This window comes from Seriola dumerili, unplaced genomic scaffold, assembly GCF_002260705.1.
Source record: "Seriola dumerili isolate Sdu_G_001 unplaced genomic scaffold, Sdu_1.0 BDQW01000191.1, whole genome shotgun sequence".
NCBI lineage: Eukaryota > Metazoa > Chordata > Actinopteri > Carangiformes > Carangidae > Seriola > Seriola dumerili.
The window spans coordinates 6,588,187-6,695,092 of NW_019174446.1; the positions used below are offsets into that span (position 1 = coordinate 6,588,187).

The 106,906-nt window shown below is 40.6% G+C and overlaps 5 protein-coding genes across 5 annotated transcripts; 1 reads left to right on the forward strand and 4 right to left on the reverse strand.

Moving 5' to 3' along the window:
• Nucleotides 1–4,281: 4,281 nt before the first annotated feature.
• LOC111227820 (kelch-like protein 38) lies at nucleotides 4,282–7,881 on the reverse strand. The gene is made up of 5 exons (XM_022753543.1): nucleotides 7,778–7,881; nucleotides 5,343–6,563; nucleotides 5,105–5,246; nucleotides 4,850–4,955; nucleotides 4,282–4,622 (listed from the first exon to the last, which is right to left on the reverse strand). Exons 2-5 carry the CDS (start codon nucleotides 6,560–6,562, stop codon nucleotides 4,333–4,335), a joined length of 1,758 nt encoding a protein of 585 aa, XP_022609264.1. The 5' UTR covers nucleotide 6,563; nucleotides 7,778–7,881; the 3' UTR covers nucleotides 4,282–4,332.
• A 25,623-nt stretch (nucleotides 7,882–33,504) lies between these two features.
• On the reverse strand, nucleotides 33,505–35,819 carry LOC111227765 (protein FAM84B-like). Its single transcript, XM_022753466.1, has 2 exons — nucleotides 35,684–35,819; nucleotides 33,505–35,367 (listed from the first exon to the last, which is right to left on the reverse strand). Exon 2 carries the CDS (start codon nucleotides 35,163–35,165, stop codon nucleotides 34,341–34,343), a length of 825 nt encoding a protein of 274 aa, XP_022609187.1. The 5' UTR covers nucleotides 35,166–35,367; nucleotides 35,684–35,819; the 3' UTR covers nucleotides 33,505–34,340.
• A 3,300-nt stretch (nucleotides 35,820–39,119) lies between these two features.
• On the reverse strand, nucleotides 39,120–43,785 carry nsmce2 (NSE2/MMS21 homolog, SMC5-SMC6 complex SUMO ligase). The gene is made up of 6 exons (XM_022753520.1): nucleotides 43,396–43,785; nucleotides 42,921–43,033; nucleotides 42,484–42,637; nucleotides 41,229–41,320; nucleotides 40,892–40,998; nucleotides 39,120–39,533 (listed from the first exon to the last, which is right to left on the reverse strand). The coding sequence occupies exons 1-6, from the start codon at nucleotides 43,508–43,510 to the stop codon at nucleotides 39,422–39,424; spliced, it is 693 nt and encodes a 230-aa protein (XP_022609241.1). The 5' UTR covers nucleotides 43,511–43,785; the 3' UTR covers nucleotides 39,120–39,421.
• A 73-nt stretch (nucleotides 43,786–43,858) lies between these two features.
• On the reverse strand, nucleotides 43,859–56,423 carry washc5 (WASH complex subunit 5). The gene is made up of 28 exons (XM_022753653.1): nucleotides 56,163–56,423; nucleotides 55,566–55,711; nucleotides 55,342–55,426; nucleotides 55,044–55,144; nucleotides 54,316–54,508; nucleotides 53,995–54,147; nucleotides 53,687–53,800; nucleotides 53,038–53,209; nucleotides 52,673–52,800; nucleotides 52,289–52,418; nucleotides 51,806–51,918; nucleotides 51,129–51,295; nucleotides 50,775–50,850; nucleotides 50,506–50,616; nucleotides 49,474–49,614; nucleotides 48,216–48,296; nucleotides 48,004–48,105; nucleotides 47,466–47,645; nucleotides 47,165–47,289; nucleotides 46,882–47,044; nucleotides 46,616–46,718; nucleotides 46,452–46,531; nucleotides 46,263–46,366; nucleotides 45,782–45,911; nucleotides 45,476–45,572; nucleotides 44,883–45,036; nucleotides 44,609–44,696; nucleotides 43,859–44,351 (listed from the first exon to the last, which is right to left on the reverse strand). Exons 1-28 carry the CDS (start codon nucleotides 56,346–56,348, stop codon nucleotides 44,295–44,297), a joined length of 3,480 nt encoding a protein of 1,159 aa, XP_022609374.1. The 5' UTR covers nucleotides 56,349–56,423; the 3' UTR covers nucleotides 43,859–44,294.
• Nucleotides 56,424–64,742: 8,319 nt separating this feature from the next.
• LOC111227735 (exostosin-1a-like) lies at nucleotides 64,743–101,622 on the forward strand. Its single transcript, XM_022753423.1, has 11 exons — nucleotides 64,743–66,646; nucleotides 89,770–89,863; nucleotides 93,004–93,111; nucleotides 93,607–93,726; nucleotides 95,768–95,900; nucleotides 96,518–96,636; nucleotides 97,663–97,758; nucleotides 99,019–99,108; nucleotides 99,250–99,410; nucleotides 99,539–99,710; nucleotides 100,471–101,622. Exons 1-11 carry the CDS (start codon nucleotides 65,694–65,696, stop codon nucleotides 100,654–100,656), a joined length of 2,232 nt encoding a protein of 743 aa, XP_022609144.1. The 5' UTR covers nucleotides 64,743–65,693; the 3' UTR covers nucleotides 100,657–101,622.
• The last annotated feature ends 5,284 nt before the right edge of the window (nucleotides 101,623–106,906 follow it).

Genomic DNA, 106,906 nt, shown 5'->3' on the forward strand with positions numbered 1-106,906 from the left:
TTATGGCGCTAATAGCCTTCCTCGTGTCAGTTAACCTTATGCTTTCACAGGCAGGAAGCTTGTTGAAAAATAAAATGTTTTCACGCCCATTGTTGAGTGACAGCGCAGGAGGAGTCGTATATTGGATTTGTCATCAGCATACAGTAACAACAGTAACAAAAGGATCAATGAGGAAGTGCTGTAGTCATTTAAAGCACAGGCCCGCCTGATCACTGAAGTGTAAAAGGCTGAAGTTCACTTCCTAAAAACCCTGCAGCATAAAAAACACTGTGTATTCATTCTCAGTAAAATGCCATAGCAGTGGGTATGCATGTGTGTGTGTGTGTGTGTGTGTGTGTGTGTGTGTGTGTGTGTGTGTGTGTGTGTCCATGTGAGTGAATGAGTGTTTGCTTACATGTTTGTCTGCAGGAGGAGGGAAAAAGAGAGAGTGTTTTTTTTTTCTGGGTCCTCATAATTCATGACACACCATACAATCTGCAAAACATGTCAGCAGCAGCACATGGTGCACAACGAGTGTACGCTTCTTCCAAGAACCAGCAGGCCAGTGTTGCAGCTCAGCTAGCGCTTGTGTTGGGACACATCCTGTGAGAGTAGCATGACCAGGGTTGCTGATGTGGCTTATGTGGTTTTTGTGCTGCACACTGATGGTTACAAACTACCCTGTAATGCTAGAAGTTTAACTTATTGTTGACAATATCTCTATTGATTCCTCTTCTCCTGTTGTTCAGTTCACCTAGTTGCCCTTTTTGTGATATTCACAAAGAATGAGACAAGTAGAAAAAATGGTTCTCACTCAGAAAAAACATATTTCAGTCTCAGTTATCATTGAAACATTAATGCATTGCTCATTACAGGTCCGGTCACTGAAGCTTTTGAAACAGGTGCATCTGTGGTTTTCATGTCTGAGGTTTTTATGCTACACCCAGATACAGTATATGCAAAAGGTCACAGAGCTCTACACACAGTCCATTTGTCACAATCTGTCAACAAGACGTCATACGGGAATATAAAAAGCACATTAGGAAGATGTATTCTGACTAGGTATATTGATCATGACTGATAATTGCTGCCACTGCAGAAGTGACTCACACTGAAATAGTTCAGCAGTTCCGTGTTTAACCACATAGAGCCACAGTGATGTGAGTAAAAAGAGGAACCTGGAGACTAAAAATGTATTATTGTGTGAACTGCAGAGGCTATACAGTAATGTGTGTGTGTGTGTGTGTGTGTGTGTGTGTGTGTGTGTGTGTGTGTGTGTGTGTGTGTGTGTGTGTGTGTGTGTGTGTGTGTGTGTGTTGGGAGTCAAATGAAGTCGAATTAAATCTATTTCTAGAGCAGGCCAAACTACAGGATGACATGGAAAGTCCCTGTAAGTGTTTGGTCAGTTGGTGGCTGACTGACTGAGAAGGAAGCTATGACCTCAGGCTCTAAGGAGTTTTGGTTTGGTTTATTCACTGAATCATAAACAATGAAGAGCTCTGCTCTGGTTGGTGTTGCTCCAGCTTGTTTTTAGCTATGCTAACCACATGGATCTAGGGGGACAAAGTTTGTCTGTTGGTCAATCAACCACTTTGATCCAAACTGAAATATCTCAACTACTGGATGGATTGCCATGAACTTTTGTAACTGTCAACGTTTTTAATTATCATTTGAAATATCTTTTTAATATCTACTTGAATGGATTGGATCCCCTGTTTTCTAATGAGCCTCAACTCTAGCGTACTTTGTGTTTATTTCTGAGTAAAAAATCTCACAGAGACATGGCTCTAGACGCTTGCCTAGTTTGGATTTACATAAACATTGAGTATCAATATACACAATCTGTATATTTCCAAAATATAAATATCTCCCACATGTATGTCAATATGTTTGAGCCAAATAGATGCATGAGACATCAAATTAGAACAAGTTAAAAGGTCGTCAGTGAATAATCTGTCTGCCTTTCTCCTCTGTCCGTCATCCCTGTTTTTGTTGTGATGTTTTGACTCGCTGTGACAGCTGGTCAGTCCTGCTCGACCCTCCAAAAACCTTAATGACAAACACACACACTCTCACAGTCACACACGTACACCTGTTGCTGTTCCTCCTGGATGAGTTTCATCACTCGCTCAGATTCTCTGTTGTGAAACCCTGCTCATGAGTTTCTCGCTCTCTAGTCGTCTCTCACATCTGCCAGCTTGCGCAGCAACCGGCCGGGGCACATGCCTCACGTGGTGTAGCGTTTGCCCTCTTGTTTGTTTCTCAAAATAGCATCAGATCACCTATACACTATAGCTTTTCCAGTCCTCCAGCCTTTTCTCGCCACACTCCACCCACTGTCCCCCAGTCTCCATTCGCTGGCATTGAATAAGTGAAACATCTGACCCAGTGACTTCTGGTTTCAGAGAAATGCCCATAGGTTCCTGTGTAATATCTCCTGGTCACATTATGTTTACTCCACCTGAAACAGCTGACATTGGTTTCTGAAGGTCATTGATGAATGAAATTATGTAATCAGTTTAGCTGTTGCTGATCTTCACTTTGAGGAATCATTTCAAAAGAGGTGATATAATACTTTCCAGAAAGCAGAATCACCAGCATCTCTTCACACTTACATTATCTGTCATTTTTTAAGAAATTCCAAAAGTCCTAATTGTACTCCCTTAAAACACTTAAATAAATTGCTAATGAGATCCTTCCTGCTGGCTAAACAGGCAGCTAAATCAGGCTTTAGTGTCCTTACAGCATCTGCCGACCACTTTCTTGTGCATCTCCATGTGACATGTGATCAGAAACATAAAAACTCATGTTAGCCAGCCAGGGCTTCTTGGGGCACCCCTGGCTTTAATTTCACCTGCGACAGGTGGAGCAAAAGAATTTCAAAATGTTCCCACAAGATGATATTTAGGGGTTGCTCTATGTAAAAGGATACATTTTCTATATTATCTTCTGTGTGACATTGCCATGAACCTGCCTGAGCATGTAGAAGTCCTGTGTGGACAGGAGTATCAATGGGGTCAAACAGACACATGATGAGACATACGGGACACATGTGCTGCTCAGGCTGCATTCATAGTCGACTGACTGAGAGCTGTTAAGACATACTGTCCTGACGGAGTGATGGAGAGAGGTCAGATGCAAAGAGTGACATTTTATTACCACAAAGATTACAATACAAAAGTATCAGAAAACCATTTTTAAAAAACAAAAGTCTGTTATTATTTCAACATACACCAACAACAGTAGATATATAATGTCGCAGAGCTATGCTGTGCATTATATACAGTATATATGTGGGCAATAGGTCCAAAGCAGTGGAAAAACTGCACAAACTAAAAACATTACCAATAGTTATCTAAATGCAGCCCAAAGCTACATTTTTAACACATTTATTAGCCTTTGTGTTTATAAATATCACCACTGCATGAAACCCTCGGTAACAGTGATATCACAATAATTGCAGCATCATTTTGAATAAAAGCAATGATCAGTGATCAGTGATCCAAAAGTTTACCAGACACGGCAGCAGGTTCAAACCTAACAGCTGAGCAAAGCTTTGACTTGCACCAAACAGTACACAGCCCCAGGATTTAAACATGACAAGTGAAATCTCATGATTTAGAGCGGGATGAAAATAGCACTTTTACCCTTTGTGTAGTCAGACAGGTTTAGAAGTGGCTGTGCAGTAGGATAGCTTGTTTTCATAGGTTTGGATTTTAAATAAAAAACATAGAAAAGTACATTCAGTTATAAACATTACTCAAGTAAATATACACACTTGAGGTATGCTTGCTTCTATGTGTCAGGCATTTTTAAACAAGTACATTTTCTGCATCAATGCTTTTTGACTGACAGTCTTGGCTATTGGCCAGCGAATGTGGTTTCTTGCCAGGAGCGGTTGGTGGTGATGGTCGCTTGCGTGAGCTTCATCTATCATTGCATTTTCAATGAAAGAGGTTACAATACGCCCTCTGAGCAGCACTACTTCTTCAGGGCAGATTGAACACTACAGTGACTTGCTATCAGACAGTGACAGTCTGGCTGGGCCGCAGCTAACTGGTTAGCACGCTAACTTCAATAGAAGAAATAGAAGCAAAATGCGAGGTTTCTTTCCACCACTGGAGACAGTTCTTGGCGAGTAAAGGAATGAAGTTTGACAGTGAACTTGCAATGTTTCTCCTAGCCTGGTAAGTAAACAGCTGTTAATGCTAATGTTAACTATGTAGCAATAGCAAAACCTACAAGTAGCTCCTTTAAATAAATTGCTTTCAAATTAATATAATTCAAATTTGAATTCGACCTCAAACACACTGACTAAAAATAAATCACAACATTAAATCTTGTCTGCCTCAGCTAAGATATTGCCCACGTCTGTGAGACACACGTCAGAGTCAGGGAGCCGTGGTCAAACACTTTATACGGCAGAGTCCCCTTAGATGTCCAGGTGTCTGTCTTTGGGTCATAGCACTCGAAATTATCTGAGTCCTCGATGGTGTCATGGCCGTTGATGTAACGTCCACCTGTGACGTATAGTTTGTTATTGAGAACGGTGGCAGAATGGTGCATCCTCCTCTCCTTCAGGTTGGCACACTTAATGAACCGGTTGGCCTTGGTGTCGTATGCGATCATTCTCCTGGTGTATCCTGTGACAGGGCAGATATTAGTGTGAGAGCGGCTGCACATGTGGCTCTATCAAAATGTAGTGATGTTACTCTACAATTTGATGCATCACAAAAAAAAAATCAATACTGCTGAGTTGCAGCAAAGAGAATATGGTTATCATTATTATCAGTATTTATTAGTTAATTAACTTCATTTCACATTCCTTGTCAAAAGTGCTGCACATGAAGGTTTTAATCACTGCTACTACCTCCAATGATGTAGATTTTGTCATCCATAATGGCAGCTGGAGCAGACACATTCTTCACCGTTCTGTTCTCCATCTTGGACCACATGTTCCTGGCAATGTGATACACCTGCAGACAGGAAGGGGGAGCAGGGGTGAAGGGAAATAGATTGAGTGAATGAATGAATGAATGAATGAATGAATGAGAATGGATAGATGGGTGAATCAATGAAGCCACAATCAAATGAAAACATAAACTCAGTGATTGGAGAACATTACTTGTATTATTCTGACAGGGTTCTGCAGGGCATCTTCTCCTCCAAACATATAGATCCTCTGGTTAGTAGCAGCCACTGCTGGGTGCAGCACAGCCTCAGGCATGGGTGCCATAGACTCCCACTGGTTAAACATACTGTTGTACCTGATATCATTATGGAGACATGTTATTATCTGCCATTATTATCAAGATTATAACCAACAGAATTTCTTGATTAATGGTAATTATGGTCTATCCCACCTCTCCACGCTGTCTGTCACTCGTCTGTCAGGCCCAAGGCCGCCCAGAACGAAGATGAAGTGGAGATAGGAGACACTCTGGTGGGCAAAGCGTGGCTTCAGCATGGGCTCTGCCGTTCGCCACTGGTTGGTCTTGAGGGAGAGGGTGTAGATAGTCGTACTGACTTGGCTGTACTTTGTGTTTGTGGTCAGGCCTCCGATAACATACAGCACACTGTGAAGGGCAACATAAGAAGCCTTGTAAAGACGAATGGGCAGCTTGGCAAGCCACTGCCACTTCTGGTTCTTCTCATCAAAGACTAGGGTCTCCCTCGAGGTCTGCTCGTTGTTCTTCCTGCCACCCACCACCACCAGCATATCATGGTAGGTGTAGCGCCTTGGTGCCACCCAGAGAGGTTTGAAGTCCACTGCTGCGTCTCCGATGCATTTTGTGTTGACAGAAAACATGAGGCGTCTCACGGATTCGATGAGCTCTGTGCAGAGGGTGGAGGACTGGATCAGAGGGTCGTTGGCTATGAATTGGAAGAGGTAGGTGGGGTGGATGTACCGAAGGCGGACTTTCTTGAAAAGGTCACTAATGGCACCGCGCCTGGATAAAGGATCATGGTGGATCCAGGCAACAAGCGTCTCAAAGACCTGCTCCTCCTCTGCACAAAGACTATCATCCTCAAGGTATCCCATGAGCTCTGTTAAGGAGAGCTCACACAGATCCTCGGATGCTGACACATCGGAGAAGCTCTTCATAGCCATCTCTTTAGCCTTGTCTTTCAAACTGTTACAATTCATGATCTCAGAGAGTCTTATCATGCTCAAACAGTTTTCTGGGCTCAGCTGCTCCTGAAGGAAACCCGAGCAGGCCTCAAAAAGGCGGCCATATTGCAACATGGATGCCGCCTGCATCAGAGGCAGCACGATATCCATGCTGATAATAACGAGTCCAGTGTAAACATAGTCAATGATACTACTGAGAATGGTTGAGGTGATGCCCTTTAAGTCAATCTTGGTCTTCTGTCTCTCGATGAAGTTGTTGCAGAACATGGCTCTGAAGTAAGGGCTGCTGGAGACCAGGACATTACGGTGGCATGGGATCTCTGTGTTGTCTGAGCACAGTAACACGTCTGTGAGGATTTTCTCCTGTCTCAGTCTGTTGAGCTGCAGCAGCAGGTTAGAGGACTGCTCCTTGTCTTTGTAGTGGAAGACTTTGACTGCTGGTTGGTCCATTCTAAGGAGAGACACCATGATGTTATTGTTATACTGTCTGAAATGCAAGTTTGTATAAGCAGTCAAATACTGTCTGCAATACTACATCAAATTAGTTAATAGTAGCTCTACCAGTATTTTTTTTTGGGGCTTTTTATGCCTTTATTGGATAGTATAGTAGAGAGAGCGGAGAGAGGGGGAATGACGTGCAGTAAAGGGCCGTCCAATGCAGGATTCGAACCGGGGCCGACTGCAGCGAGGACTGTAGCCTCTACCTATGGGGCGCCTGCTCAACCCACTGCGCCACTCAACTCCCCGTAGCTCTACTTTAATGTGCAATTAGATCTTAGATAATTTCAGTCCTTTGTGCTTATAAAAAGAGAAAAGTGATTCTTTCATTTATAAGACATATTAGAACTGATTGTTAGCCATAATGTTCCGATTAAAAGCCTCAGAAGTGACAACTATCTGGTGTATTTTGTCAAGTTAACACATTACTTCACTACCAGGCTAGAGGAATTAGATTCAGTACGTTTCTGTGTCATGTATTAGTAATTTATTCTACAAATATTCATGGTAAACTTTCAGTAAAATCACAGTCCAAATATCTAGTTTACATATGTGCAAGCAATTTACAAACCTGTTCAATTCATAAATATAACACTAACTTTTGTTTTTATATGGATTTAGATCATTGCCTTTCAGCACACAGGCCCAGTTCAGCACTGTTGCCCGCCTACAGTATCCCTGCCTAATTATTTTTGGAGACTAGTTGTCTGGGCAGATTATTGCCGGAACACCTGCATGACTATTTCTGTTGAAGAAATGTTATTTTCATGAGACCAGTGCTCCTTCTGCTGTGTGGCAATATTTTATGTAGAGCCTCAAAAATATTTTTTGGTTTTCATTTTGAATTTTAAACTTGATGAATGTGACTGCAGCTTTTACTCCTCCATTGGCTGCAATAGATATGCATGCAAAATGTGCAGAAAACCAAAAAAAAGACAAAACTTAACATGTAAAATGTACATTTAAATCAACAAAATACAAATGTCGACTTCAGCAGAAGACTGCACACACTTTGAAATTGCACCTCATCATGTAAGGTAAGTAGAACACAAGGTGAAGCTTATGTTTGATGCATATCTACTTAAAATGTATTCAAAGCCATGCCAACATCAGACAAAACCAATGCTGCCTGTGGCTCCTGAAGCTTTACTAGAATACACATCTTACCTCTTCCTCTTCTCTCTCTCTTTATATGCTTTCTGGAGGTCTCACTCTGTATTCGACACAAGATCTCAGCAGAAAATGTGATGTCTTGACATTTTCCTGTTCTTTCTTCCTCTTTTCTCTTGTGTTGATGCTGTGTGACTGTATGTTCCAAAGGGGGCTGTCTCTTTGTAGGAGCGTGTTGCGCACTGTTTGTTGTTATGGTCTCTTTCCACGAGGCCTCTGTGTACATTCCTTCCCTAAAAATAGAGCCTCTCTTTGGCAACACCGGCACACTCACATGTGACATGTTAGAGCCCTTTCTCAGTATCTGTCTGACTTCATCACTTCAATCTCTGTCTTTCTATCTATTTCTTTCCCTCCCTCTTCCTCCAGGATCACATTCTTTCACTATTTCTTTCGCCTGTGCAAGACCTCTCTTTTCTTCTCTATAGCTTGCATTCCTATTCACTCCATCATCTCTATCTCTGTCTGGCACATGATTGTAGCAGTAAAAACAGCACTGATACTTGATAACACTCATTTTGTTGGCCGCTTACTCTGCCGGCTGGCTGCTGCGACACACAGAAATACAAAAACAGGATTAGGTTACTGTAGAAGCAAACATAAACACAGATATGAAGACGTCTGCAGACAAGGGAGAAGAGCAACCACATTTAAAAACCACTGACCACAACTATTGATATAACAAATAAGTTACCGTGTGTTCAATGAATGTGTTTCAGATGAATTTTGGATTTCAGAAGAAAAATGAGAAGCTTTTAACTTTGGTCACGTGATGCCCTGTAAAAGGTTTCTAGGTCATTTTTTACACATGCTATTCATCCTTTAAGCATAAAGAAATATCTTAATTTAAGTGTACATCAACAACAGATGCTTGCATTTCCTATCTTTGTGTTTGTTAAGCTCATTTCCATCTCATTTGTTTCATGCTCACTGAAACAGATAAAGCATATTCACTATAGTACCAGCTTTCATGGTTTACATCCCGCAAAGTGGCGATATAATTGTTTGCCCGTTCCTTAAAGCTGGAGAAGAATCAAAGCATCAAAGCCTGCAGGGTTTTTTTCTTAAATGCGGGAAGATAAAAACAACAAAACTAGAATGCATTTTCAGTCGTCACAGATACAGATGTGACATGTTTTTCTTGTACTTAGGCTTGTTTACAGAGCTCGGCAAATCAGACTTAAATAGCTACTTGAGCTACCACGACCACTTGAGTGCAGTTCAATATGGATTGCACAACAGAATCAACAGATTAGACCATAAACTACTTGTGTTGACTGGCCATCTATGTGAACAGTTTGTCATTTTGCAGTTTTTGGGCAGAAAATACAAGTATAGACTTCGTTGGATTTGCAAATTCTGCAGCAAAGGAGCTGTACATCAAGGCAGACTGAAAACGTTAGCGTTATATTGGAAACTGAGGTTACATTATTCTCTCATGTGACACCACAGAACCAGGGCTGCGTTCACACAGCTAGCAGCATGTAACTAAACAGCACCATCTAGTGGTAATACTAGACAAACTTCACTTGGTCATTGTGAAAAACTGGTTCTCTTTTTAATGAACTCCAACTTATCTGACTTTTTTAAATGTGTGGCCAGGGGTTTATTTCAAAGTAAAATACCCAATTAACAGGTCAGCTAAATTGCAATGTAATAAGTTGTTATCTATACTTGCAGGAAAAGCCTGACTCTGTCATACAACAAAATGTCAGACACGAACATCTGTCTCTTTTGCATGGTACTGACATTAAGATAATCTAATCAATCTGTATAGTCAAGGGCAAAAGCTCAGCTTGTTTTCCCAGAAGACTGCAGTGTCATTTTATAACCCGACTCTCATATCCAAAGCTGTGATTGCATCCTTTAAAGTTAAGCACATTGTCTGTTATCTCTGTTCCTTCACCTTGACAAAAAGGACTCATTAATGTCTGCCTTAAGGCAACAACTTATATTAAAAGTTAAGGCTCTGGCACACGGTTTGCAGCAGAGCATTTTCATGCAGGAGCATTACTGTTGCCACCCACCACCCGGTGTTGTGTCTTCATATCACCAAATGATTATCTTCTCATAAGCACATGGTCTAATAGAGCCTATACCCAGGGGATTTAGATCTCACTGATTAGTATTGTGTGTGTGTGTGTGTGTGTGTGTGTGTGTGTGTGTGTGTGTGTGTGTGTGTGTGTGTGTGTGTGTGTGTGTGTGTGTATGTCTGTGTGTGTGTGTGTGTGTGTGTATGTCTGTGTGTGTGTGTGAAGGGCAGACAGCTCTCCTTGGTCAAATAAAAGACCATTTGAAAGCAACATGGAAAGTGAGTTCACATTAAGTCTATTTTCTGTTTTGTACTTGACTTCATTTGATTGTACTTAACGCAGGACTCTAAGTTATATACTGTATATATAGTTGTACATGGAGCCCTTATTTTCTTTACCTCTCATTACTTTAAAATGTGAGTTGTATTGAATGTACTTAAAAGGTTTCATGATACATGCTCGACAGAAAACAATGACCATTGGCTATGGATAAGAGAAAGGAGTGTTCATTCTTTTACAAGCCAGGTAACGATGCTCTTTCATCTGTGTTTGCTCAATTAAGATCTTTTATATCAAATCAATGTGAGAGTGAATGAGACCCGTTGTATAATTTCTGATCTGCGCTGTTCCAAAAGTTAAACCTCCTGCAAAAAATCATATTTTTTGAGATTATGGTGCTCACCAGCATGAGAACCAACTGTCTTTTCTGTTTGACTCAGTGTGGCACTTGTTTCTGTCCCTCAATTGTAAGTTTCTTCCCAATCTATTTCTTGTTGTTCTGTGATAAATCTCAGGCTTAGTCTGAGGTATTCTGGTTTGTCACTTTGTCATGTCTGTTTAGATAGCTTGCTCTAGTGCTGGGGCGCTGATTCTTCGCTTGAATAAGCACGCTGAGGCATACAACCCAAACAATCCTTGCTTCCACAGAAGAGTGGAACAAGGCTGGTTAGAGCCTCGAAATTTGTGCAACTGATTTTCTTTTTATGAAAAAATGTTGTTAATGATTCAAACACTTAGTGCCCCCATTAGCAGAAGCACTTCAAGCTATAATCCATATGATTTCAGTTCTGGTTGATACCTGTAACCTGTGGTTACTGGTGGTAACACAAAGAACATCATAATAATACAAGTCCCTGAGTCCATTCCGTTTATTGATCACTGGGGCCAATAAACAACTTCTCTGTCATTATGTCATGTCATTATGAGACCCATGTGCACAAATGATGTGCAGTGTATTCATGCGCTGGCCACTGTCAAACAAATTTCAGCCTGTATTTGCATGCTTTATTTTCTATGAATCTCTTGTGCAGTGGAATCCCTTGCAAGCACACGGTGCCACTGACAATGCAAACCGATATGTAAAGAGGAAACTAATGAAAGTCAAAACATCCAATGGCAATTGCAGAATAGATTTTAGACATGAATTCAACCTTGGGTTTGATATGCTGAAAATCTGAAGCATTACATGACCCTTTCTTCAGTACAGCTTCATTTTCACCGTTATTAAGTATTGACGTTTCATTGACAGTCATTTGTGCATATGGTCAATACCATCTTAAAGTGTTAAATTACCTGTATGATTCTTATGAATTTAACCAAACATTTATATCCCATTTGAAATTTAAAGAGTGTTGATCATGCACATGCAGGCACAGAGTGCACAGACTGCTCTTCAAGAAATCTTCAGTCATGTTGCAGCTGAATCAAGTGTGGGATTGTTAGTTTAAAGAAAACAGATAATGGAGATAATGAATTCAATCTAATTTTGTCTGTCTTGCCAATACACGTTTTAGACCAGCATTATTGTATCCACTAGGTGTCAGGCCAACGTTATGCAAATTTCAGAACGGTAAAACACTTACTTTGTCTCTTGTGACTTCCAGGAAGGTATCAAGGCTAAACTCACAGTCAGTGAGTAAACACAACAGAGGCATAAAATGGTGAGAAGAGAATTACCTCCCTATTATTTTAGCTATTTTTAGTCCAACACAACAGAACATTTTCTATAAATACAAGAAAATGAAGCTATTAATCCACCCAGATATCTTCAGACTGGTTTTTACTGCTGCAAACAAGCACTTATGGTGTGAAATTTAAAACTGCCATTTACACAGATAGCCAAAACAATTGAAACAGACAGTGAAAATCATGTGATGACCTCTTGAGTCAATCTACCACGGGGCGTTACTCCCAGGCGCAAGGAGATCCACGCCATGCAACACTGCGAGCAGTAATCTAGCTTTGATGGAGAGACATCCATGCGTAAATCAACAAAGAGTGCAGGGGAGAGAGGGAGGTTTGAGGGGTAGCCTATAGAGACAGAGAAACAGAGAGAGAGAGAGAGAGAGAGAGTGGGGTAGGGCGGTTTGTGGTGTGAGTGTGTGTTTCTGTACATAGACACATGCACAAGCAGGGATGGGGTCTTAAAGGGCTTACAGTTAGCTGCTTAAAATTCTTCTGATGTAACCAACACATGCAGGACATGTTATTTGGAAAGAATAAAAGTGTTTTGTAGCAGCACAAAAATGTGGAGGTGGAGGGGGACATGCTTTGTGTTTACTCACTGTGCCCTCCACTGTAGCTCTGCCAAAGCCCCTCTTGTTGGTATGGCGGTCATTCAGTCATTGCTACTGTGTAACATGGCAGACACAGCCTCCCTTTATGTCTGCTCTAATAGAGTCAGCTGCTCTGCGCGGGTTAGTGGGTGGTGTGTGGATGGAAGGGTGTGTTTGTGGACATGTGTGCATACATGAGTGCTATATGTTGCTACATGTGTGGGAGGGAGTGACACGTATGCGTTTGTGTGCGTGTGTGTATGTGTGTGTGTGTGTGTGTGTGTGTGTGTGTGTCTGTGTGTGTGTGTGTGTGTGTGTGTGTGTGTATGTGTGTGTGTGTGTGTGCGTGTGCGTGTGTGTGTGTGTGTGTGTGTGTGTGTACAGCAGGCAGATATTGATATTCCACTAGCGGCAGAAGCTGAAGCCAATGTCTTTAAAGTGTCAGCCCTCAGCAGCCAGCCAGGTGTACAGAGGTACAGCAGAGAGAGGGCAAGCAGGAAAGGGAGTAAAGGGAGCAAGAGAGAGAAAGAGAGAGGCCAGAAATACAAAGGCAGAGGAGATGAAGAGACAGACATAGAGAAGAGAGAGAGAGAGAGAGAGGAAGATAGAAAAAATATTGAAAGGAGAGGGAGAGAAAGAACACTTTGGCGGGTTTTCAGGAGGTGAAACTACTAGATGTCTTTGAAGTCCTCCATGACTGTCTTCTCCCTCTGTATTCTGCGCGACAGGCAGACAGACAGAGAAACAGATGGACGCAGAGGGAGAGGTGGATGCAGGGACAGGCTGTGGAAATGTCACATTTCAAAACAGAGCAAATGAGTGGCTTTAAGGTGCAGCAAGTCAGTGAGTCCATCATAACACGAAACAATAATTCACAGGAACATGAAACGGCGTGGTCAGCCCTTAAACACACCACAGTTAAAATCATGTAACATTCCTGTAGGGGTTTGATGGAGAGTCTGTACGAATTCATCTTCTCATGCAGAAAACATACTGTTTTCAGCCAATCTGGCTAGTACACTACACTAAGAGTTTTGACAGCAAGACCAAATAGCACACATCTCAAAAAGGTGAAGTCCCATCCTTGTCATCAGTGTTTGAGGTATGACCAGGACTATTCCTTTTTTCAAATTGTAAAAATGAACCACCAGAAACTGCTGTTCCCCTCAGGAGCCAGCCAGTTACAGCCAGCAGTAACACCGGCAGTAATGCAATTTCAAACTAGCTATAGTAAACACATTTAGTTGCTAAAAAGCCAGATATTTCCTCAAGAGTTGGTGGAGAGACCAAAATGTTGCTCCGTATCTGCCTGATGTGAAAAGTAGCAAGTGTTTGCTAACCAGTTTGCCGTCTCCACTGTATAAGGTGATAATGTCATGTTGTGTTTCTGCTTCTCTTAAGTGGCCAAAGAAACCAGTTCATGCAGGTTTAACCTTTATTTATGTGGGAAAGTTTCTCTGAGAGAAATGCTCTCTTTTTTTAGAAACATGCGGTTCACTCTCACAGGTGGACGCTTCCCAGCGCGACCACAATCTGATGTGCTCTGTAGGCCATTAAACACTTTGCTTAAGGCCCCCTCAGTGATGGTAATGACAGGAGCAGTGTGTTCTGATGTAGAAAGTCTTTTTTTTTTGTTGAAAGAAAACCTTGTAAAGCTCTGGGTTACTTTTCTTACTGAACTCCTCCTCGTAACACCCATCTTCTCTTGCGGGTTCTTCTCGGGTTCACCACATTATCGTTTTTGCACTCATGGCAGCCTCCTCCATGTCTCCTCCTGGAAACCTGTTACACCTCTCCTCTCCTCCCCCATTCCTCTCACACTCCCCGTGCATTCCTCCTCCCTCTCATTGTCCTCCCTCGCATTTCTAAACAGCATCCACGTTAATGGAATGTACTTTAGTGGCAGATAATGCAGCTTGGCGATGATGACTGTTCTGACCTTGTCTAAAATGGTGCTGTTTTGTCGAACCAGGACTATTCAATGCCTGTGAGTGGCATGACTTAAAAGGAACATCAGAATCTAATCTTCTAAACACCATTCTGGAGCAAACATTCCAGTGAATGAAGCACACCTCCTACTTGTGAAAGCACTTTTTTAACCCTAAATCTGTTTTTTTGGACACATGTATCTCTCTCCTGGAATGGCTGCGTGTTGTTACAGCTAATGTACTGGCTCAGGTTCAGAACTGAGACAGCATTGTGATAACAGCACAGTTAGTGTTTGTTAGAATAAAAAACAAGAGGAATAATCATCTCTATCATTCGGCTGAGTGTAGTCAGCTGAATGAACTGTATCAGAGGACCAACATTTACAGTTTTGCACTCTGGTCTATCTCCTCCTGACCTGTAAATGTGTGACTGAGGGAAACAAGGTTACATGGGAAAACAGCACATATAATTTCTATTTATCTGCCTAAATTTGAAAAGAATATCTGGTTGGCATCGTTTGTGCTGAGCTCAATGACAGCTGCTTCTTTTTTTTCTATCAGCAGATTGCTGGGTTTGCCCCGACCTTGACCCAACTGCGGGAAAGAGGCCCTTTGGTGACAAAGATATGGTTTACATAACTAACGGGTCTACATTGCTGTTCAATTTCCTTTAGCCACTACAAATAAACATGAATGAATTTGAACAGAATGAACATTGTTGAAATGTGCTGTTTAGCATCACAGATAAGAGGTTTATGGGTTTGCAATTTCTTGTTTAAACTCTTACGTAATGTCACCATTCCACGCCTGTGGGTTTCTCAGTATAAAGAAAAGCCAACTCAAATATATGTAATATATATATTTATGTAACAAAATGAAATACTAGAATTTATAGTAATAGTAAAGTATACAGTACTAAACTTATAGTTAGGTTTATTATATGGCTCACAAGTTGCTTAACAAAAGGAGAAAAAGCAAAGGAATACAGTTTGGTAAAAAAAAACAAAACAAAAAAAAAAACACACAAAATGATCCCAGAGTTTAGGCACCGTGTGGAAAGGCTCTCCGGTCTTTAGATCTAAGGTTCGTTGGTGGGATAGTAAGAAGCCCACACACACAGGGAGAGATAGTGTGGTTGTAAAGGATTGGCATTCTTCTCTGGGGCTGTGACATGTAATGCATTGTGGTTAATTGAAACTAATTGAAATTAAAAAAAATATTTATTTTACTTAAACTCACTCAGACTCAGTGTAATGAGGCTAAAACTCATCTGATGTGAGCAGAGCAGTTGGTCTTTGTCAGAGTTTTGAACAAGCTGGAGATAATTCATTGAAGACAGACATACTGAATGTTAATGAAGAGCATTACAATAAGAGCATTACAATAATCTTACCAGGCTGACACAAAGGTAGGGATGAATTTATAAGTGTCATGACCCGAAAGAAACTATGTCATTTTTGCACATTTTCTGAGATGAAGGAATCAAGACTGGGTCAATATTGTAATTTGTCATTGTGAGAATTTTTTCTCTTGTAAAAGAGATGTTAATCTCAGTGAGACTTTCTGAATACAAAAATAAAGCATAAATGAAGCTAAACTAAAATGTGAACACAAACCAAAATAGAATCCTACATTTCTCCAGACATTTTGGCATTATGTGATCAGATAGAGGGAAATGCTGACATTTATCAACCATGGGAGTAGGGCCAATAATTAAAATCTCATTTTTGTCAGCATGCCTCCCTCGATGTCATGAACAAAGTCATTAAGTCTGCTGATATCATTTGCATCAAGAGAAGGTACAACGGGGTATCTGTATAAAAAGGCAAGAGATAATACACAAATGGAAACATTAAAAAAAGAAAAAAACAGAATAGGACCAAACATGAAGTCTTCAAAACTGGGCAGACCAACGAAGAATAGTTACTGACCAACAATTAAAGGGGATTTAAAGGCTCATTTGTATCTCTATATTTTTTTTTTATTATGGGACTCCACTGGAGTAGCTACGCATGATTCACAGTTCAAAAAAGTCCTTATTTATCCATCTGTCTTTTTAAAATAGACGAGTGTCTGTAAACAAAACACATATTAAATCCTCTGGCACTGAGTGCCCTGAGTACGACTGGCATATCAGCCTCTCCAGTGTCGGAAAATATTAAATAACTTATCAAAACCAATGGCAAATAGTAGCCAGACCTTCTAATGAACAAACACAGATTATCAAAACGATAACACACATTAAATCCTCCAGAGTCAAGAGCTCTGTAACGAAAACCACCTCCTCCTCCTCCTCCTCCACCTCCACTCTCCGCTCTCCGCTGATTAATGATCAGAAACAGCCAACAGGTGAACAAAACGGAAACTTGCAGTTGCATTTTTCAGACCTCAAAGTAAAATAAACAGTCCAGGCCAACCTCAGAAATAGCAACATGGCGACAGGCTGCGCGCAGTGTGTTCACTGTGAGACCCGCGGTGGAGGATACCTGCTCAAATGGTCCTGATGTCCCAGGATATTTTACCTGTTTAACTGATTGTATTAATCATTCAAAATTCTTATTGTTGGTTAAGCGGTTAAATATGAACAACACTAATAGAGACATAGATAATTTGAAAAAAAAAAGCCTTGAATGCAAATTAGGTGCTTCAGACACTTCAGGAGCAGTGTTTTCTGTAGGAGAGAAAAAAAAACCTTTGTCGAAGACTTGGAGCTTTGTAACTTAGCAGTCCTTTTACATGCAGGAAAAAGCGATATAAGACACTAAAGGAAAGAGAGAAACTATGGGCACTTTAAAACATCCGTTCAAAGAGGAAAAAGAAAGTTATTAATTTAAGGAGACTTCCAGAAGATGCTTTGAAACTTAAAAAGTTTGGAGTTTGGTCTGTAACTGTTGCTGGTTGAGGTTTTGGTCTCATTAAAAATGGATGAACACCTGCGTGCCTAACACCCAGATAAGAACCAGAGGAAAGAGAGCTATCAATAATCATATGCAGAGTTAGGCCAATGCTCCTTTTAGATAATGAGAAGGCAAAACATCCACAGGGCTGGAGGAGATTTTCATGTTGTTAACCATGTCAATAAGACGTATAGGAGACGTGGTTGAATCTGGACATGAGTGCGTTATGTCAATGCACAAGTTAATAGGAGGGATGACAGAACTGATAGAGTTAATCTTTTCTACAAAGAATAAGGCAAACTTCTCATATCCCTGGCAGATGGACCAGGAATCTGTGCAAATACACCACCAGCTTAACAAACCTGACAGTGGACTCTCCAGTCAGAAGCCATTTTGGCGAATCATATATGACTGCGATGACCATCTTCACACACCTACTTCTTACCTTTTGTGTATACAAATAAGTTCATCACCAGGAGAGCACGAGTGGACCATGCATTTTATCTTGAAATGTCATTAGGTAGTGACAGAGGAACGCCTGCCCCTTGTTTCCACAAATTATGTGTGACAATTGTTCTTATTTCGGGTTAATATAAACACAGAGCAACACTGGTCCACTTTAACATCTCCCTGCTTAAATATGAACAAATGGGAGCATGGGGGGTGAGGATTATTAAAAACGATCAGTCAGTCCGATAGCAGCTCACACTTTCACCACACTGCTGCCAGCCTACAGCTGTATATGTCTCTGTGGAGCCCCTGATATTGAATAAAGACATGCCACACTCACAGAAAATAGCTAAATAGCTTTTTTTATTTTTAAATATATGCAGCAAGAGCAGTAGAAAAGTTTTCCTTCTCCTCAAGGCATCATATTTGAGTGTGACATAGCCTGTAGTTTGATGGCCTGGTCTACATGGAAATAGATTCAAACACATATGAGAAGAGGCTCCTCACTGGATTATGCAGGAAAGCAGACCAGTCTACTTTTACAGCTCAGCTCTATTTGCTTTTGCTTCCTCCATACATCTGTTCTCAGTAACACCTCTATTGCATACTGTACAGCTTTAATGCACATGGAGGCAGTCGTGTCCGAGAACCCAAACTGCGATTTCACTAAATTACCAACCTTCAGTCAGAGAGCAACTGAGGACCAGACACAAAATTGCCCAATCAGAGCACTGAACCCAACCACTCATCATAAAAGTAGCCCAATATTTGTTTTCATTTTGAAGAGTTTTTTTTTTTCATCCATATAATTTGCTCTGGGAGGCAGTCTGCCTCTCTGCTACGCTGTGTAGCTGAATATGAGTGCAAGACGGAAAATGAAGCATTGCATTTTCAGTCTTTTGTTTAATTAGTCAATATTTATGTGAAGTGAAAACCATGACAAAAATAACAAATTGTCTCCATCAAATGTTCACTTATATGAACAGATGTAAGATGTTATCACAGAAAATCTGAACAGGAAACAACTTTCTATGGAGTTATAAAGAATTTGTTTTGTTGGTTATCTGCCATGAGTCAGTCTAAATCATCATCTACAGTACTCTAGAGTCTACTGAAATATAGTCTTACTTGTTGGTGGAAAAGTAGCCCAAATCATCACAAGCCCCCCAAAGCAAATTTTGACAGGCCAGTTACATAAAAAGACGCACGACTGGGCAGTAAACAACCTAATGTGGAAGCAACTAACCAGTGAACTCAGGCTGAACAGACAGACCAGGGCTGTTTGCACTTCGGCTTTTTCTTCATCACACAATATGGTGTATGGCAACAAGGGTTGAGGAAACAGTCTAAAGCTACATGCCTGCTCAGTGAGACAACATTCTCATTGGCAGCCTATTTAAACCAGTGGTTCCCAATTTCAGCCCACAGTCCACAGAGCCCTGATGCTTTTCTTTCCAACCAGCCACTTAATTGCATTCACCTTCTGTCCAGATCTGAAACAACCTTCGTTAGCTGACCAAAATGAACAACCAGCAGGACCAGGACTGAAGACCACTAAGCCAAACACTCACTGTCTCTCCCTCTCCCTCTCGCTCTCGCTCTCTCCCTTTTTCCCAACCTGTAATCCAGCGATCAGTTGTCCAGGCAACAGCACCGGCTACCGTTCCGCCACGTGCACAGTGCTGCCGGGTCAGGATGAAAGGGCCTGGAGGGGGCGATGCAAATCATCCACTGCACCCCACTGAAGATCCACATAGAAATCCTGGGCGTAAGCCTGCCCTGGGGTTTTTCTCCCAGCGATGGTGCAACATGGTGTTATTAGTGCTCTGATGTGAAAGCTCTCTGTCATTCACATAAATAAAGTCAAGTCATTCCAGAGTTGATATTTGTTTGATTTAAACAGATGTTAGTCATGTGTTTACAAGTTTATGTTTTTATCTGCTTATTTGTTGCTGCTTACATTTATATTTCATTAGTACAACGTTATCTTCCTCCAAGGCTGTAGCCTTACAAGTTACACTGTAACTATTTTGAAAGCCAACATATTTGTGCTATTTAGACTTGCATAATGTTGCAATACATCAGCTGCTGAAATGATATACAAAGAGAACAGACGGACGACACTACCCTGTTGGAATGTGGAAAGGTGAGTCTGTAGGAAGCCACATAGCAGAGCAATAAACACATAGCTGCACATGTGCACGCACTGTGGCTCCACAATCGCATGCTGCATAAATGTCAAGACACACATACGGTACATTGTCTGCTTTCTTACATGGAATCAACAAGACTCATCTGGCTCACTGTTGTTGAGGAATTAGCTCATAACCTTGTGCACTGCAGCTCTCAGGCTCCTTCATAATCTCTCCCGCAAACTTTGTGTGAACTCTGGTGCACATAATACCTTCATTCAGGAGTCAATGGCACGTGGAAAAGGACAAAGCAGAGCTTCTGAATTTTCAGATAGTAATGGTTTAAATCACACCTTATAGAGATGCTCATATATTGTAAATGACTGAGGGGATAAATGCAAAGAGTTACTGCAATTACACGTGTCTGACCGTTTTTTAAATACAGGTTTAAATTTGAATCACGGTAGGGTCAGGCTGCTCACTCTGGCAATGGCGCCAACTTTCTACAGCAAAAGACATTCAATTGGGAAATGAAAGCGTCCTTTTCCTACAAGGTCTATACTTTACTGTGTCAATTTCTCTCCCTGTCATTTTCTCTCTCTCTCTGTGTGTCAGCCACCGTTCTGTCTGTTTAAAGCCTCAGTTTCTGTATCTGATTGTGACTCCCTGACTATGATCATAAGGACTCCTGCTTTTGGTTGTCAAACAAAACCACATGAACGGCGCCTAGAAATTACAAACTCTTGTCAACAAACACAGTGTACATTCCATTTTCCCTCCAACACAGTGACAGGAAACAAAAAACAACAACAACAAAAAAAAAAAAAAATCTGTGATAGAGTGATGACTGAAATTACTGTCTAGCTGCTTAATGTGAAGTGGAACCATAATTTGGCAATTTACTATTCTATGAGCTGGTTTCACAGATGAGCACCATGAGTGGTTTTATCTGTTTGTGCACAGGAATACATTGTGGCGCCGGTGTATCGCTTATACAAGGAGAGAGAGTGAACATTTGGAGTTTAATGGTGTGTCTGTACGGCCTGCAGAACACACAAATTAACAAACCCCTTCAGGACTTTTTCTTCTTCTTATGTTCGTGTCATTTAAACCTCTTAATAATTACAGGATTCTGAATGCAGTCGATGTGACTCTGAAATGAACTCGATGAGCTCAACTCCCTCTGCGTCTCCTCTCTATCAATGGTCTTTTCAGCAGAATGGGACCTGACACCTGTACCAGGGTTCACACTCTTAGCAAAACTAAACTCCCACTGATTTGATTTGTGTCACTTTGAATACTTTCTTTTCTCCCCACTGTTCTGTCACTGAGGACCAGACCTGTAAATACTCATCCTGACCTCGAATAGCCCGGCAGGCCCCCGAGATAATCCCACAGCCTCACAGAGGAGCGAAGAAACTGTGTAGAAAAATCCCCCGGGAGAGAGTGACTGTTGGAAAATTCTTACTGACGTCTTTTTCTTATTTATCTTTGTGACAGTGGGTCCAGAGAAGGGGATGACAGAGAGAGCGGCCTGGTGTGTTGGCCCTGCGTGTTAGAGAGAGGCTGCGATCATGACTGGCAGTAGAGAGACAACAGTGAAGGGTAGGGACAGCAGGGCCAGAGACAAGAGCTGCGATGGTAATGCATGTCACATCGATGAGGCCACGCCAAGAGAAGTTGGGAATGGGGTCAGCTCCACATCCTGCCTCCCAGTATCTCCGCTCGGGGCTCTAACTCCAATTTTCACTGCTATCATTTGTTTGGTCTTTCTTTGTATTAGTCTTTTATTTTCCTCTATTCTGCCTGCATTTCACTTCAACTGTTCTTCCCTCTACTTCTCTGTTCTTTCTACAGTGAGCCTCTTGTCTCTCCAAACTCTTTACAATTCACTTCTGTGTTCTGGACCCCATACTTTCTTTAGAATGGGAATGAAGCCAGGACTAAACAAGGCCCCTTTAAAGACTGTTGTGCAAATGTTAGTACGGTATGGGGCTGTCTCTCTTTAGTCAAAATAAATATTTGATCTGTAATCATCCCTTCAAATTCTAAATGTACAATATACGCTGTCTAACCCATTGTATGCCCGGTTTCCCTACCAGTAGGTTTTTCTTTTTGCTAATGCAAAATGGAGAAAAGTAGCAAGTCGCACCGAATGGATAATGTGAAGTAATGCGAGGAAGCATTTTGGATTTGACATAATCGAACATAGATGGAAAAATCATGAATAAAGGCCGTACAGCTCTGTGCTAGTGTTTAAAATGCCACTTCCTTATAGTAATGTTAGCTTAAAGGGTTGCTGTGTTTGAATTGATTTCAAAAAACTGTTTGTACTTCATTTTTTGAGAAGGTGACAGTCCTGGACAGAGTGCAAATTATACAATGACAATCATGGGGTCAACTTACCTTACTTACTTACCTTTACAGACAGCCTCTGCACGACGCACGGCAGCAGAGACGTGAGGATGCAAGCCATTGGTGGGACTAAGGCGGACAGACGAGACATTCAGCTAACATCAGGTTAGTTGACCTGTTGTTTTTACTTCTTTTGGGTAGCTCCGAGTATTTATCTGAAAAGATACAGACAATGGTGGAGAGTCAAAAAAGAACACTTATTCAAGTACTGCAACTCAGAGGATGTACTTTTGAATATTGTCTTGTGCTATTTTATATGTTGAAACTTTAAGTATTGTATTGCTTAATCAATTAAAAACTATTTACTTGTTGCTTGATGCACTTTATGGAATTAACTACTAAACAGTATTAAAATGTTGTTAACATTAGCTCCATCTGGGGTGTCATGGTCGAATCCAGCCAGGGAAACTTAATGCAGATGTTGTTTTCTATCTGTTTTCTAATGCCCCCAAAGATTTTTAAAAAAAGTTGCTCCACCTGACCAGCTGCAACATTTAACGCTGCATCCACTTTAAAGAAAAGAGAAGATCAATACCACTAGGCTGGTTGTCTCTGAAGCTCAAAAACACAAACCATTTCTTCGAAAGCTCACAAATTATGATTGTATCTTGTTTATTGAAGTCAGTTGTGAAAAAAAGAAAAGAAAAGTAAAAGCAGTTATTCAGTGTCAGGTGGAGTTGTGTGCTGTAACTATTTTCTGGTGAGCAACACCCTGGCGTTACGACTTCTCTCAGTCTTGTTGTGACAGTGCGGTTGCGAAACAACCAACATTATAGAGATACTCTGCAAAGAAGTGCGGGATAAACTGTTGTTTGTCCTTTACCTGTTGTTTACTCGTTCAGTTTACCTTGCAGAGTGAAGCTAGGTGGAACCGCTGCTCCAGCTTTGTATGTAACACTGCAGACATGAAAAGGAAAGCTAATAAATTATTCTCCCAATAATGTAGCCTTATTGTAGTAGTAATTCTACAAACAGAATGTTCTGTATGTGTTATTTCTACTTTTACCAAAGGATCTGAATACTTCTTTCACACTACTGGTGATAATCTGCACCAATGCAGTTTCTCTGTGTCTACACTCCCTCTTACCCACAGTGCCAGGCGGGTGGCATTAGTCTGGGTGGGCGACACCAAGGTGTCCAGAATCCCCCTGCAGCCCACTGCTCCATTGAGCTGCGCAGAGGAGCTTAGGAAGAAAGAAAACAATGCTAATCATTCCCCACACCCTCACTCACCACCCTTCCCTTTCCTCTCTGCTCCTTCCCACCTCCTTCCTCTCATTAAAGAAAGTCTGAGGGAGCTAGCCTGCATACTGATGCATTGTTAAGCACTCTTAATTGAACTTGAGGATTCTTAATGTGCCATCATTCAAATGCTTATTCTGTGTGCTCCCAGCAGCTTAGTCCGAATTGCCCTCTGTGCTGCATTTATCTCCACCTCCTTCACTGCACGTCCATTCAGTTTTTGGTGGAAGGGAAGACGGGCTCTGTGGCAGATTTGTAATGTGCGGGCACGGAGGGAAAGGACATTGACTCCTAATACAACAGAGGGAACAAAAGCGTTCACTTGGCGCCAGCTGGGAGTTTTATCATCAGCCAGGAGAGAGAGAGAGAGAGCAAAGTGAGAAAGCGAGACAGAAAGGAAGCAGTGGGAAAGAGCAAGAGAGTGAAAAAAGTTATTGGACTAGATGGGGCAGGGTGACATCAATAGCATCCCAAGCAGGGCCGCAAATTAGCCGGGTGCGAAGCAGCGCAGCATGGGAGCCGACAGCTGGGGCCCTGTGCGCAATGCCACCAGGGGATTAGCGGGGTTTCAGGATCTGACACAGAGGGGATGAGCGTCATGGGCAGAATAAAGAGCAACGCGGGGATTAGAGAGCTTCCCGACACTCCACCAACACTCATGAAGGGCTTAAAGGGCTATAGATATCATTAATGAATGGACAGAGAGAGAGAGAGACTGAGCAAGAGAGAGAGAAGGGCTGGGGGGGGGTGATTTTGCTTTTATTCACCCTGACCCCCCTGCAACGCCACTCAGATTTTTAATGATCATACATTCCACGTACATACATTAAAAGTCAATGACAGGAGGGCCAAAGAGGCAGACTGCCTGTGTGTTGATCATTCAACATAACACACAGCAAACCAGACAGAGATGGCCGGCGCTGACTGGTGTATGTTCAATTCATGCCACCCTCTGAAGATTAGGTCTGAATTATTCATGTGAAAGTCGTGATGAAAATGGCAAACATATATTTGAATATTTGTATGCTTTTGTGAGAGTATAGTGGAACAACAAGATAGTATTCATTGTGGTGTGCATGTGGGTGTGATGCTGGGATACACGTAGGTATCAAATTCTGCATTCAGACGCCGGGTATGGGGTGATTTTAGGGGCTACAGAGCTGTGTCTTGTTTTATAAAAAGGAAATTGCTGAGTTTTCTCTCATAAACAGACCGTGCCTTCAGATAGGCACAGCCCCACCAGCCAGTCTACACAACCACAGCAGGGATTTGGCACCAAGATAACCTTTGCTCTTGTAACTCACAACACACCAAAGATGAGACGAACTCATGGAGCTAATATGATTTTGGAAAATGCCACGCAGAACCGAAAGTTTACAGAATATCAGCACAATCTCTGAACTTAAAAATTCCCCCATGCAGCTTTTTCCATGATAATGACACTGCGTCTGAGCCAAATGGGATATCCTGGACAGGAAGGCATGTGGAGATAAGTCTGTCTGTTGTTTAGGAACATGGAGTTATCTTTTTTCCCCCCTCCTCCTCTTCGCCAGAGCTCTCTGTGCAGCACTAATGGAGTCTTTATCATGAAAGAGTTAACTACTTATCACTGGTTTGCCGCTACACATCAAGAGCACAACTGGATTTGCTGAAGGGGCAGAATGCCCTTTGATGAACTTCAGTCAAAGTTTAATGGAAGCACATTTGCGCGCACCGTAAGGCCTTGGATTGTTCTTTCAGCAGTGTCTCAGTCTGTGGGTACAGGATGGGTGTTTTGGGAAAGAAGATGCTGTGTAAATTGCAGCCCATGACAGAGCTCTGTAGTAAAAAAACACAAGGTCATCTTCTTTCATGTCCGAAGCCAAAACACGGATCCTCCACGAAGCTTTTATGCTTATTTTCTTCCTCACAGTGTGGACTTCCCTTCTGCTTGCTCAGTGTGGCCAGACAACTCACATCCAAGTTGTTATGGAAATGAATCAATTGGTGCTCAGGAGTCCCCCGCCTCCCACTGCGAGCAAACGCATAAACTGCTCGAGTCCTACTGTGTCAGAGAAGCCGCGCCTCATACTTGTGTACAGTGTCCCACCATTGTCCTTAGAGATCCCCCCTGCGATCCCCAGGAAGGGTGTGTGTGTGTGTGTGTGTGTGTGTGTGCCCCTTCTTTCTCTCGCCTTTGAACCAACAAAGAGAGTATAATGTGTTGTAATATGCCTGAGGAACAGAGAGTATAATGCTGTCTATGAGAAGTTGTATTAATTTACTGTAGTTCTTGTTTTTCCTGATTTATGCTACACAGAAGAGCCTTGTTGCAATTATTGTGCTTCTGTACTCTTTATTGTGGCTGCACCACACATCACACTAGTCTCATTGACAGGTGCATAGAAGAAGAAAAAAGACTTGTCTCGAACTTAATTTACAACAAGAGACTCTCATATATTGCAGTACCAATAAAATAGTTCTTTTCAATAGCAATGATGACAGTGTGGGCGATTTCTTAAAAAACCTCTGATTCGAAGCTTTAATAACAAGGTGTAGATATCTGAACGCAGTTTAATTGTTTCTTTGTTGTCAACACACTGTTAAAAATTGGAATCAGGAGCTTTGTTGACAATAAATCTAAAACTCAGACCTTCAAGTGAAGCACTAGTATTGCTTCGGAGCAAACACTCGGGCTCAGGAAGGTAGTGGTGTAGTCATTACTACCTCCCATTTTCACATTGAGATTTTAATCATCGGCTACAGTATTTCTGATTGATGTGTGTGCGTGAGCTTGCGTTGTGCGTACACTCACATATATCCTTGCACATGGAGGGTTGTAATACATCTTCGTAATTAGTCTCATAATTATAAGGCAATAAACTGCAGTACACATGGGAGACGGATCCATCTCTGGGATACTGCAATTACCCTGCTAAGATGAGATGCTGTGACAAATCTCTGGAAGCAAAGTGGAGCTCTACACTGTTCCAGTTAAAACAACATGCAGAACAGGCTTAGTTCATGTTAATGCCTGTAAATGTGTGAGAGATGTGTGAAAGTGTCAAAAGAAAAGGTTTACATGGTTTATTTGGCCTGTGTCTTGGAGTGAACTTGAGTGTGTCGTTGATTTCAACATAATTCCAGTCCTGTCGCCACATCCTTCTCTATGTTTTTTTTTTTCTGCAAAGCCTGTCTAGACTGTGCAATCCCAAATCTTCAAATGCTGATGCACAACAACTTGTCTTCGAGTTCTCGTCAATATGGTCCATATGGTCATATCAGAAGGCCACTGAGTGAGTCTAAATTGGCTTTGCCTCCATTGGCTCCAACAGCGCCTCGTTATCAGCACCCAACATCTAGCCTGCAGGGCCAGACCTCTGCTACTCTGCCACCCACTAGTTCCATATCACACACACACACACACAGGTACTGAACTCACAGGTATGCACAGGCACACACATATAGGGATGTTTTCACTGTGTCTCTCACTCACACTCTAATACTTCCATTTCCATATCTTTGATTAAGCCAGCAGGATGTTCAGGTTGCTACTGAGCACACCTGCTTTCATAGCGGACACCCACAAAGGATGATGGGATGCTTATCAGCATGAGATGGAATAGGAAATCACAGCTCTTCCCATTGGTGGGAAGCTGGAAGAGCGTGAGCGAGGAGGTTTTGTGACGGCAACATGGCAGTGGAAACAAGCGAAACAGGTCCTGCTGTGCAAATAGCAGTGATTTAACATGACTGAACGTGAGCACTGAATGAATGTTGAAACCCCCACCCCACCCCTCTCTACATCAACAAATTTATGAAACACTCGCACACACACGTCCACAGCACATGCATGTGTGCCCCGAGCAAAGGTTAAATTTTCTCAAATTACAGGTGTACACACATACACACAGCTACATACAGAAAACGTCACTTGCCGTATAACCTTTTCTAAATAGCGTGCAGACCTTTTTTCCATTCAGCATCAGCGATCACCGTCTGAACATAGATGTCATGCCTGCAAGTCATACTCCTGCAGAATACTGGATCAAAGATTCATCCCCCAATCTACAGTATACTTTCTAGTTTTTTGGTAAATGTTTAAATGGGGAGAGATCATACAGAAAGGCAGATGAGCACAGGTTAAGATGAAGGCTTCAAACCATATTTTATTGGTAATTTGGATTCCCAGACACAATGTCATGGGCTTGTTATATTTCATATAGTTCTTTTTAAATCAGCGGCCAGAAATCTTTCTTTCATAAAACCATCCCTGGTGATTATTGAAGTTTAATTAAAGAAATAACCTGACATTTTGAGAAATAAGCCTCTTCGCTTATGTGTCCAGAGTTAGAAGAGAAGATCAATACCACTGTCGTATCTGAGCAAGGGCCAGCAGCTGGTTAGCTTAGCTGAGCAGAAAGACTGGGAAAAGAGCTAAACAGCTAACCTGGCTCTGTCCAGTGGTTATAAAATCAGCCGGTCAGCAGCCCTAACGGTTGATATTTAACAAGTTCATTAAGAATCTCATTTGTTTAGCCCATAGAAAAAAAAAGTTACCATTTGCCTTTAGTTTTCATGCTAAGCGTGTCGCCTGCTGGCTCCAGATTCGTTTAGCGAACTGACATGGGAGTGGTCGTGTCGTCACTGTGAGGTTGTCACACTCAAAGACAACACTGTGTCATGAAATAGTACAGCACATACATCACTTAAGATATCATTTGTTAATTTGCTGCCTTAAGATGTGCTGGTGGGAAAATTTTGCTACATTAGGACAGAGCCAGGCAAGCTGTTTCCCCCTAACTGGCTGCCTGATATAACTTCATATTTAACGCACAGACATGAAAGCGGTATCACACTTCCTGTCCAACTCTTGGCAAGAGAGCCAATAGCTGTACAGCATATCCCAAAAAGACTGTTCCTTTTAGAATAAGGCATGGAGTTCAAGGATCTGGTTTTGCACTTCTCTAAACCATCTCTAGTCATTTGAAATCTGCAATTCATAAGGTCGAATGAGGCATAATAGGCACAAAAAGCAAAGTCTGAGTCACGGACATCATCATGTGTCAACCTAAACAACTCAAAATAAGACAGATAACATAAGCAGGGAGGAGTCAAAAACAGCAAAACAATGAAAGAGGGAGGCAAGGAAGAAAGGATGGAAAGCACATTAGAATTGGGTACTTTATTTGTTTGTTTTTGTTTTTGATTTTTCTCTGTGAAGGGCATAAGAAAACACAGCTCTGTCTCTGACAATTACACTGACAGAGCACAGGAGCAGCTACATGGAATTAAAATTAAAGAAGAGCAAGGAATGTTGATAAGTGCTAATTTGATTCCCTGGGATCTGGATGGAAAGTTTGAAAAGACAGCTGCGAGGGTAGGCTCTATTAATTGCCAAAAAAGAGACTCTCAGGGGATTATGACTCTTGCTGCCAGGTGAAGCGCACTCCACACACAAAAACTGACACACTGTGGCTCCCTCTTACTCTTTTTATGAGTCTATCCTGGGTATTTATTTAGGGATTGTATGTTAAGGTATATAAAAGTCTTTCCTTTAACCTCTAGATATTTAGGCTTTAATGTAACATGATCTAAATCCTCGGTAATGTAGACAAATATTGAGAGGCAGAGCAGTAAAACAGGAAAACAAAACTGAGCCAGAAAAAAAGAAATAAAGAGCATTTTCTCTGCTTATGTAACCTCTTCCAGAAAAAAGGCCTACAACTGTATAATTAGCATAATTGGACTCACTTAAATTGTAATTTTTGCAATTTTTAATCTCTGGTAACCAGCACACTGTTGGCCAGTAAAGCTGAAGAGGCAGGAAATCTTGCGATGACTCAGGACAAGATGAATGTTGATAGCTATTGAATCAGCCTGCCATACATAATTGAAGTGACAAACAGGTCAGAGCGCTTGAAGACAACAATTCTCAGTCACATCTCAGTTCAAGTATGTGGGTTTAATAACTACTCTGATTCCCTCTCTCTCAGAGGGAGCGAGGCCTCCTATCCCCCGTCGTTCTTTCTTTCTTTTATTCATTCGCTCATCCATTACCGTCATAAGAAACAGGGTCAGTTTATTGAAGGTCTCCTCGGGCCCTTTCCTGTTGTCTGGCTCCGCTTATGTAAACCAGACAGGTCCGGCTGACCGGACACGACAGCTCAAACTAGAATAGGGCCTGATTCCATTCTGAAAAGCTCCTCATCAGCTGCTGTCGTCTAAGAATTTGTCGCTCTTCCTCAAGACTCAGCGATCAAATCAAGCACATTCTCCCCTCGTCTTACAAAGCTATCCTTACACATGATGTCTTGTATCTTCACCCAGCCTGACTTGCTATATTGCTTTTGTTTCCTTGTTATTTCCTTTGAACCATCGTGATTTCTTTGAACTGATCATTTCTGAGCACAGCAATTCCCCAGCTATAGCTTTTAACAGCGACTTTACCTTCACACCCTAGTGCTCAGTCCTATGAAACCACATTTGTCAAGGAAAGTGAAAGAAACCACAAACAAAGGCAGGGAACATTGGTTGCCTGCCTGTATGGGCAGTAGCATACAAACTAAATTCAGTAGTTGTAGTTGAAAAGTAGCAGACGAAGCACAAACAATGTAAAACTAGGCTATGGGAATGTTGCTTAGAAAAAGGAGAGCAACCTTAGAAGTCCATGTTTCCGGAAGGGATCGGACTTTGCCATTGTGTGGCTGTAAAAACAAGCGGTCACCCCGCGTCGGGACAAGAAAGAATCACAGTGCAGCGCCAGTCCGGAGCGAACAGTAAACACAATCCAGTCCAAGCCAAACTGGTGGGAGCCCCGTATAAATGATTAACCCGATGCAGGCGCGTGCTGCTGGAAGAAATAAACTTTTTTCGGTAAAATGTGAAAAAGAGAAAGTTGTGTGAGTTTCAGCACTGTGGATCAATGACTGGTAATGAAGGCAGTGTAGTTAATTTTGGAGTTACAAGGGCTTTTGGAGTTTCATTATGCTCTCTCTAATTCACAGGAAATGGAGCTGTCTCTCCAAACACAAGCATAAACGCATAAACATGATTCAGGTGAGTGGGCAGTGAGAATGGCCTGACAAACAAAACCCCACAGCACACCCTCTCTCTCTCTCTCTCTCTCTCTCTCTCTCTCTCTCTCTCTCTCTATGGCAAACGATTTTTATAGGTGAGGAAGCAAGTTCATATTTTAACAGCTAACTGTTAACAAGAGCAGGAAGTCGCCTGGTTTTTATCCAACTCCACTGTTCACATCAATGTTGGCAAATTCTGGATTCAGGAATGACACATTCAACATGGCACTGCTAATCAAAGGCTGGCGTAATCGTAGTAATCAGTTTCACTATCTTATCTTATACAAGCACACTCTCTTTCCCAACAGCCATTCATAAATGCAATTCTTTAATGGTTAAAGAGAATTCCTATCTGTTGGCAAAAAGACCTGAGCAGTTCAGAGATGCTGTTTGAGCAGCAAAAGATCAAGTGGCAGAAAACTGGCAGGTTAATAAAATCCCTGAGGCGAGATTCAAATTCTAAATAGTCAAGCACATAACCTGATATTGTTAAATGTCCTAAAACTATCCATCTTTAAGCTACACAGTGTTTGTCTCACATGGATAACAATCTTTCAGTGGCTTGAGGCCACGTCTAAAACACAGTCCCATTTCCTTTAGGCCTGTCAGATACAATCTCCTCATGAGCTCACTCCTCTTAAGTTCAGACATGTGTGCGTGTGGGAATGAGTTTTTTGTAGATAATGACATTTTGTAAACAAGGTGGGTCTGATTTGAGCTCTGGCTTTTCCCCAACTTCTGTAATGTTGCCAGTTCTGCCTGAAGGGCGTGGGCTTTCCTCCAGTCCTATAAAAGAAAACATGACAGACCAACCAAAAGCCTGACATCAGTCAGCCAGCATGTCAAACCAAGAGCTTCTCCTGGTCTCTCATTTTGTGTATCATGGTAAGGAGGAGGGCTTTGACTCTCACTAGTCACATTTAATTTCAGTTAGTCACAGATCTCACTGCAGGCCTTTTCTGAAGTTCAGTCAGGGATGCAACGTGGCTCAGTTTTCATGGGATACTGGAGTGAATGTGAAGCTGACTTGATTTCTTTGTAGATATGCTACATTAAAGGCATGCTGTGGAGCTTTTGGCCACTGGGAGTGCTATGGAGCAAGTTTACATCTTGCAAGACGCCAGTTTCAGTGTTCTGCTCATCAAAAGTTGGTGGCAGTAATGTGCAAAGAAGTGCAGCAATACACTAACAAAAGCAGTGAAGGAGAATCAGCTTTGCAAATGTTTTATGAGGAAGAAAAAAACATTCAACCATGTTTAGACCTCAAGGATACACGCTGCATGTTGGTGTTTTGGTGTGAAATACTGAATGTAAACATAACTGTTGTTTCCTTACAAAAAAAAAAATCCACAGGGCAGCTTTAAAATTTCACTGACATATAAGTTATACAATAAGACACTACTCAAAATTCTATTAATATAAGATTATATTAATAATATTAATTCAGCTGATAGCTATATGGCTACCTCTTAGCTAAATGTTTTATATGATGTTGTCAGTTGTTTATATGTCTAACGGCACAGTATACTATGCAGAGACTAAAGAAAACCCACATATTTGTGGAGAGGAAATCTAATTGAACATAATGGCCTATATAATGTAAGTATAATTTAATTTCAGTTTTGTCACTTGGTTAAAATTTTGGTTAATATTCAGTCACACAACTCCACTGGCTGCTGTTTTGACATTGTGTGTTTTACCCAATGCTGCTTAGATTCTGTTGGTGCTAAAAATTGACTGATATCATAAATATGCATCTCACACACACGCGCACACACACACACACACACACGCGCGCACACAGACGCACACACACACACACACAGACGCACACACACGCACACACACACACCTCATATTTCATCACTGTGGTAGACCACAGAGGACTGAAGAAATGCTAATGTGTCCAGCAGCTTTCCTATTTGGTACCAGTGCTGATCATGATCCTGCTTTGGGTCCAGTGGGATTTACCTGCAGCAAAATGACTACAACATTATCTCTATGCAAATATTACCAGAGGAAGACAAACAAGCAAAGTAACTCATCTACTGACTGGCTTTGAAAGAGTCATCAGCTTCCTCTGAAATAGAGAGGGAACAAAAAAAAATGTCTAGCAGTTCAAAACAACCTCAGTCTGCTGTAACTTCCGTTGCAGCCTCTGTATGTGAACACACTGCAAAGTGTTTCACAGGCATTTAACATTTGACATTACTTAGGCAACATGTTGAAATTTAAAATATCATTAGTATCTATATTTTTCCCTGTTGTAAGATGATAAATCCTTAACATTTATGGCTTGTTTTTTCCATCCTAATTATAATTCTGTACAAAATTCTTTAAACTGCCAATGTATCCATATATTCCTTTCTTATACTGTATTTTTAGAAAAACTTGATGGGAATGTAGCCGTCTATTTGTGGTTTTACACAAATAAAATTGCACCTTTGCAAATTTAATGAATGCTGTAATTCCACAGAAAGGAAGGAAAGCCAAATATGGGCGAAGAACATTTTTAGCCTGTGGCTAAACTTTCAAAAATGACTTATCTTCAGTCGGCAGAGGTGTAAACAAAGCAAAATGTCCAGCATGGTTGGAACACAACTTGACACAAGCTTATAAAGCTGATGTTAAAGTGGTTTCAGGGAGCTGCTGCTCTGAGGGGAATATTTAGATCAAAACTGGCAGCATTAGCAGCTTTAACTGTAGGGCAGCCAGCACTCCTCACCACACAACGACAAACAAAAAGCAGGGATCTCACTAGTTGAACAGGTAGAGCCGTGGCTCCTCCGGGGTGTGAGCTGGGATTGTGATGGTAAGGGTGTTGCTGCTTTCAAATCTTGTGCACAGTGCAAAACAGTGCTGGTGATTAGGATGCAGTGTTTGGAGAGAATATAGAACAACCTCTCCTGCTTTTCCTGAGATTCATGGTCTGAAATTATTGACCGGTATTGTGTTAACATTCCCGTAAAACATTTAAAAGGTCAGTCACAATCCTTCACTGAAAAGTAAAAACATTACTGTTCAAATATAGATTTATTTCCATATTCCTTCATACAAACATTTTCCAAAAAAATAAACTGTTGAAAGGGATGAATCAATAAAAGTGCACAGTCATAGCTATGAACCACAAAATAGTCAAAGAGTGGGTAAAGCTGTGTGATGATCAGATATAAAGCAACGGAAGGGAATCCTCAAGGTTGACACAATAAGAAAAGCTGTCGTGTCTCTTCCACTCTGCATCGGTCTCCAACACCTGAGTTGTAGAGGAGCAAGCGCTTTCAGCACTCTCATCAGGTATAAGTACATTGGAGAGGTTTTGCTCCTCTGTGCAAAGACTCATTGGATTAGAAAGATAATTATGGGCAATTTCATTCTGACTTCATCCCCAAATGATTAGACTGCAGGTGCAGCTCCGATGCAAATGTATCCACCATTACAAGTCACTTAATCTTGGGTTGAGTGTGTAAAATCTTTTTTTTTTTTTTTCTTAGAAAGAGGAAGGAAATCTGCCGGCGGGGGCCTGTAATTTTCACTTGTTTTCAACGCAAATCAACTTGTGGAAATTTTGTTTTGACCCTTGTGATATGCTTCACTAATACACTTAAGAATGGAACAAGTGCCACCCCAGATGTTAGAGCATTTCCTCTCACTTTGGAGAAAAAAAATAAAAAGATTTTCAAGATGAATTTTAACTCCTTTTCAACATGGACATTTGTTTGGAGTGTGGCACAAGCGCACAGGCTCATGGACAACGCTCTGGAGCCGTAAATGTTCCCTCACCAACACACATCCTCGGTATATGAGAACGAAACTGTGGATTTCCCACTGAAGCTGACCAGCGCATCCTCTATCAGTTGACAAAACGCTCCTCTTTGATTTCATGTGTTGCGTTCAGGTGGTTGGCCAGCTCTTGCATCACAGCATCTTTGCCTATCTGATCGTTCCTCCTCTTTTCCATGATCACGTCCTCCAGGCTCTGAAACTCCAGGACGTGATTCTTCTTCTCTGAAAAGAGTAATTTTAACCTGTATGGCTGCTTTCCAATCCGTATCTCCCCTCCAATTTTGAACTCCCTTTTGCCAAAGCGGCACCAGGCGGCAAAACACTCCGAGTTCCTCCAGTACAGCTCTTGGTCTCTGGACCCCACGTGGTCCAGAGCGTTGCGCACAATCACCTCCGGCGGGAGCGCACGGTACCTGTAGAGGCCGTTCACTATCCTGCCTTTTTTGCCCTGGCTCACATCTGCGAGAAAGTTGTTCTTTATCTCAGCCCGGTGCAAATGAACCACCTGGAAGTCTCCGACGTAAACAGCCCAGTGAGGATACTGTCCAGTGGCTACAAACTCCAGCAGGTCTCCCGGTCTGCACTTGTTCAGGAGACTTTCCGCAGAGTGCGTCGCGGCTCCGCTGCTCCTCTCATAGACACTCTCCTCTCGGTAGTAAATCGCGCACTCCAGCTCATCCTGTGGGTCGAACGGCTTCTCTTCGTGGTTCACCGTGTGGCTGTCAGATGAAAAGTGGTCCAAATGGTCGTCCTGGTCGTCGTCGTCGTCGTTGGAGAAAATGTAAGAGACGCCAATCCGCGGTCCTTCGTCGTCCGGGTCGAATCCATTTGGGTCCGACGTTGGCACCTCTGCGTAATTTAAATGCGTAAGTTTCTCCACCTGGTTCCCCATAAGGGTGACAGGTGGATGAAGGGAAGGATATAGCTGAACACAGAAACAGGATCCACCTGTTCTTGGTGCACTCACTTCACCGGGGAGGACACGGAAGGAGGCGCAGGGTTGTGCAGTGTCTTAACTAAATCCAAAGCGGTGGAGACGGCACCAATAATCCATGTCCAGCTGTATGTGTGTTCCAGATGAACACCAACTGCGCCTGTACAGAAATAAGGAAGACAGTATCTTAAACGGAGAGTTCAGAGCACGAGTGAAACCTTTTGCAAGTCAAACTGTCACGCGTGGTTTACATTCCCAACAGGTATGACCTGACACACCTGTTGGCTCAGCGTCTCCACTGAACTCACATAATAACTACTGCCACGTTTACTTTGTATACACCCTCAGCACCGTGCGATGTCACCAACACTCCCGCTGTCACGCCAGTCTGTCTCAGGTGAGCACGAGAATTGTTCCGCCTCATTTTCTGGAGGTTAATCCACAGTAAAGTGACCAAGCGGCAGACACACACTCACCTGCAGTTCAGCTCGTCTCAGCAGCTCCTCACACTCTCCTTTGGTCACATCTGTAAAATCAACAGGACTTCAGACTGAGGTTGGCAGCTGCTCTCCTTCCTGTGTGGTTTGCTCTGCTGTACAGACTGCCTGTAGTAGGCTGTGAACCACAGTGTTTGTTGCAGCGAAACTCATCCAGGACCTAGTGACTGCTGGGAGGTGTTGCCATTTAAAGCGACAGTACCAATTTTGATTAAACAACCACAGACAGAATCTACAAACAGGATGAGATGTTTCTATTGTAGTCTAACCTGCAGAGGAGATCACATTGGAGGTTATCAAAGTAAAATACTGTAATTCATTCATTCAATCAATATGATTTAATACACTTTACATGTTCACAATACCATGAGCTTACCAAATATAATAAAACTACAAAGTATTTTTCCCTTGTAGCCTATAATACCAAGATGTGGAATCATATAGGGATACATTATTGAAAAAAAAAAAACTCACACTCACACACACACTCACACACACACACACACTCACACTCACACACACACACACACACACACACACACACACACACTGTTAAGTGCACGTGATCAATACAGTGATTTTTCAAAAGGGAGAGAAGGATCCCAAAAGGTGAAAAACAATTAAAACACACAGTATATCTTGATTATTAATCCATATATTTTCATTAACAAAAGCAGTTTTAATGCAATTCTACAAAAGATGTGCGAGCCCATAAAAAAAAAGTCGATAAGGAAATCATAAAACATCAACATTTTCATGCACACACAGCGGCAGACACATCCTGTATAAAGGAAAGAAAAGGGAGATGGTTAAGGGTGAGGAGAAATAACATCCATCTCATGACTTTCTGTCCGTTGTAATCAACACTGGATAATTAGTTTTAGACCAAAATTATGTGCTAAAACCTGACTTTGTTTTAAGGCCGGTAACAGAAGGTAAAAGTTTGTTCTGGTCAGAGAAGCAGTCAGTGATTTCAGTATTCACATTCTCAGAAAGTCGTGTGCAAGGATGAAATGAGGTTTAAAAGTGAAATCGGATTATAAAGTGAAATCTCTTTGGCTCTTTTACATGGTTGTATGTAGTTTACAGCAACTTCTAGCATGATGTAATTTAAGGATTAGAATCATAGAGACGTACAAACACTGCCGTTCAGGAGCAAAATACTATTAGGCATAATTTTCTTCATTCTTTCAAATAGGAAATACGTTACAAAATCTATTTGATAAATTGAGGGCATACATTCTATTCAGTTTTCCACTGAAATTGAGGTTATGTCATTTTAAACAGCAACACAGAACTTTACACAATCTAATACAAGCTGATTTTACAGAATTATACAGTTCTTACTGTGTTTTTCCATTGAGAAAAATATCAACTTTGCACTGGATTTTGACATTTTTCCTCTAAGCTTCCTGAGTTATACAGATCTACATGTCACTAGAGCCAGCTGGGATATCAAAACAATGATGTTTAAGCATTTCTGAAATGCACTCTGCCTAAATTAAACTTTCAGTAGTTTCTTTTTCACAGCAGCTTGACTTGTCATAGAAGGAAAAGCACAGGTGTAAATAATAACGGGCATGATAAATGTGTTGAAGCGACGTCTCCCTGTAAGTCATGACACTGTGACAGTGAGCCGGCATGCACAGTACAACATAGGACCCTGAAAATGAAGCAGCTAAATGGAATTCAGCCGCCATGCATGCCAGTATTTACACCTGCGATTTTCCTACTGTCAAAATGTCTTTGCAGTTTATGAGTGTGTGAGCTCAGGAATCCGGATGCGGGATGTTTGTACAGGTGGATTTACAGTACATAGATGGTGAAGAGTTTTTGTGTGTCCTCTATTCACGGTCTTTTCTGTCAAATTCTGGTATCACCTGCAATCTTAAATAACTCAACTCTGCTCTAAAGGAAACTGTTATATTCACTTCAGAGGGGAAGGTGATGTGGGCAACCCCAGAGAGAACAGTTTCCCTGACAATTCTGTCGACGGTTCTCAACTTTGCAAGCTGCCTCTTCCAGGCTCCTTTTTTTGATGGTGAGTGTCAAACTGTTTGGATTTAGCCTCGAAAAAGCAGTGAGGAAAAAAGAATGACACCTGGATCAAACCAGAGTTCAGAGTGCCAGTCTTATCTGAACCCTGCTGTTCTCCTCCCTCTCCATCCAGCTCTGGCACTGCCCTGGCCAGGACTCCTGTGCCAGAGAGTGAGACTATGTTCACTTCCAGCAAGAGGTAAAATCCTCCTTGGACAAGCCAGATATTGCGGCTTACAGTGTCTCAGGCAGCCATTACACCTACTTCTTGGAGCTTTTGAACAGATGAATGTGAATTCCAGATCAAACATAACCAGAAGACAGCAAACATCTATGGGGAATTGATTGGCTTTTTTTTTCTTTTTTCTTTCTCAGCATTGCATGTCCGTGCGAAACTGTGATTGAATTTCTGAGGTTATTTACAGCTCTGGATCCCTCCAAAGAAACAGCTTAATGGCTTTGCCTGTGATATGCTGAATGCAATGCTGATGGCTGTTTGTGTGCGCACGTTCCACAAACTGAACGGTTGTTGTAAAAATTACCTGTGACTTAACGTGTTGTGCAATAAACAAAATTAGAATTCACCGAGAGGTAATTCAAAATGAAGCCGAGTGGAGAAATGAATGAATCAACATTAGCTAGATCATTTGTTGCCAGTTAATATCTTCATTGGAGAAATGCTCTTAGTGCTGCATGACGCACTCTTTGGAGGGAAAGAGCAATTAGAGATTTTTTTAAATGCCTGATGCAAGGTTATTAAAAGATTAGCTTTACCTAGTTTCATCTCAACACAGCCTTTGTTTGTTTCTCTCTGGAACAAAGACCCTTCACAGGCAGCGAGAGCCGGCAGGAAGGGAGGGATTTAATCACGTAAGTGCATTCCTGCATATGTTACAGAATGGTTTGTTTATGACTCTTTCACAAAACCGTTTTTTTGAGGAAGTTCTTCTGTTATCTCATGGATCCTGCTTCAGTTATCTGCAATTACAGGAAACTGTCTTATTTTGAAATGGATAGTATGACACTAAGATTTCAACATTTCCAATATTCCTTTATCTTGGTTCATAGATTGTATTTATTTATACATATATGCTCACTAACTTGAAAACTAAAATGAGCACCTCCTGGATTTATAATTGCCAGTGGTGGTAATAGCTTTAATAATAATACTACATCATACCTGGAGTTGAGAGATGATAATCCAGAGATGAAAAGTTCATGTCTCCTGTTCTGGCTCTGCTGACCACATTAATCCCGTGTCCTCATGCAGAGGCTGCTCTCTTGTGGTTCTGTGAAATTACTGCATCATATGCGACAGAAAAATATTTGAAACGTCATCATTACCCCTGCCCCCCGATAACAAAAACAACTTTGATGGTATTAGTATAAGCAAAGTTTGAAACATTTATTTTCATTCAACGAGACTGAAGTATAAAAAGCTCCAGTTAAAACACAAAAATCATCCCCTCACAAATTAACATTTTACTGGATTTTTCCTGAGGTACAAATCGTTAAAAAAAAAATTGTAAATTCTTCACAAACACCAGGCAACATGGGTTAAAACCTTGAGTAGTGATAAAAACAACTGTCTCAAAATACGACCAACAATACTCTTTTCTTAATATACAAAAAATTACCAAGACATTGTTTTTTTATGATAAATGATCCTTGTGTAGAGCACTACGTCCGGTTGTTGTTTCTCTTTTGGCTCTGGATCTTTCTCCTCAGCATCTGGTCAGGAATGAGGTCTGACTCTCTCACATCTGCGTTCCCACAGCCCACCACAGGACAGCTAGAGGACAGAAACAGCCAGGTACACTTAACACATAAAAAACTCTATATATTAACTTCGTATTAGCCAGAGATAAGGACATGAGTCGCACACGCAGTGATTTGAGACTTGACTTGAGACTCGTCCTCAAAAGACTTAAGACTTGAGATTTGGGACTTGTCAACAATCTTTATTTTATTACCTGTGCCAAGGAGGTTGTGTGTTCCCCCATGTCTATTTGTTTATTTATCAGCAGAATTACTCAAAAAGTACAGAACTGATTTGCATTTGGGGAAGGTCCAGATCATTTGCTATGACTTTGAATTTTTTTCTACGAAGTCTGGTGTATGTCGGACACGGAGTGGCTAATCGGGAGTCATGGGAAGATTCCTGGTGGGCCGGGCTGGTTGTAGGGCCTCGAGGGGGAGAGTGAGAGGGAGAGAGAGCAAGAGGGAGGGAGAGAGATCGATAGCGCTGTGCTGTGGTAATCAGCCCAGTGGAGCAGGCTGCGCTGCCCACTGTTTTATGGTTTTCATGTTTTTGGCTCATTAACATTAAGGAAATGTCTGATGAGCTAACTGTCATTCCTTCCCTTATTACCATGCGTAACTTATGAGATGAAGTAGTGATGATAATGCAGTACATGCTTTGAATTCCTTAGATATGGCAATGCAGTGTTCTAAGCAGAGCGGGGGGGCATACAGCAGATGATAGACCGCTCAACCCTAAGAGACATGAGACTTGACTTAAACTTGCTAAAAATGACTTGTGAGCATCTCTGGTGTTAGCTCTGCCTCATTTATTGTTGTATAATTTTGCATAATACATATTTAAGCGGTCAAATGCCTGGTTAGCTTTGCTTTATTAGTTTCCTTTTCTCTCTGTTTTTATCCTGATATGTGAATAATACATTGTAGAAACCTCTTCAAACAATACACATGCTTTGGTGAGTGTTGTTTGAAGCTTTGTTAGGCATGAAGACTTGAATGATGATGGGCACTTCAGGGCTGCTTCAATATGGATATAGCAAATATGGATGAAATGCTGTTGTACCTGTAGTCAACAGTCATACACCTAATCAAGAAAAAGCCCTCTTGGGTATTGCTGCTATAACTGTGCATGTTGGGTGTGCACAGTGACCACAGTCAGGACTCAAGACAATAGGCAGGTTTCGTTGACAACAACATAGACAGGCGTTGGGATTTCATCAGCGTTCCTCTAGGACCAGCCGTATTTAATTTGACTCCAACATCAAAGCACTATAATAAAGAAAATGTGAATTAAGGCAAACAGCTGGTCCCACGCCAACCTGCCGAGTTGTTTACTGCAGCAAAACCTAATTCAACTTTCTAAGAGTCCTCCAAGGGAGCATGTCTTACCGGCATTTCTTTTTCTGGCTTTGTCTTGTTTTGATCAGGCCCAGTATGGCTCCTTCATCATAGTGGTGGTTACACTTCTTATTCTTAACCGGGTTCACCATTTCCACCTTGAATACAGATACACAGAGGTGTGTTTATATAATGAAATGCAGAGACCAAAAACCCAAATGGAGATGGTTCTCTATATTTTCTCTTCTTAACATCTACGATATTATTGTCAGTGACTAGGTACAGATGTAAGAAAAAGTGTTAGAAAAGAAGAGAAAGAATCAAACAGGAATCAGTGACAGAGTGAATTTCTAGTAAAATAACATATCAACAGGCTGGGGCAGTGTACCTGTGTCAGTGGGCAGGTGAAGTTGACTTGGCTCAGTGTAACAGCAATGTCCTCATCAAGCTCCTCCAGGTTCTCTGCTGACTCTTGGCTGACTGAAAACACCAAACACATACAGTTTGTTTCCAAACGTCCAGTCTCAGTAATAAGTGATGAACTGGATCATTGACAAGATGGCAGGAGAAGATCCAGCAGGCAAGGACACCAGCTTGGATGAAACTATAACTATGGAATACTGCAACATCTCCCCCTTAGGTGCTAATAATTTCAGAGGTAATCCTGGATATGTTATCAAATGCCTAAATTTGTTGTTTACCAAAATTTACCATCGTTCACTAACAAGATACACAGCCACATGAATTTATACAGCACACATAGCCTTAAGACATGACACCAACAGATACACAGTTACCTGCCTGCACACACACAAACCTCTCCCACTCACACAGGTACACAGACATCTAACATACCCACCCACACATAAAGCAATCTCCCCGTTTTTAGTCCATGTATTTATTGTTGTTGTCCCACTACAGCTACAACTCTCCAATGACTCAAAGGTCATCCTAGGCCTAGGGTATTAAAGAAAACTCAACATGCTGCCTACTGAAATTCATCCAGGCCACGATGCAATGACACAGCCACAGCTAGGCTTACAGACTTTGATTTAAGCCTTTGAGCGCAATGTTTCAGCTCCAAAATATTAACACCTCAATAAGAGCATGAAGTGATAGTTTTGACAATGATAATGTCTGATGGGTTAATCCTTCTCAGAATACATTGACTAAGCATGAAATGATCTCACCTTAGTTCACAAAGTTCACACTTTAAACTATATTTTCTCATATTTTTTTTACTGGGTAACCTGATACAACTTTTTAGACTGAGTCAGCCTGGGAAAATGGCACGGGCGCAGCAGCGATTTCACTTACAGCATATACAGACAACCTAAAAAGCATAGCATTGTCTGTGGGAGGCCACCCTTTTAATAAGGGGTGTAATGAGGACAACAATTAAAAAGCAGAAAATAACAGCTACAGGGTGTCAGGCAAACATAATTATTCAGTAAACAAAGGGAGTTGTTTGTTTAAAATTAAGCTAATTATCCTGAAACACATCCCAAGATTCCTCTCTCTCCTTTGCTGAGAAGCTCTCCTGCAAGCACAGCTATTATCAAAGTCTATTATATATCCTGAATCCACTGCGTAGTCTAGCAATGACCAATTCAGACTATTTTTCCTCTCTCTACAAGCCTCACCTTGGTTTAAAGAGTTCTTGATGCTGTCCTTGAAGGCCACTACTTTCTGGTGACGGTGCAGATCAGCATCAGAGAGTCTGGCTGTTCTCTCTGTGAACTGCTCCTTCACTTTGGCAGACAGGCTGAACATGGCCTCTGGCTGCTGTGTGGTGACCTACAGTAACTCAAGTATGTTATGCTGTTTCCATGACCTTTACAATTCAAGTCAACTTCATTGTTTTCTCTGGTGTTTAAAACTTACACGTTCACATTTAGACTTGCCATTCTAAAAAGTCTGTGTGCTAAATGACTTTGGAAAGAATCAATCCATCTTAATGCACTTTCCATTAATTTACGTCGTTCTCCTAGTAATGCAGCTTTAGCCTGACCTGCTCACTTAGTATAGAGGTAAACATGTTTTCCACTAATGTGATTAGACCATGCCAGATTGCTCTCACCTCAGCTGTGACTTGTTGCACAACATCAACAAAGTAGTTAATCTCCCTGTCCAGTCTGGCACACTCCAGAATCATGGTCTCCATCTCTTTGACGCCAGGGTTCACCTCTTCATCTGGGACACAAGAACACACACAGTGTTGGAGTAAGTATTGAGTCCTTTACCCATGAAAAAGTGCAAATATCACACTGTAAAAGTAAAATATCTCCATTCAAACGTATTCATATTAAAGTACAGATGTATTAGTAAAAAATTACCCCAATAAGTATATTCATGGATATATAACTAGATCATTACCTCAAATTTTTAATTAAGTTCAGTACATGAATAAAAGTAGTTACAGTCTACCAACTGTAATGCACTTAGGAAATCAATAGCACCATCATAACCTTTTAACTATGCACACGCAGAGACTGAAACAAACATGAGAGAGAAACAGAGACTAGTCAAGCAGACTGAGAATCAAAGTTAGTTACCCTGAGCTTCCGCCAGGTCCATCGCCACATCTGTCACTATGTCCATTCCTGTCCCGATGTCTACCTGACATGACTTCAGGCTTGTCAGTGTTCCGTGAACGGCGCTCAGAGACATTACGATTAATAACTTTAACCCTCCGACACCACAAATATAACAAATTAAGCTAACGTTACGTTAGCCTAGCTTGCTAACGTCACCTGCGTTTGCTATGGTTAGCTTAGCCAGTAAACTGACGAGCTACTGTTTGTGAAGTAACGACGTCTTGTCTCTGGGTCAATGTGTTTTAGTAAAGCTATTGTGAAGCCAATGGGATAAAGGTAAAATACAAATAGCAAACACAAATAACGCGCGAAAAAAACAGTTAACTCCTACAGTGGCTCAGTTCTAAGTTCCGGGTTTGTTTTTCAAAGTAAAGGCCTTGATCAACGGAAGAGAAATAAAACAACATAATATGAACGATCGTATTTATTAATGAATTTCATTTAGAAATGGCACAAAGTGATAATACACACAGCTGACAAGTTAATTCATATTAAATTTCAATTTTCTATCTATGTACAATCTCGTATTATTGCATAAAGACATTGATGGTCTAAACAATGAAATGTAAGTAAACAATTCAATAGGCCTTTTTCAAAGAGGATATTTTGGCATGTCACAGTACAAAAATCACAGGAGTAAATAATAACATTCATGATGGCAGACCATTATTTAGCTGCTCCAGTCCTAGTACTGTGCATGCTGGCTCACTGTCACACTGTCCTGGCTTACTGGAACAGAGCCATTGATCATGTTATTAGTAACACTGGTGCTTATCCTACTATGACAAGTCAAAATGTCTGCTGAGAAACAAGCCTATGGCAGCATAATTTTCTGATGAAGTGCTTCACCCAGATCTTCACAGAACTGTTCTGAACTCATCAAAAATGAAACTGGGCACATGGGCTTCAGCCACCTAAAAAACAGAGAAACTAGAATGAAATGCATGTTGCTATTTCTCAGTACATACTGTAAAAATAGAAGACAAAAATGTCTATAGTTTATCTCAAGAAAAGTATCACACCTTTATAACAAGTTGCTAAATATATTATGGTAGAATCATCAGAAATCAGAGCTCAGGCTTCCCCATCACACCAGCTATTCTAAACTGTTGTCAATAAAAAACATTTTACAACATTACTAGCAGCATTAAAAAGGTGAGAGCTGCCCTACCTTGCGTGACAGTTTTGTGTACTTCACATAGTCTTCCAGGAACATCAGAGCTCCCACCACATCAGAGGGCATGTCGGGGATCTTCTGACTATAATGGATTAAAATAGGAACTCAAATGTGAGTTCATAAAACCATGATAGGATACACTGCATAACAGTATTCAGATAAAGCAATCAAAAAGTAAACAATATGTTTACCTTAAACTACACAACAGGAAGTGTATAAATATGTAATTTTAGAAATTATTCCAAAGTAGACGAGTTTGTTTTGTTACCTTGTGCACTGCTCCATGATTGAGCGGATGAACTGACCAATGAGCGCCAAGAACTGATGTGTGTATCTGGAGTGAAACTGCTTGAGGAGGGTGAGCATGCCAAGCACAAGCGGAGGCCAGTCAACTGGGTCCGTGGCTTTTCTGCAGGTCATCCCTGTGAAGACAAAAGACATGAGTCATGTACATGTGGATGAAGCCTTACATATACCAGTAATTCTTGCATACTGACGGAAAAATCCACCACAGAATGTATATGTTTTGTATAATCCTTGAACCTTCCTGGTTCAAGTATTGATGTCTATCTTTCCAAGAATAATCCTCTATGCATGGTGAGTAGCCTATCCAAGTAAAACCACAGTCAAGCTCTCAGAAAAATAGAAGCCAATAATGGGTGTTATGCCATGTGTGTGGTAAGGTTCTGGATAAAAATTGTGATGGATTAAGAGAATTAGAAAATTAAGCTTTTCTGAAACTTCAACCATTATAATACACTGGTTTACCTGTTGCACTCATAAATGTACAACTTAATAACTCACAAGCATCAATACACTGATTAGAGTTGTGATGTGACAAACTGACAGAAAAAAACTTGCCTTGGTTCTTGCTGTACTGAAGTTTAGGCAGGTGAGCAATAATAAAGAGGAAGTTGATGATGGGAAAGTAAGGCAGGCGCTTGGTGGTGATGTAGATCTGTGAAAGAAATAAAGAGAAAAAAACGGTCAGAACCTCCTCTAAAGTATAACCAAACAAAACAAAAAACTAGAAGGAGAGTGTGCAGATGATAAACACAGGCGAAAATGTTTCAGCTTGCAGTGATCTCTGAAGATTAAAATGAAAAAACAGGTTTAAGACCTTTCACTCATCACTTGTGTGGGAAGAAACATCCATGGTCTACACACCTTGTTGAGTGGGTTGTGAATGCCACCAGCCTCCAGGTAGGCAGTGATCTCATACAGAAGAGTGTTGTCCTCTTTAGGGTAGGGCAAGGATGGGTCCTGGTAGTGAGCTTCAATGTCCGCCAGCAGAGACCTGGAAAGGTCACAATCAGAGTTGACATTCAGCAGAAGAACAAAAAAGTTTGACAGAAAACTGAATCAGAGCAATAATCTTTTTTGGACTACTACTTGTGCTGAAATTCTAATCAGGAAAAATCATGTTTTGCAAGGGCAGCATGGGCATTATCATAAGGTCATTAATACAGCATCAGATGAAATAGTAGAAATGGTATTTGATTAAACATTTATATATACATGTATGTGCTCACACACATATGTGCCATGCATCATTAGTCTAAAGGTTATTAAACATAAATAACATTTTGGAGGACCATGCAACTGAGATATTGAAATTAGAAGCACTTCACAGTGATACTAGACTGACTTGTTGAGGTTTTCCAGGGCTGCAGCCAAGTGTTTGGAGTCAAACTTGCAGGAGTAGTTCAGCTCATTAGCAATCTGCTGTCTGAGAATCTGCATCTGACCAACCTACAACAAACACCAACATTTAACATTATTTTTATGGCAGCTTGTCTTCTGCTTACGAACATGAGAGAATAACATGGCCCAGTACCTTCATGATGGCCTCCAGGTATGCGCCCCAGATCTTCTGTGTTTTGGCAACAGCACTGGCGTACACTTTGCTGGCATTAGCTATAGCAGAAAAAACAAATCACATTTTCATAAGAGGTAAGAAAAATCCAGGCAGGTAGTAGGATTTCCTAAATGAATACCTACCCACAATGCCCTGAACTGGGTTGACAGCACCCAGCATTGCTTTAAAGACATCCACCACTGCTTTGTCCTTCAAGATGGTCTTCTGAATCATTGTCAGGAAGTTCTGATGGGAGAAATAGGTTGCTAATGCTAATATTCCAGCAGACATACAGGACAATGTGCACTGAAGATACAGTAAAGGCCCGTATGGACTGAGTAACAGCAATCTGTTGAATATTATTTCACTAAGCACGTGCTTTTTAATTCATTTTTTGTGGGATAATTACCTGCAGCTCCTTGACAATCATGAAGCAGAGTAGGCGGTCCAGTCCATTGAGACCAAAAGTACCCAGAGTGCTCTGGATCTCAGAGAAAAGCCTGTTGTTGGTCACCTCCTGGTGGCTCTTCAGATCATACCAGGTGTTCATCTGGTCAATGTAGCATGTTACCCTATAGGAAGGACCCGTGTTTGTCTGTGAGCTTATAAATACTGCAGAATCTCAACCTTCACATTAAAGCCCAGAAAAAAACAGTTTCAACAATTTCTCTGTTATATCTGAGGAGACATACTTGGGATCAGTGATTCGGAGAATCTCTCTACAGAGACGACCGATGAAGGTGGCAGATTCATCCACAGAGGGAAACTTGGGGATGGGGATGTGGGTGGACTGGTGCACACTCTGCCAGTCCTGGATCTGATTGGTGTAAGGAAAGAACCATTCAGTCAGTCAATCCCTATTACTGATTAGGAGGCAAACAGCCAGAGCCTATGGATTTCCTATGGATTACAGAGAGATGACCTGATGTCAGATCACTATTCATGGATGTGATCAGAAACTGTTGACAGCATGCTAATGTTCTAATGCCTGACCTTTGTCCTGAGGAAGCTGTTGCATTCCTGCTCCACATTGTAGTTGATGATGCGCGACACTTCCTCCTGCCAGATTTTAAGGCCATAAATGCTGACGTAGTCTTGGATGTACTCAAACGACCTGTAGAACCCATCCATGGTGGCTGCCATGTCCTTCAACTTGGGCATCAGCTCACTGGGCTGAAAGAGTGGAATATTGTACGTTTATTTAGTTTCATCCTTTAATTTTTCACTGTTGTTTACCTTGATGCTCACAGGGCAAGAGAACACGCACATCAGTTCATAACTTTTTAAATTCTAATTATAATGAGCCAATAAAAAGATGTTGTAAGTATTCTGGGCAAAACCTCTGATTGTAAATTATTCATTGTTTTTGTCCTCTGTCCTGGAGAAATGTCTCCAGTTCAATTAATAATTCAGTGATTTGATTTCACACCAACCAAATATTTCACAAACTTGTGCTCAAAATTGATAATGAACTGTAAAATATAAACATAAAAAAAATATATATAAATATGTAGTGGATTTGATGACTGACCTTAGTCTTGGGATTGAAGATCAACCCTTTGTGCAAAGCATAGGCCACCCTCTTCACCAGCTCCTTCCTGATGCCATCCTCCAGAAGCTGCTTAGGATCCACCTACAGCATCACAGTGTAAAATCCTCTACTGTATCTTATTGTTGAATCATGCTTAGAGTAAAAGAAGAGAACTTGTGAGCAAGTGCAAACTATTTCATCACATCATCTACCTTAATGATCCCGACTAGAGTGGTCTTCATCATCAGGATGCCCTCAGTGAAAATAGAGATGTCATGAGTGAGTTTAGCCACCTGTAATTACATGAAGCATAAGGATGTTTAGGCACACAAATGACAGATAAAATCCATTAAACCTTAAATTAAATCAGTACAATGTCAAATTTTTAGGACAAGCTAAAGAAGGAATTTTCAATGTCGTACTTGAACAAGAGAGTACTTGAACCATATAAATAAAAATTTGCCATTCAAGTTTAAAGGTTCCATATTATACACTTTTACTGTGTTTTGATATCAACAAGAAGACATACAGTATTTGTGGTATAAGTATCAAAAACCATCTCAATGTAGTTTCAAATCTCCTGCCCTCTCTCTCTCATGCTTCTCTCTGGAGCTCTAGGAAAAACAGGGAGTTTTGTGTCGGTCTCTGAGCCTCTCTCCTGATTGGCTGACTGTATTCTGAGTGACGCATGGCCAGACCAACCACAAGTAACACATTGTAGCCTACTATTGTATGGTGATGGATGAGTAAGCGATGAAAATGCTATAGTTTTTCAGAAAAATAAACTTTAGCCACTGGTCTTCAATATTACTATTGACGGTGGGTCCAGCTGGACCATACTGGGAGTATAGCTGAGGATGGTGACGGTATAGTTGTGACATCTCAAAATTACAGAAGTACTGACTTGTTTTAAGGCAAGGTGTATGAATATGTGCTGTGTGTATATCTCTGCGAATTGAGCATTTTGAACCTTTCGTGGTATTTATTTAGCACCTAGACCTGTTTTATAATCAAAAAAGACATGGAAATCTCACTTTCTGTAATAGTGAACCTTTAAAATTTAAATTCTAGTCAAAAGTTAAACTATAGTGTAAGAATCACTTTCAATTTCCAGGCATTTGACTATATTTCAAAATATGCCTTTTCAATATGAGCCTGACAAATTCTAATTAATGAAATTCAACTATGTCTCTGCTGGCACAGTCTGTTTCTATGTCAATCTTTCTTTTCTAATTTGTATTTCACATCAAAAGCTCTGTGAGATTGAAACATGTTTAGAAATGCCAGCTTGCATGATTGCCTCGAACGCCCCAGCAGATGAGTCGACATCAAAACAGAGCAACTTCAGGCCTTTCATCTAATAATTTTTAATATGTATAAGATCTAATGATTTTTTTCAGCACTTCAATGACATTGTGAACAACATTCAATAAGTAGTGTAACTGTTTCAACCACAACAGTTGCTTTTACTTCATAGCGAGCCCCGAGCTGGGAGTAGTCCTTCAGCTTGTCCTTATCAAGCCGTGTGGGCACTTCCATGATGTCGTGGATCTGAAGCTTGATGATTTTGGCCAGAGAGGTGAACATGCTTTCTGGGATGATCTGAAGCACCTGGAAACAAGAAGAAAAAATACTCAAACTGAGAACCAAAGCGAATTTATGTTTGATGGGTTTGAGAAAGAGGAGTCAAAATGGTCTTCAAAAGAAAGCAGATGGTACTGTATTACACTGTAGATGAAACATATTTTGTACACCTGGTAAGAACAAATACTCTCGCATAAAGTAACATAGCATGCAGTACGTTGTACAGGGAAGCAGCCGCCTGTATATATGCACCGAAGATTTGAAACATGCTCCCACCATGTTATGCAACATACAGTACCTCTGTTGATATATTTAAGAAGCAGCTCAAGTCTTATTTTTATGATCATGCTTTTAATTAAATCAACTTTTATTTGAGATTACTTTTATATTGTTTTATGGTTTTTATATCTTAAAATTGCTTTTACTACTATCATTTTTTTTTTTACTACCAATATCATCTCTTTTATGTCTCTATGATTTTATGTCTTCTTACCTTCCCAGGCTGTTATTGTCTTATTGTCTTTTATGGCCTTAATGTGTCCTGTTTTTAAGTATCTGTCGTTTTGTTTTAATACCTCTTCTTGTAAAACACTTTGAGCTGCAGTTCATGTTATGGAAAGTGCTATATAAGTTAATTATTATTATCATTACTATTATTAGTAGTAGTAGTAGAAGTAGTAGTGTTATTAGTACACATGCTATGGTAAACATCCATTAAGTAGTTCTTTTTGGGTACATTTTCCAAGCAGCTGTTACTATACAATAATGTGCAACATGCAGAGCTCATTTTTGAAAGTTATGAAACCATGTTGATCTATGAGTACCACAGGAAATATCAGTGTTTCCTCTCTGCTAAAAAAACAAACAAACATATTTTTGTAAGATCTCAGGTGCAAACATGGCTTTAACATGATGTACCTTTCTGACATAAGCCACCAACTCTCCAGAATAGAACTGTGAAACACTCAGCAGATCAGCACTGTTGGCCTGGTTGATACGGAGCAACGGAAGATCCAGTGCAGATGCCAGCTGGTCACAGACACACACACACACACACACACACACACACACAAAGGAAGTGTTTTAACATCACAGGCAACAATTCTCTAAATCAAAGCAAAGTGTTGAGAAAAACAATTAAATTTCGTCTGTATATGTGGGTATTTATTGGGCGCAAATAGACTGACCTTCAGAAATGTAGCTCTCAGTTTTGTGACCATTGACGGGTTGACTCTGATGCTCTCTTGCATAATGGATGTAAAGCTGCAGAACAAAACATAATCCAGAAATCAGATCAACAGACTGTCATGCCGCCTGTGTTCGGCTGACCATCTGAAAGACATATCTGCTGCTGTCTACATGCTAATGATGAGATTTTACAACAAAATGTGAAGGTACGAAATATGCCAGAAAATCAGTCATTAACAGGGTATTTAACTGAACTGTGTAGCAACCAAAGATTCAGACTTCATGGTCACTTTACCATCTTCTTCTTTACCAGTATTTTTGCATGGCTTTGACATTTATCAGCAATTAAGTACCTGTCAATTATCTGCCATGCGTAGGAGAGGTCTCCAACTATCTGCATGGTAATGAGGACTTCTTCTTTGATATTGATGGTGCGGATCATTTGGTGCAGGAACTTTCTTGTGTCGGCCAGGAACTGACAAACCTGCAGGTTAGACTCCAACTGGTGGAACTCCTGGACCTAAAGATGCAAAGAAAAACATTTTATAAACCTCTGTAACTGCACAAAAATAAACAACAAATACTGCAGACACTTTCTTTACAGTGTTATTTTCTTGATGTTAAAAAATTCTTATTTTTGGCTCATGAGGATCATTTGGAATTTGCCCAGGAGACTGTACCCATAGACTAAATGATTGTGTAAACAGGAGATATTTAACTAAACATTTTTATGGAAATTATATTTGTTGTGGTACTAATTTTACAATAGACTGTGGCAGAACAGACGGGAGAAAACAAAGGCAATGCAATCCACTAAACCAACAAGACATTTCTGTTATGCATTCTGATGTGTCTTTATTTATATGCATTTTATAGCAGTTCATTCTGTCCCTTTGTTTTACTACTGTTTGTAGACATTGTTCTTGGATTTACTTATTAGCCACATGCATTAAGATAAGGCAATCAAAGCAGCTCTGGAACTGCAAAATAATATAAAATGATTCAAATAATGTTATCAAATATTGCTCACCTCAACAAGAGCTTGTATGAGCTGAACTGTCTTTCTCCCCGCAGCCGTAGAGTCCTCATAGTTCAAAGACTCGATCTGCTTTGAGATTTCTCTGAACCAGGCTTGTAAGTTCTCTGTGAGGAGTAATATAGGTGTGTAGTACAAGCAGAGAAAGAATGTTATCAGTGCTCCACAAGTAGTGGTTAAGAAAAATGTGTCTCTCTAATAAAGCTAGAGTCACAATGACAGAAGTAAGTGTGACTGATGTAAATTTAATCCACCTCTCCCCGCATGCGTTTCTTTTATGCAGGTTTTTCATGATGTTTCTCTGCCTCAACATTTTCCTCTGAAGAGCTTCAAGCTTAAACTCATTTAAGCATTTGTGTTCCAACACTGAAATAATCCATGACATCAAAGCATGAAATGCTGCATGGTTGAGGCTCCTTTAGTCGCTACCATGTTTTTTGCTGTGTGTGTAATCCTTCACCTTATCCATCGTCTCACCGTTTTTCTCCACCCTGGTAAGCGGTTTGACGCCAGAGAAGACTTCGGCCAACTCAGTCATTCTCTCTGATCCCTCCTTCTTGTAGCTCTCCCATTTGATCTGCTTCTCTGACAGCATCTGCTTGAACATCTGGAAGAGGGACAGCACAGATGCTGAGTCGATGAGGAAGAATTAGTCAGATGAGATGTGTAATGAGAACATTAAATTTGTGTCCTCTCCTAATGATAGCCTGGCTAACCATATGCTGTCTCACTGTATGCGAAGAGACAACACAGCGGACACACCTTATGTGAAACACAGTTGTCTGGATCAATTATTCTGACATCAATTTCACATTTGTACTGCTCACTTCACATTTTCCAGTATTGATGAGAGGCTCTGACCTCTTTGAGAGTGAACTCAAACTGAGCAGTGTCTAGCAGGAGCTGGAACAGGATCTTGGGGTTGTACTTGGAGTCGTTCAGCACTTGGTCTTTGATCTGACGCAGTCGCTTGTTGTTTGGGTCATAGGCTATGAGACAGAAGATGACCGAACTGAAATTTCATTCTTTCCAAAATTAAAGCCAAAAATCTGGAACTCTGAAGCAATGCACTGTGTGAACTAGAAATGGACAAAAGTGAAATTCAGGCTGCTCAGAGAAAGTAAAACATTCATTTCTTACTATTGACCATACAAGAGTGACATTACTTATTCTTGAACAAGCTACATTGTGGTCTTATAGGAAAAACCTCTGCAAAATATTCTCACCTGACTCTGCAGAGTGCAGCATCAGCCAGCGGATAGCAACGTTACAGTCCCTCAGACAGTTGAGTAGTTTGGGTATGTTGTCCAGGATGATCTCCTCCCTCAGGAAACCTTCCTTCAGCAGCTGCTGCACCTGTGGCCTCAGGCTCTCCATGCTCGCTGCATATCTAGTGGCCTAAACACAGAGTGATGGTGGTGGTGTTGTTAGGGAGATGTGGTGAAAAGTATCTTTCATCTTGGATGATAACTCATATATTCACTCCAACCAGTGGCCTTTAGGAACCTTGGCACTATCTCCAGACAACAGACTAAACAAGGATCATTTATCTGATTCATATCTGCAATAGTGCAGAGTGCAGAGTTTTACATGATCATGACACAGTGCAAGTTTTTTTTTAACGCTTTAACTTTAATTTGGGCTCATGAACATTCACCTTCTTTTTAACAAACTAACTTTTTAAGAAAAGTACAAAAAGGTCTTTCTAAAGTCACTGATTTGATTAATACCCTTGAGTTTCGATTTAGATTCTGCACAGTCAACGTTGGACACCGTTATCAGTACCTGCATACAATAGAGTGATACACTGAGGGACTGTAAATTGAAAAAGCTGATGACTGTGTGACATTGAAGCCGATTCATTTGTTTTAGTACCTGCTCTTTGGTGTTAGCAGAGTCAAGGGTATAATTGAGAGCAGTCTTGGCAGCTTTGTATGGTTCCCAGGCCTCCACCAGGTTCACTGTGATCCCCATGTAAATGCTGATAACCTGCAGACAGGCAACAAACACAGTTCAGGTCAGTGTAACAGTATACATGAAAAACTGAGGACAACACAGTGAATCTGATATCATTTCACAAAGTATTTTATATTCAGTTCTAATCTACTGGCATGACACTATCAGTGCATATGAAGCATACAGGACCTCCAGTGCACTGTCCTGTCATATAACAAATGTTTTACCCAGTTGTCAGGGAAGTACTTATCCACTATCTCTCTCATCTTGGCCTGCTGGGTGTGCAGTATGGAAGGGCTGAAGTAAAGGCAGACATACAGCATGGCTGCCTGGTTAGCCAGCGCCGTGCTACGATGCTCTGGGAGAGGGTACGCAGACACCTGATGGACAGGAGGAAAAATGTGATTTTAGGTTCAGCCCAGGACATTTGATCTACAAACCACTCCAGTTGTAACAGTCTCATACAATCTCTAACAAAGGCAAACTTACAGTAAGTCTAATCAGAGAGGAGAAAAACAGTTCAAAACGTTTGCCCAAATGTTTCTCACTTGGTTGTAGATGTCATCAGAGCGAAGCCTCCCAATGACCATGCTTATAAAAGTGGCACTGATGGGAACTCTTTGGAAGTAGCTCTCTGGGTAGTTGGCTGAGCGTTTGGCTCCAGGCTGGCTGGAGTAACCGGTGCTGCGGAGGAGCTTGCAGATGTCGTCAAGGTTGGAGTCGGCCGATGAACGGGCAGCACTGATGAAAATGTGAAACAATACATTGTATTTCAAAAAAATGGTATGTATTTTGGACACAGATCAACACACAGAAAAAGCAATAATATGATGAAAAGTAATGGCTAACAACTGAAACAAACAAATATATTAACAGGATATTCATGTGTCATTCATATATGAACATGTTAGTGCTCTCTCTCTCTCTCTCAATACATATATATATATACATATATATATAAACTAATTTTTTGATGTGCTATAATGTTTCAGAACATTGCAAACATCTGTATTAAATTTCTTTGAGTCATATTTACATGAAAAAAGAACTGGAACTGATAAAGACAGATGTAGAAAGACAGATAAAATGAGATCAGGTTAACCGAGTATAATGTGACTCTGTCTAATATTTTGAGCGAATGCATGTATGAGTCAAGTAAAGTGACTCACCTTTGCTGTGAGCGAACCCAATGGCTAACAAGTGAATTGAGTACATCGAGCTTGTTAGTCAGTACGTGTCGTGTGTATATGTGGGCGGGCGTGAGTCACAAGCGCACCTGTATCTATAGTAGGAAACAAGCATCCTCTCTCTGACCTCCCCTTCAATTTTTTGGTCAATAACCAGCAACATGACTCCGTACAGATAGAGAGCTTCGCACTGGGTGGAAAGACAAAAAATACACAGTCAATTTAATGTGTAATTTTAAGGGCTAGGCTTGGAAATCAATCTGCAAATCAGTGACAAGGCGATTAATTCTGAGATGTGCTCATCAAAAACTCATAACAAAAGACGTTACATTATCTTATTCCTGTAATGTTAAAAAAAGAAAACTGATTTGCATCTGTGTTACTCACTAAAAGCTGTTTTCCATCCTCATTTAGAAGCACAGTCTCCAGGGTCTGCTGAATATAAACACCCTCATGTAGGTCATCCAAATATCTGGAGTGAAGAGGGAAATGATATCATATCATCTTGTAACATAAAGGCTTTATCATGTTTTGTGTTTGCAAAATGGGAAAAGTGTGAAGTGAGCATCAAACACAGTTTTGAACCTCTAAATAACCCAGACCTGTCTTACCTGTTAAGATCCACTATATATTTGTGGACACTCTCAAAGGCCAGATAGAACCTCGACAGAATCTCAATGTTGTTCTCTCTAAACTCCTCATCCAGGTCTTGAAGCTCAGGTTTGGCTTCCAGCTTCCCCTCATAATACTCTGGACCCTAGAGAGGAGACAACATCGTGAAACAATGCAAGTGCAATTGATACATATGTCTTAATAAACATATACACAAAACTACCCACATTGGGAGCGAGGTAGTACAGGTATTTCAATTAGAAAACTGTTATTGTTATTTAAATCATACAAAGAGCTATGTTTTGCACTCTGAGAAAACTTACAGCAGCCTATTAAAGTCAGTACTAAATACACACTTATTTCAAATGAGATTCATTTATCTCTCAATCTCCTTCTACCATCAGTTAAATATAAGTCTTCACATTGACTAATTAAAAAATGAACATGCATCACGTGCCTAGTTTCTTCAAATCAAAAAAAAATCTTAAAGTGTTATTGTCCTCTCAGTGCTAGTGCAGCAAGCTTTAGACCACAGATAATGCCTAACTATTCAAGGCTAAAAAGATATATTTTGGAAGACCAAGTCTAATCCACACCTTGAAGTAGCTGAAGTCACAGATAATGTCTCCGTATTTCTGCTGGTCACTCTTGTCCTTAAGCCTGAAAACTGTAGGGATGAAGTCAGAGAGGCGCAGGAGTTCAGCAATGATGGCATTTCCTCTGGAAACTATCCTGAGGATGGCCTGGCCGCACAGGTTGTTTTCTGCCAGGAAGTCCACCATCGTGGCTGGAGGAAGATGAGGAGGAGGATGCCCAAAGCAGCCACACCTTCACCTTGTGTTATTCCAGTAGATATTCCAGCTGACAAAAAGGAAAGCAGTTTGAAAACAGAATGAATACAACAGGTAGCTTAATTCAGAACTTGTTGATGCTGTTTTTATTTTTTTCAACCAGACAGACTAGCTTCATCTGTCCAGACACTGAATGCCCTTCTGCACCCTGTCTGGTCCTGAGCTCTGACTCTGAGAGAAGCAGACAGAGAGAATATTACCCTACAGGATTGAGGTAATAACTTATTATATTAGTAGTACTTTTACTTAGCAAATATATAGTCATATCAGAGCACTTTGCGTGAGACTGGAGGTTTTCCCACCGGAATGTAAATTGTTTTAACGTTAATGCTTTTAACTTTAGTCCTAAAATGTCCTCTAGGTTTCATAATTTCCAGGTTTCTTGATAACACACCAAAACAAGCTGAATGTATTCGTTTAGCTTTTAAGAGACGTATTGTTTCTACATGCAACAGTGTGAGGAGTGTAGTTATTATATAGTCCTGCATTAACTGTTAGCTCCTTCTATTACCACCAAGCTACCGTTAGCATACAGCCTGCTAGCTACTCTCATTAGCCTTGATGCTAGAGACGACAACACACGAAGAGCTATCGTGGTAAACTAACACTTTTACGTTTTGATGTCTGAATATAAATCATTGGAAATGTCTAACATATTAAAAGAAAAACCTTGCCTCTTTGAACCTTTCCTTCCCTGTTTACTTCCTCATGACCAATCACATGACTCTAACCCTGGGTGTGTTTGATTCTGTTCATTCAACGCACCGGAGATGAGCGGGGACAACTTTGACCAATGCTTTGACCGCCACCAAAAGTAGAAATACTATATTTAAGGATTATTGCATGTATCTTCCTCTAAAGATCGAATAATAAACTAATCCAACAGTGGTGGTATCTGCAAATTAAGTCATAAACATTTAAAAGTCTTTCCAGCCTAAACAATGATCAACGTGTTTAAGCATCTCAGACTCTGCACCGCAGTCACGATTATCAGTTCTATGGGCATGTTTCTCTAGATGGCGACAGAGATCCACTTTACCCTGAGTTTGTCTATCTCACTGTTGCTCCACCACACTGAGGGTCTGTGAGTGCAGATTTCTGGCTCCACGGGGATGCAGTGATTTGCAGGGATCGAGTAGTGAGAATAAGCCTGAACTGAAATTAAACCAACCTACTGTGGAAAACCTCAGAGGTAAGTCCACAGGGAAGAAATGTAACATCCTCTGGCACAAACATTCTCCTTTAATGCAGTATCTCTTCCTGAAGGGACTTTCCTGTCACTTCATCATCAAACAATTATTCATCATCAACTATACAATAATAATCAATCTGGCTGCAGAAATAACAACCATAACTTGTAAACACTGGGCCACCTTGTCTTAGCATGGTTGAAAAAACTGACAGCCTGCATGATCAACATGTGGTCAACATGGATGAATAAGCACAAGCCCTCGTGTTTCCTTCAGGTTCTGATTGAATTGGACTTTTATTACCAATAAGTCTAACACACTGGCAGGCACTTCCTTTAAGCAGTCTGAGCCAGAGGTTAATAACAGTCATATGGAGGGAGCTGTTTGTTTGACCTGTCACCTCACTGTGTGGCAGAGCGAGGTTTCATCCCAATCCTGATGCGTCTGTGAGCCAGAAAAGACTGTCTGTCCTCGTCATTCAACATCCACATGATAAAACTGTTGTTAATCTTTTGATACAACACCGCTGAATTTATCATTGACATGCAAAGGATTCTCTGCTTCAGGGTATTTTTGAAAGATTATCCTCATAAGGCTTTCACCTCGCTCATTAGTGCTGAGTGGTGCTTGACAGGTAGACGGGAGACAGACGATATGACATGTGGTAAGCTGAGCTGCTTTTAACATCCTGAACAATGTGCTTCATATCTCACTGAGCCACTGGAGCAACATTATTTCAATGCATTTTATAGTGGGACAAGGGAAGAAGACAGACAGGTGCAATTTAGATTCATAGCTTGCCTCCTCATTGACCTGGCTGTCCACATACTACACACTGTGTCTCTGTGGCCACTGGATTTATTACCCATTTACCATCACACCAAGGTCACATTCTCAGCGGCACCTAGGTCAGCTACATAGGCTTCCTGGGAAGCATCATGAAAGGTTTTCACTAATGAGGGCTCTTACTACACACCTTCTTTATTAACCTTCTGGTGCCTTTAGGGTTTTCTCTTCTTGTTATCCTGATTGGTCTTTGTAGAGTCTCAACTGAAATTTGCTTTTATAGTAAAAAACTAGGTCGTTTGTGATGAATCAAATGTATATGCAAGTAAAGTGCAATCTTACCACGTCGAGTAATATTCCGAACACATGTTGTATATTCATTTAGTGATTGACTGAAGTGTGACAAAATCACCCTCACGTCCTGCCCATTAAGAACATTGACGGTTCTCAATTCTCATTCCCTCAGTAGCCTGCTGGCCATTGACTGTTGGGTCAGGTAATTATCATTTGTCAGTGAAACCCTTTAATGGGCTGACAAATGGTGATTCCTTCTTACCTGTGAGCCACTTTATGGAATAACAAACTCGCCAAGCTAAGGACTTTATTTTCAAGAAAGAGTGACAGAGGTTTATAAACTGGAGGTTCTTATCAGTGTTAAGCAGCTATAAGTCATTTTAAAGCCCTGCAATCCAGAGAATGATCTGGATGCAAATGTGAACATGCACATGAGTGTGTGTGTGTTTCTAGGTGCATTAGCAAACACATGCATGTGAGCATGTATGTGTGTGCATGTGTCCCCTTAGGCCTAGTGTGCCCTTTATTAGTAGCAGGTTGACTCTATTCAGCTTGGCTAGTGATTAAACCCTTTCATGGCGGGAACTTTCACACCGCTGTGAACTGTGTGAGGTGATTAAAGGCTGCTCAATTTGTAGTCCAGTCCCACTGCTATTCTTCCTCATTGATCTTTTTCAGGCCCTTGAAGTGAGAGCTGCACACAGCAGGCTTCTCTCATTGGAATAAGACAGGATACACTCTCTGCCCTCCTCTCTCTGTCTCCCTGCTCTCATGTCAGCAAATATTTCACAGACATGTATCAAATCTAATTACAGTTCAAATTAGCTGCCATGTATTGCTGGTATTTAATAGAGTTTATGTGATTAATTTTGTTGTGTTTCCTCTGATATTGTTTTATGAATTTAATTAGGATCTTTTATGTTTAACAGTATGTAAATACTATCAATCACATGTACAGAAAGTACTGATTTTTAGGAAGTACTGAACAAATGTTAGTGCCACAGATGATTTTTGGACCATGAATTTTTGGACAATGAAATTGGACTCCTTGTTTATTGGCTACCGAATGTGTTCAACATAACATTGCTAAGATGCTGATGTTTAACAGGTATACTAAACTTAGTGTGTTAGCCGGGATAGGAAAAGGTGTGTATAGTAAGTAAAGGTAAATAAAGGTTAATAGTTTTTCCTGTCCAAAATGAGGCTCTGAGCCTGAGGATGCAGGGTGTTATACAGTCTATAGCACAGATTTGAACCCTCTATTGTGATTTTGGTCAATAAAGTTGAGACTGATTTGACTTAATTCCATAGAAAAATGTGTCTACTTTCAATTTCTCTCAGGAGTACTACGGTAAAACACAAATACAACACTATTACGCATCGCGGAGAGACAAGAAACGGCCAGGAGAAGGGTTATTACATCACCAATACTAGATGCCAAAACACTTCCCACAAGGAGTTTCGAGGCTAACAAGCAGTTTCAGGACAAATAGCAAAGACTGATTGTAGTAATGCTCTAATATCAGATTTGATCAAGCAGCAGATGTCTTTTTTATTGCAAGTCATTACTGCTGTCATACTTATTAGCATATAAATGGCTTCTAGGCCTAGTGAGACCTAAAAGTTATTGCATGTGTAATTGAAGCTGATCTCTGCTCTGTGATTGAGATGTTCCAGCACACACACATTGCCGTGCACACAAGGTGGTGAGCATACTGTGCTCATGCACAAATGCACTTACACACACATTTTTCTCTGTTCTCCTGATTTAGTGACAATCCTCTATTTCTAACACATAAACACAAACTGAAAGAGAAAGAGGAAGAAGAAGACAAAGACAAAAGAGGAATGAGGAATGTGATGATAGCCATGATATATTAATATGACCTTTTGCACCATTTCTAACAGTTTGGGTCAGCCACACATGAAAGATGAAAATTGTAGCTTTTCTATGCATTTACCGCCTTTATTGACTGATAGATTGATTGATGTACTTTGCCTTTTGAATGGTTTATACTCAAATTCATTATTACACAGATGAAACAAGAAAATGCAAATAGTCAATAATTTAACAAAATTAATGGGTACAAATACAAAATATGTATCACTTTCTGCCAAAGGTTGTCTGCTGTTCATTGCAAAGAGAGAATAGAATATTAGTCTTTTATAGAGCATAGTAATTCACTCTGAATTTAAACAGGGTCACGAGAGAGTGAGAGCATTTTATGTCTACCATTCAAATTTGTGTGGCAGGCCCTTATGACTGAAGCACATCACAGAAATAACTGCTAAAAGCAGAAGTAGACTTTCATTATCCAGTGGAGTTAACCTTAACCTTAACCAAATTGTGTCTTTATCTCTACTGGCATTTTTGCAGACATTATATCAACAATATCAACAGGCTGATATTCACCATGAAATTTTAAAGGAGGCAATGAGATTTTTTGACACAAGAGGTATCTTTGAAAAGCTACCTTTGAACATAATAGCTTTTTTAGCTTTAATGGCACTGAATAATTTAGCCTGTAAATTGAATATTCCAGCCATAGATTTAGGTTAATTTGTCAAGTCTATGATCTCAGTGATATATTGAATGCAGTCTAGGAAATGATTTACAAGATGTGAGATGTACATTTGATGTAGATTCATTTGGAGCCATCCTGTGCTGACCTCAAAGCCTAATTTAAATTTCTAAATCCTACTTTGAAACCTTTACTCTATTATCCATAAATGTACATCAGTTACAATTATAATAAATAGAAATGTCACCTTACAGCATGAGAATATATAAATGGAAAGAACACCCATGCACCTTCATGCCTGGCATAATAGTTCCTGTTTGCTTTTTTGCCGAGTGTTAGATGAAAATTAATGAAAATATCCACTCAGCCAGCAGCTAGTTAGCTTATCTTAGCACAAAAACAGTTACTAACGATCTAAACAAAGCAAACGATGTGTACTAAGTTAATCTGTGAACTTGTAACACACAGCCATGAAAGTGGAATCGATCTTCTCATGCAACTTCCAGCAAGAAAACTATTTTGGGGGCACTGGAGTGTGATTTTAGAAAATATCCATCTCCATGACTTGTTCCCAGCAGATGAAAATGTGCCAGATGTACAGTCTATCAAGTAGCCCTCCACTTAAATCCTTGAGGGTGATCCTAGTGGCCCTTTCTGCATTGAGACTTTGACACTTCCATTTATCACATGAACCCTTCATTTCACTGTTCGTCCTGATCCTCTCAGATGTGATTTGTGCATTTCAGCATCAGCACAGATGAATGAGGCTCCTCGCCAAGGCTGTCAGTCTCGGTTGGGAGGGGACATTAAATTATCACATCCAAGGCTGTGCACTACATGAAAGAGACACGCACATACATAGCAGTTACACACCCACAAATGACTGCGTGTATACGTGCACATGCGTAATCATGCATGTGTCTGCATGGCTGTGGCATATACCAGACATTTATATTTTTCATGTGAATATATAAGTGGAATCTTTTATAACAAATCTGCATTGCATTACAGTTATTAGTGACCTCAAAATGTACTCAGAAAGAAATAATAAATCTCCATTTGGCTGTTTAGTTGCTTGGCTGGCTGACTCGCTTGCTGGCTGGGAAAACGATGCTGACCTGGGTGCATCCAAATTAGATACTGGCATGGTTGCGTGTAATACACAGCGGGAGTGCTGCTCTGGCTCAGTCACCCTGCTGCTCTAAATCTGGCCAGTGCTCAGTCCAGCAAACACAATGCAACAGCAGGGACACAGCATCTCCACATTCTCATTAAGTTGTAGATAATAACTAGACAAAAGCAGATCTCCACAGATGTGTATATATATTTATATAGTAAGAAGAAAGAAGAAATAAAAAATAAAAAAATGTAGATGAATGGATTCTACAACATGTTTGTATATAGCCTATATGTATTTGTCTGAATTTTTTGTTGATTTCTTCTTACTTTGTCATCATGTCACATGTTGGTTTTGAAGTGAGGCAAATTAAAGCCTACTGGATGTGCGAAAAAAATTCAACATGTTAAGTGAGGCACTGCAACAATTCCACATGGATAGACCACTTTAAAGAGCTTGAATTAAAATTCAGTGACATATAAACAAAGCACGTCTGATCAGTGTAGTGGCAAAAGGAGGAACATTCATCTGCCCACATCAGTCACCAGCAGCACCCCCCTCGTAAATCAGTTAAAGGGATGAAAGAGCGAAGAGATGGAAAGAATGCCAGAGAGCAACAGAGGGGATGATAGAGAGAGTAAGCGAAGGAAAAGGCAGGAGTGGGGTGAGTGAGACAGAAAGAGGGGAGACAAAGAAAAAGGGAGGAGGTAGAGAATGAGGAGGTGGCCATCATATCCCTCCCTGTCTTTGATCAGTGGTCCATGGGGAACTGAGGCAGTGCAGATAACTGGTCCACAGCTCCTGAGGAACGCAGCTTCACATTCCTCCTTGCTCTTTCCCCGCTTCTGCAAAATCACTTCTAGTCTTTCAGACGAGAGCAGCTGTGAAAACACATCATGGCTTAATACATGCCAGAAAAGACCTGGCTAATACACTGCAGTGCCATTGTCCTGCTGGTCCATATTCACTGGTGCAATTTCTCGCAGGGCAAACTTCTTTTTTTTTTTAATTCTTACCTAACATTCTCCATTATACTCTATTTCTGTTTAGACTAAAGATTATGAATTCTCTCCCAAAAGGAAGGTCAAAGGTCATGTTCAACAACAGAGTAGCACTGCTGTGACGCAGTGCAGTGCAGTATTTTGTTCAAGGCTACTTCAGCAGGACAAATTTGTGCTGATGAAGAACTATGACTGTCCAGTAGAAAGCATCAAAACACCCATGCATCCTATTTTTTGGTCTTTCAACAGGCATAGCCAATCACTCAGCTGCAGGATCACATGTTAATGCAGGGACCTGAAACAAAACCTTATTTGAAGCATGTTCCCAGTCCATCAGTCAAGATAGTTTATGGTAAACATATAGTAATGGGCAATGCTGCAACTGCTAATAGTTGTCTGTCTAAACAAGAAACACTGGAATACAGGATGATGCGTTAGACAAAATCATCCATGCTGAGTCATTATACACAACACCTTTGTCAGTCTTTCTCCAGTGAAGTGCAATTCAGAGTGATAAGGCTGCTGTGTTGATTTTGGTTCTTGCCATAGACCTTGATTTCTTGACTATAAACCCACTGATCATATATGAAGAAACAGTACCCCCAAAAACTCATATTGCGATTATTGTGGCAGACATTGCGATTGTGATATGAGTACAATTTCAGTTGGAATGGTCATTTTTGCATTTAATTTTCACAGAAAAAATATAAAAATGATCATGATGTGAGTTTTGCTCGGGCTTGTACAAAACAATCCTTTGTATGCGGATAATATGATTTGTTGTTATATTACTATTATATTGTAATATTACTATTCTATTCTAATAGTCCAAGAGGGATTTAATTTACACTATTTGTTGAATTATTTGTAAATAATAGTTAGCCTACCTTATACAGTCAACATGCATGACAAGTCCTTGAAGTGCTCAGAAAAAAAAGAAAGTAATATCTACAGTTTACAAGTGACAACTGGGCAGACTCAATCTGCTAATGAACATCATGTGTAATGATCAAAAACTCCAGAACAAGCTAAATGGCTAAATGAGTGGAGTGAAATTATTTTGTATTTTACTGTGCTGTAATAGTTATTTTGTTCTTTGAAGCCTGCTTCTGATGTTTCCCCATTTAACTATCTTGGACTGTCAAAGAATTCTCCATGGGAGTTTACCTCTTAACTTCTCATATGGTCTGATATGGTTCAACAGGTAAACCACAAATCTCAGCTCACAGTCCTCTGTGGCACAATCTGTGCAGGAACTCTCCGTCCTTACTTCCCTGCTCGGTTCTCCCTGGATGTGAATGGGTGCACTGGAAGCCCCGCCCGCCTCGGATGTAATGGGAGCCAATGATAACGCACCGTGCGCCGTGGAAAAACGTCACATCATCATCAGCAGTCGTCCTGGTGGGACTGCCGTGCCGCTCTGCTCTGCTCTGCTTGGCTTGCAGTCTCTACAGCACCTCTTGTTCTTGTATATGTGTGTGAGCCACCGCTTGAACACTTTACGCGACTGGAGACATTTACGGAGAAATTAGCCTGTCGGTTTCGTCGGGAGTGCGACAGATAAGTTGTGGATGAATGAAGGAACATGGTCGTAGACGGGGAGTAGAGGCTGCCTGGCTGTCTTTACTTCCAAGCAACGTTAAAGCTACTTTGATGCGACCGCTTAGCTAACAAGCTAACTGGGAATGTTTTCAGAAACTAGCCAGGTAGTTAGCTTGCTGGCTAGCTAAATCGGCTGTAGAAATTCGCTATATAAATTTAGCAAACAGCCATAATGATACTTTTATCTTTATCGTTTAGTGAAATAAATGCGGCAGCAATAGAGGCAATATGCTGAATGTTTAGGGCTCCGGTGCCCGCTTGGTAGCTAATTTCCAGCAGGGACAATAGTTGACTGTCCAGGCAACAAGTCTAGTACACACTGCTGCTAAACAGGCTCAAGTTTGTACTCATTTTGTGCAGTGATGTTATTAGTTACTGTGTGGCTCTGGTTAGCTACAAAGTAATGCTCTGTGTTATAATGAACGTTTAGGGCAAAGTAAAGGTAGCGTTATACAAAGGAAAGTAGGGTGCCACTTTAGATGCCCAGATTGAGGCACTCTGTTGCATAGGAGAACCTGTTGTCAGTTAATCGATACAACTATTGACGGGGAGACGAGGTGGATGAACATTATAAATCGCCCACATGCGTTGGATCAGTTCCCGGACTTGTGAAAGGCATCTGAAGCAGAAGGTGGGAGACGTGAGCGCACAACCCTTGCAGCCCGGGGGAAGATGGCGGAGCGTTCCCGCAAGAGGTGGTGAAACCAAAACTTGGGGACTTCTTGGATTTATCGCCAGACATCTTATCTCAGATCGTAGGACACATGCAGGCCAAAAAACGGTACTTAATTCTGTTCTCCGCCGGTGCGTGTGTCATTCTGTTGTTTTGTTTTGGGGGGATACAAGTCCCGCTATCCAGACGTGGACCCAGTCGGCGTGATGACCGCAGCCTCACCGGGTATCACCCCGGGGCTCGGTGGCGTCGCTTCCCGGGGTACCTGCAGCCCTTCAGCTCCTGGGAGCAAGATCGGCGCGATGATCACAATGAACACATATCTCCTAGGCAGAAGAGGGACGCTAACTCAGGCGTTTACACTGGAAAACGCTGCAGAATGGAGTCCTGTTTTGATTTCTCCCTGTGTGAGAGGAATGGATTTAAAGTTTACGTCTACCCCCAGCAGAAAGGGGAAAAGATGTCAGAGAGTTATCAGAACATATTGTCCTCTATTGAAGGGTCCAGGTTCTATACACCTGACCCAGGACAGGCATGTCTGTTTGTCCTGAGTCTGGACACACTGGACCGGGACCAGCTTTCACCGCAGTATGTGCACAACCTGAAAGCAAAAATCCAGAGCCTTCCTTTGTGGAATGGGGGCAAAAACCACATCATCTTCAACTTATACTCCGGCACCTGGCCAGACTACACGGAAGACCTTGGCTTCGACATCGGTCTTGCTATGTTGGCTAAGGCCAGCATCAGCACAGAGAACTTTCGGCCTAACTTTGACGTTTCTATTCCTCTTTTCTCTAAAGACCACCCTAGGACAGGAGGGGAAAGAGGCTACCTGAAACATAACACCATTCCCCCTTATAGGAAGTACATGCTTGTTTTTAAGGGGAAGAGGTACCTAACTGGAATAGGTTCAGACACTAGGAACGCTTTATATCATGTTCATAACTCAGAGGATGTCGTCCTCCTCACCACCTGTAAGCATGGGAAAGACTGGCAGAAGCACAAGGATGCACGCTGTGATAAAGACAACGCAGAATATGACAAGTAAGTACCACCCAACTACAGTCATTCATACTGCAAAGTAGCTGTATGGGGTATAAGTTGATTTCTGTTTTTGCACTCCATCTTGTCTCTTCATTTTGTATACTCACTAGTATATTAAACCGGGTCTGATTGTGTTCATCTCTCAGCAAAACGTATTACAATTAATATTTCCCATTTTCCTCAAATTATGGCTTTTATTGGTATTTTTCCCATGTTGTTTAAATATATATATTTTTTATTTCTTGCTATTGTTCAGGGATGTATAAATATAAGCGTTGCTATGATTGGGATCTAGAGCCTTAAGTCTGGGATGTCATGTACATAATTTATCATTATGCTTCCCAAACATGAGGAAGTGTGAAGATAGTATTCCTAAACACAACACAGGCTGTCAAAATCCTGTTGTGCCCATATTTGATTCCAGTTCATTTTGCACTATTGTTTCACTCAACAGCAATAGAAACACAAACAAGAACATCATAAAACATCAACATTTGTTACTCTTCACTAGTCTTCATATCATATGACTTTATTTACCAAACTACACATCACAAGGCACAGATAAGTAGATTAGCTTTAATGTCAGCCACAAAGAGCTGCTGTATTTAAGTAATTCAATTGATATCCCTAACTGTACCTAAATACCTGCGATTCACCAGTGAATAACCATGCTTCTTTTGCTCTCGACATCTCCACCTTTCTTCCTGTCGGTTTATTACGAGTTCTGACTCACTCAATGTAAAAATGTACACACTCTGCTACCAGTTATCATGATGCACAGGATTTATGAGCAAATAGATGAGGAGCTTGACGCCATGCCAGCTGAAAGCAATATTGCACAGCCCCATTGCCTCAAAAAGTTGCTCTGTGATCACCACCCAGTCCTACAGATAAGCCATACTGCTTTCTGTGCCCAAATCTGATGAGCAAACTGGCGTCTGTCTCCCTGCTTTGGCTAGTGGGATTCATTTCATGTCCCCCCAGACTGTGCTGTGTTGTTACTGGTGACTGTATGGCGCTGGGTGTTTGACTGTGGCTCTTTGGAGTGGATTAGCGGGGACAAAGCGCTGGTGCCAGTAAGGGGAAGCCACTCTGGCCCCTGTTTGCTCAGTCATTTCCCAGACAAACCCAACTGCATCAGCCAGGAATGCCCTGGCCCCAAACCGTGTCCTGCGTGACCCCTTCGTTGTTTGGGGGCCTGAAGTGATTGACCCCCATGTTGTGTCTTTACCATGATGTTGTCAGTTGTACGGACAGACCATTTCATAGTATGTTACATAGTATGTTAAGGGATCAGCTATGACACATGTATTGCAGTGAAAATGAGGGGGAGTTGTTTTCTTCTTGTCCATTAAACTTTGAGCTGTATTTTCATATCATGATGTGTTTCTTAGCATCGATCCCCTCATGTTCATGTGTGCCTGTGCAGGTAAGTGTCAGCTTATGGGGTTCATTCATTGGCTCAGCAGAAGAACATTCTCCATATCACTCTTAAGACATGAGCTATCTTCTCACTCTCTGCCTCTTTCTGCCAGCTGACTGCTCGCTGCCAAGTGCTGCCAGGGAGTGATTTCACACAGTGAGATGGGTGGCATCAGAGCCATAACCCAAAGGAAAGAATAATCCTCCTGTCATTAAGTAGCATAGGGGGAGAAACAGGCTTTGGGTATCTCACTAGCCCTCACCAGCTTAGCTTCATTGCATGGCTACAGAATGTTCAGTGGTTCTCAGTCAGAACATCCTCAGTAAGCCACAACACTATCAGTCAACAGACTTTGGCTTGATCCCCAGTCCACTGTCGAATTCCTGTTAAATTATATAAAATGTACTTACTCTTTCCAGCCTCACCTTCTCCCTTTGCCCCAACATTGAAAGTCTTTATACTGGTAAAACTGATATGGTTACCAAAAGTTCTTGCACTTTAATAGTGAGGATATATATTACATACAGTTTCAAACAGAAAGCTTGACAATCTTCTTCATCTGAGCCCATCTGTGACTTTTATTGTGCTTGAATGTATGGACTTGCAGGTCGCACTCACATTATGACACATTCTGAAATGGTTTGGATCTCAAATCTTGAAATGAAAATGCAAAGTTTTCATCATACAAACATCCAATGGTTTGTGCACATAGAGGAAGCAAGATATACATTTTTTATAAGAAGTTTGTTTGGAGAGGATCTGGTAAAAATATCTTCAAGTGCACAGTGATTTTACAGAATACAGTTTTAGGCTGTCTGGACTCTTTTTTTTTTTGCAGTTCACTATCTTTTTTATTTTTGTGTGTGAAATAATTACCCACTCTCTTCTCACTTTCAGAGGAGGTTTCATACCTGTTCTGTTTAAATGTTGTGACAGGCTGATATGAAATCTATCAAACATGATGTTAAGCCTTGAATTCAGTATTTTCATAGATCACCTGGCATGATTGCCTGGGTACAATGTTGATGCCAAAGTATCATATTATTTTATCTGCTGTGGAGGATAATTAAAGGATGCTCCGGATGGTGTGGGTCCCATAATATAAAGTGTAATCACTTTGAATGGTCCTCCAGAAGATGTTTAGCACTGAGGTGTAGGTGCATGTAGATTTGATCTGTGCACACTGTGGATTATTTTTTTAAGAACATTATTTCTTGGTTTTCTTGCTTTATTGGTCTTTATTTGTTAATTGCTTTCTGGCCAATATTCACCAGTAGTTGCGCCAGGGTTAGCCTTTTTTGGGGGTGAATCCAAATAGTTAACATTAGGTCTGACATGATTGATTCATCAGTCCCCAGAAGCTGAATCATTTTCAGCTGTAATCATACCCAGACCTGCTCTATATCCCTGTCCTGGCACCCAGCTGTGCACGACTTTCCAAGAGAGTGAGACTTGGAGGGGCTAAGATGTGGGTGGGGTGGTAGTCAAGGAAGGCAGTTGCCAAGGAGATCAATATTTGTTTTTGGGTCATGATTCAACTTTTCAAATGAAAAGTGTCTCTGACTTATACTGTGCTGTAAACAACACACTGGCTGAAGTAAGCAGCTTGTAGCGTGTTGCAAATAGGGAATATATTAACTGAGCTGAGCTGAGCTGAATCTCCCTGGATAAGGCAGCTGTTCGTCAGACAGATTTAGACTCGGGTTAAGACATTGGCCAATTTGTAATTGTGTCATATTTTAACAGCTGTAGTTGTGCCATATTTATGCTTATTTCCTACAGAGTCATCTTACTTGCATAAAGCACAGATCACAATCCTCAGATTCTCTGTGCAGGTTGACATGTTTGATTGTGACTCAGTTGTACTGTCCTGTTACACAGCCCTATGGGTCAGACAGTGCAGTCTGTGGTCTAACTGGGTGGAAGTAATAGTTTCTGTGCCTGGCTGTGGCCTTTTGTGCAACAAATCCCTCTTATCCTCTCCCACTGACAACAAGGAAGTTGTGACAGACTGAATGCAGCCTCTCACTATAATTACCATGTAATGGCCATGTCATTTTTGTGTAATAGTTGAGACTTTATGCTCCAGATGTTTGCTTGGTATGTATATGGGGATTTTGATGTACGCTGTATGGACATGTACTCTGTATGTTGCCTGTTTGAAGGGAAAATTTGATTATATCTGAGAAGGGCATTGCATTCTATACTGTATGATTTTATTTTCTTGGTTGCAATTTCACTGAATTTTTTTTTAGTCTTGTGATAATAATTTTGTTGTTTAACAGCTGCGGTTAACTAGCCTAAGTCTTCCGTCACTCATATTTCCATATGGCTCTTTGGTTTTCTGTTAATGGTGAAAAAGAACTGGGACTAGTCAGCGAGCTAAGAGCTTTCTGGTCCAAGAAGTGTTATTTTTGGGTGGGTTCTTGAGCTTCTTGCTGTTCTGGACTGTACATGTGATGAGATTTGCTTGCACATGAAAATTACAAGGAACCAGCTGATGGCCATGGAAAAGGCTATGTCAGGAGACCTGATGCATGTCTTGCATTGTAAAAAGAACTGGGGTTCGCAAAAAGGAATGTGTAAGCCCTAAGGTGTGATTAATCAGTCTCTCTCGGCTACTTGATTATACATATCTTATTTCAGCTGGGTATACTGTTCAGACTAAAAATGCCAAGTTATATGTTCTCCATTTGGCTTGGTTACCTGTCATGTCCCTGCTTTTTCCAGCCTGTGGGAAGAGTCAACTTTCTGCTTCCACCACACTACGTCCTTCATACATCTGCTCTCAGCCACTGTGCACAAGCCTGTGATACAGCCAAAAGAGAGAAGAAAAGATACAGCAGGAGGCAGGTCAGATGCAGTTTTAACCTCAAACTGAAAGCCTTCTCACAGCTTGTTTCCAATTAAGAGGCCCTGCCAAGCGAGAGAGTATGAGAGGGATAGAGTGAAAGACACAGAAGAGTGAGAGACAAACTGAGAGAGGGAGTTGGAGGGGAAAATAGGAACACAAAGAGAGAGAGCATTGAGAGTCTGAGAAACTGAAAGACAGAGGCAGAAAGTAGAAGCAAGTGATAAGCAGAAAAGAAAAAAAACACATGCCAGCCATCCAGCAGTGAGAGGTGAGTCCAATAGCTGGCTGGGTGCTGACGTTGGTCTGCTAGGTGTATTTATAGACTTGCAGGGTTTTAATCCTCAATATTGGCCAAAGCCCCTGGCAGAGGGCTGCCAGCCAACTTGATGCAGGCTTTGCAGAGCTTGGGGAAAACGATAATCATTGGGGGAGGATGGTCGATCTCAGAGTTCCTGCACATTAACAACTATAAGTGCCTATTCTCACAGTCTTTTCTACTGATTCAACACACTGGATTGGCAGTTAGGTTTTTACCTTTAAACAGGCTCTTAGTGCACTTGTTCTTAGTGTAGATATGTCTTCTGAATAACGGAATATTCCTTGGTTAACCTTTTTTTTTATTGTTGTGAGCACTTCTAGCCAAGTGCATCTAAAAGCAACAAATACTATACAATAAGCATTTATCTATACAACAAAGGCAATAGAAAATAACAACTTGGGTAGCGTTGCTGAAAAAGAGCCTTTCTTAAATTTGGTCCATGTTTACTTCACTGTGAACTATCTTAGCATCAGAAACACCGTCTGAGTAATCACAAATCTTGCAGTCTCCATGTGGTATTTCCATATCCCCCAAAGCCCTGACATGTAGGTAAATACAATTTGGAGGAGGTAAGCATCAGCTCCAGTCGTACCAGAGGCAGAGCCACAGATCCTATGCGTGTAGCCTCCACAATGCCTTGACATGGAAACTTAAATCTTCTTTAGGGCCATGATGCTAAGCAGACCTTTTAAGGACTACTGTTGGCAAAGGTGGACTGATCAAAGGCTTTGTATCATTTTGTGTCTCCTCTTAAAAGTTGCACTTGAACACACCATTTGTATTGTTTGGATCTTTTTGTTTTATTCCGTCAACCTTTGTTATTGTTAATTTCCATACAGTATCCTCTGAGCTGCTGTTAGGTGACTGAGGAGATGCTGTATTCCCATGGTAGTGTGTTGTCTCTGGACTAAAACTGATGTCTCACTTGGAGAAACTGGAAGATCATTACTTTGACGGTGGTGTTTTCTGTATTGAGATGATCGCATTGTTCTCTGAATCAGTTTTGCCAGTTTACCGTTCGGCCTGCAGTCTCTTTTTCTGTTATCCTGTGGTTTTTGCAGACTCAAATACAAATATGCTATCCAGTATTTAATGCTGTGACTTCAGTTTATTAAAAGATCTCTTTCTACAGAAGGGTCCTTTAGTTGCCATCCATCATAACTCAGCTCTGCCAGTAAACTGCTACAGTTGACCCTGCTGGAAAGAGCTAAATGATACAGCCGGCAATGAAGGAGGCCAGTAAACCACAAAACCACTCTGTATGGATTATATGTTTGCTCTTCATCAGCATATGCCAAGAATTGACACGTACACGACCACACAATAGTTTTGGAATGGTCATTAGTTTTAGATACAGCGTCTGATGGATTGTTCTAAGCCAGTTTGTCTATGAAAGTAAAGGTACAGGTAGTGGAGCAAGTGAGAGGCCTTCAGATACCGAAACTGTGAAGATGTATGAGTAGGCTCATCTGCAACAGTCTTTCTCCATTCCCTGAAGTTGCATTAGTCTCTCAACTCAGTCTTGGACTTTCTACTTGTGCTTACTATCACGCAGTTCTACCTTCAAGTTTTATGTTCTCTCTTACATTTTTTTTTTACAATAGATACAAGATTAGCTATAAATAGGCATCTATTGTCGCTGAGCTGTTTCTCAGGAGTATAGTATATTGTAGCTCTCACAAACAATACTGAAGTGGCTGTTGGACCACATTTTGAAATTTTTTTTTGTATCTCCAATATATTGTGTTGTCAGTTTAACTTATGTTGCTAATTTCACACCTGAATGCAGAATGAATCCAGCATGGTCTAACATTTTTTTTTTTCATGCTGGCTGTTCCCCGCCTCTTGTCTCCGAGGCTGAAAAGCAGATTCAATCCCACTGAGGAAAATCCTTTGCGCAACAATCAGCCACTGACAACAATAAGTGGGAACGAGCTCTTCTGAATGCTGTGATTAGGAACAAGTTTCTTATCTTTGTCTGCTATTGTTGATCTTTCATAATGATGACAGACAATAGAACAGGAAATGTACATCAGTTTGAGACACTGAGATTTCCTCACACCTCCATTCTTGTTTTATCTTTACCTCTGCAGATTTTCTACCATATTTTATATTTCTTGTCGGTGAGTTGCTAGTTTGCATGTGGATTTTAAATAGGTATATGACTGATTTGAGCGAAAAAAGAGCTTTTGTATACTTTTTCTTTCAAAGTATATGAATTACGTCAACCAGAGGATGAGCATATTGTATCTTGTGCCTTATGACTACTGTGTAAAAGGGGATTTATTTAGCCTGTAGGTCCTAATGGCCTAGGTCTTAGGTTAAGGGGGGGAGGGGTCAACTAGATGGATGATGCGCATTTTCCTACAGAGCCTGAGGATTACAAACTGCTCATATTTAGAGCGCCCATGGTATAAGTGATAGCTAAAGAAACAAGGCGGAAAGCCGATAACTGAGCAGACAGGATATCACATGGCCGCCATTGTTATTGCACATAACAGTGTCATGTAATGCAAAAATGACTAAACTAACTCACTTCCTAGTGCAGACTGTGGCATATGGGTCTGACCTATCTAATTAAAGCTCATCCTCTTTACTCACAACATCTTAGGTTTGAGTCAAACTGATGACCTGTGCAGAACGTCTTCTGACCTTCTGTCCTTTCACTATCTACTGTAGCTTAACTAAAGAATAGATTCTGAATTTTCTGCCATACAAAGTACACAAATTGTGTGTGTTTATGTGTTGTGTGTGTCTGCATGCACATACATCTGTTTCATTCCAGAAACTGCAGAAAGTGAATTGTTTCCCAGAGGGGCTCAGTCTACTTGCCTCTCAATTGATTGCCATCTCATTTTTCACTGCCAGGATTTATAGAGAGGGAGGTTGAGGGTGACCAGAAGGTATTGCCATCAATGTTCACATATCATCACTCATTACATACAACCTGTGCCAGCTAGCTCTACTTCACCTTGACTTCAGCTGTTGACCTGGTGGAGCCATATTTAAGAAGAGTTGAAATCTGGCAATGGGAGGCGTTGCTGGTAGTCATCTTAGTCTTCTGTACTTGAGCATGTGCCTGAATGGTTGCAGTGGTTTTCTGCTCTCGCTGCTGCTTTCACACTCTCTCTCTGATTCAAATTCAGATATGCTTTATTTGCTTGAATGGGTTTTAACCGCACTCTCACTCTCATTGGAGGCTAGTTGTTCGGGACAGAGGGCAGTGCCATTTGTTTGCCATGCTCCCTCTCTATCTCGGCTCTTGTCCTGACAGGATGATGTATGTCTCGTCCTTGGCAGCCATGTGCAGGTGATGTATTCCACTTGGAATGCAGGGAGAGGGGAATAAGGAACGGGATGTTCATGTGCCAGGCACAGAGTGTGGTCCATTCCAGCAGGAGCTTTTCTGTCGTGTAGAAGCACACATCGCCATTTCCTTGCTGCTTGACAGATGTGTTGAAAGTTTGGATGGGTGAAACAGTAAGGCACAAAGTAGCGGGTGCTGCCAAACAAATGGGGATCTGAGAGGGTTAGCGTGTGGAAAAAATGAAACAAGAATAGTAATGAAACACAAGCAGCACTTTATGGCGATGGGGGTGAACAGGGTGACCTTCATGAAGAATTGATCTAAAATCCATTTTTATGGAGTTTTGACACTTGGGCCTGATTGGAGAGGTTTACCCAGACCTCAGGCAGCTTTTTTTGGTAGGTTGCTAAAACATTAAAGCTGCTGCTGTTTTCTTTTTTGTGTGGGAAAATTTCTCTTTTGTCCACCTCAAACCATTGGTGTGTTTTCTGTAAGACTTGTGCAATTCACAGAATAATGTGATTGGTTCATTGTGTACATTTGGACCAAATCTGAAATTACCTTTAGTGACATAGAATGGGATGAAGAAGCTAAGAAATTACAAAGTAGATTTAATATCAATATTTGATGGATTCCTCTAGCACAGTCATGTTAAGTGCCGCTGGCGGAGCATCAAGGGACAAAGATGTAACGTCATGGAACTGACTCATCATTCAGAGAGCCAGTATTTGCGTGACCCATGCAGCACGTTTACGGTCTTTTCAAACACTCAGATAAGTTGCTTGCTCGGCATGACAGGGGCTTTCTCAATTATCTCTCATGTACAATGAAATATGTTGTGAGAGCTACATGCAGAATTAAGCAGCACTCTAAAACCATGGCCAGCCAAATCCTACAGGCTTTTAATCCTTCAGTTAGTGTGGAGAGTAGACCCGCCAAGCCCACAGATATTTTTCAATGTCTGTGACTCTTGTATCTGTGCCACTAAATATTTTTTAATATTTCATGTGTTATTTTAGGAGTGTAGGATGGGATTACTGTACAATTCAAATTGTTTTAAGACTATTTCTGTTCTTGTTGGGAGGAAATGACTGACAAATCCTGAAGAGTTGGGCAACATAAGTGTGATTGTCCTTGTATCTTCTCAAAGGTACTTTGGCAGTGTATAATCATCACCATGTGGGACCATGTTGATCTGTGTTAATGTAACCACACTTGGCAGCATTGAAAAATTATGAGCCAACATGTTGTGGGGCATGGCTGGGTAATGACTTGGATCATCAGATAAAACTGGCATTCAAACACGCACATATGCATACACATACACACACACACACACACATATACACACACACACACACACATATACACACACACACACACACATATACACACACACACACACACATATACACACACACACACACACATATACACACACACACACACACACACACACACAGATAGGCTATCTCTCACTGTCCTCTTTGGACTCCATTTTGTCAGATAAGGGCTTCAGCCAGCACTATGAGAGGAAGGGAAGCTCCAGCACTCAGGATGATAACCCTGAGTATGTGATAGTTTTAACTCTTCCGTGAAATGATGGCCTTACTCAGCCTGTTCTTTGTTGCAGTTCTTAACAGATTAAGTTAGGTTTCCAATAATGTTAAAGTCACTAAATTATGTCAAGAAGAAAAGCAACAGAACATTTTAATCAGGAGAAATGTGTAATTGATGGCAAACAAGTGATCTTTACAAAGACAATAAGCAGCTGTTTTGTTTTTAAACAACTTTTTGTTTTACCAAATGGATAAGTTGCTGTGATTCAAACTGAAACAACTTTTCACTGGGACTATGATTTTGTGCCTTTTGGCTAAGCTTCATAGAGTTTCTTTGCTTCTCTCACCCGGTGAAATCTGTGACTTCCCCTTGTGAGGTCACTACCAGAGGGCAAGACAGGAAGTGTTGTCTTTGATCTTTCCCGCTGTTCAAACTAATTACCTGCCCGCAGCAGTAAGCACTGCTGGCCGTGGAATTCATTAACAGATGATAAAGCTTTGTTCTGGGCCAGTGTGTCTGCGAGGATACAGAGGAATTCAGCTCCCTCAGAGGGTACTGTTGTGCAGTCATCAGTCTGCTCTGAGATCCGGTGAACTTGTCCTAGTGTGTAACATTAAGAGACTAGAGATGATGTGCAGAAGATTTTAGTATTTGGTGGGCTACCGCACCTAAAAGTAGTAATTGCATTGGCTAGAATAGAAGGTCTTGATGTCTGATTGACTGACTTAAAGAAGGGAAGAGATTAGGTTTAGAATAAAATAAACAATATTAAAGCAGCCTGTTCAGACTCATTTTTTGATATGGAAAGAGGGTGTATTTGTTGTCTTAGATAGCACATCTTTTTCATACAGTAGTTGGAGGTATGCGTATGCACATACATTCCACACAATACACTAGAAAACATGATGGCGACCTTGTGACAGAAAGAATTGCTCCATAGTTTGAAAAAGTCAAAAAAATAAAACTGAATTCCATCAAGGATAAGAAATCATTTTTACAGGCATGCGGTGCACAAACCGAGCCTCCATTTTACTTGTCTGGCACATGTGCATTCAGTGCTTGCAGTATGTACAGTCTCAGATTTTTTTGGGCTACTCACAGACTTGGGCAGACTATGAAAGTTACATCATGCAGATACACAGACATGCAGATAGCTTGAATTGGCCTTTATAAAGTATACAGTGTAATGTTTGTCAGATGAGCTCACTAGATTTTCATCCAATTGCATTGACCTCATATCCACATGGCATTATGTAGCATTGTGCCTGCACCTTCTCTTTCCATCAAACAGGCTGTGAATATTAGTCATGGAGAAGAGATATAGATGAAGGGTAGAAATTAAATAATTGAAGTTGTAGACTATGACAGACTTTCAGCAGTTGAAACATGACCGTAGAAAAGCAGCTGGACCTCAGTGCTGTTTTCATGGTGCTAACATGTTAGATGTGGTGTGCATGTCCTGCTGAATAAAAGGTGATGACTGTGACAGGGTATGACAATGTTTTAAGTGACCCACAGTAATTACAACCCCTGTCAATCCATCTAATCCTCCCTTTAGCCTCCTTTTGACCTCGGATGTTTTTACAAGGCTGACAGTATCACCCATTTTACATCATGTGTTAGGCAACAGTCTTGGTATATTCTTTTTGCAGTTGGATTATACAACTTTTTATGATTATCTGTAAAATAATTTAAGGTCTTCTAAGCTCTGCACAGTAGAATTTCTGTATAGCTCTGCACAATCCCCTTACTTTGATATACTTTATTTTTCCAAGATCAGTGTAATAATACGAAAAGGTATTAAGACTAGCTTGTGCACTCAGGAGGGTTCAATTTGGCATCAATGATAGCCAATCAATATTGGAGGTGTGTGTGTGTGTGTGTGTGTGTGTGTGTGTGTGTGTGTGTGTGTGTGTGTGTGTGTGTGTGTTGTGTGTCGTGTATCATGGTATCAGTGTAGGATTAGGTCACCCTCCCCCACAGTCATCACATTAGTGTGTGCGGATTTATTAGATGGCTTAAAATCTGAGGGGTGGTAGGCAGTGGTGTATTGCAAAGCTAACCCTCCTCTCAGTTTAAGGCTTTGCAAGAATGACAATGGTTCAGTGATGTCAGCGTAGGAGATAAATGCTGTGTCATACACGTCATACAAAAGTGTTTGTATTTAGCCAATTATATTGGTTAACATGTTAGCCGTACTAATCAACTTGATTATGAAATAATTTGACAGACTTAGTAATATCTACTTGTTCGAAAAAGTAGAGTCATCACTGTAGAACTGACATGTTTCTGACATTCACTTGCTGCTGTGTAACAAACCTGTTGAATTCCTCTGTGGATGTTGACGTCTCGGTGCTCCGAGGGAAAAAAAGGTTGTTAAACTCGGTAGCAGACATGCAACAAATAAAGCATTCCCTCTTCATCTTTCATTTTGAAGTGCATTGCCAAAGCGGTAGCCAAGTGCCACAAATTTCTGTAAGTTGCTGCAATTTTGTGTATCCTCTGGGATAAACTGCAGTATTTTTGCTTTTCCCCATCATCATTAGCACAGCCGCCACCCTGTAATCTCTCTTTCTGTCACTGAGGCAATGGGGCTTCTCTCTCCTCTGTGGTCTTGTAATTGTGAGGTAATCATCTTTTCCCTCTTGAGAGCTAAAAGACTGTGTTTACACTTCGTTTTTGGCGGCTCGACTTGTCGAGACACTAATTTACTCTCTCAGTAGCAGAAAGAAGCTGCACTTCTCATTATTTCACACTGGCTTTGCACTCATAGCCGTTCTTTTCCCAGTGCATTTGAAGTTGCTTGTCATCGGCAGGTTACTCACTTTTTTCTCTTTCATGTGGTGTTTTTAAAGGGACGGTTAACCCAAATAACAAATAAATATTTTCTCATGACTATTGTGCAATCTATCCATCCATTTTGGTTTTAGTTATTTAAGTTTTAAGATATCTGTCCCAAATATAATTAAGTTAAATGCAGATTAGAAAAACATTACATTTAAAATATTTGGCAGCAACATTTCTTTCCAGACCTAATGCATTGTTTGCTTTGGATGATCTACAATTGAACACTTTTCACTGGGAACATTTCACCTTCTGAAGAAATGGTACCCATGAAAATTGTTGAAAGTATGCCCCATGGTGTCTTTTTTTGTATGTAATTTTAATTATTTACAGTCCTGTAAGCATCTCAAATGAAATTTCATTCACGTCTGTTATTATAGAGGTGAAGGCAGAACCCTTACAGAAAGATATTTTAATAAAGGCAACTGAGATAATATTTCTTTTGTTAATCTGGGTCTTTCTTACTTTGTTTGTCAAGGCTGCCCATTTGATGCCCTTTATAATGCTTTCAGTGCAGTCTGAAGGTCAGCGGCTTTCCCTTTCACAATCTTGAACTTGAACTTTGGGTGAAAAATTACATTTTGACTTGTTGTGCAGGGTTGTGTGACATTTGGTTGGGACAGTTAAAATAATCCATGCTGGCTTTGCAGTGATATCACCTCCACTTTACTGTCCAAACCCCCTCAGCCTGACCTTAGCTGAGCCCCCTTGGATATTTGGCTTTTGCGGTGTCCTTGGTCACAACTGTCACGTAGACGCACACTTGTGTTCACACTCACACTTCCGGTCCAAAAATGCAAAGGTCCCATGGGATATAAATGGCCAACGCAAGTAAACAACATGAACGCTCTCCCTTTTTCCTTCCCCTAATACTCCTTCTCTATTTCCCTCTCTCCCCTGAAACACTTGCATAAGGCCATCCCCTGGAATGTCCTAAAAAAAATGCCTGTACACATTCACACATGCACACGCTCACATACATGGCCTTGCAATACGACTGTCGCATTACCCCTCTTGTCCCAAATCACACCCACACACAAACAAATACAAAATGCTTCAAAACAGACAGTCCAGGCAGATCCAAGCCCAGCAGTCAAGTTTTATCTAAATCCCTCTCTCAGCATGGTGGATATTGGATGAGATCAGACACAGCCCACAAGTCCATTTGATGGTGCATTGATAACAGACTCAGTTGATAACAGCCCATATTCTGACCCAACAGACATTACAAAGCCCCCTTCTTCCTGTCATGGCTGCTGTCACGGTTGCTTTGCCATTAAAGGGAGGAGGCTGTCTGAGAGTTGACAGGGTTTTTCACCCTGGTTTAAAAAAAAAAAAAAAAAGTACAAAACAGCTTTCCACATGCTGATACTCACAGAACTCACACAGGCAGACAGATTCTTCTGTGGAGACACATAAATATTTTATTTCACACATTTTATTGGTTCTTTATTTTTTGCTGATTATATTTCCGTCTATCTTTTAACCTGTTTTGTGATTCCATCGTCTTTGCCTATTATTCTCCTGTTTTCCTTGCATAGCCATCCCAACCTTCACCCCCCCCGTCCTCAGTTCCCATCCATTCATCACTCTTTTCTTTCCTGCTTCCCTCTGCCTCACCCTCTACCTCTGTGTTATTCAATCCCTCTTTCCTCTCCATTACTGTTTCCCTTGTCATGTCCTTCTATCTCTACCTCCATTCATCCCTGCTTGGCCCAAGCACAGAGACATTCCTGACCTGGACTTATCTCCCTTACAGAGCAGCCACTGCAACAGCAGCAGCACCAGCTTGACTCTGTATCTCCAGCAGAAGTCAGTTACTAGCTGTTTGAAAGCATTCCTTCAAGATCAGGGACCTCTCAGATGAATCTCCTCAACTTCCACCTTTGTTTCAAATTGGACAGACTTATTGGCCATTGTGTAGTGTGTAGATTCGTTCATGCATTTATTCATTCAGTTAGTCGTTAACCAGAACCTTGTTGTTGGTTGCTAATTCTGTCCATCTGGCACCCTAAGGCCCAGAAACGTTGATTAGTGACCTACTTGAATCTAGAATGATTTTAAAAAAAATGAGATACGGTTGAATAAATAGCAGTCTAAACAATTGAAGGATCAAGCTATGTTACTCTATTAGGCCTTGTCATGTTTGGAAATACAGAAGTAAATTTATATTTCTTACAATCGCTCTCAGTTATTGCCAGAGAGGGCAAGTGTCATCGTGGTCACTGCAGTTAAATAATTTGACCTGGACTGTTTATTCTGACATCCTTATGTTGCCTGGCTTTACAAGTCAGACCTGACATTCCAGCACTAATGGCTTTTCCATTAACAGTCATTTCATTATCTCTAAGACTCCCTTGTTCTGGTTTATGGTACCCAGAGAGCACTTCAAAGCATCCCTCTCATCAACCTCATCAAGCTGATGTATGGCTGATTAGAGAAGTGGGCAAAGCTTCCTCCAAACTCCTAAGGGAGTCAGTGAAAATCAGCAGCTCTTTTATGACACAAACATTTTCTGGGTGGATGTTGATAAGTCTGTCTGTTTTGGTCAGTGTGTGTTGAGCCCACTGGAACTAACTCTAGGGTGTGCATGACTCCATTTTGAGGAGGGATATTTGTAGAGATGAAAAGGTTTTGCTTTTTGGTTCTCCCGTTGAGAGGGGCCTAAGATGGATGGAGACTCAGAAGGGGAATAAGAAAAAGAAGAGTGATAGAAGATTCAAAGCGGAGTAATTAGGTGAATTAACCTGGGGTCATGTGGAACTCGGGCAGAGCTTGAGACCCCCTCTGTGTGTCTGTAAATGTTTTATAAAGCTGTCTTTGAACTCATTAACCAGAGGAAGATGAGTGAGCCCAAGGTGCCTTGAGGAAATGAGTAAAGTGCGCTTTGTTTTTCAAAAAGCCATGTTGGTACTCACATCATCTTTGCTCCATTGACTCAGGGTGGAGCACATAGCTGTCCTTAAACCTTATTAAGTAGGTATATTGGTTCTTAGTGTCTTCTTTTCTCATAAAATGTAAAAACAATTAACTTTCATCTGTTCAGTGTGTCCTGAAAACAAACATATGCAGCGATTCTAGTATAGTTAGTTCATGCCAAAACCTTTTGGCATCAAAATTCTGATGGTACTTGTTTTTCTACAGTAATGTAGGTACCAGAGGAGCCGTAGATGTTGAAGGTACTTGTGATGTGAGTCTTTGAGGACTGAGAAGGGAAAGTATAACAACCCTATAAGAGTTGTTTGACATCAACCTGAAGAGAAGAAGGAAGGTTGGCACAGTTAACAAACTCTGGGAATGCTCGTGGCAAATGTGTGTGCAGCAACAGGTCTGCCGTGACCTGTGGGGAAAAATACATGGCAGGACTGGTGTATGCAGATATTTGACACAGATTATAGACAACCAAAAGCCAGAACGCAAATGGTGCCACAGAGCATTTCAAATGAAACGCCTCAAACTTATCTAAGCATCTCAAAGACAGGTGTCTAGATATGTACACAGAATACAGGCTTAGTGAGTTTCACTTGTTAACTTCGTCTTAACAATATGTCGTCCAAATTGTGACAGCTAGCATCTAGAATATAACGCTGACTCTTTAACTGAATATTTTCACACCATCAGTCTGTCACCTTGTTAGTCAATTTAAACTACTGTCTGCGCACACGTGCCTGTGTATTAACACGGTGTGTAGCAGCCCCTGTTGATTTCTTTTCTTGGCTGTGGCATCAAATTTGGTATCCAGAATCGTGGAATTTCATTGGTATTGGTACAGACTACCAAATTTCTGTTATTGTTATATCCCTATAAGTGACAAATAGGCTCAGAGAAATTAGGCAATTATCCCTGCAATCAACTGCCTTTGATTTTTCTTTTGCATTGTGTCTATTCAGTCACTTCCATGAAGGGAGGTATGTTAAGACTTAATTTGGGCTTATTTTTCAGACTATTTCTGAAATAAAGCCTGTTTTAATGGAACTAGATATTCCTCCACAGAAAATGTGTTCACCAGTGAATAACTTACTGGTGAAAAGGTAGAATGGTTAATTATAACCATCCCTCAGATGTCATGACGCAGCCAAGCTTTGTAACAATGTGTAGTCTTTTTTTAATTAAATTTTTATTTTCCCTGAAGCTCCACTGCCATTCATGTTTTTTGTCTCAGTATCATGTCCCCATCCCTGCTCAAGGTAACATTAGCCAGCGCCAATGCTTCAAAAAAGTTGCTGATCTCTCTCGGCTGCAGGTAAAACAGTCAAGATTAACTACACCATTAAGTGAGGTCTCAGACTTTTGGACTCCTCTGTATGTCATTCATAATCGTGTTGGCCATTAATCTCTAATTCTCACATCCTGAGGCCACTGGAGTATTTTAAGCTCCATAACTAATTTAGGTAAGTTAGTGTCATGCTCTTTAGTTTTCCTGGCTACTAAATTATTTGTCCTATTCTCTTAAAGTTCTTAGGTATTACCTGTGTTGCATTGCTGGAATAGTAATCACAGAGTTAAGCATTCTTTAGTGATGGGGTCTTGCATTGGATTGGTATTACCATATCCCTACAAGTTCAATAAAACCACATAATGTCTAATGTTACACGTTCCTCACGGATGACTTTCTAGAATAGTGTAATATACTCTTCCCATACCAGAGGCCAGTCCGCTCTCTAATACCCATCTCTGATGGCTAATTAACCCCATGTAACAAGAGTATGAAGAGTGCTCATTAACCCCATGTTATGTACAGCCCTTTGATTGCCTTGTGGAGATCAAAACAGTCATGTAGTGATTGCTCGCATGCGTGAAAACACAGTGTATGCTTGTTTATGTCTTTACAGGTTATTTGCAGGTCTGTTGCAAGTCTTCCACAGAGAATGTATTTGTTTTTATCCCCCCATGCCTGTCACTGTGCATTGTACATGTCTACCTCTTGGCGTGCAGTCCTGTCAGGGGAAACAAAGCAGCTCGGACTGGCAGTGTCTTGAACCATTGAAGTCGCTCTGATGTGTACTGAGATCAAAATGAGTCTTTATGTGTGTGGTTGTGTTGTGTGTGACATTCTTGCCATGAGTGGTGCAGGCTGCGTGGGGCTTGGATACAGCGTGCGGTTGTCAACTGCTGTTTTTTCTTCCTCCCCTTTCTCATCCGATGACACTCACTTCTACTCGGTGCCTTTCAGGCTGGAATTCCTCTGGCTTGAACTCATAGTCCTGGCAACAGCCAACTGCCCATCAACATGGCTGAACTGTGACAGAAAAGAGGAAGCAGAAAATGAGATATGAAGTCAGTATGGGATGTTAGACGGGTGAGAGAGTGGGATAGTAGCAGTGTTGCCTTCATTTTTCTCTCTGAAGTTCATCTTAGGGAGTTCTCTCTTAAGGATTGGCTCTCTGATCAAGATGAGTGATGGCTACACAATGAACTGGAGGCAGTGTATTTGAAAGAGTTGCCCCTATGGATTTTTTACTTTTCTGAAAGTCTTTGATTATTCAGGTGATCATTTCAAACCATTATTTTTAACTCAACTAAACTACTTAGGGCCCTCTGTGGATTTGCATTCTGTCCATCATGGTACAGATGAAGGTGCATGCAATAAATTTGCGTAGAGTTTAATATTCTACTTATTATTTTCTCAATGAATCATCTAGTCTATAAAATGTCAACAACTTGAGAAGAATGTCCATCATGGATTCCCAAAGCCCAATAGGCAGTCTCCAATTTTTGTTTTCTCTGACAGTCCAAAATCCACTTTTATTCAGTTCACAATGATATATAAAATAAACAAACAAAAACAAACATAAAATCTGAGACATTAGAGAAAGTTGAACTAAAGAATGTGTGGAGGTTTTGACAAAAAAAGAGAAATTAGAAAATGTTAAATTATCAAAGGAATTGCTGTTTAATTCTCTGATGATAGCCTCCTAAATTAATCGACTTGAAATTGGATTGTTTCATCTCTAGTTTTGATTATTTGATCATGACTTAGCGTAGTTACGTTTTGAGCTTGTCATTGTAATAGTATTAGTTAGAATTCCCCTTCTTTGGTTTGTTACCTCTAAAATTTACAAAATGATAATAATTTATTTGGCATATCAGGGATCAGGACAAGATGTTCCAAGTGTTGCAAAATAGAACAAAATGCAGATGAAAGGATAAGGATTACAATATCATGGCCATGGAAATCATGTTGTTCCCTGTGAATGGAGCAATCGTTCTGTGAGCCAGCAGTAAAAATACCCACACCTTGTATCCTGTTGCACTAACTAGACCTGTATCATTTGCTAAGGGATACAAACCAAATTATCTAGTTCCATGACATGGTGTGTAGTGGATGAACAAACCTTCTGTCCCAGGACAGAGGACAGTTTGGGGGAACCCTCATGAGCACTTCCACTTGTCATAGATCAGCTGAAGCATTGCATCTGATTGTGGTCCTCTTTGTGAGTTGTTATGTTAGAAATGTGTGTGGTCTCTGTGGATTATGGGAGACTAACACTTTGGCTGTTCTTCTGAAGCTCCTCAGGCACTTGACAGAATGAGCCATGCATTTCTTTTTCACTCCATCCATTCCCGTTGCTAGGAGACTGGTTGATGTTTTTTCTTGACCCAGCTCACCTCCTGTTATTCTTTTCTCTTTCTGTGAATCAAACTGTTTCATTTCTGCAATATTAATAAATAAGATTTGATTGTATTCATGAATGAATTGGTGTATATAAAGATGGCATAAAAGTGGATCTCCCAAAGCATTAAAGTAAAGGTGATGATTTGCCATTTCACTGCCGGGTCCAAGCTCCTTTTCCAAAAGGAGTAAACTTGAAGCATGTTCCAGGAATAGACTGTTAAATTATTGATCTGAGTTATGGTGTTGAAGTGGTGATGCTGCATTAGTACACTTAAGATTTTATTCACTCATCTCTTCCTGCTGTTGATGGAGGGAACTGTTTGCATCTAGATTTGGTGAATTTGGTCACTATCTACATTCCCCATGTTTGTTGAAACTATGTTGCAATTTATAGCAAACAAGAAGTCACAGCATCCATGTTTTCATCTCGGCCATCTCTCAAAGCACACAAAGCCATTATTTTACAGTGCCAGAAAATAGAGGTTACTTGGATATAACTAAAATGGACGTGCCAACTGACTTCTACTGACTCCATGTCAATCTAAACTCTACACTCTTTACTTACAGAGGGAGAATAGAAAGAGCTCATTGTTCAAGTCTCTGTTGCTTATTCTGGACATATTCAGAATGAGTCTGTGTATCTTGCAGAGCAATAATAATTCCTTGCAGAATCTTTGGGATAATTTTTTTTGGAACTGACCTTTCTTTTACATTATACACACTACTTCCAGTCAACACAGTGTATGAAAACAAACAGCACAATTTCAAGTTCCTTTTTTACTTGTCTCAATGTGTGTGTCTCTCTCTCTCATGCTCACACTCAGAGTGGTAATATGAAAGAGCTGTTATTTCTATAAGATGGTTTCTTACCAAAGAGCAACAGAATGGTCAGGAAATGTCAACAGAGTGGTCACTCTGATTGAACAGTTGGTCGAGGACAAATCCTCATTGAATGTGTCCGTGTCCACCACATTCTCAGGCTGAAGCTTTACAGTAGGACACACTGGTTTGCAGTTTGGTTTGACTATTTACATGATCACCATTTATCAAATTGATACATATCACAACAGATTTTGATACACCTGTGCTATCAATTTCAAATTAGTGTAATGCACTGGTTTTATGACACTGTGCATATAGTCCCCTAGTTTTAAAATGAATGATGGTGCAACAGTAAAGTATGTAAGGGATTTTTAAAGGTTAGTGTTAGACAGTAGTTTATCTCGATATTATTCCTGCCATTTGAATAAAAGCCCTAATAGCAATTTTAAGTTTTATTACAGCACTTATTCTGATATTTCACATTATATCATAAGAGGGACATGACTGAAAGACCAACTCAAGCTCATTATTTCAACTATGTGATTTTTTTTTTTTTTTCCTTTTTTTTCTTTTTTTTTTCAGTGATGCCCAATCTGTTACTGTGAGACGGCTTTGCTCACCAGCAGCCATCTGCATGTCGGAGCATTGAAAATATGGGACAAGGCAGGATTTACCTCGTATCATGTAGAGTTAATTGCTGACATTTGTGCAAGATACAGGGTATGACTAACTGCTCACTGACATCTATCCTGTTTTTCTGCAACAAGACCAATCTTTTGAACACCTACATGCATCACACTTCAAAATGTGTGACTAATAAAAGAGAAAATGCACATCAGGACAGTAGCTAGTTTATGAAGAAGATGTTTTTTTTTTTTTTTAACACTCATCCTTAACATCTCCACTGACATGCGGTAGCATACTGTGAAACTGCTCCTCCCCACAGTCAGCCATCTGGAAGAGTAGGGAAGAATGGAGGTATGCAGGGAGAGGAACATCTGGTCTTTTCTGAGTTTGCACTGACAGGAAATGTAATGGATGGGAGATTTACACCCTGCCCGGCCCAGATATGGACCTATACTTTTGTTTTTATAAGCCTGTGAAACGGTCAGCTATTACGTGACTGGCTAGACTATTTGTTTGTCATGCTTAATGACAATCTTACCATATCTGCAATGGAATCAGACTACTTAATCAAGTCACGGTTTCATAATGTATGCATAGATGAGAACAGCCTTTAGTATTATTAACTACTATGTGCTCCTTTGATAATGGATTTCTGTGTACATTATAGTGTATTACTATAGACGGCATCAAGCTTAATTGTAGCTTTTATGCTTTTTGTGGATGTTAATCTTCTCTAGAGTCACTGTAGGGGCTGTTAATTGTAAATGGTATTTGTACTGTATAGTAGGATTATCCAGATAGATATTACATAATCACCACAGTTAAACACAGTTAAACATTGTTGTTGATATTTTGCATTGCACTCCCATATGATGGTACTGTAAGTGCTTACTGTTACACTTCAATAAGACCAAGACTTAGTGTTTGGTGATTTGTGTGTGATGGCTACTGCAGTGGATGATGCCTAACAATGCTCTTTAGGCCACACACAGAATAAGAATATAATTAAAAAGTAGTGTGTGCTTGTACACCAGTAGTCCATGACCTCCACCAGAAGAAACCTTTGTGAGCCCGAACCTTGTGAACTGAGTTATCCCTCAAAAAGTAAGTCAGGCAAATGTCCACTGAAAACTGATTAAGCCTATCAACTGGACTAATCTGCAAACTAATTTAGATGGTGACAGTAAGACAGAGTTCTGAGGGGTTAAACTAGATCCATCTACTTAAAGGTACTTGGTTGTACATACATTGCTTACCGTTCCAACCCACTAAATGCCAGTGAACCTTGCCAAAACACAAGTGAAGTGAAATTTGCATGCATGCATTTAATATTTTTGCATGGTTAGTCTCTTGGTTCCAGCCACCACAAAGTGGTGTTTTAAAGTGTCATTGTTATTTACCTCAGTGTAATCATGCATTCCTGCTATAATGTAAAAGCTTTTGAGAACTTGACATCCAGCTGGCTTGGCACTCTGTGTCTTTGCTGAATGAAAGGAGTTATAGATGGAAGCACTTGTTAGCACATGTGTTCAGAAATCATTTGCTTGACATTTGGCAAGCTTTCATGCGCAAAAACAAACCCAGCAATGTGGAACATGGAACGTGGTAAAGATGGCAGCTCTGTAGTTCATGCATGCTTTTCAACCGTTAAATTTGTAAGATGGCTCAGAAATGTCAGGAATCAACAGTACCTACTGTGTCCAATTGAACTTGGTTGTTGCTTTGTGTAAATTTCTCTTGAATGCATCCCTACTCTGGTGCACTCCCATAACTCCATGCACACAACATAAAACTGACATGTGTCTTGTCTGTGCAGTGACCTGTGGAGTTGAAGTGGTTCCGTCAGGTCTGCAGTGGTAGAGAAATTTACTGTAACACTGACAGTACACTTAAAGCGAGACAGGAGTGCAGCCTCAGGCATAATAAATCTATATACACACACACATAAAATAAAGGAGAGTGTGGGAAAAGAGCCCCTGGCACACACGTTATGCGTACACAAATTATCACTCACCTTTTCACCCATATTTGCATTCTCATGCAGATGTGACCACAAATTGTTTTAAATACAAATGTGCATGAATGTTGTTTTTTTTGTTTTATCTATATACTGAGACATAAAATATGCACATTTTCAGTCATATCTCATAAAACTCAGTCTAATGCACGACCAGGCAACACACAAATGCACACTCTCTGACACACTCTCTCCTGCACGCATATAATATTGACACTGAAGGAATTCCAAGCAGCTCCTTAATCCAAGCAAGTGCTGACTGAGGCTTAGATTGGATGGAGGGAGCGAGAAAGAAACGAGAGATGTTGAGATGTGCAGGTGAGAGGGCAAGGGGTTTAAAGATGCATGGGAGAGGGTAAGAGAGAAGAGTAGAGATGAAAGTATGAGATTTTTCCTGAAAGTACTTGTGACTTCCAGGTACTCCATTCTTAAGAAGAGGTGACTTTTCTGTTCTGGCATCTGCTGCTGCACTGAGACTGTTTGAGGAAGCTTGGTCCTGATATTGGCTGCATTCCCAGAGTCAAGATTTTATTAGATGTCATTTTAGAAGTAGGCTTTGTGATGTAAAACCATATAAACCAATGCACTGATGGTATGTCAGTGTCGCTCTGGTGCACGACTGCTCACATTCTTTGTGATTTCGTAGTATCCTGCATCTACTGTATGAGTACTACACATTGTGCTGTTTTATGTGTTAAATTCCTGATGTTTTATCTCCTTTTATCATTCTGCAGATATGACTACAGAGAGATGCTGTACAACTCCACATTTTGTCTGGTACCTCGAGGACGACGGCTGGGTTCCTTTCGCTTCTTAGAGGCTTTGCAGGTCAGTGACGCAAATACAGATGTTGCTCATTACTGCTAGACAGAGCTGATATTAAATCTGAATCGGTTATAGTAGGTGCAGTGCTACAGTATTTCAGAACATTCTTACAGTGTATCTGCAACATTATGAGTTTGATTCCTCCAGAAGAAACTGAACAATAAAGCCATTAATCGGTGGTTTGGAATGGAAAAGTGATGCACTGAGTTACTCCCACTAGCTCTCTCATCCACTGCCAGTCATTTTGTTATTGTGCAGCTTGCGTTACTTCAGCAGCCTCTGACCCAGTGTCTACACTACTGTCCTTGCCATCTTTTCTTTCTTGCTTGCTTTTCAATTCATCTCCTCTTCTCTCTATATTCTTCACTCTACCTTTACTCTCCTTTGATTATAGTTCCACTTGTGTTTCTAGAACTGATCATTTTGATTGAATTATAGCTTCATTATTTTTTGTGGCCACAAGCATCAACCTAAAAATGTACAGATGGTTGAGAATTTAAAGGGAAAATTGCTAGCATAAAAATGAGTGCTAGCATAACAAATGCCAATGCCTTCATACAGGGAACAATAACTCACTGAATGGCTTAAGAAGTATGAAAATCAGTGATATGTTAGCTCTGTGTTGAGACGGGGCCTTTCTTGTTGTCTCCGGTATTTTCACAGCTAAGCTATGGAGAAGCTTGTGGAGACTATGTGTTTAGTGGTATTTCTGCATGTCCTAAGTGAACACTTTCAATACAGTTGCCTCGAAGCCTAATGAAGGAATATGTTTGGTGGAATATCTTGTAGTAGAACTGCAGTATAGTTCAGAGACCTGGAGAATCAATGACCAGGAAGCAGTGAAGCTGTTTTGGAGGCTCAAGGTGGAACAACACCTTACTATGACACTATGTTGGTTTTTCCTTTAATTTGTCATCTGTATCTGTTTGGCTACACAAATCCCCTGTCCTGTATCAAAAATTATACTTGCTCTTCATTTTTATTGAGTCTTTATCAAGTGTCCCTTATTCCTAACAGTGCTGAGCCTGTCTAATTTATGGTCTCATTCACACAATCTGCCTACTTAAGGTGTACAGAGATGTTGAGGCGTCTGTTGTGACAGTGCTCTAGGTCCAGACTATAGATATATTTAAAGAATACCTATATTTATTTTAACAAACAGGCTCACAGTTTCACTTAAGACATTTCAAATGCCTTTTTGCCTTTACACACTTTGAGTAGCAGTATGAAAAATATACTGTACATGTATGTTAGTGAATACATAGAGAGAATGATTTGGAGTTCTGTCTATGTACAATTACATTTATATTTCTCTTTTTTTCTCCTCTAGTGACTTACAGTACATTGAGTGAATAAAAAGAAAGCAAATTACTAACTGGAAAAGTCAGTATTTATGGCATGGTGTTAGTTTCCTCTGTGTGAGTTATTTGTGTGTCAAATACGGTAAGCACCAGTCCAGGGAAAAACCGCAGAGAAATTGTTTGGGAAGAAAGATATTTTTTAACAAGAGGTATAAGAGTGATGACTTTTGAGTTCATAATAGAAGATGTGCTGTGACTCTGTATTGACTGGAATGGGAAGATAATTACCCCACAGGGGAGCAAGGAGTGAGGCAAAGTGACAGTGGACTGATGACAAGGACGACACGGGAGGGGAAAGCAGTGCAGCTGCAGTTGAGGTAGCAAGCAGAGGTTGGCTGGAGTGTACGGCTAGACTATGGCCTTCAGGTATTAGCGTCTCTGTCCAAGCACAGCCTTACACGGGAGCGCAGGAATCAACAAGAGCAGACAGAAATTGGGGAATTTGGGGAGGCTGAAGGCCAGGCAGGCCAGAGTGCTGTATTAGTTGCACAGGCTCAGTGGAGTATTCCAACAGGCCAGGTAGGGCACAGTGTGGTAGTCCAGAGTGGAGATGTTCACATGATTTAACCAGGAGCTGGGTTTCTGAGGAGGGTTTCACTAATTTGGCAGATGCTTAAAGAAGCAATACCTGCAGGTGTCATGTGACAAGCACAAGTCACACTGAGATTCTCTGTTGCACATGTGTTTGCAAAATGTAGAGAGTTCAAAGCAGTGACTTTTATTAGTGACTGTTCTACGTGTGTGTGTGTGTGTGTGTGTGGTAGTGTGTGTGTGTGTGTAGTGTAGTTGTGTAGTGTAGTTAGGGTTGAGCTACAGGAGTCTCTAGCCGATCTCGCTGGTCTGTGAGAGCAGATAGATAGGGATACATTCAGCAGATTGCTGCCCTTGCTAATGACCCCAAGGAGATTAGATGAGCACTGCAGCACTGTGATGCAGGAGCGTTTGTTTGTGTCGCGACCAAGGCCAATCAGTGAATGGTACCCCGCTTAAAAGACTACAGGGCCAGTCACTGCAGGCAGTAAGCTACATGTACCATCCAACACACACACACACACAGACTTAAAGTTACAGCACCACAATGCCCCTGCATTTGCACACACACACAAATGGTTGAATAGATTCACAAGGACATGCACACACACAAATATGGACACACACTTCAGTGCAATTTCATTAATCTATCAGACACAGGCATTTCATTTTCAAGTATGTTTTAAAGTGTATCTTCTTTTCCACTGAACATAATGATCATTTTTATGAAACCACATTGCCTAGTCACTTTGAGAGTACTCATCAAGGTATTGCAGTAGTTCTGTAGTTAATAAAAATGTGCTGGAAGATGCATTGCCCTGTTTGGTTAAATTGCCAGATGTGATATCTTGGGAAATGGACCTTGATGGCATTGGTTTGCAGAGCATCAGCCATTTGTTGTTATTTTCCTTTTCTCTTTTCTGCTCAGTTTATCTTTATTGTACAGCCTGTAGAAATAGCAATTGTACCACCAGGTGCTACGTGGTTGTTCCCTTTGAGTACAAATATTTTCAGACCAATGTTACCCAGGACATGACACTGACAAACACAAGGCTCCTATTCAACTTCTTCAAACTACAAATTTAATATATTTATTGATTAATTCATACATTATTTGTTGTAGTTGTGTGTTTGCATTATTTCTATGGGTGTCATGAGAATGACAGTTTCCACAGAGCAACTTTTCTTCAACTGTTCATCTCATTAACCATCAGTGCATTTTGTGTGTGGTGTTGTGTGTTACTCCTACAGGCAGCTTGTGTGCCCGTGATGCTAAGTAATGGCTGGGAGCTTCCCTTCTCGGAGATCATCGACTGGAATACGGCAGCTGTGATTGGGGACGAAAGGCTGCTATTACAGGTAGGCACAGCTTCCACTACTGTAGAAACTTAATACATACCTAAAGTTGATTTACTCAACAGTTTTGTCAACGCTGCTGAAACAAAGTAATCTTATCTGCACACAACTGTCACATTACCAGTTTACTTCTTTTAAGCATAACAGCTTTTTTGACCACAGAATGTTTTCATCTTGTCTTATCTTGTAAAGGGTTGGTAATGCAGCAGCAGTGTGTATTCTTTGCTTCTGATTCCTGTCTGTTTTGCTGCATGCCATTGTATTGAAGGGCGCATTTTATGTGTGCCTTCCCTACATAGTTAAATCCTGATGGCTGCTCCTGAAATTTGGACCACTGTCTTCTAAAGCTGCTGTAAATCCGTATCAGCATTTATTGAGGCAGATCTTACAGTTGTTCTACAGGCAGTGTACTTTGTGGATTAAATGACTGTATCCAGTACAGACTGCCAGTTTCTGTGTTTGCTCTAGTATGTTAACATGTGTTCACCTCTGTCCCAGATCCCCTCAACAGTACACTCCATCCACCAGGATAAGATCCTCTCCCTGAGACAGCAGACCCAGTTCCTATGGGAGGCTTACTTCAACTCTGTGGAGAAAATAGTACTGACCACACTGGAGGTACACACATGTTCATACATACAGTACAATTGTTAGCATACATATTAATTTATGGAGACAACCATGCGTGCTTTCACACAATTGCATAACAAGCATAAAAATATAAACATGCCATAAATCCATTCTTTCATATTTTTTTTTCATGTCATTTTTGAAGTCACTCAACTATCATCCCAGGTATTTACTTTGTACTGACACCTTACAAGTGCAAACTGTGTAGTTGAGGACATAATACCCACAAAGAAACTGCTCCAGACTAGACTAGAAAACCAAGAGGGATGATATATATTGTTAACCAGTGCTGTCATGTTTTTGAGGCTGTTTCTTGCTGTGGCTTGGCTATCAATCATGTCAGTAATTTGTTCCTGTCAGAGTCCATTTATCTGTATTCTTCCTGCTGAGTACCAGGCTATCATACTGCTCTTGGGCTAGAATTACAAACAAGCAGAGATGAGAGCAGGGAGGAATGAAAAAGGATAAGGCAGCACGACAGAGAAACTGACAGGAGTGTGTTAGGCTAGTTGTAAGTAAGGCAGAATTCTGCGCTGCAGTCGTGCTCACAACACAGATTAGCATTTGTCCATCTCACCAGCCTCTCCCACTGTTTTACCTTGATTTGTGCAACAGTAGTGGATCTCTAAATTATGACCAGAATGGCATGCAAAGAAAATAAATGCATCAGTCTTCTACTTATAGCTGATGTTTATTTTGTTAGTTCAACTAAAATTCTGTTTAATGTAACAAACAAGAAAATTACTGCTGATTTTCAGTTATGTTACATGTACTGTAAGCCGTATTGCTGACTGCAGTTTACAGTTAGTTAGTTCCTGCCTTCAGATAGTGTTACAGAGGCCTCGTCACCGGGGATAGGAAGTCAGGGCGCTAGAAAGCAGAGCTGGGGATTTCTCTGTCAACAGGGTGAAGTTACAGCCTCAAGTAACTGATCTTCGATCTGTTTACAGTCTCAGTATCTTAACCCTGTTTGTTCCAAGACCTACCGTAGTACAACACTGAGAAGAGATCAGTGTTTCTGGCTTCTAAAAACTTCAGGAAAAAAAGTGATATGATGTTACTGTTAAATTATATTTTGACTACTTTTTTGATTACCCATTATATTGAGTATAATGGTTTCCCCCAATGCTCAACCAAGTTTGAGTTTATGAAGCCATGCATGCCTCCTAAGCAAGGCCAGAGTAATAAAATGTTAGTCTGTAATTGGCAATATAGGTGATTTTAGATTAGTTTTTCTTTTGTGTGGCTGTATTATATCCAGGAGTCAATAAAACCAGCGTTAATTATTTTGCATTATTGTTCCCAAAGTTTGTAATGAGTCTTGTTTTCAGCTCATAAAACTTGCAAAGCAGCTTCTGTTCATGTCATAGTTTGTGTGTTATTTTGCCTTGCATGAAGAGACTCAAGGATATATAAATAACACACAGTACACACCTGCTACCTGATATTTTTAGCAGTGTGTATTTTAACTGTTGGTTATTCTAATGAGGATGTGAATTCTTAAGGTTGACAAAATCAGTTTGTTAGGTCAGTGATAGAAATGTGATATGAATTCATTGAAAAGGATGGGAGGATGAAGAAAATGACACACCACAACCAAAAATGAAGAAAACATAAAAAGAAAATTGAATTATAGGATATGAATTTGTTGTTTATGCGAAGATATAACGGCTCAATGAACCACTCATTTGTAGTCTGTAGGGTCCTTGTTTATATGAAGTGACTCATTGTCTCAGTTGTTAATTTGAGAAGTGCCAAAGGATCTATGTCTGCACTCAGTTTCCAAATAGCATGTAAGACTGGCATAACATTTGTTTAATCTTAAGGGAATGGAAACATATCTCCCCAGAGCTTGGAGCAAAGCTGATTTCCTGCTGTCATCTTACAGACAGTCCACAGTAGTTGTTCAGGTGCTGCGTTTTGTAAAAGTGTCTTTGGCTTGTGATCCGTTATTCTGTGAGTCACGCAGTGTTGTGAGCATTTGATTCATCAATTGACAAATTTACAGAAAACTTCCATGTCTGTGCAGATCATCCAGGACCGAGTACTGCAGCACACCTCAAGGAGTAACCTCATGTGGAACAGTCTGCCCGGAGGTCTTTTCACCCTGCCTCAGTACTCTACATACCTGGGAGACTTCCCTTTCTATTACGCTAAGCTGGGTCAGTTAATTATTCATGCACACGGTATACAGTATGAGAACAACCTCATTAATGACACACCTCAGGTTTGATAGACTCATTTTCATTAAGAGACGGCACAGGAACAGCTGGTGCGTAGCATCTGCTGAATACTTTTAAACTAACATGTGAATCTGTGACACTGCAACAAGTTACGCAATATATCTTTATTAATTCATGATTTGTCTCAGAGAAGCTCACCAATTAGACCTGCCATGTTGCCATGTTGTTGGTTAATTGGATAGATATGCGGCTTGTTGTTGACTTTGGGATTTGGTTAACTGGCACCTTTTTCTTAACAAGCCTAATTAAACTTGTTCAGCTTCACTATATGTCAAGTAAACACAGCTCGAAGTAAACAAGCAGCAACAAAGAGATGCTGAAAGCTGTCAAAGAGATGTTACTTGTAATTCTTACTTGTAAAACATAGAACTGTAGCTGACTGCATCATTTTCATCATTATATGAAGGGCCATGTACAAGTGATATATGATACTGTGTGAGTGAACTTGATTCAGAAGGTCATTCTGCTTGAAATCTTACTTGACAGATTTAAATTGCCTGTTTTCTTACGTTTTGATTTGTCCCTACTGTATCCAGGTATCAAGCCATACTCCAAGTTTACAGCAATCATTCATGTGGTGACCCCACTGGTCTCCCAGTCTCAGCCAGTCATGAAGCTGCTTGTGGCTGTGGCCAAATCCCAGTATTGTGCTCAGGTAATTAAAAACACGACACACAACAGTACCTTACTCACCTCACACCTGATCCATAGTGGTGATGTGTGTAAATGTTACATGGAACTTAATTATGTATATACTTTATCCAATCAGTAATATGTTTATGACAGAATGTTTCAATATATTAAAGGGTAAAAAAAAGTAAGCAAAGCTCCTTTCAGGAGATAAAAGGTCTGTTTGTCTCCGTGCCAGTGTCATTTAACTGCTTTTGAACTTCAGTATTTTATTCATGCTGGAGATGAAAGGAGGCTGTTCTAATGATTTTCAAACCTCTATGCCACAACAGATCCACGCTGACACTCTCTCTGTAGATACGTTAATACTATATTATACCAATGCACACTGTAGGAAATATAGGAAACCGTTACCTGCAGGACCATTTAATGTGCAACTGTCAAACATCAAAATTACACATAATAACTGTAATTTCTGAGGGAGTTCATATCTGTAAAGCTGTTCAAAATATTAATGGTGACTGGGGTGGGTTTGTGGTAGTGAGCCTTTTAACCACAAGGTCTCTATGTTATACTGTGGAGCAAGGGTTTAAATGTGTAGAGTAAACCCTGTGTTTTTCAATTGGATTTTATTTTACCCATTATTTTGGCATATTCACAAAAAAAAATCACAAAAATGGGAATTGTGTTTTGCTGGATTTAGGACTGTACATCTATCATGAAGATGTCAGCACATTTTGTTGTAGCATTTAGAGTTATACGGCGTGTCGCTGTCATGTTAACTGCAGGTGGTGTGACAGCTCTGAAAATAGATCTAGCAGTAGCATGAGGAAGTAGTTGTCTTCATAAATAAGGAGAAAATAAAAAATAGGGTTTGAATTGAAACAAGCTCTTACTGTGGGTTTTTGATCTGTACATTTATTGCTAAGCCAGACAGGCCTGTGAAACATGAAACTGTAATTAAAATTACATTGCACATGCATAGGTATGCACGTGACTGGACATGTACTCAGAGTGATTACTGAGCTTTGCCTGTTTTCCTTTTGTGCAGGTGATAGTCCTGTGGAATTGTGACAAGCCTCTTCCTGCCAAGCACCGCTGGCCTGCCACCTCAGTCCCTGTCATTGTTATAGAAGGGGAAAGCAAGGTAAACACCTTCACCTGATACTTCGCTCAGTTGGCAGTGTTACTGCAGCCATTTCACATTCAGTGCTGGAAGGCTGTGGATGAATTGAGTTTGAGACATAAAATATAAAACAGCAGGCAACCCAAAGTTTTTAAATGTATCCAGCTGTATCTGCCTGTCTTTAAGTGGCTTGAGCAATGAGTATTTTTCTTTTCTTTCCAAATTGGCAATAACTGATACTGAGTTTTGGACTCAGTGCAAAAGCCACAGGCATCAAATTCTGCCATGTCCCAGCTTCAGTCCAGTTTCATACTAAAGGAGTTCAGCCACTACAGCTTTTTAATTTACTATTTAGGACATTTGATTTTTCCTGGTGTAATTTTGGAAGTAATGTGCGTGTGGAAAACCTGGTATAATTCACAAACTGCCTGCAATAATTGGATAACTCATTATAATGAGCATGACATGGCCATGAGGAGGATGAGAAGTGCGTCTCTCTTTATCCAAAAATGTGCCCATAAGCTAAACCTACAGTATATTTACTGACTATTGAATTTAGTGAATGAGGTGTCAGACATATTAACGGTGGACAAATGAAGGCGCGCTGCTCTGATATGTATGAGCGTTTCTGAAAGAATTATTAAATATAGGAGCTTGGCAGGGATTGCAACGCTGACTTGGTTACATCAAACTTTACATCCTTTTTCATCAAGTGTTTGTGTTACTGTTGTTAGTGTTTATTTGATTTAGCCCAGGTCTTGTAGGTAAATGCCGGTGTGGCTACCAAGGTCGCTTCTGTCAGGGATGCAACCACACACACTATTTGTTTAGATCAGTGTGCACTTATTTCTGAAATTGGAAACCACCTATGCACTTGTTACACAGAGTTATTTGCATAGATAGATAGATGCCAAAATCTGAGGCTGCATTGCTCATCAGGGAGTGTAACACGCTCCACTGCTTTTAGATTTCTATCTGTGGGTTTAGCTCATCAGTGAAATACTGCATTTTGCTGTCATGCTGAAATATATATATATATATATATATACATTTAGCTGACTCTGCTGTTAACACAGCTAGATGAAACAACTGTGCAGCACAAACTCACATGAAGAAACTGGTATCGCTGCTTGTCAGGCAGATGTTCCTCGCTTGTGCTCATATGAGCCCTGGTTTTACATGAATTGTTGTTGATGAGCTGCATGGTAAAAGTGTTTATACCCTTTTAGTAACCAGTACACACATTTTGCTTATGTGTCTGTGTTTTGCTCATCAACCCAGGTGATAAGCAGTCGTTTTCTGCCCTACGACACCATCCCCACTGATGCTGTCCTCAGTCTGGATGAGGACACCGTGCTCTCCACCACAGAGGTGAGACTGCCAGAAAATTACAGCAAACAGTTATTTTTCATCTAGACTACATGTTGCACAAGGTCGTCTTAATAACTATTTTGGCCTCATGTCTTCTCTCCTTCTTCTGTCTCTATTCATTTCTCTCGGATCCTGGTCCAGGTGGACTTTGCTTTCACGGTCTGGCAGAGTTTTCCAGACCGCATTGTTGGTTACCCAGCCCGCAGCCACTTCTGGGACAGCAACAAGGAGCGGTGGGGCTACACTTCCAAATGGACCAACGACTACTCCATGGTGCTGACTGGGGCTGCCATCTATCACAAGTACTGCTCTATTCTCTCTTTTATTCCTCTCTGCTTCCGTGGTGTACTTTAGTCCTCTCCATTGTAATTCTTTTTTTCATTCAGTTCAACACTAACACAGTTCCCCCTCACATTCTTTCTCTCTTTAGATACTACCACTACTTGTACACTACTTACCTTCCAGCCAGTCTGAAGACTATGGTTGACCAGATGTCGAACTGCGAGGACATTCTGATGAATTTTCTGGTGTCGTCAGTCTCTAAACTACCACCCATCAAGGTCACCCAGAAGAAACAATACAAGGAGACCATGATGGGACAGGTGAGGCAGAATAATTATGATGTAAAGTACATTCATTTTATTTTATGCCTAAAGGTGGAACAGACACTGAGATTTATTTGAATACGATTATTTAGGGATCTGGGACATTGTTATTCCCTAAAGAAGCAACATATTACTTGCTACTCATTTCAGAAGTAATATCAATAATAATACTCTCTCTTTCACAAATTCTGGTAGCTGTCCTTTAAACATGCCAACATGCCTTTGAACTGTAAAAGCCCACATCATTGAATGATTTAATTTTCACAACGATGTTCAGTGTTTAACAGACAGAGACCTGTGTTTTCCTGATTATTTTAGAGGTGATGGCCTTTAGACACATCATACCACTTAAACCCTAACATTGTTAGCTGTTAGGAGGAAAAACAGACCATCAGTTATTTGTTTATTGCAATATGGCATTCCAATAAAAAAAAAACTCATGAATAATTACAATAGGCTCTGAAAGGTCAGGATAATTGCTGATGCATTATTCATTTTGTTGTCTTTTTTTTCCCCTCTCTCAATGTACCTCATGCACCCATCGCTCTCTTTCTCGCTCTGCCTTCACTCTTTCTTTCCTGCCTTCTCATCCTGCTGCCCTTCAATCCACATCCTTCTTTACCAACCCCCCACTCTCACTCTCTCTCTGTCTCTCTCTCTCTGTCTCTCACTCTCTCTCTCTCTCTCTTGCTCTCTCTGTCTCTCTCTCTCTCTCTCTCTCTCCACCCACCTCTCCACCTCCACCTCCCACCCCCAGAGCTCCCGGGCGTCTCGCTGGGCTGACCCGGACCACTTTGCCCAGCGTCAGACCTGCATGAACAAGTTTGCCAGCTGGTTTGGCACCATGCCCCTGGTCCATTCTCAGATGAGGCTGGACCCAGTCTTGTTCAAAGACCAGGTGTCCATACTGCGGAAGAAGTACAGGGATATCGAGAGACTATAACCCTTCAGAGCCCCCCCGCTCTCTGGACACAACAAAGAAAGAGTGAGGGGGCGGACATGTAGAGAAACGCAGAGCCTTTCCATGACTGCATGGACGGATCAATGGAGAAACAAATGGGATTGGGGAGACGGGGGAGGAGGTAAAGAAACTAGAACAGAAGAGGAGAATAGCACATCCATTGGTCTCCTTCATTATGTCCTTTGTACTTCCTCCATTTCTCCTCTGTACCCTTTCTCTAATGTGTATTAGGGGATAGCAGAGTGCACGGGCCCCACGATTACACTATTGACTACCAACAACTGAAGGACACCTGAGCACTTTAAAGTGCTCAACGCTGAACTAAAGTGGTCAAATTCACAGAGTTGGAAATCACAGCTTGCTGCTTCAGTGTCCCAACAGTGGCAAACCACTCCCAACTCCATCCCACTGAGAGAGACTGTCTGTTCTGCTCTGTACACTATGCACAGGTCCCTGAACGTTTTTGCTGACAGAATATTATTGATAATTATGACTATGAAGAGGATAACACTATTTTGGATTGTGTTTAGCTATTGTTTTTATACAGTGAATGAATGGCCTACTACTCTCTCTGTAATGTCTTAATTAAAACAAATAGCAGGGTGGGTGAAAAGAGGAATGACAACCCCTCAACCATCGTTGATCTGATATTCACAGTGCCTCAAGTTTATCTAACGGCGTTGGGATGTGGGAGTCTGAGAGAACGGCATGGTGCAGAACAAGCACCTTAATCTTGCTGCTTTCTGTTTTGTTGTTCTCATGGTTTGTGATTTTCTTAATAATTGATGAAATTATGTATCTTGTAGTAAATTCTTCAGGTCAGCATTCACATTTTTTCTTTGCTGAAGTGTAATGAACATGTATTTTTATTCAATTGAAAAAAACTAAAAACTAAAGTGTCATCATGTGTCATTCTGGACTTCTTTTTCCTGGTAAAACTACAACAGATTTGCTAAACTAGTTTGATTTTTTTTTTTTTTTTTTTTTTTTTGGGAATAGATATCCACAAAATTCAATGGAATTCTCTTCTTTCATTTTAGCAAGAAGTCTTCATGTTTCTTTTTTTCTTTTGTAAAGGCTCAATTGCCAGGTAGAATTGGTACTTGAGTATGTGCTGGCCTGAAGAACAATATAGGATCATATGTGTTGCCTTGGTTAAGGGAGGCTGAGTTTGCCAATTGAGCCAACCAATGGTCTGTTTGAAACACAAACCACTGTGAAAGCCAGGGAATGGATCTTTTTGGGCTTGTTAAGCAAGGGATATTTATATATGGTTATTGTTTCTGTCATACACCCAATTTCATTTTGTCCAATGACAAGTTTGGCAGGCAAGTAGCCCAGGCTGACAAGTACATGAAATGGGCTTACACTGTTCTCATCTAGGACCATCAAATGGCGTTTGATAGTGTCAGAGTAAGAGTTTATACTAAGCAGATTGCTGTATTTTTCTCATTGTTATGAACAGATATGGCCAGATCAACAAGAATTCTCACCAAGCATTTGTGATGCTGTTAAAAGGCATAGGAAAGAATTTGCACCTTTGGGGAGATATGCTCTATTAAGTAATTATTCTCATTTGTGGTATTTTTTTTTAACATAAATACATGTAATTAGAAGCCTTTCAATTTCCTGTATATTTGCAGAATGCCAATTTGTATCTCTGATCACAGATTTAAACAGCTCTTCATCTCTGAGAGATTCAGATTGGCAGTGTGATATTGTGCTTGGGCCACATTCAAGAAGCAAAACGTAAAACCAGGATGTTTAGAAATACGTTCCATAATTCAATATGTCATGAATTACATCTTTATCGCTTTCTGTATATTAGTCTTCTGAATTTGAGACACATATCTCATTTGCTGCAAATCTGTTCATTGGCTGCCAAGTGTCAGTGGACCATGAAATTGGGTTTTTGCAGATGGATCAATAGGCTAATTGGCTTAAACAAATTCTACGTGTTTGGTTCCATTAATAGTCAAGCTTCAATTTTTTGGTCTTGATGTGTCATATCAGATTATCTGGAAATGTTAATGTAATTTGATGAACCTTGAATGTGCACCTGTGTTTTTAAATCACTGTGCATTGACAAGTTAAAGTGTATCTGTCCTGGCCAGCAGCATTTCTGTATGAAATCTAGAAATCTAATCACACCTGTCCTGACTCCTCCTTCGGGAGCTCCAGCTTCTTCTTTAATTTTTTTTTTTTTTTTTTTTTGGAAGATAAAACAATCATTTAGGTGAGCTTCACAGTCCTTCACAGACCACAATATGTGCCAATAGATCAATTGTGGTGATATGAGGGATGCCATGCATTCCCATATTTATTTGGTTGGTAAAAGTATTTTCTGTTTATCCAAGAAAGAAAGAAAGAAAGAAAGAAAGAAAGAAAACGTGTGAGAAAGAGAGGGGAGAAGTAAGGAAAGAGTATAAGTGTGAGAGACTGAGAAATCGGCTGCATGGTGTTTTTCACTTCTGAGAATGTGCTATCAGCTTGACAGCAAATAAACAATCCGAGTATTACTAAACACAGCGCGATCAAGACAACTGAATATGGTTGTGAACAGAATCACATTTCAGAAATGAACTTGGTGCAATATTTAAGATGACATTTTCTTTATCTTTTTCTTTTCCTTTCCCTTTTTTTTGTCATTTCAGAGGGCAGGGAGTTATATATTGATGTGCCTTCAGAAGAAATACACTTATGAGTTTTTTCCCATCTGCCTTGTGCAACAAACAGGTCCCTGTTTTCATTTCATAGTAGGTTTTTTTATTTTCTTTATCAGTATCCAGTAACACATAATGGCTCCCTAAATGATGTTGTTTAACACTGGAATGCTACTGAGACTTATCACCACACCTCTGATACTGACATTCCTGCCTTTTCTGTTATTGGAACATTTTTCAAGGTCTTGTTAGACTCATACTGACACATGCACTGCCTTGTATTATTATACTTGCGAGGGCCCAATAGTCCCCCCTTCCTGGTTGTCACAAGTGTAGTAATACATGTAATGCACAAATAATTCTCACACGAAACGAGTCTCAAATGAATCTCTGCCTGCTTCCTTCATTCTCTTCTGTAACTGCACACCTAATTTTATAGAGATTGAAAATGGAAAGATAGAGGAAAAATCACAATTTTGTAAAAGAATTTTATAAAAACAAAACAAAAAAATCAAGAAATAAAATGTTTGATATAAATGGACTGTCTCCTTGTCTGCTTTGGGTCTGAATGTCTACTGGCCTTCCAAATAAAATTTGAATCAGACTTAGATATTGAAATTACATACTCTCTGCAGCTCACTCACCTGGCTACACATACAGTACTGTTCCTTTTTCCCTGTTTCACCTTGCTGTCCCTCTCCCTCTGACTTGCTAACAACCCGTTTTCAGGCTTCCCAAACATATTCTGCATGTTAATTTTCTGCACTGCGTCCACAGAGGGAGAGCCAAACTAAATAATATCTTTAGCTTCCTCCTTGTGCGTGTGTGAACCTCATCCTATGCCAAGAAACTGCAGTGTTTACATAAATCTGTGTCAGGATGATAGGTTTAGACACGCTGCATAAATAACAGCATCTATCCAGGATGATCCCATGGTGCATGAGAGCTGCCAACTCAGCTGGAGCAACAGCTACAGAGGAGATTGCTACCCCCAAAACACATACACAGACACCAAACTGGGCAAAACTGTTAAAGCAAAAAGATGTGCCATGTGTAAAAGCTGGATCAGTGCCTACACAGGATAATCGATCTAGTGTCACGCCAGAAGGAAACCCATTTGAACAGTTACACCAAGACCGCATCCACTTTATATGGTCTGTGGACCAAACCAGGAATAAAAACATGAGGTCCACATGTGTAGTTGGTGAAATAAATCAGTGATTTTTGACAAACTGAGCATTGAAACAGGCTCTACTGTTGGAGTGTTTCACTACACCCAGGATATTTGCCTATTTTGCCTATCCAATGGCAAAAGTCTACTCATGTGATTTAACGCTATGCTAATCAGTCCAACATTTCTTAATCCTATGGATGAGATGTTTATCTGCAGTGGAGAGGGATCTCTGTATGTATGCAGTCAGGGCTCTTCCTTACTTAAATACTGTGACTGGAGGCCCAATTTGATAAATGTCCTTCTCCTTCTGTCAACTGTACTTCAGAGATCATTGCAGCATGCTAACTGAAATGTTTGAAGATACACTCAGCTACACTGTATGCAACTGAAGAAGCATTTGGTCTCCTAACTCATACTGTTTTCTGCAGATTAGTATTCCAGTTTGCTGTCTTGGCATGTGGGAAATTATGTTGCCACGGTGGCATCTGCCTGTTTGAGTTAACTTTATTTTGAACACTGCAACTAAAAACACACCACATGAGAAATTATTGTCACCATATGTTCTGCTGTTGTACTTTGGAATTGAGTTTGGAGCACTGCATAAAACAGTTATGTTAGAGAAGAGGCAAAGGGACTCCCTGTGGCGACATAATTGAATACATTTAGATTAGGCACATTATTGCACTATTAGCCAGAAACAATTAATTTCACAGGATTAAAGGAATCTAATTCTCCAATCAGTATTTGCCTAGATAAAAATCTGTCTACTTTTAGCCCACATCTCCTCTTAGTGTGTGTGTGTGTGTGTGTGTGTGTGTGTGTGTGCACGCATATAAAAATGTTTCTGTAAATCCAAAGAACAAGATGTTTTATTCCATACAGCTGTGCAGATAATAATATACTTCTCTTTTGGTATGTAGAAATAATCAGATGCTCAGGCTTTGTGACTCACACCTTGTACATCAACAAAGTAGCTCTTCTGAAGTGGGAAAACAACAGTACAGAAGAGGCTGGTTTCTCTCAGGTTGTTTGGATGTATGTGTCATGTGAAAACAGTACAGCACTCAGCTACTGTATGTGGATAAAATTATCCTGTTAAACAGAACTCAGCCCAAAACTGTGTCACCATCCAGACATGTGGATGCTGTGCAGCACTGTGTTATAATGTGTCATACACCAATTTCTCTGCATGCTGCACAAAGCATGAGATATATACAAAAATGGCTTGATATAATATTCCCATAAATTTGTGATGCAACACATTGAAAATCTCCATCCAATTTTAAATTTAACTAAATCTCTTTTACATCTGTTAGCTTTCAATTGCAGACTCGAGTTTGGTCATTTGGCCTATATCAACAATTTGTGAATTTCACAATGAGACTACTCATGCAATGATGAAATGATTAAATACATTTAGGGAATTACTTCCTCTCTTAAAACTGCCAGTGTTATTATCATGTGACTATGATGCATTAACAGGCAGCTCAGACATGACAATGATATGACAAATCAATACTCAAACTAGGCTGCTAATAAAAACTAAATGTAACATCACTGTAATGATGTGTGCATACTGTCTCAGTTATCAAACAACCATCCCTGTACAGTGACATGGAGCCCTGCTCCTCGTAAATCATAAACATGCTCAACTGGCAGCAGTTGTACTGCAACAGATGCTGCAGCCTATGAGATAAATCCGCTTTACTGCATACCAATTTTGCAATTTGATTGTAGATGAGTCAGTCTCTCTGTCGGGCATGTTCCTCCTCATCTCTGTATCTAATATACTGCTTGGAAATTGGTTTTGTTGTCTGCATGAATGTCCAGTTCCCTGCATACTGAGGATTTTGTTCAAAGGATTGATTTTGTTTGGTAGGCTGTGGATTGTTTCCTTCTCATGTAAATATTTTTGTTACCCATTACGTTTTTCTCTTGAAATGTACCTTAATCAATTGATTCATTCATCCATTAAAGATAAATTACATTAGTCATTAATAGGCCTTTCACAGCACAGGTGTACCTCATAATGTTAACGACAGCTCTGTTCCATGGAAGGGTCCCAGTAAGCCACAGGCCCTGCAACATATATACCCGAATGGAATTCAATTAATTGCACCTACGCTTTTCCTGCTAAAACATGTCACAGTCTTTCCAAAATGCAAATCGGGAGACCACAGTTAGTTTTAGGTTAGATGTAGATACAGATGGGTCAAAACCAGTGTTACAATGGGTTTGTTGGCATTCGTTGTTTTCAAAAGATTAGGGAGCTGCAGCAAGAGTTGGGAATGGGAGTAGAGTAGACAATGCACACTTATTAAGGCACTTTATTGGACATTGGGTAACCTCAGTAATAATAATAATGATGATGATAATAATAATAATAATAATAATA

Excerpts from the sequence above, each read along its gene's own strand:
- LOC111227820 (XM_022753543.1), bottom strand. The coding sequence starts at position 6,562 with ATGGACCAACCAGCAGTCAAAGTCTTCCACTACAAAGACAAGGAGCAG. Across the intron at positions 5,247-5,342 it reads GTGACAGACAGCGTGGAGAG|GTACAACAGTATGTTTAACC; the intron begins GTGGGATAGACC and ends TAATGATATCAG. Across the intron at positions 4,623-4,849 it reads CAAAATCTACATCATTGGAG|GATACACCAGGAGAATGATC; the intron begins GTAGTAGCAGTG and ends GCCCTGTCACAG.
- LOC111227765 (XM_022753466.1), bottom strand. The coding sequence starts at position 35,165 with ATGGGGAACCAGGTGGAGAAACTTACGCATTTAAATTACGCAGAGGTG.
- nsmce2 (XM_022753520.1), bottom strand. The coding sequence starts at position 43,510 with ATGTCTCTGAGCGCCGTTCACGGAACACTGACAAGCCTGAAGTCATGT. Across the intron at positions 42,638-42,920 it reads TGCAACAAGTCACAGCTGAG|GTCACCACACAGCAGCCAGA; the intron begins GTGAGAGCAATC and ends GAGTTACTGTAG. Across the intron at positions 39,534-40,891 it reads AGCCAGAAAAAGAAATGCCG|CTGTCCTGTGGTGGGCTGTG; the intron begins GTAAGACATGCT and ends TCTGTCCTCTAG.
- washc5 (XM_022753653.1), bottom strand. The coding sequence starts at position 56,348 with ATGGTGGACTTCCTGGCAGAAAACAACCTGTGCGGCCAGGCCATCCTC. Across the intron at positions 51,296-51,805 it reads TCATACAAGCTCTTGTTGAG|GTCCAGGAGTTCCACCAGTT; the intron begins GTGAGCAATATT and ends TTGCATCTTTAG. Across the intron at positions 46,367-46,451 it reads ACCTGGAGGCCATCATGAAG|GTTGGTCAGATGCAGATTCT; the intron begins GTACTGGGCCAT and ends TGTTTGTTGTAG.
- LOC111227735 (XM_022753423.1), top strand. The coding sequence starts at position 65,694 with ATGCAGGCCAAAAAACGGTACTTAATTCTGTTCTCCGCCGGTGCGTGT. Across the intron at positions 95,901-96,517 it reads TTTCTATTACGCTAAGCTGG|GTATCAAGCCATACTCCAAG; the intron begins GTCAGTTAATTA and ends TACTGTATCCAG. Across the intron at positions 99,411-99,538 it reads GGGGCTGCCATCTATCACAA|ATACTACCACTACTTGTACA; the intron begins GTACTGCTCTAT and ends TTCTCTCTTTAG.